This window comes from Patiria miniata, unplaced genomic scaffold (assembly GCF_015706575.1).
Source record: "Patiria miniata isolate m_02_andy unplaced genomic scaffold, ASM1570657v1 HiC_scaffold_1, whole genome shotgun sequence".
Classification (NCBI taxonomy): domain Eukaryota; kingdom Metazoa; phylum Echinodermata; class Asteroidea; order Valvatida; family Asterinidae; genus Patiria; species Patiria miniata.
This window is the reverse complement of record NW_024037047.1, coordinates 26875561-26984502: the sequence shown is the minus strand read 5'-3', so window position 1 is coordinate 26984502 and position 108942 is coordinate 26875561. Positions and strand designations below refer to the sequence as shown.

At 42.0% G+C, this 108942-nt stretch overlaps 7 protein-coding genes across 15 annotated transcripts; all 7 read right to left on the bottom strand.

The window, feature by feature from the left end:
• Positions 1–3732: 3732 nt before the first annotated feature.
• LOC119721889 (melatonin receptor type 1B-B-like) lies at positions 3733–4892 on the bottom strand. Its single transcript, XM_038191867.1, has one exon. It carries the CDS (start codon positions 4876–4878, stop codon positions 3733–3735), a length of 1146 nt encoding a protein of 381 aa, XP_038047795.1. The 5' UTR covers positions 4879–4892.
• Positions 4893–9640: 4748 nt separating this feature from the next.
• Positions 9641–10906, bottom strand: LOC119721788 (melatonin receptor type 1B-B-like). The gene has a single exon (XM_038191774.1). It carries the CDS (start codon positions 10886–10888, stop codon positions 9743–9745), a length of 1146 nt encoding a protein of 381 aa, XP_038047702.1. The 5' UTR covers positions 10889–10906; the 3' UTR covers positions 9641–9742.
• An 11141-nt stretch (positions 10907–22047) lies between these two features.
• On the bottom strand, positions 22048–23336 carry LOC119721693 (melatonin receptor type 1B-B-like). Its single transcript, XM_038191702.1, has one exon. The coding sequence runs from the start codon at positions 23314–23316 to the stop codon at positions 22153–22155; it is 1164 nt and encodes a 387-aa protein (XP_038047630.1). The 5' UTR covers positions 23317–23336; the 3' UTR covers positions 22048–22152.
• A 4071-nt stretch (positions 23337–27407) lies between these two features.
• Positions 27408–37788, bottom strand: LOC119727207 (WSC domain-containing protein 2-like). Of its 5 annotated transcripts, none has more exons than XM_038199072.1 (7): positions 37652–37788; positions 36880–37263; positions 31831–32003; positions 30937–31114; positions 29563–29739; positions 29133–29342; positions 27408–28439 (listed from the first exon to the last, which is right to left on the bottom strand). In XM_038199072.1, the coding sequence occupies exons 2-7, from the start codon at positions 37202–37204 to the stop codon at positions 28054–28056; spliced, it is 1449 nt and encodes a 482-aa protein (XP_038055000.1). In that variant the 5' UTR covers positions 37205–37263; positions 37652–37788; the 3' UTR covers positions 27408–28053. The 5 variants fall into 5 exon arrangements, with proteins under 5 accessions (XP_038055000.1, XP_038055008.1, XP_038055015.1 ...); XM_038199080.1 differs by lacking the exon at positions 37652–37788 and adding an exon at positions 37579–37597; XM_038199087.1 differs by lacking the exon at positions 37652–37788 and adding an exon at positions 37549–37567.
• Positions 37789–40663: 2875 nt separating this feature from the next.
• On the bottom strand, positions 40664–53756 carry LOC119727184 (pollen-specific leucine-rich repeat extensin-like protein 1). Of its 3 annotated transcripts, none has more exons than XM_038199049.1 (8): positions 53634–53756; positions 52193–52412; positions 51345–51498; positions 50972–51067; positions 47028–47660; positions 46245–46391; positions 42832–42869; positions 40664–42552 (listed from the first exon to the last, which is right to left on the bottom strand). In XM_038199049.1, the coding sequence occupies exons 2-8, from the start codon at positions 52391–52393 to the stop codon at positions 42430–42432; spliced, it is 1392 nt and encodes a 463-aa protein (XP_038054977.1). In that variant the 5' UTR covers positions 52394–52412; positions 53634–53756; the 3' UTR covers positions 40664–42429. The 3 variants fall into 3 exon arrangements, with proteins under 3 accessions (XP_038054977.1, XP_038054983.1, XP_038054989.1); XM_038199055.1 differs by having other exon boundaries at positions 53659–53745; XM_038199061.1 differs by lacking the exon at positions 46245–46391.
• A 1259-nt stretch (positions 53757–55015) lies between these two features.
• On the bottom strand, positions 55016–67663 carry LOC119727151 (arylsulfatase I-like). Of its 3 annotated transcripts, none has more exons than XM_038199025.1 (8): positions 67379–67663; positions 64014–64711; positions 62922–63108; positions 62452–62612; positions 61354–61561; positions 59695–59947; positions 57746–57909; positions 55016–56153 (listed from the first exon to the last, which is right to left on the bottom strand). In XM_038199025.1, the coding sequence occupies exons 2-8, from the start codon at positions 64467–64469 to the stop codon at positions 55882–55884; spliced, it is 1701 nt and encodes a 566-aa protein (XP_038054953.1). In that variant the 5' UTR covers positions 64470–64711; positions 67379–67663; the 3' UTR covers positions 55016–55881. The 3 variants fall into 3 exon arrangements, with proteins under 3 accessions (XP_038054953.1, XP_038054946.1, XP_038054960.1); XM_038199018.1 differs by lacking the exon at positions 67379–67663 and adding an exon at positions 66439–66605; XM_038199032.1 differs by lacking the exon at positions 67379–67663 and adding an exon at positions 66309–66425.
• Positions 67664–70894: 3231 nt separating this feature from the next.
• LOC119727175 (ras association domain-containing protein 9-like) lies at positions 70895–73361 on the bottom strand. Its single transcript, XM_038199040.1, has one exon. It carries the CDS (start codon positions 73305–73307, stop codon positions 71820–71822), a length of 1488 nt encoding a protein of 495 aa, XP_038054968.1. The 5' UTR covers positions 73308–73361; the 3' UTR covers positions 70895–71819.
• Between the last annotated feature and the right edge of the window lie 35581 nt (positions 73362–108942).

The window sequence follows — 108942 nt, the reverse complement described above, 5'->3', positions numbered from 1 at the left end:
CATAATCCTGGGAGACAATTTGTGACAAAGTGTCTTGCCTATAAATGACACGTCATTCTCCTCAAAGGTTCTCTGAAAATATTCCTCAATTATTACAAACCCAGAGGTCACGGCACCCTATACATATCGATCTATAACTATATAGCGGGACTTTTGTTTCAAGAGTGAATCAAACAGAAAGTCACCGATTTAGAACAAACATTTATAACTAAATATGTTGATTGCTCCATTTCATAAAAAAAGCATAGGGATGAAGTACATGTTATTGACTAGTAACTGTGAAACATTCACGTAACTTGCATACTTTATTCTTAAGTTATGTATATTTTAATACATAGGCCTAGAACACAAAATTCAGCTGTCCACCACTGATCATTTACCGTTCTATACGAATGGATGAATACCCATTAAATACAATGAAACATGGTCGTTTTCCCACCTCTATGAATGAACGAAAACCATAGGTGGGTCCTATAGCTCTATAAACAGACACAAATCGCCATCAATATTTCACAGAAAACAAACTTGACTTGTTCCTCATATTCAAATCGCAAAATCGGACAGTGTTTCAGTCTGGACTCAAATGATTAAAATCTCATTCGTATTTGAATGCCTGTGTAATCTGTAATTCTCAATAAGCTCAATAGCTTCCAATGGTATTACAGGGACAGCTATGAAAACAGGTTATTTTAGTCAAACATGCATAACTTCTGACGTATAGCATGGATCAATTTCAGTGGGTTTTTTTCTCTTCAGATAAGTGGATGAACATCCTCTTTTATGTCATTCTTCATTGGTTCATCAAATTCAATTGCTTTTTTAAGAAAAAAGGAAGAACTTAATCCAGGTCACTTTTCGTTTGACTCACCCTTGTATTTGTCGAATCCGTCAATAATTGAACTCTAGCACAAAACGACACAGTCATTCATTTTTTTTACAGAGTGCAATTTCATATTTTAATCAGAATTATACCAGATAATGCTTTAAAAAAACCCGTGCTGTAAATGTGTTTTTAGTGCAGCCAGATTAGCCCTTATCTCATAATATTCTTATCCACCCCTCCTCACACATTCACCCATTTGTGTCAGGTCGAATCCGTATAACACGACACAATTCTTCTTTTTACCAAGGTCAATTTTCATATTTTAATCAGACTTATAACTTAGATAATGTTTTTTTTAATTGTTATGTAAATCTGTGTGTTTATAACCCTCGTACATATAAGTTATAATTATTTTTATATAATCCTTTTCCTGCTCCCTTTCTACCCACTAGCCAGACCTGGCTTGCCATTGTTTCCTTTCCATTAATGTGCCATATGCTTTTTATCATTATACATATAGTTCCATCAATCCAGACATGTTGTTTATTTATTTACTTAACTAGGCTGAATGTGTTTGTTTAATTGTGGTTACGTTCACTCTTGCCAGTTTTTTTATGCTGTTATGTCTATTTGTACAATGTATGTAAATGTTTATATGGTTTTAAAGTGTTTTTTTTTTAATAAAGAACGAGGAGACAAGTTTCATGTTTTACATGATGAGAATAAATTGAATTGAATTGAATTGAATATGCACTTTGCCTTTTTTTTCCCGACCCATCTGGAATTGTATAGGTTCGAAATCCAAGGATGAACACAGGAAATACCCTGCCGTCTCTATTTTCACAGTCAAACATTTTTTTAATTTTTTTTTTTTTATTTTTTTATTTACCCAACTCTTGGAGCAGAACAGTCGATGAGAATGATTATTAAAACACACTTCCTGATTTAATGCTGGAAGTCATATCACGATAATACGTAGTTTTGCTGTGTCTTCCATGCATTTGCAGATACAGGGTGAGTTCAAAAAAGCGGAAACCAAACCCCATAAAATATATTTCATGTTTGAAAAAAAAATATTTAGCACCCAAAAATAACAATGACTGGAAAGCTAATTTCATTAGCTACTTTTAGATAAAAACATTACTGAAATTGCTCAATCCGTGCAAAGAAAATCACATAAAGAATTACCCTAAAATCTGTCTCGTCAAAATAAAAGCAATTTATTGTGTGTTTTGACAAAGAAACTAAATGACACAGATTACTTGTTTCAACAACTGTAGAACACAATATCTTTATTAACAACCCTGGTAAGGCAAACAATATGATTTATAAAATCTATTTTTCTCAAAGGACGGGCCTTCAAAAGGATGGAATATTTTTAACGTTTAAACTGAGGTTTTATCGCTGGTGATGTTTGAAGACATTTGCGACGAGATTCTTGAAATCACGTTTTTTTTTGGACGAGACAGGTTTTAGGGTCATTGTGTTTAAATGGTGTTTTCTTCTGAACAGATTGACCAATTTCAATCAATTTTTCAACTAAAAGTACCTAATGAAATTGGCTTTCCAGTCATTATTATTTTTTGTGCTACATAATATTTTTAAATATGAAATAAAATTTTTGGTGTATGGGTTCCGCTTTTTTTTTACTCACCCTGTATTTGTCAAGTGCGCCAATCTTCATCATCGAAATTTTAACCGAGAAGACCGAACGCGATCAACAGCGAGAAAGGGCGGTAACTGAAGGTAGAACTCTGTTATTCGGAGACAATTGATTCATCATCTTCAAAAAGGAACTGGTTCGAAACTCTCAACGCCAGCAAGCTCCGTGTTATTGGACCAACAAAAATCGAATCGGGTGTCCGACTGAAGGTTGTAATTTTAAAATATCGCCTCCTTGGGTTAGTTAGGTTTGTCACGTGGCATATAAATTAGTCGTTGGGTGCGTCACGAAGTGACGCATAGGACAGCTTCTGCAGCAACCACTAAGTGTACGTCTATGGACTTTGTGCACCCGACCAGTGGCGCACCCAGGATTGGGGGGGGGGGGAGGTTTTTTTGGGGGGGCTCAAACTTTATTCAAAAAGTGTTGCCCAAAATTTTTGGCCGCAGAAAAAAAATGTGAGTCTTTTTTTCGTGGGCTGACTATTTTGACGTTGGTGGCGCCACTTACACCCCTATTATACTACTCGAAAATAAGCCACATACATGTCACCAAGGTAAAATCGTGGGACTAAAAAAAAAAATTACCAAAACCCCCCCCAAAAAAACCCCCAAAAAACAACCTCTTGGAAGGGGGGGGGGGGGCTCAAGACCCCCGAGGGCCTCCCCCCCCCCCCGGGTGCGCCACTGCACGACACTTATGTCACTTCGTGTGCGGCAACGGAGCCCCCCCCCCCCCCCCCCGTGCGCCACTGCACACGACACTTATGTCACTTCGTGGTGCGGCAACTATCCACGACATTATCCATGACATGTCACTTATAGTGGAGTGGCAACTATCCACGACATGTCACTTCGTTGTTCGGCAACTATCCACGATAACTATTTCATTTTGTGTGCGGCAACTATCCACGACACATATTTGCCCTCAAAGGTTTATACCACGTGATCAGAAAAAAAAAAGATATTCTTCCCAGATGGCGGTACACTTGTCAGAGTCATGTCACTGTCAATTTACTGGGTATATAACAAATTACTCCATTCTAGCCCACAGGCCTGATTTAAGAGCTGTTGAGAACAGCCTATCGAGTATTAATTAGGCCTATGGAGTATAGGCCTATGTTGTAAAGCATTGAGTACATCCTCATGTTGATATAGCTACATTAAATGTTGACTGGTATAGTTAGTTTGGATCAAAAGTACACAGATAGGCCTATGCCTTTCGATAGGATTGTATGCTACATCAGTTACGCTTTGTAACAACAGGTCATCAGGGCTTTCAACGTGTCAGAAGGCTCTTCAATCTGCGAGTACCTGCACTGCAGCATCTGGCGCAAAACCTTCTTGAACTGTGGATGCTTGGACGCGTAGATGATCGGGTTGACGCAGCTGTTGCAGGTGAAGACCACGCCCAGGAACAACAGGTAGCGGTCGGTATTGGGTATGAAGAGTGCCACGCAATACGGAGTGATGCAAACGAAAAAGGCACAGACGGCCATGAAGAGATTCTTGGTGATCTGGAGCTGCTGGCGGTAGGCTCGACCCTGTTGGGAGGTCTTCAAGACAGCCGCGTTGTCGGATACCTGGAAGCCGCTTGAGCTAGAGACCGGGCCTGTGTCGCTGATGCTGATGCCACCACGCAAGGACCTCTGGGCCTTGAAGTGGCGCCGGACGTGTAGGTAGATGAGGGTGTAAGAGGTGACGATGATGATCAGTGGGATGGGATAGCCGAGGAAGGTTTGGATCCTCTCGAAGGTCTTGGCCTTGGGATGGGTGTCCAGGTCGCTGCAGGTGTGATGCTGCTCGTCGTAGCCGAAGCCGCCGACGCCACAGAGAGGTGGCACGACCATTGTGGCGATGGCAACAAACCACAAAACTGCCACGTTGATGGCCAAGTTGCGCCTTGTGTAGAGACTATGATAGAGGGTCATCGGGCGCTTGATGAGGATCAGCCTGTTGAGAGCGATGGAGGCCAGGTTGTAGAGACTAGCGCAGGAGCTGATGTACAGAAGCATGCCGGCAAGGTAGCACGGTGTCTCGGTGGACCACGGCCAAGCGTCTCCTGGGCTGAGCAGGCCGACGGCGCTCATGGGTAGTGCCAGGCCGGTCAACAGGTCGGCTACGCTGAGACTGACCACGAAGACGTTGGTGGATGTGCGGAGCTTCCTGCTGAACACCACGGCGAGGATGACCATGGTGTTACCGATGATATCAATCAGGGCGATCATGAGCCACAGTACGGCGATTACTATCCTCTCTTGGTAGGTCTGTAGGGATTTACTCATCGGCCCTGCTTCGGTACTCGCTGCCGTGAAGGTTGAGTTGTCCATCCAGGGAACTGCCGACGAAGATTCGTCAACACCTGCAGTTGAAGTATCGTTGGAAAATACCATCGTTGCGTCACCCATTTTGCTCCTTGTTTTTGGATGTTATACGGAGCTGTGAGAATAGAGAGTTAGGTTTAGGGAAAGGAGTTTCAGGGTTGCACTACAGTGTTTACACAACATGTTGTGATAACGCGATGCAGACTTTCGGAAAAGTGTCCCAGTTTAGACATTTGCAGTCAGTGGCGTATCCAGCTTTTGATGTCGGGAAGATGGGGGGGGGGGGGGGGGGCAACCGCACTCGCACATACGCGCCAAAATGTAGCCACGTTCGTTTCTCCGGACACTTCCAAATGACCATTATGCATACTGGGAAATATATGCCGATTTTCACGGCGTATTGTAATTGTTTTGGAGCTTGTTTTTTTCTTCATGCCAGAACTCTCTTACCATGAGTAGAAATAGTTACTGAAAAAAAGGTATTCTCAAATATCCACCAAGGGGAGGGGGAACCCCCCCCCCCCCGCCCTCTGGATACACCACTGTTTGCCGTTTAATATTAAATATCACACGAAAGATGCTAATGTGTTTGTTTCACCAATGTCATGCCTAATAGCATTTTTTCACATTTGGCATGATCTATTTGGAAAAAAAAAACAAATTAGGTGAAAGCCTCGATACGATTTCTATTGCATTGAGATTGGATTGCATTTCATGTTTTGTATCTTTTACCACGACCAAACAAACAAACAAACACCCCAACACCCCAACCAACAAACACCCCCCCAACCAACCAACCAACCAACCAACAAACAAACAACCCAACACCCCCAACACCCCAACAAACAAACAACCCAACAAACAAACATCCGCCAACTCGCTTCGATTACTATAGTCAAGTTGACGTTTCTTTGGGTTTCAAACTTGAGTCGCAAAGGAATCGTTTCACACACACACCGATCAAGTTTCCATTGTTATACACAATAGGCAAAATTAATCCCACCAAAACTCGGGAGACGGGACCTCTTCGAATGTCACTGTACAGTTGCAAAACATTGTTTATGGCCAAAATTGCAGCACTCCCATTTTGAGGAACAATGTTTGTATCTATACTCTCGCACTGTTCCAAATAAGAAATGGTAACATGACCGTTAATAAAATTGGGTATAACATTACATGCAGTGATATATTTTCTGATTAGTTGGTTAATTCAGGTAAAATGTATGACAATTTTTGGGGAGAATTTGCCAATACATATATAGGCAGTTCATACCTGAATATACAGGCAGTTTATACGCTGACTGATATCGGGCAACATACCAACTCATTCGCCTAAAATGTTTTTGAGCGAGGAAAACAAAGTGTTCCTTGTCAATCATTTCTATGAAGGTATAGAAGGTATCATTTCTATAAGGTAGCCATTCAACAACGCCTCGTTAATAGTTACTTTAACAAATGCAGACCTAAAGTAAACTAAAACAAACATGGTTTGACTAAAATTTCATTTAAAAAGTTGCACACTTACCGAGTTTTAGAACCAGACAACAAAGATGTAGTCCCTGTTTCAGATAAAGCTTTTGAAATTACCGAGCAAAAGTCCCAACATGTGGAAAGAAGGTGTCAGCGCTTATTCTTCCACTAAGCCACTTGTGTCTTTAGTAGTGTGTTTAGATGTAATAATGCGTTGTGAAGAGAGGATTTCTTTTTAACGAATACCATAAGGCAAGCGCTGTGTACAGAGCGGATATGCCCGTGATCTTGCAGCAACCAGGAAGGCGGAACAGCGCCCCGTGCTCATTGGATCGTATCGGCTGACTTATTATTCTTGGCAATGGCATTGCTCAGTCACACTGCGCGGTTGGATTTGGCGGTATATTGGGCTCTCGAGATCGCCCAACCTTCCTCTGGTTTTGAAGGCAATTTCAATTCAATGCAATGTATTTTTCTTGATTGATCGTCTGCACAAAGAATGTTTTATTTTTGTTCAATTAAAATTGACTTGTGTTCGGATTGATTTTTTCTCCGCCGCGGTAAATACACTGTATTTTCTTTGAATCATATTCAAATTATTCTTGAACAATTGCCGTCAAGTTTCTAAACATGTCGTGTCATATATCACGACCAATCATTTGACGAAATTTCAATTCAATGCAATGTGTTTTTCTTGATTTATCTCTCCACAAATGCAATGTGTGTGGGTTTTTTTAGTTATTGTGTTTTATTTTTGTTCAAATGAATTGACTTGTGTTCGGATTGATTTTTTTTTGCGATTAATACACTGTATTTTCTTTAATTCACATTAAATTGATTCTTCAACGATTCCCGTCAGTTTCTAAACATGTCGTGTCATATATCACGGCCAACCATTGGACGAAATTTGCGATTTGTTTTTCTTGATTTATCGTGTCCACGAAGAACGTTAAAAAAAACCATTTTTTAAAAACTAAATCAATTGATAATTGTGGTAACTCTTCGTTTTTGGCAAAACCCTCAGATCTTATATTTCCTCAAAATTTTCCTGCGTAATCGGCTTTTATTCATTATGTTTCAATGATTATATTCAAAGTTCAAAAGATAGCGATTATTATTTTTACAATGTCATACGTAATCGCTCAATTCATATATACAATCGATCGTGATAATCAGGTGTAAAAGCCTTTCCAAATTAACATGCACGACAAAATGATAACTGCGTCTGACTTTACATTCTTGCATAATAAACTCTGGTATTAAACATCTACAAATGTACACACTTTGAGCAGTATATGATTATCTGGGGTATATTGTTCAATGGCTCAATATATAGCTGCAACGGCTCAAGAATATTACAAACCAACGTCAATATCTGCCCTCACAGGCATATCATACACTCCTGGGAGACAATTTTTGGCAAACTGTCTTGCCTATAAATGACACTGCCATTTTATCCCCAAAGGCTCGCCTCGAAGTAAACATCCCCACGATTCTCCGAGAATATTCCTCAATTATTAAAAACCCAGAGGTCAAGTCGCCTTATACATATCGATATATAACCATACACCGGGACTTTTATTTCCAGGGTGAGTCAAAAAGAAAGTGACCGATTTAGAAAAAAAAAATAAAAAGAATGTGTGGCTCGCTATATTTCATACAAATAACATAGGGATGAAATACATGTTATTGACTAGTAACTGTGAAACTTTCACGTAATTTCTCAAGTTATGTGTATGTTATTAAATAGAACGCAAAATTTAGCAGTTCACCACTGATCACATGCCATTCTAGGACTGGTGAATAGACGTTTTCCCACCTCCACGAATGAACGAAAACTTGCAAAGGTAAACCATACGTGTATATGTAAGTCCTATATAGCTTTATGGGTCAACAGACAAAAATCGCCATCAATATTTCAGAATAAAAAACTGACTTGTTCCTCATATTCAAGTCATAAAATCGGTCAGTAAACCGTAAAAATAACGTTTCAGCCTTGACTCAAATGAATAAAAACTCATTTGTATTTTAATGCCAGTGTGTAACCTGTTATTCTCAACTAAGCTCAATAGCTGCTTACAATGGCATTACGTGCAAGCTATGGAATTAGGTTCTTTTATTATATAAAACATACATAATTTCTGATATATAACATGGATCGATTTCAGTATTTTTGTCTTCACATGAGTGGAAGAACATGCTCTTTTCAGACATACTTAATTGGTCCATCAAATTCGATTGCTTTTTCAGAGAAAAACAAATTAATCCAGGTCACTTTCTGTTTGACTCTCCCTGTATTTGATATGCACTTTACCTGTTCTTACCCGACCCATGTGCAGTTGTAGGGGTTCGAAATCTAAGGATGAAAACAGGAACTTGTTAATTTTATTTTATTGTAATCTTTAACGAGGGTAGTCCATTTCAGTTTAAGAAAACTGCTTTCCCAAAAGACCAACGAAAACTGCTTTCCAAAGGAACTACCCTGCAGTCTCTATTTTCACAGTCCAACATTCATTTTGTATTTACCCAACGTATGGAGTAGAACATTCGATGGGAATAATTATTAAAACACATTTCCTGGTTTAATGTTGCAGGAAGTCGTGTCACGATATACTACCGGTTTGTCGTTTTGTTGTGTCTTCAATGCATTTGCGGGTATCTGTCATGTGCACCGACCTTCTTCGAAATTTTAACCGAGGAGACCAAAACGAAACTTCCAGTTTAGTCGCTTCACTGGACCGTTCGGAAGTTTGATCTATATACAAGGTACAGGGTATACAAGGTCAATAGCGACCGAGATCTGGCGGTAACTGAAACTAGAACACTGTTAATATATAATCAGAGACAATTGTCTATTGATTGTCTTCAAAACAGGAACTGGTTCGAAACTCTCAACGCCAGCAAGCTCCGTGTTATGGGACCGACAAAAATCGAATCGGTTGTCCGACCGATCGTTGTAATTTAAGAATATCGCATCCTTCGGTTAGTTATAGGTTTGTCACGTGGCATATAATTAAGTCATGGGGTGCATCACGAAGTGACGCATAGGATAGATTTTGCAGCACCACTAAGTGACCGACAAAGTGAAGCAAGTATCTGTAAACGCGTGGCATGAGACACATGACAGATATTTGCCCTCAAAGCTTTATAACACGTGATCAGAAAAAAAATATGATATACTTCCAAGATGGCGGTATACTTGAATGAGTAATGTCACTGTCAGTTTACTGGGTACATGTATAAAGTACCCCATTCTAGCCCACACGCCTGATTTATTAGCTGATTTAATCATCGTGAATAGGCCTATGTGTTAAAACATTGAGTACATCCTTATGTTGATATAGCTACATTAAGTGTTGACTGGTAAAGTTAGTTTGAATCCAAGGTACATTAAGGGGAATTCGTGCAAAGTGCATTCTAACATAACGACTTGTGCCTGTTTCAGATATGTTACATAATGCAGTTATGCTTTGTAACAGCAGGTCATCAGGGCTTTCAACGCGTCAGACGGCTCTTCAATCTGCGAGTATCTGCACTGCAGCATCCGGCGCAAAACCTTCTTGAACTGTGGATGCTTGGACGCGTAGATGATCGGGTTGACGCAGCTGTTGCAGGTGCCGACGACGCCTAGGAACAGCAGGTAGCGGTCGGTGTTGGGGAGGAAGAGTGCCACGCTGTACGGAGTGATGCAGACGACGAAAGCACAGACGGCCATGAAGAGATTCTTGGTGATCTGGAGCTGCTGGCGGTAGGCTCGACCCTGTTGGGAGGTCTTCAAGACAGCCGCGATGTGGGATACCTGGAACCTGCTTGAGCTAGAGACCGGGCCTGTGTCGCTGATGCTGATGCCACCACGCAAGGACCTCTGGGCCTTGAAGTGGCGCCGGACGTGTAAGTAGATGAGGGTGTAAGAGGTGACGATGATGATCAGTGGGATGGGGTAGGAGAGGAAGGTTTGGATCTTCTCGAATGTCTTGGCCTTGGGATGGGTGTCCAGGTCGCTGCAGGTGTGATGCTGCTCGTCGTAGCCGAAGCCGCCGACGCCACAGAGAGGTGGCACGACCATTGTGGCAATGGCAACGAACCACAAGACTGCCAAGTTGATGGCCAAGTTGCGCCTGGTGTAGAGTCTACGATAAAGGGTCATCGGGCGCTTGATGAGGATCAGCCTGTTGAGAGCGATGGAGGCCAGGTTGTAGAGACTAGCGCAGGAGCTGATGTACAAAAGCATGCCGGCCAGGTAGCACGGTGTCTCGGTGGACCACGGCCAACTGTCTCCTGGGCTGAGCAGGCCGACGGCGCTCATGGGTAGCGCTAGGCCGGTCAACAGGTCGGCCACGCTGAGACTGACCACGAAGACGTTGGTGGACGTGCGGAGCTTCCTGCTGAACACCACGGCGAGGATGACCATGGTGTTACCGATGATATCAATCAGGGCGATCAGGAGCCATAATACGGCCATTGCCACCCTTTCTTGGTAGGTCTGTAGGGATTTACTCATCGGCCCTGCTTCGGTACTCGCTGCCGTGAAGGTTGAGTTGTCCATCCAGGGAACTGCCAATGAAGAGTCGTCAACACCTGCAGTTGAAGTGTCGTTTGAAAACACCATCGTTGCGTCGCTCGTGCCCATTTTGCTCCTTCTTTTCGGATGTGCTACAGAGCTGTGAAAATAGAAAGTTAAGTTTTGGGAAAGGAGTTTCAGGGTTACACTGCAGTGTTTACACAAAATGTTGTGATAACGCGATGCAGACATTCGGGAAAGTGTCCCACTGCACTGAATTTGTAAAAAGAGTTGAGACAGTCGGGGTAGTGGCGTATCCAGCTTTTGATGTCGGGGAGAGGGGGGGGGGGGGGCAACCGCACTCGCACATCCGCGCCGAAATGTAGACACGTACTTTTCTCCAGACACTTGGCCTCCCTAAAATCAAAAAGCGGCGGGGGGGGGGGGGGGGGGACCCATCTTCCTAATAGGGGCGCTATTCAAAACTGTCCATTTTATGCACACGGGAATATATGCCGATTTTCACGGCGCATGGTAATGGTTCTTTTTCCTGTCAGAACTCTCTAACCATTAATGGAAATGTTTACTGACGCAATATCATTCCCCAAAATCCGCCAATCCCTCCCCTTGGATACGCCACTGTTTGTAGTTCAATATCAAATAACACGAGAAAGATGCTAATGTGTTTGTTTTACCTATGCCATGCCTAACGGTATCATTTCTCATTTGGCATGATCTTTTCAGCAAAAAAAAAGAAATTTGGTGAGAACCCTGATACGATTTCCATTGCAATGAGATTTCATTACATTTCATGTTTTGTGTCTTTTACCACGACCAATTAAACAAATAAAAATCCACTAATTCGCTTTGATTACTTTAGTAAAGTTGACGTTTCTTTGGGGTTTGAAAACAGTCGCAAGGAATCTGGAACATTTCATGGGGGGTGGGGGGCGTCATGTAGATCAATGATAATTTTTTTAGAAACTCAAAATCTCAGTGGGGGGCGACTAGGGGGCGACAACTGTCGCCCCCCACGCCCCCCCCCCCCCCGTGACTACGCCACTGGGTGCCCGACTAAACTTAGTGCAAATGGGAGTCCAGAGAGGCCACATAAAGCTTATTCTCGATCATAACCCCATCTAAAAACACGTTAAAATTGTGCAGCAGCAGGATTCCAGTCAAACCAGTGAGTTTGGCGGTTTTGAGACATTATCTTTCATTTAAAAAAAAATCATTTTGCCGACGCGCATGGCTACGGCGACGCGCGCGCATACCAGAAACCGGAGCCTTTTTTTTGGCCTAAGCCAGCTGTGCCCACAGATTGCCTGCTTTGTCTGTTCATCGTCTGTTGACTGAGTTTGACTAGTCACAGTGCTTGCTTGACATATGATCTGACTGCTGGTGACTAGCCTGTGTTAAAAAGTATAGCAGGGGAAGTGGATGGAAATGTTGACTGCCTGTGACTCGTTAAATAGCCGGAGGGCTAATCCCAGGCTTTGTTCCATTACTTTCTGGCTCTGTTCCAAGAAAGACTTGTAACGGGACAGTAAATAAAATGTTCTAATTTGTTGGTTAATTCAGGTAAAAATAAGCGCCATAGGATCTCGGAAGCGAATTCATTTTCATGCATGAGACACGTGATTGTGCCATGTAATATCTGAAAGGAGTAGTGTTTTGAGTTTTAAAAAAAATCAGGTTTTTCACCCCAGTGACCCCATGATGACCTTTGACCCGAGTTTGGTCCTGTGACCTGTTGGGGCTGGGCTAGATACTTTTGACAAAGTTTGGTTGAGATTGGTCAAAATGTGTAGGAGCTATATAATGTCAACGTTTGTTACTATTAACTAGCCACATGGTGAATCAAAATTCTGCAATAACACATTTTGTTTTCAAAACCAGGTTCTTAAACCTTGTAAGAATGACGTATTCGTTAGTAACCTTGTGTGAAAAAATGAAGTTAATTGCATTTACCGTCTGTCTTTTGTGAATCTTTTTACTGCGGTACCTGGTTAACCTTTTTTTTTTTAAGACAAAATAAAATGCATTTAACAAATGCAGACCTAAAGTGAACCAAAACAGCTATCGCGGTTTTGACTAAAGTTGGACTTAAAAAGCTGCACACTTACCGAGTTTAGAACCAGACAACAAGGATGTAGTCGCTGCTTGAGATAAAAGCTTTTGAAATTAACAAGCAAAAGTCCCAAAATGTGGAAAGGAGGTGTCAGCGCTGGAGTGATTCTTCCACTTATGTCTTCAACAGTAATAATGCGCTGTGGAGAGATGATTTTTACTACAGATACCAGAAGGCAAGCGCTGTGTACAGAGCGGATATGTCTGTGATCCTGCAGCAACAGGAATGCCGAACAACCCCGCGTTCATTGGATAGTATCGGCTGACCAAATTCTTGGCAATGACATTGCTCCTTCACACTGTGTGGTTGGATTGGGCGGTAAATTGGGCTCTCGTAATCGCCCAACCTTTCTCTCGTTTTCAAAAAAAAATTGATCGGCAGTCATGGAAGCAGTGAAACGGGACACTTATAGCACAGTCATTTTGATATGATATTTAACTATTTCATGCCATGAAATATCTGTCTCTCTTGAAAAAAAGAAAAAAAATCCAAAAGATATAATCTGTATCAAGTTTATTAAGAGCACATACACGTAATTAAAAGCTGAATTAAAAAGAATTCCGTTTGACACAGGTCAGCACTCTTGCTTGCATGGATTTTCTTCGAACATGAAGGTTCCGCCCACCGAAAAAAAAAAAAAACACTGTCGCGGCAAAGCGCATGCGTGGCGCGGCGTCCATTTTGAAAGCCGGGTGCAACCAAGTAAATAAATTCCCAAAGACACCAGTGATAAATCCCCACCTTCAAAATTCTTTTTAGAATACTCAAACCCTCACAGGTGTTCAGGCTGCTCAGACAAATGATGATCAACACTTCCTTTTTTTTTCATTTTCAGTTCATTTTTGGTGGGTTGATGACTTTTTGAGAAATTCTCACCCAAAGAAGACCACCCCTAAAACGAATGGTATTTCCCAAACTGGAAAAGTAGCCATTTTGAAAAAGGATCCCTCCACAACATGGCTATATATAGCGCCACTTTTGGACCCAATTGCATCCGAAATGCTCCGAGTTGGAAGCCCCAAACCCAGGTGCAGGGCCATATGTCTTCAACTCCCCAATTCCATGGCTCTCAGAACTCTCTAACATAGCATAATTTGAGTGTATTACTTTTTTTTTCATGAGCTCGGCGGATGGAGTTTTGGCCTATTTACTGGGTTGCACCCTTTATAATATACCCACAATTTTGCCATTTTTCCCCAGACCAATTTTACGGCAAGCTAAAGGATAAATAACTCATCATGCTTTCTTCAAAATAAAATTGGGAGAAAAAAATTCCTGAGGTCGATATCAGGCCTGAACATGGGCGGCTTGTATGCGCATTCCCCGGCTGAAGAGCGCCCTCATGGCGTTAATTGAGTTCCAGTTACTCCCCCTCCACCTATAAGTTCCGCCCACTACAAAAGGCACTGTTTCAGCAAAGCGCATGCGTAGCACGGCGTCCATTTTTTTAAGTCTACAGGGTGCGACCAAGTAAATATATTCCCAGAGACACCAGTGATAAAACCCCATACTTCAAAATTATTTGTAAAATACTCAAAACTCTCACAGGTGTTTGGGCTGAACAGCATTCAAACCAGCGACCCAACGCAGCACGCTATAAAGCGAAACCACGCTGATCGTCATGGAATAGTATACGCTATAAGAACTAATTCCGGATTCACAAGAGAGGGCAGTATTTTAAAATGTGATATGTACACAATATTTGGTCAACTGTGATTTGTACACAAATAAGGAGACTGGTTGGGTGGTGACCACTAATTGTGTAGCGCGCCCTCTCTTGGAAGAAATTGCTGTTGGCAAAATGTACGGTAGTGTATTTAAAGGGCATTACGTCTTGGAATGCGCCCAATCGGGCTACAAAAGGAGTTTTAAACGACATGATGTTAAATGGAAAGAACAGTTAAAAGTTGAATATAAACGTTCAAACATCCATCCTTTAAAAACTGGGTGCTTTGTGTTATTCTTGCGAGAACCATGCGAGAACGAATTTCGGGGGTCAAAATTTTGACTCTCAAAAATCATGTTGTTGAGCGCTAGTTTTGAATCCTGTCGCACAGTGCATCGCATTCTGCGGAGCGAGAAACAACATTGGTGCTGTGTGCATTATGTGTCACACACATACACAGACGCTTACATAGGCAAAGAAGTGAGGTACTTCCTTTGTTCTCGTGTACTAAAATTTTTAAACGTCGCACACTAATTTCAAAATGCTCTTATTTTAACCAGAATTAATTTCCTGGGCTGAAATTCGGACTTAATATCCCTTTTCTAAAACTCTTTCATTTGTGACAAATCAACCCACCTTGGAGATTCCTAGTTTTTGAGTACAATCCATATATCTATTTCATGAGAATCTTGTGGGGTATCAAAACGGTACCCCGCAAGTCGGTGTGTATTCCTTGTGCACATGGCGTCGGTCGGTCATCCCAACTGTACTTTCTTTGCCGGTGAGGGGGTACTTGTGAACGGAGCGGATATTACAGGATATATAGTGTACAAATACCCCCGTAACCCAGCAGGCTCTGTCCGTATTTTGTGCACAGGCGTTTATTGATACCAGTATAATTGTTTTGGGTGTCAGTGCGGCGGGGGGGGGGGGGGGGGGTAGCATTATTTGTTTATGAATTTTTATGAGAAAACAAATTGACAGAGCTGGGGGGGGGGGGGGGGTGGGGGGTGACCCCCGATCTGCTCCGGCACAGGTCGCGTGTGGGTGTTAATAATCCAAATAAGGCAAAAAAAGACCAGATTTCATAAGAGTCCAAATTTCATATGACACCGGAATATCTGACTGGTTTTAAAGACTGTCACGTGACGCTGAAGCAGTACCAAATACAGTAGTTCCCGTGATGTGATTAATTTTAATATATAAAAAGTATGGCACCATTTAGACGAGTATCGGGAACGAACATTATGTTAATACTGGGAGATTGAAAGTGAGCATTTTAAGCCCAAGTAGTCTGTAACAGAGACAACTATTTCAAAGCCTGTTTTCTCAGTTGTGTCGTTCGAACTCCACGGAAATATTTAATATGCAATTTTGGCTATGGAGCTCTATCACATACCAAATTAAAACTTACTTTGTGGGATTTCTAACCATACAAGTTACTCATTTCCTTTTTTTGCGACATATAAATACTTGTTGTTTTCTAGAGACGGTCACAAATACGCTTCCGTATGTTTGCTATTCACAGCGTCCTGTTTTAGGGCGCTGGGTACGAGTGAAGGCAACACCTCTCATTTCAACCTCGTTAGCGGTATAAACGTCGTTCCCATAGCGTCGTGCAGTACGCTACCATAGCTGCTCTCCACTGTTGTAAGCGAAGTTAAGTATCCTTGTGGATAGCATCGACGGGCGGTTTTTGTAGCCCAACCTTGCTACAAAAGTCTGCCATAACACAGGCCCCGTAGTAGAGTCCTTTTCCTGGAATCCGTGCCTATGTTGCGGATACCTTTTTTTTCTTGATGAATTTGACAAATGATACCAATTTGAAGAAAAAATTGCTCCTATACACCTCCCAAAAGTGACGGTTAACTTTTTTTTATAGCACGTTTTTCAAAATGGCCGCTGACGCCATTTTGTCGATTCCCACTTTTTCTGGCATGACACATCTGCTTAAATGGTATTCATTACGTTTCGGGACCATTGCAGTGACCTCAAAATTCAAAATGGTGGCTGGTAGACATCTTGAAAAACGGCAAACTATTGTTATATCTCTGGAACCAGAGGAGCAAGGTAGACATATCCGGTGTTATTTTTTTCCATTAATTCTGGCATTACAACCCATTGGAATGGTTCTTTTGACGTTCAGGGACTACCATGACCTGCTGTTTGAAGATGACTGCTGTTCACCATCTTTCAAAACGTCAATCTGCAATAATCTCTTGCTCCAGAGGCTCTTGGTATGTAAATGAGGTGCCATTCCCTTTAAATCCGCCACTACCTAACTTGTTTAATGAGTGGATATTTTGAGCTTTATCTTGATCCCTCTTTCATTCTGTTATCACTTATAACAAGCTGTTTTAAATTCATTTGTTTTACTGGCTTAAATATATTTGTTCTCCATTGCATGGTTTGTTATAAACAGGTTTGTTGCATTACAATCTTTTTTTTTTTTGGCATTTGATATATATTTTGGTTGTTTATTTCGCATGCGAATGTAATAAAATCTGTTGTTTATCATTTACCTGGTGAACAATTCGTTCATGTTCACTTTCTTTTGTTTGATATTGTTTTAATATTTAATCAGCCGATTCATCTGTTTATGTTTTGTTTTGATTACGCTTTAACTTAAATATTTATGCTTAGCTTTGAGTTATGACTAGTTGCATGGTTATTTATGGCATTTTCTATTTCCTCCAACCCTCACGTTTACATTCATCCCATGTGCACTGTACGTTTGTTTTTTTCCGACTGTTAGTTTGTTTACTGTTGAGTTGACATTTCGGTTTTGTTTTGTCAATGCATCTCCGTATAAGCCCCCGACTGCGGAAGATGCCTGTATAATTGACTATTGTGTATTACATAGCTACATGTTTGATCTTATTAATACTATTCTTTATGTAATGGCATTGTTTCAGTGTATTTTAATAAAACATGGAAATAAATGTTGATTGAATTGAAATTACATAACATTTTGAAGCCTTTGTAATGTATGCCTATGTAATTCATGAACATAAACATTATAATTGTCAAACCTGTACAAGAATTATGAAACAATGGACACAGATTCTGCCAAATAAAAAATGTGGTGGCCAAAAAAGTGGGGCCAAAAATTAAAGGCGTGGGGTTCGGGGCCCGCTTAAGGGCCCAGATATTTCTTGCGATTCTATATGCTCTGTAGTGCGATCTAAAGGCAATTTCCTTTGCGCGACATCATTTTAAAAAAAAAGCATTTTTTTGGCCCCCCCCCTCCGCCGTTGGGTTGGTTCCTTGGATGTGGTGTAACTCCCCGCTGTCTGTTCTTCTCTCAATTGTCAACAAGTTCTCAGATGTTCATACAATTCACCTGAACCAGTACACAGTAAAATTGAATAATTGTAAAACATTATCCTTTCGTCGTTTCAAGACTCAAAATGCAAGTTGTTTTCACAAAATCTGTGTCCATTGTTTCATAATTCTTATAAAGGTTTGACATTTTATGTTCATGATTACATAGACCTACATTACAAAGACTACAGAATGTTATGTAATTTCAATTCAATCAACATTTATTTCCATAATGCCACACGTTATATTATGATACAATGAAACAATGCCATTTAATAAAGAATAGTTTTAATAAGATCAAACATGTGGCTATGTAATACACAATAGGCAATAATGTATTATACAGGCATCTTCCGAAGCCGGGGGCTTATACAGAGATACCTTGACAAAACCGTACCGAGATGTCAACTCAACAGTAAACAGACTAACAATCGCACAAACAAAAGTACAGTGCACATGGGATGAATGTAAACGTGAGGGCTGGGGGAAATAGAAACTGCCATAAATAACCATGCAACTAGTCATAACTCAAGGCTATAAGCATAAATATTGAATTAAAAGCGTGATCGAAACAAAAACATAAACTGCTGTTTCGATAGTTTTGTTATTGAATGTTTATATGCCATGTAAGACTGATAAGACGTCCGGTAGAGTGATCAGGACCAATACAGTTCTGTAGATATTGGCCTTCAAAATTTTCATCTATAGTACATCCAAAGTTTCAACCCCATTGGCCTTCCAAATTTGCACTTTTAATGTGACGTCACAAGTCACGTGATGACGTCATCGTGACGTCACTTGAATTTTCATCTATAAAACAACCCGATTTAGGTACATACCAAGTTTCAACCCAATCAGACCGGTAGTTCTGTAGATATTGGCCTTCAAAATATGCACTTTTAATATGACGTCACATGCCACGTTGATGACGTCATCATGACGTCACTGGAATTTTCATCTATAACACATGCGGTTGAAAGATTTAGTCCATCATTTTAATCTGTCCATTGTGTTCGTTTGAAGCAACAAATGTGTTCAAAATCTAATGAAGGATACTGAACAACTAACCTGATGAAGATTCAGCTAAGCTTCAGCTGTATATTCCGAGAAAAACAGCATTCTTAGGATCTCAATTTCAAATCAAAAGTTACTGAATCATGTTTTAAATTGTTTTTAATCAGGGAATAAATGTGTGCTCGAGAGGTTTTTATCACTCCGTTTAAGACCGCTTAGAGTCTGGGTGCTGATAATTACCCGAGCAGGAGGCGAGGGTAATTATCAGCACCCAGACTCTAAGCGGTCTTAAACGGAGTGATAAATACCGACCGAGCACATATTTATTCCTATTCATAAATACCTTTTCGGTTAAAAAATATCAAATAATTCGTTCAAAAAATCCCGATTTTGTTCAACAAGTTCACTTCATGCTTTTTGAAACATCCCTCTGGCAAAATAATGGAGTGTTCAGTTGGCGAGTAAGATGTAAACAACCCTTTTATGGCGATTGACGCGCGCGTGGCATGTTCTGCGCGATGTCGCGCAGAACGCACCTGGGGCGTTGCGTTTGGAATTTTGAACTCTAAAATGTTGACTCACTGGTAGTGTTGCGCATCCGTGAGGATTGTGAACGTTCAACCAATGAAACGGTAAGAGGCACTGGATTTTTAGGAGTCCACATTTTATTGTGACACTGGAAAAGTGTTTAAGACCAGCTAGCCATGTCTTTATCATCCGTTTAAGACCGGCCACGTGCCGGGCTCTCGACCAATAGGAATAGCTAAACTGTCTGAGGTATTTATGAATTGCAGATATACGCGACGTCGCGCACTGATCCGACGAATTATAGCAACCGCGCGCGCGTGTGCGTCGTACCAACGCTTGAACGCACTTCGCCGAATAACAAAACGAACTACTAATTTAAATTTTCCTACGATGCGCCTTAAGACGCACCGTTGGAAAGGCCTTCTTTCGTAGCATTCAAAAATTTCAAAGGATTGTCTAAGGGGCGTGGCTAACTTGCGATCGGCGACAGGTCAATTAATTACTTCACATTGATAACTGTGGTATCTCAACGTTTCGGTCAATATGCTCTTACCGTCTTCGGGAAAATTATGAACTAGGAATGATTCTCTAGTCTTGGTTGAAACGTCTTGTTGTGATCAGTAAAACTCACTTCACATGCGGTATAACCAAGAACATTTATCCTGTACATGTACTCCCATCATGTAAGCCTACAACTGAATGAATTTTTAGGGGTACAGTTTAGAGATAATTACTTTATTACTCAAATAATAAGTCCTTATAGTGGGGCAGATATGGGAAATATTTGGGGGAATTGACCATTTGATGATACGGAACGTCTCTATAGTCCGACGTCCCATTTGTCTATACGTCCCATTGGTCTATACGTTCCATTGGTCTGACGCCTCATTCGGGGTTAGGGGTTAGGGTTTGGGGTTAGGGTCAGTCAACCTTAACCAGTGGAACTAAATACATAATTAGATTTGGCAAAAACGTCAAATCTTATATTTCCTCCAAATTTTCCTGCGTTATCGGCTTTTATTCATGATGAATCAATAATTACATTCAAAGTAGCAAAACGATAGCGGTTTTTTTTAACAGTGTTATGTCCGTTCCGATTAATATACACATCATTCGCAGTTATGACCTAATTTTATTCATTATATTTTAACAAGAAACTATTAAATGAAAATATAACAACACAAAATTCAAAGCAGTTTCACAGTCATGACAGTCCTAAATAGGAACAGAAGGAATAAAATAATGTGCGATAAGACAGTTATAGACTGTAATGACCCCCGCATTATTTAGGGAAGCCAAGGGAAGTGCAAATGTTACCAACCTGTACGGAGAGACCACCAAAGACCATATTTACCGTTTCCCTTGAGCGATCTCTCTGTACAGGTTTGACTGTACATATCGAGTGTAATGGTCTTACCAAATTAGCATGCACGACAAAATGAAAACTGCATCTGACTTTACATTCTTGCATAATAAACTCTGGTATTAAAGGGGAACTAGGTCCTGAAATCCCCGAAAATTTTATGTTTTGGATTGTTTACTAAGCCTATTTCAAACATCTGGTTGAAAGGAAACCAACCTAATGTCTTACCGTTCCCGAGAAAAGACGAAAAAAAACTCGCTTGTTTACATCGGACATGACGGAGTACGAATACGTTTTTCGTGTCGTTCTCAGTGTACGCTATACACGTTGTGTGTCTCGGGAACAGCACGCGGTGACCAATCACCAATGCAAAACAGTGTGGTTCCTTCAACGTCCGCAAAAGGCGAACACTTTATGCATACGAATGAAATCACAACTAGCAAAAGTGGACCCCGAAAGTCGTTCTCGCATGCATAATATAGGAATAACACAAAAACGCCCAGTTTTTAAGGGATAGTTGTGTGGATGTTTATATCCTACTTTTAAATGTTATTCCCGATTATCATCATCTCGTTCAAAGCGCGTTTTGTAGCCCAATTGGGCTGTTCCAGGACCTAGTGTCCCTTTAAGCATTTACAAATGTACACATTTTAGTATATACATGTATTATCTGGGGTATATTGTTCAATGGCTCATAGGTGCAACGGCTCAATAATATTACAAACCAACGTTAATATCTGCCCTCACAGGCATATCATAATACTCCTGGTAAACATTTTGCGACAAAATATCTTGCCTATAAATGACCTGCCATTTTCTTCCCAAAGGCTCGCCTCGAAGTAAAAATCCTCACGATTGTCCAACAATGTTCCTCAATTACTATTAGTAATAACATTAGATCAAGACACCCTACATATCGACCTATAACTGTGCATGTATAGCGGGACTTTTGATTCCAGGGTGAGTCAAAAAGAAAGTGACAAGTTATGTCTATCTTAATAAAAAGAACACAAAAGTCAGCTGTCCACCACTGATCATTTACCGTTCTACGAACTGATGAATACCCATTAAATACAATGGAACATGGACGAATTCCCACCTCCACGAATGAACGAAAACGTGCACATGTAAACCATAGGTGAGTACTAGCTCTATGGGTCAACAGACAAAAATTACCATCAATATTTTATACGGAAAAAAAGGACTTGTTCCTCATATTGAAATCACAAAATCGGACAGTCTTGACTCAATGATTAAAATCTCATTTGTATTCAAATGTTTGTAATCCGTAATTCTCTTCAGATTGGCCTATGCCCTTCGATAAAATTGTGTGTTACATAATGCAGTTACGCTTTGTAACAGCAGGTCATCAGGGCTTTCAACGCGTCAGACGGCTCTTCAATCTGCGAGTATCTGCACTGCAGCATCCGGCGCAAAACCTTCTTGAACTGTGGATGCTTGGACGCATAGATGAACGGGTTGATGCAGCTGTTGCAGGTGAAGACCACGCCCAGGAACAGCAGGTAGCGATCGTTGTTGGGGATGAACAGCGCCACGCTGTACGGAGTGACGCAAACGACGAAAGCACAGACGGTCATGAAGAGATTCTTGGTGATTTGGAGCTGTTGGTGGTAGGCTCGACCCTGTTGAGAGGTCTTCAAGACAGCCGCGTTGTCGGATACCTGGAAGCTGCTTGAGCTAGAGACCGGGCCTGTTCCGCTGGTGCTGATGCCACCACGCAAGGACCTCTGGGCCTTGAAGTGGCGCCGGACGTGTAGGTAGATGATGGTGTAAGAGGTGACGATGATGATCAGTGGGATGGGATAGAAGAGGAAGGTTTGGATCCTCTCGAATGACTTGGCCTTGGGATGGGTGTCCAGGTCGCTGCAGGTGTGATGCTGCTCGTCGTAGCCGAAGCCGCCGACGCCACAGAGAGGTGGCACGACCATTATGGCGATGGCAACGAACCACAAGACTGCCACGTTGATGGCCAAGTTGCGCCGGGTGTAGAGACTACGATATGTCATTGGGCGCTTGATGAGGATCAGCCTGTTGAGAGCGATGGAGGCCAGGTTGTAGAGACTAGCGCAGGAGCTGATGAACAGAAGCATGCCGGCCAGGTAGCACGGTGTCTCGGTGGACCACGGCCAAGTGTCTCCTGGGCTGAGCAGGCCGACGGCGCTCATGGGTAGCGCCAGGCCGGTCAGCAGGTCGGCCACGCTGAGACTGACCACGAAGACGTTGGTGAACGTGCGGAGCTTCTTGCTGAACACCACGGCGAGGATGACCATGGTGTTACCGATGATATCAATCAGAGCGATCAGGAGCCACAGTACGGCGATTGCTACCCTCTCTGGGTATGTCTGTAGGGATTTACTCATCGGCGCTGCTTCGGTACTCGCTGCCGTGAAGGTTGAGTTGTCCATCCAGGGAATTGACGACGAAGAGTCGTCAACACCTGCAGGTGAAGTATCGTTGGTAAACACCATCGTTGCGTCGCTCGTGCCCATTTTGCTCTTTGTTTTTGGATGTGCTACAGCCTGTGAGGAAAGAGAGTGACGTTTTGGGAAAAGGAGTTTCAGGGTTACACTGCAGTGTTTACACAACATGTTTTGATAACGCAATACAGACTTTCGGAAAAGTGTCCCACTGCACTGAATTTTAAAAAGAATTTAGAAAGTCAGTGGCGTATTCAGCTTATGATGTCGGGGGGGGGGGGGGGGGGGAGGGAGGAAACCGCAGTCGCACATCTGCTCCGAAATGTAGACATGATTTTTCTCCAGACACTTGGCCTCCGTAAAATCAAAAAGCGGGAGGGGGAGGGGGAGGGGGAGGGCTGGTTTCCATCTTCCAAAATGGGAGGGCTCTTCAAAACTTACCATTATTAGGCATTCTGGAAAATAAATGCCGATGTTCACCGCGCATTGTAATGGTTTTGGAGCTTGGTTGTATTTCTTTTCTTTTTTTTTCATGTCAGAACTCTCAAACCATTAATGGAAATAGTTACTTAACAAATATCATTCCCAAAAATCCTCGGGGGGGGGGGCAAACCCCTGCCCCCCTCTGGAAAGTTGATGTGTTTGTTTCACATATAGGCTACGTCATGCCTAACGGCATCATTTCACATTTGGCATGATCTATTCGACAAAAACAAATTAGGTGAGAACCCCGATACGATTTCCATTGCAGTGAGATTTGATTACATTTCATGTTTGGTATCTTTTACCACGACCAATCAAACAAAGAATGATTTGCTAACTACACTCCTGGCCAAATCTCGCTGGGCCCCCAACCCCCCGGCCCCCTGTCAATGTTGTCTCTCATTGCGCGGTGTGTGCTCCATCAGCTGGAGAGAACAACATTGACCGTGGGAGCGGGGGAGTGGGTGACCGTGGCAGGCTAAGGTTATTTCCAAGTGTCCCAGCCATTTTGGCCGGAATTGTAGCTTCAACTACTACAGTCAAGTTGACTTTTTTGTGGAGTTTAAAAACAGTCGCAAAGGAATAGTTCTACTCACTCCGATTAAGGTTGCATTGTTATTCAGCATAAACGAAATTAATCCCAGCAAAAAGCTATTCAGGAGACGGGACCTCTTCGAATGTCACTGTTGCAATGCATTGTTTATGGCCAAAATTGCAGCACTCCCATCTTGGGGAACAATGTTTGTATATAGCCTTTTCTCTCGCGCTGTTCCAAGACAGAAATGGTAAAAGGACTGTGAATAAACTTGGGTATAGCATTACGTGCAGTAATACATTTTCTCATTAGTTGGTTAATTCTGTTAAAATAAATATGACAATTTTTGAGAAGATATTGACCAAAAGTGTATGTAAAGGCACTTCATACGCTGACTGATATCGGGCAAAATACCAACCCATTCGCCTAAAATGTGTTTCAGTGAGGAAAGCAAAGTGTTCCTTGTCAGTCAGTTCCATGAAGGCATCGCATAATCAGCCTAATGAAACAACGCCTCGTTTATACTTGTCAAGTGGTTCATATAACAATACAGATTAACCAAAACAACTTGGTTTGACTGAAATTTGACTTAAACATTTTGCACACTTACCGAGTTGTAGAGCGAGACAACAAAGATGTAGTCACTGCTTGAAATAAAGTTTTGAAATTATCAAGCAAAATTCCCAGAATGAGGACTGAGGTGCAGCGCTGGAGTAATTATTCCACTTGTGTCTTCAACAGTAATAATGCGTTGTGGAGAGATGATTTTTCTTTACGGATACCAGAAGGCAAGAGCTGTGTACAGAGCGGATATACCCGTGATCCTGTGCAGCAACAGGAGTGCGGAACAACCCGTGTTCATTGAAATTATATCGGCTGACTATTATTCTTGGCAATGGCATTGCTCAATCACACTGAGTGCGTTCGATTACTTCCCCCAGCTTACTCGCCCCTGGCCGGCTCCTCGCGTGATGACAGACATGCCCAGTGGAGCTAACTAAACGAACGGTTTCGGGTAAACTTTCGCGCAAGAGCTAGAAACATGGCGTCGCCAGGATTTGTTCTAGAGGGGGTAAAACATATTTTCCCAAGTTTCGTGCAAGAAGTTGAACTGGAAAGTTGAACTTTGACATGACACACCTGCATCCGAATTAATTGTCTAGAGCTAGGTCTAGGTCCACACCCATTGAAAATACTGACGCGGGGACGCGCTGACAATAGACCCGTAGCCGTAGTTCTGGAAGCCCGCCGGACACGGCCCGATGAGGCGCTCGCCGGACGTCACGTTGGCAGCCATGTTTATTGCATGGCCTTATGGGATACTTACCCAAGTAACCGGCTCGGCGAGCCGGTTACTTGGGCCAGGCTCGAGTGAGCACGAGAAGTCACGTGAGAGTTAAATCGAACGCTGTCGCGCTTGCACGAGTAAGTGCGGGGGAAGTAATCGAACGCACCCATTGAGTGCGTTCGATTACTTCCCCCAGATTACTCGCGCCTGGCTCCTCGCGTGATGACAGACATGCGTAGTGGAGCTAATTAAACGAACGGTTTCAGGTAAAGTTTCGTGCAAGAGCTGGAAACATGGGCGTCGCCAGGATTTGTTCTAGAGGGGGTAAAACATATTTTCCCAAAAATTCCTGTGTTTCTCAACATATTCTCGATTAATCAGTTTTAGAGGGGGGCAGGGACATCCCCCCCTTTTTTTGTGGCTTTTCCGGGGGGGGGGGGGTTGCGCCCCCTTACCCCTCGCGACGCCCATGCCTGGAAAGTTGAAACACAGGGTTTGTAGCTCTATGCTCCGTGGAAGCCCGTTTCGGACACGGCCTGAGCCGAGGCGCCCGCCGGACGTTGCATGGCCTTATGGGATACTTACCCAAGTAACCGGCTCAGCGAGTCGGTTACTTTGGCCAGGGCCTGCTCGAGTAAGCGCGAGAAGTCACGTGAGAGGTAAATCGAACGCTGTCGCGCTTGCACGAGTAAGCGCGGGGGAAGTAATCGAACGCACTCATTGTGTGGTTGGATTGAGCGGTATATTGGGCTCTCGAGATCGCCCAACCTTCCTCTCGCTTAAAAAAAATTACCCAAAAACTTGATTGACAGTCAACGAAACAGTGACACGGGATACTTATAGCACGTTATATAGCACAGTCATCTTGATATGATAACTATGTCATGCCATCAAATATTTGACTCTCTTGAGAAAAGAAATACTATAAGATGTAATCTGTATCAAGTTTATTAAGCGCATAACGGCCACCATTGGACGTAATTTCATTCACTGTTACAGTAATGTATTTTTCTCCATTTACCGTCTCCACATAAATGTGATATATTTGTTTATAAATGGACTTGTGCTCGGTTTCGTTTTTTTTGCGATGAATACACTGTATTTTCTTCAATCATATTATTTTTTCCCAACGGTTCTCGTACATTTTTAAACCCGTCGTGTCATAATCACGACCAATCATTTGACGAAATTTCAATTCAATGCAATGTGTTTTTCTTGATTTATCGTCTCCACAACGAATGTTTTATTTATGTGCAATTAAAATTGACTTGTGTTCGGATTGATTTCTTTCGCGATTAATACACTGTATTTTCTTTAAATCATATTAAATTGATTCTTCAACGATTCCCGTCAATTTCTAAACATGTTGTGTCATATATCACGACCAATCATTGGACGATTGCAATAGACCATTCTTGGGATATCGTTTCCACAAAGAGTGTTTTATTTTTATTCAATCAAAGCTGACTTCGGTTGCTGGGCAGATCGTGATCAGCGTTGACAGAGGTCTTTACGGTGAAGACCAGTATTTGTATAGCGCGCCCTCTTTGGACGAAATTGTTGTTGGCAAATTATACGGGAGAGCCCTTACACACTGTAGTTTTTGTTTTCGTTGTACATGTATTAGTTTGTTTCGTCAACGTTTTCTGTCGAATTTCAATTTTGCGTGTGTCATATATCCCGACCAATTATTGAACGAAATTTTAATCGAATGTAAAAATAAGTATGCGATTGCGTATGCCTCAATGACCGCCGCGTCCGACTTAAACGACCCAGCTGGTTTTTCGTCTTTTCTCGGAACGGTAAGACATCATCAGGTAAGTTCCTTTTCAAGCAGTAAAGAATCCGAAACATGAATTTGTCGAGGATTTCAGGCCGTAATGCCCCTTTAATCAGCTAAACAAAAACAAAATTAGCGACCAAACCCTCCCCATCTGTGCAAGTTACCGAGAAAAGACACAGTTACGCACGAGTAACTTTTTGATCCATCTCTTTTATAATAAAATATGCAACAAGAGCTCTATAGCTGGTTTGATTTTGCATATGTCGTCAGGAACGTCTAATGATCGCCAAAATGGCAGCGGGGTTTGATAATCAGAATAGCAACACTTGAATATTGGCAGGTCTATCTCTTCGAGAAGGGGGGGGGGAGGGTGTTGGGTAATATTGAAGCTTCGAGGAAGATTACATACGAATGACTTTAACTAAATGTTTTGACATTAGGATTTGACATAAGACTGACTGAACATGAATCTGACAAAACTATGCACTAAAATAAATATTACAACCATTTTTAACTGATAAAAGACTTGAGAAACACTTTGCTTTCAATCAATAAAAAAAATACAAAAATACAAACAAACAAAAACACCCACGTAGTGGTCGAGGACACCAATGCATAGTTTGTATGGTTTCCCCATCTTTCGCACAGGGAAAACACAGTAGTATTGGATCAGCACCAGTCTCAAATTCACGAGCAACAGATGCCGCAACAGCATGGATTCTAGAATACTTCGACGGAGTAGTCCCTGGGTAGTGGGGTGAGTTTATGCTCTATAAGCGTCGCATTGACTTGTTTAATGTTTTCATCCACTAATGCCCGCACGTCGGTCGGGAACGGGTTCTTGGTTAGGTACACGCGAGTTTTCCTCCCGTGGTTGCCCAGGGCAACGCCGGTGGCCTTGGACGACGGGTACTCCTGGATGGCGCAGAGAATGCGCTGCTTCTGCACGGAGACGTCCAGGAACCGCACGATCCTGGCCAGCTCCTCGTACGTGTTCTCCTGCAGGTTCTCGTAGTGCGCCACGTGAATTCGGCGAGAGTTGGTGATCCACCGGACGGCCATGTTGCGCCAGCTCTGGGCCTGGTTCTCGGCGAATCGTCTCCATTCTGTGCAAAGAACCAAAACCGATCATATACGGGAAGAAAAATATTGGCGGATAACCCGACTCGTCCGGTTCCCTGACCAGACGATTCCCTCACGCATAGTTTTCTTCTGCAGGCAAGTAAAGTCATTTAAATAATAAATCATATATGATTTGATATAACGTTGGAATTTCCAGAGAAAATCGTAGTATGCCTACTACCAGGTTGTGCCAGTGGTCTTTATGCTGGATGCATTGTGTTCGATTCCCAGAAATTTTACATCTTTTTCCCCCCAGAAGTCATGGTTCTGGAGAATTTGTTTTAGGGAAGTCAAGTCAGAAAACCATTCCGTTACCAAATGAGAAACGCGCATAATGTCACTGAACTTGGTTGAACACAAAAGTGACTGCTTCTGTCAAGTCGCATAAAAGTTTGTTTTTTAATGCAGGCTTATTTGGCTCCTACTATGGTTCTGAAGGTCTTCACTGTTCCCTACTAACAGGCTTTAAAACATACGAACAACATGTTCTGTCCTCTGTTCCGTTCCGTTACCAATGCACTGCTGGTGTTTCTGGCCTCAGATAATTGGTTTTGTACAAGTATTATTTTATGCAAACATTCCTAATGGGTTTACATGTACATCTATTTCGGTCTCGCTGCGTTTTATTTATTTATTCTTTTTTGCATAGGGGTAAGCCACCACAACGATGATCTTACCTTGTGAATCGAAGTACTTGACTGTTTCATCGGCCGACTTTTCCTGGTCCAGCATCTGCCTGCGGAATATCTCGGCCACGAGGGCGCTGTATGGGTTGCGGATGAGGAGAACAGCGCCCTCGAACGTCTTGATGTGGGCAGGGTCGCTCAGGTGGGACTTGACGCATATCGTCTGTTTGCTTTGGTAATCGACGTTGCCACCTGGAAAAACTGAGGGAGGGAGAGAAGTCCGAAAAAGGATGTCACAACCGAAATGTGGAAGGCACCTTGTGCTCAATGAGCTAGGATAACATCTCTCGAATGTTCAAAGACTCAGAAAAATTTTAACCTGCCAAGCAGTCTTCTTTATTCTGATTCCTGACTTCCACTTGATTGCCACGCCCCTTTTAAAAGAAATTACTGGCACGCCCATTATATAGTTGATGCCTACTTTTGCTGGAGATGGCCATGTCTTTCTCGTGTTTCCAATGGACGCTGCCGGTCAGGAGCCCTGTCCCCCGCTCGATGAGTTGTCGTGTCCAGGTGTTGCCAGAGCGGGGGTAGCTGGCTAGTGCGATTAGCGGCAGGCTGCCTGCGGGTTTCAGTTCGATTCGTGAACATCGGGGATCTGTCCATGAAAAGAGCAATGAATCCGTTTAGGTTACAGTTTTAAACTAGAAAGCACTCAGAGAGCGCAAACCTCCGCCTAGGCTAAACACTTCCCCGCCATATTGTCAGTACAATACTCGCATAAATGGTGAAGAATCCTTAAAACACTCCTGGATCCAGACCGACATCCGAATCACTTCCAAAATCTAGTCGATTTGTACTTGTACCAAAGACCACCCTTACTTTTTTTTTTCATGCAAATCCGTCCATAACTTTTTGAGTTATTTTGTCAACAGACATGCCAACCAACCAACAAACTAACCAAATTCGATGAAAACATAATCTCCTTGGCGGGGGTAATAAATATGTGTTGTAACACGGTCTGTGCATCTGACTAGTCCCCATGTGTTAAAATAACCAAAAGCTATAAAGGTGAAAATGCTACATTTCATTACTGGTCCTGAAAGAAGAATGAAACAGAATCCCATGCCGAAGCCGAAACTCTTTGTCATTTCAGATTTCCGAGAAAGGCTTGAAACCCACCGGTTCTTTTCAGAACAACACAATCATCTTTCCAAACGAGATTTCTACGTTGGTGTTACCGCAAACTCTCACTACTTCATACCACCACCCATGCAAAGTTTCAAATCTAACGCACCCATTTCTCTGACGCTATTTTATCGTGTTATGCAATGACAAATTTTGGTTGGTGATTTTCACATGCGTTTTATTATTATGGTTGGAATTCTAACGACGGATTTCGCAGTCTAACGTAATCGGTGATTGAAAGTTGGAAAGTTTCTTTTTATTGTTTTTATAAATTAAACGCGAAGTGTAAAGTTTCCCATCTTTTTAATTACTTTTGTTCAGGTCACTCCAGTAAGTAAGCAGTTTTTTTTCTGTCTCAATGTTCCAAAGAATAACAAAAACTTTTTAACAGTTTCACAATACAACAGCTTCAGAACAGACATTGACCTTTCTAATTGTTGCCGTAAGCCCCGCCCAGCTTTGTTTTGTATACATTTCTCACTGTCATTGACCAATGACGGGGGAGTTTCACCGAGCTACTGTGGTCACGTGACAAACAGTCGTGATCTAATTGGTCAATGCGCTGTTTGATTGACAGACAGGAAGGGTTCATTGTTCATCCCTGGGAGTTTATTCGGCAAAATGGTGCCCCCTGTTGTTGTTTTTTTTGTTTTTTTTGTTTAAATACCTGGCACAGAAGTCCGGTACAGTGACATGTACTCCCTGCCGCCACAGTGGTACCTGGGCTCGCCCGGGCACGGCAAGTCGCAGAGGGCGCTCTCCATGTATTTCAGCAAAGGAGACTCGCCCTTGACGTCGCTGCAGTAGCACTCTGTGCCGTGGCTGAGGGCGGCATAGGTAAAACCCTGGGAGGAAAAAGTAGGTTGGAATGTCTGAAGCCAATCAAAGGCGAGTATAAAACAAGAGGAGAGACAAGCAAAATGAGACTATCGCATTGGTTTGAGTAACAACTGTGAATCCTGAACGAAAAAGTTATCCACATACCGCAGTGGGAGAATTTTGAATGAAGATAACTGTACAATATCAGAAATGCTTGAAACTTGCCTTCGTGCAGACACTGTGGCGATTTTGCCTGTTGGTTATGGGAAGAGTCGGTTCATTGATTTCAATAATCAATAAATTGTGCCAGTCATTTGTGTTCACCTGTCATCCACGAGCAAGGCTGTAAACATCATTTTCAAAGGTAAAAAGAATCATACGGCGCACGCGCTCATGCGATCCAATCAATGGCTTTGAAATGGGAACTAGCGACCAGTCCCTATATTATGGGAGCGGGAACCAGTCTAAGGTGGTTTAAGGTAAAACAAAAAACAAACTAATTTTCTTTCTCTGCTTCCTTGTCATAGCCTCCGTCAAACTTTGATGTGTGTCTATTTCTCACAGCACCCATAAACGAGTTTCACTCAGCCACTGTGTGGTCACAGTGACCAAAAAGCGTGACCTAACTGGTCAATGCATGGGCAGAAAGGTCACCTGACCAAAAAGCAGTGATCCTATTGGTCAATGCTAACTGATCGACAGGTGCAGGAATGTTCCACTCTGGAGGAGGGTGTCGACTTACTAGAGAGATGCAGCTACTCAGGCAGTGTGTGATGGTCATCGTGGATGACTTTTCCACCAGCCCGCCCGTCACCACCTCCGACATGGACACGCTGTCCTTTGGCCTGGGCACGCATGCGCGGTAGACACCCGGACTGTCAATGTCTGTCCACGTCATCCATGTTTTATTCAAGGCTGCAAAGAGAAGATGAAAAATGGAGATTAACAACGCACACTCGCTCAGCACATTCGGCCGAGTCCCAACAGACAAACATTCTTGGATGTGAAAACATAAACAAGACATGTAATCAGACTACGTACTCTTCAAGCCGTACACAAACCAATGGGCTCGATATATACATACCAGATACATATCTGAACCGCCGTCCATCCGTGGCAGACTGCATAGCCAGCATAGACTTTTTACCAGCACCAATCATGTGTTCAACTTCACGCCTTCCAGGATCTATTGCTTTCAAGTCTGCTGTGAACGCGTCATAATCCCGAAAGAAGTGCAGCCATTTGCCCATCAGGTAACCGACCAGGCACAGCCCGGCTAGGAAGCCGATTTTCCCCGCCCACCGACAGACCATTTTCCGCGGTGCGAAGAATCTCGACGTACCCATAATTGCATGTAGCTACGTATTACACCACTTATTGCACGAAGCCATTAAACCAGAGTGTTGGACAATACAGTCTAATTAACCGAGACGTGTGTTCTGTGAGTTTCCATGTAATAACACCAGCAGAGCAATTTAGTACACCTGCGATCTATTTCTACGCACCCACGTCTAAGTTTTGTGCGGCCTACTATATCGAGGTGAAAGTCCAACGTTATCAATGGAGTGGATTCATGTTATAGATTTTTCCATAGCCGATCGGGTTTACAAAGAGAAATAGCCCCGTGCGCGATTTGCGCTAGGTAGTTGCGATTCAAGACTGAAATACGTGTCTGTTGAGGAAGGCCTACATAATTATTTACGAAATTCGTACTTGAATTGGAGTCTGTGATGACAATCAAAATCAATTAGCCAGCCAATCCGAGGCTGCTCATGCGAGGTCAACGCATGACACCTTGTCCTTCTAATTCTCTTTAAAATCTTATCAAAAGTAGAGCAGTTCATCCAAATTATACATAAGCAACCGGACTTGAAAAACGTCTAGCTAGTTATATGCACGAGCGATGGTGAGTGAAGCCAAAGGATGCACTGAGGCATGGCCCCAACAACATGTACGACAAGAAGAATGACATGTATTATTCATATCCAGGTGCTTGGAATGGTGGTGACCGTGTAAGTACGTACGTGCGGGTGAGGTCTATTATAGTCATAGTGGCACATTATAATAATGATACAAATGTCAACTTAATGTCATTATATTTGCTGGTCTTGGGGAGGGGCCAGCCTACACTCCACTTTAAGCTTTGTACCTGGCTCACTAATTGAGTCACGTGTGAGTGAGTTATTAGATTTACTTAAGTCTCACCTGAGCCCAAAAATTGACTGAAGTGACGACCTACTGAGTACCTCAACCCCTAAACAGGGATGTGAAAAAAAGAAGGCAACCCACTTTTGACAGGAATTTTAACCTACTTAAGTTAAACTTAACTTATTCGAACGTGGTTTTTTTTTATAAGGTAGTGAAGTATAGCTCTTCAACCATACATGGTGAAAAAATCGCAAGAATAGTATTATTATGCTAGTTTGAAAACAATGTGCCATTTTTGTTTATTATTTTACTTCTGTCGTTGCACTTGTAATTGTAATTGTTCTTTATTAATTTCATACAGTGGGGTCTCCACTCGACAAGCTCATGCTTTTTGGACACCTCCATCCATCCATACACAATAATTCAAATGTTAAATAATTATATATGTACATGTACATGTATGTGTTGGGAAACGATTAAAGATTTGATTGATTCATTGATGATCGAAGTCACCAAAATCACAGTTGTCCACGTGTAAGTCGATCTAGTGTAGTGTTTTTTTTGTCTTCAAATCAAGCTCCGGGGCTTAGTCAAGCGGACGGAATAATTACGCCGTCCGTGGATGGACAGACAGGCTTGGCACATGACATTTTTTTTAAACTACCATATATCTCAGAGAAAAAAATATGCATTTGCAATTTTGTTCGTCACTTATGTTTAAAGGTCAATATTTTAGTACCATTAAATTGAATTTTTTTTTAAATATGCTCAACAAGTAGGTGAAAATTGCTGTCAAAAATGGCTGTCCTTTTTGCATCTCCCTATATATAGACCACATTCAATGTGGAACTATCTTTGCTAGGCTTGCCCTGTCCTTGATAATGCTGAGAAAATGACAATGAAACAAACAGTGACGAAACTGGAGGGTCACGATGCCGGATGCTTAATTTCTGAAGGGGAACACAAAGGTTTTTTTTTATAATACAAACCTTTCAAGAGTCGTTCTCCAAATCCAGAATGGGAGGGGAACAGGAGTTGGGCATGGGGGAGTGGCATAGGCCGTGTGGCAAGGCCCTTCCCTCTTTAGAAATAGACTATAAGAAACTATAAAGCACACAGAGAGCGCAAACCTCCGCCAAGGCCAATCAGTTCCCCGCCATGTTGTCAGTTAACCCCAAAGAAACACTCACATAAATGGTGAAGAATCCTTAAAAAAAATCCTGGAACCAGACCCAGATCCGGATCACTTCCAAAATCTAATCGATTTGTACTTGTACCAAGGACCCCTAAAAAAATACTGCAAATCCGTCCATAGCTGTTTGAGTTATCTTGTCAACAGACAAACCAACAACATCCAACGAAAACAACCTCCTTGGCGGAGGTAATAATGACATCTAAAATGACAGATTGCTGTTGATATCACAAAAGGCATAAACTCTACATTATACCTCGGTGAAGGGTCTGGCCCAATATGAAAACTACATGTGAGCATCTCCCTGACGCAGAACATCACCATACAAGAAACATTATACCTGATACGAAATGACTGGCGGCAGGTCGTGAAGTTAAGGGCTTGGGTCTCCCCCGACTCCTAACTTGGTCCATGACCAGGGATGCGTCCAGGGGTTTGTCAGCATGTCCGACAGGTAAGGCAGGCGAGTCGCCTAGACTCTTCTCCAGCTTGGGTCCCGGACCATTATGGCTGGCGGTGTCTTTATCGTGCATGTATCGACCGAGGTAGAAACTCGTTGCACACAGAGCGAAGACTACGAGCACGACGCCTTTGTAGCGGTACATTCTGGCTGCGAAATGTCGAGAGTTGAACATTTCTTTGTCGTTTAACAACTTGCAAAGGCAAACACAACTTTCGTACAGAATATCCTAGGTTTCGTGGACTACTGTGAAGTTGAAAGTTGAGAACAGTCTTGACTCAGAAAGATGAACGATTCAACAAGGAATGAACTGAATCAATGTTGTTCAAATTTGCGAGTTTATATTGCGACAGTCTAATGGAATAGACTGATTAGGAATTGCTACCCCAATACATGTTGTTTTCTGGATTTATACTACCAGCAGTCTGACGTTGGTATCCACCCTTATCTTTGTTGGCTCAGTTGATGATCTGATTGATCACACTGAGGATGCAAAGCAGTAGAATGTCACAATTTCAGTCCTTTAGAAACTTTGACAGGATATAAGCAACAACGAGAGCAGAGACGAAAATAGTATCCAACCGAGTACAGCTTCTGGAACGATGAAAGCAGTTACTCAGCTACACGACCGTCTATAAGAATATATCTCAAGAGTAACGCTGCATGGCTGCAATTCACAAACTAAAATGGTGATGTCCACAATCCTCAAAGAATTATGATGGAGGACACTCTTTCTATCTTGAAGGCTTAATTAGCGATTCACCAAGATTTTCGAAGCTGTTCGTTGCCAGTATGTTCTTTTCCGTCGACATGTGCAGTCAAGGATACACAAGTAGTGGTAGAGTTCGCTCCGTCCGACTAAAGATGCGGTCCAAACATCAGTCTTCACTCGGAACTAGGTTTCCATGCTCTAGTTTGTACACATTTCGATGTCTGAGACACAACGGCTATCTTATGTCGACAGTTCCTGTTACCACTGCGGACTGCTTTGGTAAAAAAAAACCGAGCACCGTGCGTTGCAGGAATGACGACAAGACATCAAGACATGACATTACCTCTGCCGTCTACGTGGCATGGTAATGTTCAAGACCAATCTTTCTGGTTGGACCATATCGTGGATTTGTGCAATAGACCTACCCAAACAGCACGTGCAAACAACATTCCAGGCATGCAAACAATCTGTTGAATTTTCGACTCGGCTGTCTCCTAGCAAGGAATCCCCAAGGCAAACATGGCATTATGGACTTTGCCATGAGAGTGTAATTTATCCACAGTTTCATTTTCGGCACGGTTACAGTCATTTTTACCGTTGGGTTTCATTGGTTGATTGAGTTTTTTTCCGATTTGAGGAATATTCATGTTGTGCTAGTGATTATTATTTTGTGTGTGTGGTGCTACAAAGGTGCATGACCATCGGGTCCATGTATGGTCGTTATGCTGTAATAATCTGCATTGGCGTTGTCATTTGTCATCGCCACAGTCATTGTCACATTCACGTGGTCGGTGACGGGTGATTGTCAATCATCCTCAACCACCTGTTCGACCAACAGAACTGTTCATCCATCGCTGTCACCATGGTGGCAATAAGGCTCATTGTCACCAATATCACGTGCGGTGTCACCGAATTGTCAAAGTCGTATCCGAACCAGAACAGGCAGAGGACACTGCCCCCATCGCAGTTCCCACATTCTAGGCACCATTTTCCTCAATATCAAACAAAATTGCTACTGTTAGCCTACTTACCCTAACAACCGATTAAAAAGTTAAAAAAGGGTCATAACTACCGTTGGCCACACTCTTTCCGAAAAAAAAATAATTCTGAGGGGTTGGAAATTGTCTTGATAAGGTTCGACCTTAAAATGACGTTAACTATCACCCGATATGACGTCATGTAACGTCACTATCGTCACGTCATAATAGTCGTTATCGTCACGAGTAAACATCGCAATAATCATCAAGGAAAAAACCCTTATAAACGCGAAAGCACTCACCTGATATGTATTGTCTTAATTTTAGCGGCTTCACATTAGGCTGGCCTACAGCAGCAACAACAAGGTTTTGCGATTCTCGGACTCCAACCCTCTCTACTCCGAGACCCACTTCATCTAGCGTGTCGACAGGGCCAACCGCTGCCGTGTCTCCCCCGTCCTTCAACCGTCCATCGTGCTCGCTGAGAGCACCCCCTCCCAGCCCCGTCTCCCCGTAAAAGTACTGTGCATAGAAGTACATCGCGCTGCAGGCGAGGACCAGGAGGAGAAGAGTCGTCCGCGGGCGAGAAGCTCTCCAAGACCGGCAGCGTCGCTGGAGGGTTGACATGGTGGATCGGATTCAACTCTCCTGCCTCAGGTTTCACGTTGGCCAACCTGTAGTAGCACCTGTAGAACATAAGATTGACCGTTCACTCTATTAATTAATTATAAACTTGTCTCGACCATGGCTCGACTAGTTCGGCTAAAATGGGAGTAATCAGCCCGACGGTAACTAAGCCTAAGGAGCAGATCTTTCCACAATCAACAAGAAATGTGGACCTGTCTTAATAAAACTGGGATAGAAATCCACACATGGACATCACTATTCAGCCATCAGAAAGCGATAGCACGTTCCCCCTAAAAAGTCAAATTTAGCACGGAAAATATTGAAGGATCTACTGAGAAAATTACACTTGGAATTGTTCAGACCAGTCTCACCACAGGGTTTGTGCACAGGGTGTCAAGTGATGTCCAGGTATGCAACTCTTTCGCTGAATATTTTCTGTGGGCCTACCTAATTCACTCATCCCTTATGTTGTTTCTTCAACCATTTCTCTCTCTTCTGAAAATCCACGGCACGTACATTCCGTGGTTGTGTGTTCCTAGTTCGATGAGTGGAGCCGCCATTAACGCTGTGTTATTGATGCCTGCACAAGCAGACGTGAATACAATAGGTTACGTAATAGGCAAGAAAGCAGAAATTCGTTCCTGGTAGTCTTGGTTCAAGACGTTCTATATTTTATTTTGCTCGAACGCACATTGATCTATGGGGGAGGGGGGGGGGTGCAGACCATAATATACCCGAAATTGCTTACGCCGATTTGGATGCCCTCAAATTCTGAGATATTAGAGCATTTTGAGGGCCGTGAACGTGAGGATTTGTTAAAAATAAAAAAAAAATAAAAAAAGAGTGGAAGCCGTGCAGAGGACTGCGAGCTCGTATATTTCTGTGAAACTTTGATGAAATTAGGCCCTAAAATTGCTCTATTTCGCAATGGAGCGTGGGCGTCCATTTTCAAAAGGCGATGGGCTTCAGGACTGCTTTCAGGGGTGATCATCTTTGGATGGAATTTTCTCCCAAAAGTCATTGATTAACTCAAAAAAAGAGTAGCGAAAAAATGAAAGATGGTGAAATACTCTTTAATCATTGATGATCTTTAACACCTTAGAGAGTTGCGAGTATGTTTTTTTTAAAAATGTTTTCGGGAAGTGTGCGTAATTATCACTGAGGTATATGGCCGTCTGTTTACTGGTTTGCAACCATAGGCTCCGACACTCACGCCGGTAGAGGGTACTAGCAACATGATCCACTTTCATCGAGTGCAAACAAGAAAGAAACAAAGGCACACAACTGCAATGTAACACAAGGACGCGTAAATTATGAATTTTCCTTTTGCGTGTCCATGGACGCATGGTTTATTCGGGATCTTACTTTTACGCAGACAAATTTGTATAGAGACGATTTCTACAAAGATTGGATTATCGTCTCTTTGATACAACTAAAACTGTGTTGGTCTAAAGCAGCTCAAAGACAAGAAATTACACACTCTAAGCTTGGGAAACATATTCCTAAAACCGGTGTAGTGTGAAATTTGGACTCTATGAAATACAGACTCATTGGTTGTACTGCGCATGCCAAGTGACAGTTGCATCTCACGTAAGGTAAAACAGACCAGATTTCATGGGAGTCCACATTTCATATGACACCGTCCTTGTTTTGATGAATAAAGTCTTAAGCATAATTATAACAGTTGTATGGACTTCCAACAAATATAACTAAGACTCTTCCGATTGGAAATTAAAGTTTGCTCTGTACGTATTCCACAGCGTAATTTACAGCTTTTTTTTCGAAACCAGACTACCAACACATTTATTAATTCTTCAATTAGTAAGAAAAACGGTTGTACACTTAGTAGTTTCGGCAAACATACGGAGAGCAAATGTACAGATGTTAAAAAGGGATCAAAAAGTATTGTATATTAAAGAAGTCTATGCTGCCGGTTATTTGAAGTCACAGTGGCAGGTCCAATCACAAGATGCGTTACGAGTGATTTGATTTGTCTCAAAATGCCAAACCTCTCCCCATTGGCCAATCGGTGATGACGTCAGGGAAGCAGTAAAAAACGACTGGTGGGGAATATTCTAAGTATCGCTCAAAGCAAAAAAGCGCACATCCCGAACCAAACTTTTTTGTTTTTAATCAGGTGTGATTTTATACATCGATTTTGTGAATTTTTTATGTCGAACATAATTAAGTCATACATGCACTTGCAATCTTGTCAATTTTTTTTATTGACCATAAACTAATACAAAGCAATCACAACCGATGCATACACCGATCCATTTCTTAATGGCATTTCTCTATAGCAGAAATTACGACAACAGAAAAGCTATCACTTTGCACTTGATTATAAGAAAACTTAGACTCTTTTGGATTAAAATCAAGTTGATTAGATTGTCAATTTCAAAGAACACAGAACAAGCCCTATATTACGATGCGTACTTTGTACGAGACGATAAACAACACTTATTCTAGAGACAAGTCGCAGAATAAAAAAAAAATCATCAAGGAAAACACTGTATCCTGTAACTATCACTTTAATCGAATGAAAATGCTTCGGAAAAGTGTTTAACAAGAAAAACTACCCGCTGCCTACCTGACTTCAACTACACAAAAGAGCTGTTACAAAAACAAACCATACGCGGACCTTTTAATCAAGTTAAAAAGGGGAAAAATAACAAGTTTCTTTCGCATTATAAAATAGATGGGTTGTTTATTTAGAGCAAACGAGTTGATAAAAAATATAGTCTATAATTTGATATCTTATACGCTTCATTTGGCCAATGATATAAAATGTATTCGTACGAGTTTTGAGTTTGCTTAAAATGGAAATTCTTTGAGTTGAAGTGAGTTGCTTCCAATCCGGTTCGTTAGTTAAAAGTCGTACACGCGCGCGCACCACTGATTACTAGCACCCATTGGATAAACACGTAAGTTGCGTTAACTTCCGGTTCGAATGGTTCCAATGCTACTTAATGGCCAGTAGGCTTGGTTTGAACTGAAGTGACGTCACACTAACGAACCGGATAGTTAACAGTCTGCACTGTGTTTGTTTTAACCCGAAAAAGCGGTTGTGTGTGTTTGTTTGTTTGTTTGTTTAAACGTTCTTTTGGCTGGCTGTGAAAGATTTTAATGAATACGTCCAATAGTATAATTACAATGCAATCGGATAAGGGGTGTTGGAATTACCACCGTTTGTAATGGACCGATCCGCTAAGCTCCTCCCCATCAGGTTCTGACCAATCACAGTGGTGATTTACGTCCGACATGCGTGCGCGTGGGTCAGCCAAGCGCGCGGTTGGAACGCGCATGTGGCGTTGGATAGGCCCACGTGGTGTTGCCCACGTGCTCAGTGGGTGGTGCCTACTGGATCGATCGATTGGGTTCTGGAGCGAGCAACTCGAGAAAATAAGGGTGACATTTTATACCACTCAAGTATTCGAAAAATGTGATATTTAGCAGGACCAATTTTTAAATTCGTGTCAAAAATTCGTAAAACATCCGACCAAAAAAAAATCATAAAAATAAAATTCGGATCTGAGCTCTTTAAAACACTTTTTTCGATCCCTAAAAAAAGTCAGCTAGAAATAAAAATCATGACTGTTTTAGGAAAAAGTAGATTTAATAATTGTCCTAACTTAAAGAAAGTTATCATTTGATCTTCCATTCTCAACTAATAAGCTGCCAGCAGGAGCAAGGAGGCCCTCTACATGCAAGAACATCCCTATTAAAGTAAAAACACATCTGAAACTAAACTTAAACATTTTTGTTTGGGCAATTTGCGCTTTTTTGATTTTTAACCCCTATAATTATCTGCTACCTAAGTCCTAATTGTTATTTTTCGACTTTGTGACAGCACAGTAAATGTTGAGTCTGGTCAACCTATAGTTTGCACATCACAACCAAGGTATCTAACAGGTTACCAGACCTGCCGGTGATCATCACTTGGCAGACTGGTGAATTTCTATATTCCTGTTGCACAACACATCAGCTAAACAGGGTACGAGACCCATCGTCTTGTAGCCTCCTAGTTTATCCTTATACGATGACAAACACAATGTAATGACACTAACAAAAGGACCCAGTAGCTAAATCTCAAAGCATGACCAAACGCTCCCAAAAATGCGTATTATCTACAGCCAGAGCGCTAGCTAAACACATGTATATGCCTGGTTTTGTTTTTTCAATCATACTGTTGCTCTGGTTTACCACACTGTTGCTATAAAAAAGGGAACATCTTGAAGCTGCCCTTTATATACAAGTATGTAAAATCCCTACCCATTCAAGGCATCATAAAAATTACTATCTTGAACAAACAAAAAACGTGTTACATGTATGTACGTTTCGAGTTATCAATACAACAAAGTCAAGGGACTAAAGTCGTTGAAGTTGTTGTTTAGTTGTTGTTGAAAGAAATGTAACATTTAGTTTTGTGTGACCTAAATCGTGAGGCTTCAAGTTTTGCCAGAATCTGGTTGTCCAGAAATATTGCCAAATGTATTTCCCCCCAAAAGGTGACAAGAACAAACTTCATAATGTAATTTGATGATCTGAATATTCTCAATTCAGGGCATTCCTATTTCTCTTCTAATGCTACTTTTTCCTATATGTATTACATACGGTACTCCACTTTGAAAAGAAACACAAATAAGACAAACAAATGACAACTATGGAGTACATTGTACATGTAGCAGACACGACAGATTATTTGCAAACCCAATTGGAAATTAAAAACAAAACACAAACACTAAACGCTAAACTCCTACTTTACATAATTGAATAAAAATATTTTCAGAGGTCTTCAAAAGCCACGTCAGAACACCATGCCACTAAGAATTCTCAAGAATCAATTTGAATTTGGCACAGACATGCAACACAATACATTTCTTTTGAGGTATAATGGAAACCAATTTTAAACCATAATCAAGATTGTGTCTTTTTGATTGTCGTCCAGAAGTTTTATTTTTTAGATATCGGACAATCACAATCCGAATGGCATGGTGCTCACCTTCCGACCCTAAACCTCAATTTTATCTTTCCTTTTTTTAAAAACCACTAAATTCACATTTCCATTAAAATTCATTCCTTCTTAAAACACTGAATTACCGTGGTGGTTTAAATGATCTCTTTCTTCGCATCTTAATAGTAATTTACACAAAAATCACTGAATATTCATAAACTCACTACATATTCATAGTCAATTATAGACCAACCCGGGTGGGGGCGGGGCTTTATACGGCCACGGCGGCGGCAGCAGGGGCCACGCTCTCTCCGTTGTTCATTCCGTCGTGCTGCACGGCGTCTTTCTTCAGGTTGTCAATGTTTTCTGATGGGGTAGCGTTATTTGGTACATCCTGGGTGATGAAAACAAATGTGTCAAAAAATAGCAAAAGAGGTAGCAATGGGCAGTATGCATTGCGGGTGTCTCAAAGGGTGTTCTGTGCTAGAGCTGTGCTGAATATCCTGAACAAGGAATTTTCGATCATCAAAGGAATAACCGAATAGCATTTTATTTAATTCAAATATTCAACAAAATCTGAGCAGTCTCGTGGTTATATTGTTAGTGAAATGACACATTTTTGTAAAAGTCTTCTTTAAAAATCGGTCGAATATCACTTGTGTCCATGGCTCACCTGTTCTTTGGAAGGTTCCTCAACAGGTTTATCTGCAACTGAAATAAAAATGATATCAGAGATTATGGCTTTAACGACGACAATTTTTTTGGGGGGGAGAGATTCCAAGATCTAGGATTTGCAGATTTGGGTAGGAGGTGCTGCAGATTTAGCTCCGAAAATAGAAAAAAAGGTGCCCCACTTAACTTGACTTTAACCCAAGTCCAACCACACTCAGATGTAAGGAATGAAAATTAGAGGAGCCCACAGTGAAAATGATTTGTGAATGCTGCTTAAATTGTAAGACTTGTATAAGTTACAATTTTTTTGTCCAATCTGTGGGCAGAGGAACACTATTTCACAGTTGTCATTTACTCAAGTCCATAACTGACATAACTGACAACTTTAGTCCGTATTGAGTAGTAATTTTGCAGAGACTATACTCTATTCAAATCATGACTAAAACCCAGAGTCACTGCGACAAAATAACTCAACTCTACTCTCTTAGCAAAATCAGCCCTAAAGACCTTCCAAAATACTCACTACAGTTTCTCTGTTATTTCACCCAATACGGACAGACTAGCCTCTATTCAAACGACTCAGCTCGACTCTCTCAGCCCTTCCAAACGACTAACAACTCTGTTACTTCAGCCAATACGGACAGTGCATTAGCATTGTAGTCGAGTCCATCACAAATTCGGTCATGTAAGTCCAGCCACAAGTCCAGCCACAAGTGCCGGTAAGTTTGGATGACCAATCGCAAAGGAATGCTTCAGTCACAACTAATATGAAAAAACGTGTGAAATAAGACTGGGTGGATTTGTGAGGACTTGTGAGGATATGGGAGGACTTGTGTTGGACCAGTGAGGGCTTGTGAGCACTTGTGAAGACCTGTGAGGACTTGTGAGGATTTGTGAAGACATGTGAGGGCTTGTGAGGGCTTGTGAGCACCTGTGAGGACCTGTGAGCACCTGTGAGGACCTGTGAGGACTTGTGAGGACTTGTGAGAACTTGTGGGGGTATGTAAGGGCTTGCGAGGAGTTGTGAGGACTTGTGAAGACCTGTCAGGACTTGTGAGGACTTGTGAGAACTTGTAGGGATATGCGAGGGCTTGCGAGGAGTTGTGAGGATTTGTGAGGACTTGTGATGGTCTCAGCTACAGCAATGCAGGGAACAGGCAAGGCCATGACAACATTGGCAGATTGATAGAAATAACAGAATTGCTGAAACTCAGCCTAGTCTCCGTTTGTGAAACTCAATAATATCAGTGACTCGAATGGACTCAAGCAAAACAATTGACTCCACACAACTCAACTGGGGGCACACTTTGTGACTTAACGCAACTCGACCTTGTTGACCGAATGACTCACCTTGAGTCGAGTCACTCTCTTAGAATGACTTGACTCGACCCGAGTCACATAATAAGCCAGTTTGGTATTTCAATGACCCCAGGTCATTCGGGATTACATCGCTGACGTAATGTTACGCGATGTTACATGTATGCCCATTCTGCTCGTTATTGCCACACAAGCATTGGCGCCCGCGCGTTCATCGCCTTCGATCAATTATCCCGAATGACCCGTGACCCATATCGTTGTGAACATGCGCAGTTGAAATACCGAACTGGCTTATTCAGTGAGTCATTTCAACTCTGTCTCTTTCTAGGGCCATCTTCAGGATCAGCACACATCACCCACTCCCATAAAAAAAGTCCTTCAGGGGCCTTCTAGATGGCAGGTTCCACCACCTTTTCCTCAAAAGGGGCCGTATCATAAGTCTGACGCCTCATAGGTCCGACGCCTCATAAGTCCGAAATTTCGGAGTTATGAGGCATCGGACTTATGAGGCATAACATTTTATTTATTCCGATTCATAGGTCCAACGCCTCATAAGTCCGACATCGGAATAACAAGGCGTTTAAATTTGTCGGACCTACGAGGCGTCGGAGCTATGAGGCATCGGACCTATGAGGTGTCGGACTTATGAGGCGTCGGACCTATGGGGCATCGGACTTATGGGCATGTACATGTATTTGGTTAGGGGATGCGATTTTGTGGGACTTATGAGGCGTCGGACCTATGAGGCGTCTGACTTATGAGCGGGCCCCCCCTCAAAAGACTGATCCATGTAGTCTGATTCAGACTGATCCACCCACTGCGTACGTGGGCAACCAACACGTGCACCTCTCTAATGCCAAACAGCATGTTCCAGCCCAGTGCACATCATACGTGCACACACACATGTCAGGCTTTTTTGTACGCAGTCGGTCACTAACCATGACTGTGATTGGTTAAATCACCATAGGGGGTGGCTTAACCCTAACCCTGCCAGGCGCAACACAGTGCATCCGGTGGAAAAGTCCGGTGCACTTTGATGCATTCAGCTACCAACACCAGTGCATAAACGGCCAGTTCTGAAACAATAAGAGCTAATCCCATTGAACAGTGCCACAGTTGTATCCTGCTGCATTCGGTGATCATGGTCTCTAAGGCAGTTTGGCCTTAAGACTTTAACCTGATGGATCTTGCTACACTGGGCAGGCTTGTCACTTAGACGAGTGTTGCATGGTGCTGCGTGTGGCAGGGTTTATAGCCAAAATAACCTGGGAGTTGCATCGGTCTGTTCTCTGCTGTACGAAGATCAATCTTATTCAAAGTGCCAGTGATATCAGAAAAAAAATCTCCAGGTGCTTTTACGTTTAAAGGGTGAGAGCAGGAGAGATGTGCAATCATTTTGACAAATTTAATATGCGGAAGGAACGTGCAAGTGCAGACACAACATGGCATGCAGGGAAACGGCGCAGAGCAAAAAGAACACGGTGCTGGCTTTCAAACAAAGCAAAGTTAAGGCCGGTGCTTACTTGGCACTAAAGTGAATGTGAGCCCGAAGTTGTGACGGCATGTCAAGTTTCGTGCTGCGAATTTGCAAAAGTTGAACACATTTCAATTCCAGCAAATTTCCAAGCGAATGTGACTGCGTCATGATGTCAGATTCGCTTCGCAATCGCATGTGTGAAGTATGAACTGGCCTGTAGTACCGGGTACAAGCTCAAAGCACGGGACCACAGCCTATCGCTTTACTTGCTAGAAAAGCAGAACAAGCCATTGTGGACTAGGAAAATGAAGCCAATAAGATGAAGTCTGGCGCATCGAAAGTGCAGCATGCGCGTGAGCGGGACACCACCGCAGTAAAAGCTTCTAATTCTGGTCGCCGTATTCCACTATAAGGTTGCATGTGTACACAAGCTGTGTCCCTCACACAGGACTTTTCGCGCGAGCATAACGCAGCGCCATCTACAGTTTCATCAGGGAGTCCTACAGCACCTACGGGTTTTTCCAAGCGAAAGCAAAAAAAAAGGTAAGCAAGCATAGAAGCCACAGCATGATAGATAACAAGACGTCATACACAACTCAAATACCCTCTCCTGTCCTCACCCTTCTGATCTGACTCATCTGACTCCGCCCCTCCGGGGGTACCGGGAGTCGGGCTCGGCTCGGCGTCCGAGGCCGGCGTGATCATAATTTCGGGCTTTGTGAGGAATTGCAGCGGTGGTGGGTACTTGCGGTGGCCGGGCGACGCGCCTGTTAATAATGACGTGAAAATGTTCAAAGGTTCGGTTAGGGTGCGTCAGAGATGACATGCAAATGTGCGTCGAGAAGTGGTTTACTGGTGACCCTTCTGCTAATGCTTAGAAGGTGCTGACACTGAGTTGTAATTAATGCAGAGAATGGACGGTAGTGGGATGGAAAAGAAACCAAAGTAAAGAAATCACAAATGGAAAGTATGCGGAGCAAAACGTGCGACAGGCAGTATTGATGATTTGTCAAATAATGATATGAACTTGCAAAAGCAATGAATTAACATTGGCAATATGGTATCAATTTACATGGATTTACAGGCACAGGGAAAATTGTTGTCCTGTAATTCTCCGTAATACACCATGATATTCACAAATTAAACAAACTAATACGTTTTACCACTATTTGACAAATTAGCAACTTGAAGCTGTTGACAACAGAACTGCTATGCAATGCAGGGCAACATCTTAAAACACAAAGCAGAAAAAAAGATGCGTGCCTTGTGCCCTCTGCCACCAAGCATAAAAAAAAAAAAAGAATCTGCGTCTTGAAGAAAAGCAGCATTTCAAACAAACAAACTGCAACAAGCAACTGCCATGCATAGCCTTGTGACCAATTGCTCAAGGTTTTAAGGCTCACCAGACACTGCACCCTGTCCGCCGTCAGTTTGTGGGGCCGCCGTTTCTTGCTGCGGCTTGGAGGAATCCTGTGAAAGATTGACCGCTACGTCCTCAACTTTTCGCGTGGTCTCTGGGGCGGCGGCTTTTTCGGCGACAGCTGCGGTTACGTTCTGTACATTGGCCGAGACAACCACAACATCCGGCTGCTGCTGTTGGGATTTCGTGTCGGCAACCGGAATCACTATGGGAGTCGAGACCGTCACAGGGGCCTGAGCTGTGGGCTGGACCTCTGTTCGGGATGGGGCGGGTGGTCCAGCGGCCTGTGAGGTCTCAGGAATGGCCTGTGAGGTCTCGAGAGCGGCCGTTGGCTTGGGGGCCGATTCAACTGTCTGCTTAGCGGGGGACTGGGTTACCGTGGGCTTGGCTGCAGTGGGGGCTGGTGGTGATGCCTTGATGACCTGGGGCAGGGCCGTTGGCGGGGCCGTGGGCGGGGCCGCGGGTGTGGCCGCTGGCTTTTTCACCTCCTGAGCCACGGTGCTGTGTTGCGGGACTTGTGAGGCGGTGATCTTAACCACCGGGTTCTGCATCATTGGGATTGTGGGCTTCACTTTGGGCGGAGCCTCTGACTTTGCCTCTGGGGCAGGCGCCTTGGCTGTTTCATGTTTTTTTGAGTTTTGTAAAATAAGTGGTTGGTGTTAGTTTGTGTCAGTTTGTCAGTGTGGATGTGTCAATGAAGAGAGAGGGATTACAGATAAAGGGGGAAAAACAGAAAGATGTATTCACGTTAAAATGAAAAATGCTCGGTTAACGTTCAGATGCATAGGACTACAACATGTATAAGGGAGCCTCTCAAAAGTAGGAACGTCCCCGTTCAAATCGGGAACGTACTGTGTTTCCAGCGTGTTCCCAACTGGAATAGGCTGTCCCCAAGTATGCATGCACACACATAGACCAACGTTCCACCGAGGGATCACCCGGCATTTCCGGGCTGTTCCAAGTGAGAACTAGGCATGTTTCCAAGTGGAACATGCATTCCCACTTTCGAGACGTTCCCTAATGGACCGATCCAGTAAGCTCCGCCCAGTGCGCACGTGGGCAAATTAACACGTGCTCCTCTCCAATGCCACGCTGCATTTTCTTTCCGCGCGCATCATATGCGCGTGCACGCATGTCGGACTTTAGTGCACGCACGTCGGACCTAAATCACGGCTGTGATTGGTCTGAACACCATGGGGCGGTGCTTACTGGATCGGTCCATTGTGAACCCCTCTATGCTGCCCTTTTTGGTATAACATTGTTACATCCTTCGCTCGTAAACCCCGCCCTGCAAACAGGGTGCTGGGAAGGACTGATGAGCTTCACAGAATCTTGTGAAGGAAGTGGGTATGGCATTCTGGGCAACTTATCATGACCTATATAAAAACATCCAGCTGCAGCTGCTTAAGACCGCAGTTAGCTAATGCGCGCAAATGCTATCTGAAAAATGTCTCCTAGAAATGCATACATGTACACTCCATACCTGATGTGATTTCTTTTTCATTGCAGACCATGTGGACAAATTTGAGCATCGCATACTGAATGCAATTTGACCCTTCGTGAATTCGAAACGGAGCCTGAGCAAGTGCCGGGAATTGAGAATTTACAAAACAGATACATTTTACAGATTTTCCTACATTACTACGCTTTTCAACAAAAATAAGCATTTATGAATGGGAATAAAAGAGCAGTGATTCGGTCTTAACGGCCGTTTAAAACAATGCAGGGTCGTTGGCCGTGATGACTTGCAGGCCACAGGCCATGCAAAATCTATCCAATCAGAGCTTAAATTCATCAGCCCTTCCCAGCGTCCTGTTTGCAGTGAAGGGGGGTACGAGCAAAGTTTTATCCGTGCTCTTCAACACGACAGAAAAAAAATCTACTTTATTCTGTTGTGGACATTTTTGACCTCTTGACCACTTGAAGAAATGCTTTGATTGTGGTTTGCTTTAGTAATTTAAAAACAAAAGATCTATTTTTCGGGGTGAAAATTGAAAACTGCACGTGGAGAGCAAAATTATAAAGACCCGCAGTTTGACATTAACTCTTTAGTCTCTGTAACCACCCTGACGACTGTTGCATCCTAAACCGCCCAAGCACTTTATGGTTTGATTGATTCTTCAATGAATAAACACAATGTGATACAATGTAGTACAAGTGCTAATGGTTAAGGTTTCCAACGACAGCATGTTGCATGCATACACTCAACACAACTGCTAGCATGCGAGCTTTCTGCTTGCTGCTCAAGGAAGTGGCAACAATGGCAACAATGCAAATTTGCAGTATGCATATTCATGATAATTTACATTTTTTTTGCATATCTACGATAATTTACATGTATGCATATTCATGACAACTGTGCTCTGGCTTTGAATGTATTGCACTCGCTATGACAATATGGCACGAGTCGAAAATATTGTCATAGCCAGTGCAATACATTCTTGTATCCCCCGAAAAAAAAGCCATCCAATATTATTATTTTTATTTATATCAGGCTGACTTGATTCGCAAGAAATTCAAGACAATGTCTTCATTTCTCCTATTTCGTCAAAATATTTGAAGACGCCATTGTGATTATTGACATTAGTACGCGTATACCAGGCCTGCTGCGCGCTGCGTCCGTGTTCGCTGGTGACTTGTTGACAACTGTGAGTTCCTACGCTCTTGATCGTGCAGGAACCAGCAAAAATGCCTGGATGAGGGCGCGCTGGACAATATCAAAAGTAATATTGTAATGAATTTGGGTACTTTTACTGACAATATTGCTGTCATCCAGGTACGTTTTACAAAAGCATAAAATATGCTGATTTATTTTTACCGATGGAAGCCTGATATAAATAATAAACAGCGCAACGCGAGCGCTGTTTGTTGCAGTTGATTAACCGTGACTTGTTTTTTAAACCGTCATAAAAACCGTCATGACATGCTTAAGTTGTTTGCGCGTTGCATTTAGAGTACACTTTCAAAGTTCAATCCATCTAATTTCATTATGTTCTACAAACATGCACATGAATTCAAAATGTCTGCGCCCAGGATGGCTTCAAAGCGTCTCTGTGCGCAAGAATGAGGAGTTAGCGCTCTAGTAATTTAATATAGCTCTATGCTTGTCATTGACTTGTGTTGGACTTGATTGCAACTCTGATTGAAGCCCTGATGTGCCTAGCATAGGATACAACAACAGGCAACAAATATTAGGCGAATACAAGCGCATGCTTATTAAGCTCTGGCAGGAGCTTCAACATGTCACGTAATAGTCGGTCGGTCGGTCGGTCTGTCTGTCCCCGAAAATTGACCAAAAGTATGTGTTGTTCCGTATGTGCCATCTGCGTCGCATTTTCAGCATCGAATTTTTCAGCGTTGCATTTTTAAGTTCTGACAGGGATCGTTTGGATCGATTTCATGAAGAAGGTCATGCAAGACTTCTTGCAACACGGCCAGAGCTTATTGTGCGCTCACACTTACGGAGTATCAATTGCCATTACGGTTCCTGATAACTATTTTCTATCTTCCTAAGGGGTTTCATGATGTCCATTTTTCATGCTCCTGGGGGTTCTTTTCAACAGGAGATGTCAGTGGTTCTTGCAACACGACCAGAGCTTATTGTGCACTCGCACTTGTTTCATTTGCTCATACCCATCGTTCTATCTAAAGGCACTGGAAACTGCTTATTTCCTTCCTAAAATCTTGTAAAGGAAACGGAGATGTCCAAAAGCACTGTGGGATGCGCACTTGCCGTGATCAATGCCCGCATATTCCGTACGCATTTGTGTGCACGTGGACGATCTCCCCCAGTCACCAGTAAAGAAACTCTGTCCAATGGGAGTTCCAAGTGATTAGAGATAACCTGTGGCTTTGCATACACAGTGTGTACAAAGAAAAGCTTTGATTGTCATTGATTGAGAGAGGGCGCTGGTGCTATACACAAACCTTGATTTGTCTCCATCTTCTCGTCTTGAGACTCGGCGACCTCAGGTTTCCTGTTCTCCTCATCTGTGCCTTCTTGAGCATCTGTTGCATCCCCGCCTGAAGATTCAACAAAACAGAAGGCATGACAAGGACTTTCTGGTTTTCGAAACAATTGTTTTTCTCTACCTAATGAACGGCAAAATGTGAAAGAGTAGGCCTACCTACATGCAAAGGGTACACAGAAGCATAGGAACTACAATGTATGTTTGTTTTTGGAAGAGCTGCAAAATGGTAACAAAATGAGTTGGAATGACTCAACCAGACTTAGCCTAACCTGACCTGAACTGACCTCATGACCTGACCTGACCTCACGACTTGACCTCCTCCAACCTACCTTCTTTTTCCCCATCTCCAGCACCATCGGCCTTGACATCTTCCTGTTCTGTCTCAGCGGGTTCCTCCTCAGTCTCATCCTTGGATGTCTTGGCCTCGGGCTCCTCGTCTTCAGCTGGCTCCGGCTGTGCCTTGCGCTTACGACCCCTAGTTGACTAATCCGCATAAATGAAAGCAAAATCTTAATGCAGAAGCAATAGTCATTACGTAACCCTTACCATGTCCAGTCCGTGGCAAGTACTGCCAAGCTTCCACTGCAGTAGAGGAGCAATCGACAAGATGAATGAAATCCAGTCTTGGGAATGTAGGCACTCGAACCCATTACGTTGTAAGCATACAGTACCTAATGCGCGCTCCATGATGTGTACAAGTGAGGCACGGTAAGAAACCCTTGGGTCTGAGTGCCTACATACCCAAGACCCGATGGACTTCAATATATTGGGTTTTTTTTTCTCTTCACCAAAATATTTGTAAATATTACTCTGTGTTGTCTCAGGGCTTGGAGCAAATTTTACAAGCTTGCTCTGATGGGACCTGAACCCATGCATTCCTGCTTACTAGTGCAGACGTCTTACCAGTCACCACTCGACCGCCAAGCTTGCCGGGGTCAGCCAGCTGGTTTGAATTTGATTGAGCAGCAGGTATCGCAACCAAGCTATTTACTTGATGGAACTTGTAAATTCAACAATGGGTTGAATGAGATGTTAATTCAATTAGGTTTTTTCTTCTTCATTGATGTATTTTTTAACGAACACTGTATACTCTCAGTTGTCTGAAGAGCTTGCACAAAAAAAATCGCAAACTTACACGGCTGGAAAAATTAGTGTTATTGTGCATGTTAATTTTTACCTTTTTCGGAGATGGAGTCTTTTTCGCAGAGCCTGCAGGGCGCCCTCTACGCTCAGGTTTCTCGGCCGAGGTTGGGGTCTTCTTGGGTGCTGGCTTGGGTTTGGGTTCCGGGGAGGTCTGAGGCAGGGCAGCGATCCGAGTGCTACGCCTCCGCGGCTCCGTGGACGGGGACTGCGGTAACGAGCGAGTTGTGCGTGGCATGCTTGCTGATCTCTCCTCTCTGTGATTCAAACAATAAAAACCAAAAAATATTTTTATTTTTTTTCCATCCGTTTTTCAACTTTTGTGAATATACAGTGGAACGTCGCTATACTGCACACCGCTATACCGAACATTCGGCTATAACGAACATCGTCCTTGGCTCTTGATTTTTGGGTACAAAATGTACAGAATATTGCTGTTGAAAAATGTCAACAGAAGAGCGACAAGTGGCTATTATTTCCCCAAGGAATAGAAATGTTCATGAAGAAACAATAACAAAATCATTCCTTTGGAAAAATTCCACACTGGGCCACCGCTCAGAGCTCCTGCACAAAGTCTAGGGCCATGACAGAACATTTTAAAGTATTATCAAAGAATTTTTGCACTCCTTTAACAGTGTTTCTTCATCAGATTTACAATTTTTGGTACTTTTCAGGTCATATTAAGGAATATGAGTTTTGGCCCAGTATGTAATTTTTTCCGAACAGTTCAACACATGTTAGGCAGATAGGCCTTATTGTTTCTTTCTTTCTTTCTTTCTTTTTTGTGGGCGGAGGGGGGGGGGGGAGGCCCAACATTAAAATGAATATTTTTCAGGCACTTTTGTCTTGAGAGTTGAGCTAGCACGTAACCCACAAGGAAAAAATGTTGCAACCTGGCGCCACTTTTTTCTTCATAATCATAGGCCTATATCATCTCAATGAACTTAAGGTCAGTCATTGCAAAACTCAACTGAGTGATAAGACATGAATCTGGGACTGAGAAACATTTCCAATTTTGTTTGGAAACACTTGAAAATGTCTTGACTCTCAAGTCATAGACTTGTCTTTGTACACAACCGCGTGAAAAGTGGCATCAGGTTGCAACTTTTTTTTTCCAAAATTAAATAAAATCAAACTTTTCCCCGAATTGTTTTAATTTAGGTAATATTGTTTAGAAAGCTCCATAATAACCAAACATATTTTTACACCCCCCCCCAAAAAAAACCCAGCGCACTATCGTTTGATGACCTTTGAACTTTGCATTTAATTACTCAAAAGCCAGCACGTACGTACGTACGCGTGCGTGCGTGCATGCATATCATAATGCATGGAGCCAGTGACCAGTGCACTAGCGTAGGCCTAATTTTAACAATGCCCGGCTGAGGTGGCCCACTTTGGTGCCTTAAAAATACACCTTTTCGCTAAATTCTTGTGATAAAAATCGCCTTCATGCTTCCCATATTATCTAAGATACGTACCAACTTCTAAAAGGAGGGAAATTACCCCGAGAACGGTGGAAATCTGGGCTAAAATGGCCCGAGTGTTTGTTGCCAAACAAACAAGTGCCTCACGGAATGGCCTCGCTTTCAGCTGAACTTTGACCTCAATCCATATTATTGAGGAGCGCCACCGTTCGTTCGCAAACGGAAAGGGTAAACAATTATTTTGTTCCTCGCCTGCGTTTGTAACAGCTATTTGGCAAAAAGCTTCAATTGTCGACCACTTATGTCATTTTTTGTTTAAATTTGGTTTCATTTAGTTTCAGTCACGCATCACTACACATTTATCAATTGATCACAACAATATGTTTGGACACTGTAACCAACTTCAGTACTGTGTTAAAGGGAATATACAACATTTGCAAACATTGGAAAACAAAACTACCAAATTTTTACGAAATAGCTTACTAGGATGTTGGTAAATGAAAGTCTAAAGCATCCTGTAAAATTATGGCACCTGGTGTGAAGTCATTTCAAGAAAAGTGGTATTTTGTATAAATTTCCAACGGTGGTCGGCCGACCACCGTTGGAAAAACCTAACTATTTTTCAACTACTGCTCCAAATTTACCATTTTTTTTTCAGTCCAAATTTTGTTTGCTATTGGTTACATGTTCATGAACGGGTGCAGGCCAGCTAGACTGGTTTCCTTACCTTACAATTTTCCGGCATCTATAAATTGACTCATTTCATCTTTTGTGGAGTTAGGGAACCAGACTACTTGAACATTTTTGTTTTTCTTGGTTTTTCCAGCATTTTCGAACACAAAACTTCAAACTTGGCAGTGTAACAATATTTGATCTATTATACTAACCTCTCAAATAGTTCATTTCTGAAAATTACAGCAAAATCAAATGATGTTCATTCCCTTTAAGTAAGCTGCGTAAAATCCTTCATATTGTGAAAAGGGTTGCAGTAGGGATTGGAATAATTTGCCTATCAGTCATCATGGCAAGACCTCAGTTCAATGCTCAAGGGCAAATTTATGATTCCAATCTCAAACCGCAACACATTACACAGCTTATATATATCACAGCACTAAAATTGTTCAAGGCATGGAACTTGTTCACAAAGTGTCCAAAAATGTTGTTGTGCTCAGTTTGCAGTACGTGTTGAGTGACTAAAATTAAATGAAACTCAAGGGGTTGCTTGGCTAAGGCTTAGTATATGCACAGATTTCAAAATTGACCTCATATGGTTTTGTAGTTATTTTAAAAACAGTCAGACGGACACTTTTTTTTTGGGGGGGGGGCATGCTGCACCGTTTTTTTTTCAGAACAGGGAATGATCACTGCACCAAAAAAGTACGGTGGGTACAGATTTTCGGAGGGTAGTCGGAAGAGGCAAATGACGAGGAAAAGCATTGATTGTTAACACCAATATTTTAATTCCCTCTCTCACTGACCTCTTAGCAATTCACAATACAATTTCAACATAAAGATGGAGTTAAAAGCATAATAACTGTTTGGAGTAACTTATAGACTTGTTAGATTTCGCATCGGATGCACATTGCGCCCTTTTAATTTACCAATGGCCATAATATAAGCAGCTTTTAAAGCTTATTGATAATTTGTTTTACTTGAAAGCTGTATATAATCATAAAATAATCATTTATAGAATGCATGGTACGCTGCAATGCCTTTGTTTTTTTCCCCCGCTTTCACCATGATTTTCACATCATGTTCCTCTTTTCTATGCAATTAAAATACCACCACGAAATTGAAATTAATTTAAAGGAAAGAATAGAAAATATCACACAACACTTAATTTCAGTTTTAAAAGTCTCATAAATAAGACGGTATTTCCAAAAACATGAACACTGATTTTATAACAAAACTAGCTCCTGTTAAATGGTGTCAGGGCAACTGAATTTCCTATAGGTCTATAAGCTGAAAGTTTAACCATAACAAATTGTCCGCTGTTTAGCGGACAAACACATATTGGCATGGCAAATTTTCCAAAGCATACCCTTTTCCCCCAAATAAAACCCAGTTTCATACAAATCTCTAATAACTGAATGGCTACGTATAAACAAATAAGAAACCGTCAAAGAACAAAGTACATCCATGCAATTAGCACCGGACTATATTCCCAATTGACATACATGTGCAAAATCATTCAACATGATCCTATACCGGGGTAAGAGTGCATTAGGCGGTGGTGTGAGCGTACTGCTTGACACCATGGGAGCGAGGTTGTTGGCACCCTCTCTCCCCATCCATTGTGATTTTATTCCCAGTTAGTCCATGTATTATTATGCAGTTTGGGCTCGGCCCTGAGGTCGTCGGGCGGATAGATGATCGGGACCGAGCTTGCATAATGCTCCTGCAGACGAGCCATCAGCACCTTCACGATGTCCGGTCGCTGGGCGGACTTGTCGTGGCGTTCGTAGGGGTCGTCTCGGATGTTGAACAGCCAGACCATTTGGCCCTTCCGATCGCGGGGCTTTTCCGGTCGAAGGCCTGGCAAGCCCGCCGGTGGGACCCAAGTACGAGGCTCACCTGAAAACAATGAAAGTCAGTAATTAGAGAGTTGTCTGTCTGTCCTTGTGAACTTTCCCAGTGACGTTGCGCCTATATTCGGATCAGAATTGCTGTACATGTCGCATCGGACTTGTATGACTCGTGACTCGGAGTCGGACTTGGACTCGATCGAGCCACGATGACAAATGACTCGGACTCAGACTCGACCCTGAGGACTCGGACTTGGACTCGACCTGTGTGACTCGGGAATCTACCAAAAGTACCACAAATGACTGATTTTTTTTCAACAATATAATTCCAAGTTATTTTGAAGACGATCCTCTCCTGAGCAAGCGATACAGTCTGTATGGTGCAGAGATACACATGTAAGTACTGCACATACACACGTCCGGCTGGCTTGTTTCCGATATATTGATTTGGGAAATCAATGTATCGAAACAGTCATGTACACCAGCGTCCACCCTCTATTTGCGTATAGTGTTAGGTACCAGATTATCCTTTCAGGACACTGGTGTCTTGCTTTATTTGACTTGTTATACATGTATTTTATACATGTGTTGTTTTATCCAGCGGATAATGTTTGTAGGTTACCTTTTTGAAAACAATACTGTCATTTTTGTTTTCATCATTGCTGTTTTTGACCCATTTTTTATACCTCATAGGAGGACGGTTGTCGGGGAAGTATATTTTGTAGTCACTAAGCAATTATCTGCTTCTGTTTTAACGAATTGCGATTTTGTTTCTTCATTATTTTAAAAATGCAGTTGCTGATGTCTTATAATCAGTTAACAATGTACAACCAGTTTCTGTTTGTACAGTAAAGATTTGGTCTGACCACAGAGTCAAAATGGCGGGCCATTTGAGGCTAATACCGGCCGGCGTGCACAGTGTTTTTATCTGCAGCACACATCGTCAATGGATCATGATGATTCAGCTAGTTCGATGTTTACTCATAAGAAAATAACATGACTTCACATAATTGCTATCAATGCGGACGGCGTGTAGATTGCCAGAATGACCTATGACGTAAGGGTCAACCTAATTTAAATATTTACTCAAACACAAATAGGGTGCTACGTAAACGTTTAATATTAGGTTTTTGCCCTTCACCGACGTGTAACCACTGTATGACCTCCCGAGTGAAAGTTTGAAAACAAATCACTCGATTGGGACTCGAATCCACGACCTTCTGCTTTCTGGTGCAAACGTCATACCACTGCACCATCGAGCTTGCGGGATCGGTTGGCTTGTTCCAATCTGATGTAACTTAGTACTTATATAGCGCTTTATACCAAAGGTCTCCAAGCGCTCCACAATTATTATTACCTCTGTTCATCAGGCCATGAGACCAATTCTTGAAGCAGCTCAAGATCAGCGCAATCTGGTCTCTACCTTCACATGTACCCATTTATACTCCTGGGTGGAGAAAGGCAATTGTAGTAAAGTGTCTGAGAGTAATTTTCTTCGACTTTTACTCGGGAGGTAACACACTGGATATACAGTGTTTACACGTCGGTGAAGGGTAAAACCTAATATTGAAGTTACATCACCCCGCCGACGCAAGTTCCATGCATCTTATGAATAGAGAAGTAAAAGATTAGCTTTTTTACCAACGGGGCCCGTCAGCAGTTTCCAGTCGCCCACACGAATCGCTGATCTCATCTTTGGATCGAAAGTAAAGTTGTTGTAGAGCGCATCCGAGAACGGGTGATCGTAACCCTCGAATGGGTCGATGTTGTGAAGGATCTCGTCGCGAGGAGATTGGGTACCAAACCTGTGAACGATTTCCCAAAATTAGATTTAAATCAATATCATTTAATCAGTTTTAAACCTGGGATTTGAGAGAAATGCACGAAGTCCTCGAAGTCAAGGTACAGTATAGTCTTCATTGAGTACCAAGGGCGGATCCAGGGGGGGGGGGGCAAAGGGGGCCATGGCCCCCCCCCCCCCCCCAAAACGAAACCAATTTTTAAATGTTTTTATGTGACATTGCAATAAAGGCAGGCAATGAGTACACCACCATCTTTTCCTCAAAAAAAATTGGTTAAAGTGGTCAGAAATTGCCTCAGATCGCACCACAGAGCATCTAGAATCCAAAAATTGTTCGGGGCCCTTAAGCGGGCCCCGAACCCCACGCCGTAATTTTTGGACCCACTTTTGGGGGAAAAAAAAATTTTTTTGCCCCCCCCCAAAATTGTGTTCTGGATCCGCCCTTGTTGAGTACTCGTAAATGTTATGGACAACATATTTTTAAACAGTGGAATACTAAATACCCATTAGGCCTGAAAATACCAGATGTAAGAGCTGTTTCCTTTAACTATAGAACTTCCTACAGCGAGGTCTTCGGGTATTTCTCTGGAATCTCAGATTTTTAACTTTGATGCATATACAATTTAATAAGGTTAAAAGGAAACCAAATGTTCAGCAGGAAGGTATTAATTCCACCCCATCCCCGAAAAACGCTCCTCTATAAGTTTTTCAAGTTCAAAAACTACAGGGTGTTTCAAAGAAAGGTAGTGCATTAAGCAAATGCCCTAACATTTCTCAAAAACTACTTAACATGAGTATTTCATCTTGATGGAGCATATTATATACTCTAATGTATAATCAGTGAAAATGCCGGTTACAGCCTGATAGTCCGAAGGTTCGATAGTCCGAAGGTTCTTTAGTCCGAAGGGTCATGATTAGTCCGAAGGTTCGTTAGTCCGAAGGCTCAATACATGTAGTCCGAAGGTTCGATAGTCCGAAGGGCCCATTGGTCCGAAAATAGAATAAGGTTAATTAATCCGAAGGTTCGATAGTCCGAATAGACGATATGGTTCGAAAGTCCGAATCGACAATAAGGTTCGATAGTCCGAATATACGGTAGGGTTCGACAGTCCGAAATGGCAATAAGGTTCGATAGTCCGAATTGAGAATAAGGTTCGATAGTCCGAATGGACAATACGGTTCGTCAGTCTGGCACTTCGGACCATCGGACCTTTCTGTTGATTCGGACTATCGCACCTTATTGTCGATTCGGACTATCGGACCTTATTGTCAATTCGGAATAATGAACCTTCGGACTATTGAATCTTATTTTCGTTTCGGACTATTGAACCTTCGGACTAATTAACCTTATTCTAAATTTGGACTAACGAATCTTCGGACAAATGAACCTTCGGACTAATGAACCTTCAGATTAATGAACCTTCGGACTATTGCATCAAAATAATGTTCGGATTAACGAACCTTATTTCATTTTCGGACTAACGAACCCCCTCTCATGGAAATTTTGTGCATTCGGACTATCGAACCTTCGGACTATCGGACCTTCGGACTATCGGGCGGCCCACGAAAAACACATAGCCTTTTATAATCTGTTAGATCTCTGGTTTGCATGAACCGATTTCCATGGCATGAGTGTACTGGATATAGGCCTACACAAGAGTATAATAAATAGTTATGACTCATCAAGATGAAAATACTCATGTTAAGCACTTTTTGAGAAATTACAGGATATCTGCTCGCAAAACTCCTTCTGTGACACTCTGTATACGAGGAAAAACAAGTATCGTACCTGATAGTGTCCCACACATTAAAGCCATCCAACGGTTTATGGCCTTCCAGTTTGCCCCCGGAGAGGCCCGCAACGATCGTGGGAAACCAATCGCTGACGTGGATGAGCTCCCTGTTTGTGGTGCCCCGGACTCGAGGGTGCAGGAGGGGGCTGTGCACAAACCCTATGCCGCGTATGCCTCCTTCCCAGAGGGTTCGTTTTGCGCCCCTGAGGGGCCAGTTGCTTGCTCCTAACTTTGGATCACCACCGTTGTCTAAATTAATTATAAAATACAAAAATATGCAGAGTTAAAGGCGTATACTCCTTCTAGAAGGCCAAGAACGTATACGACATAAAGTATGTTTTGCCTTTATTTATACAATGTAGTTTTATTTAACAGGGGCGGGGTGGATCTAGCTTTCAGGAATGAGGGGGGGGGGAGGGCTTTGTGAAGAGGGTGATTGCTATTCTATTGATTGCTACTCGGGAGCATGAAAATGAAACATGCGATGTTTTCTTCGCATTCCCGGGCAATTTCAGCATAAATTTAGGACCTTAAGCAGTCCATTTACTATTTTGGCCCCACTTTACGAGTATCATAACATTAGCCAGCGGCTGAACAGGGAGGGGGGGGGGGAGGGATGGCAACCCGCCTTCCTCTCTATAGATCCGCCACTAGTGATGGCTCGGGTGTCCTTTTTCCTTCTTTTATGGATAACTTTGTCTTAGCTTTTTTAGTTCAGCACAAAGAGTTGTGTGGAGAATGCACATAACCTTGTTCAAAAGAGGGTGTAGCCTCCCCTCCCCAGCCGCATGTTTTCGTCTTTGAATTATTTCACCGTTCGTGCCCCTTTTAGTCACTGTAGCACCCGAAACCGCCCGAACACTCTGGCTCTATTGATTTTTTTTTAGTGAATAAACACAATTTGATGTAATACATTGTAGCACGGGTGCTAACGACGATTACTCTATCGCACAGGTGCGCGTGCGCGGACGTCTATGAGTACGTGTTTATCTTTTCAAACCGTGGACGAAAAATACCAGAGAACAAAAGAGAACAATATCGTCCACGATTCTCAGCATACGTCCGCGATTGGAGTCGTGTACAAAACAGTGGCGTAGCCAGGAATTTTTCGGGGGGGGGGGGGGCTGGAACATTTCATGGGGGGGGGGGGGGCGTCATGTAGATCAATCATAATTTTTTTTAGAAACTCAAAATCTCAGTGGGGGCGACTGGGGGGGGGGGGCGACAAGGTTTCATGGGGGGGGGCGGTCGCCCCCCCCCACGCCCCCCCCCCCAAGGTGGCTACTCCACTGGTACAAAACATATGGGAGTCTTCCTAAAAAGTTAGAGTACAAACAAAAGAGGGACAATAGGACGTCCACGATCGACGGTGAACACACGTCTGCGTGAGTGTGTGCAGATGAAGGACAGCTGATTCTTCACCTTTACATTGTGACCAATCAGTGGGGTTCTACTGTCAGTGACTTCGGCAGCTCAATGCTATCGACCAATCAACAAGCTTTTGTGTTTCAATTATACATGCACACATACATGACACACATTCTACTTTTGAAACCGATGATACCCAGGCCTATAGCTGACTGCAATACAGAGCCGGCGATCAAAGTTACCTTCTTTGTTTAATGCCAACTACCAAAATGCAATGGATTTCTCACCTGTGGAAAATATAATCACTGTGTTTTTGTACAGGTCATGTTCTTTGAGTGCCCGGGTGATGTTCCCTATCGCTTCGTCCATGCATGTTGTCATGCCGGCATACAGCTTGCGGCTCTGGTCCTTTATGTGATTGTACTGCTCTAGGTACCGGCTGGGGACTTGAAGAGGTGCATGAACCGCTTGGTTTGAGAAAAGCATGAAAAATGGCTGCGGGAAAAAAACAGCATAAAAACAATATAAAAACAACACTCTTAAAAATATAGTTGTGATATGTTCATTGCTGGGATAATTGAATCGGTTTATTTGTAAACCCGTGGGGGAGCGTGGCCTAGTGGCTAGGGTTCGTGACTCATGATCAGAGGGTCAGGGGTTCAAATCCAGCCGCTGGCCATTATGTTGTGTCCTTGGGCAAGCCACTTCATCCCCACTTGCCTCTCTCCACCCAGGAGTATAAATGGGCACCGGCATTAGCTGGGGAGTAACCTGCGATGGACTAGCATCCCATCCAGGAGGAATATCTCAGTCGTTTCATGCTACTGAAACCGGAGATAAACGCCGGCCTGATGGGCCACATTGGCTCCTAACAAAAGGACCAATATCTTACGAAATATACAGCGCCTTAATAAAATCCTCACCAATTGGTGGGTTGTTGATCACATCTTACTGAATTATTCGTCCCAACCCATGACCCAACCGCATTGCAAAAATAGAAGTTCTATTTCACGCTAAAGTTTCATTGCACGTTCATACTATTAGTGGCTCTGATCGATCAGATGACGAAAATTTTATTCAGGTGTTTTATAAAATAGATTATGAATGTTTCATATTCGCACAATGGAAAGAATAATTTCGTTCGGTGACCGATAGAATGTTCTACTCCACTCGGTTTCGCCTCGTAGAATTGAACATTCTTTTACCTTATGAAATTATTCTTACCACTGCACTCTTAAACATTCATTATATTTGTACTATAACCTTTTTGAATGGAGGTAAATCAAGCATCCTGTGAAATCATTGCGCTCGGTATGCCGTCATTTCCAAAAAAGAGAGGAATAAACAACATTTCCCAAACCGAACCAAGAATATTTCCCCCTCACTTCGTTTTTCTTCTGTTTTGCGATGATGTCTTGGGCGCGTTTTGCGAAGGCATGGGTGGCGTATTGGCCCTGGTAACCCCACGCCAGCTCCTCCTGATCGCGGAAGTCAAAGTCGTCGAATCTCTGGTGCTTGTAGTAATCTCCACTCCCAAGCAACAGCCCTGCAAGAAATGTGAAGCAGTCGTTATACGAATGCAACCAGTGGCGCACCCAGGATTTGGCATTGGGGGGGGGGGTCTCACTTTTTTTTTGAGGGGGGGGGGGCGGACTCTTTTGAAGTTGGTGGCGCCACTTACACCCCTATTTAACTACTCGAAAATTGGCCACATTCATTTCAGCAGGGTCAAATCGTGGGACAAAAAAATAAAATAATAATAATAAAAAAAAAAAATGACAACCTCTTGGGGGGCTCAAGCCAGCACTAAAAATGTGCTAAAAACAGAGGCTAGCAAAAGAAAAAGAGACTGTACCGAAGAATGTATCGAAGCCCCGCCGTGTCGGCCAGCAAGCCTTCTTGTACAGACCCAAGTGCCACTTGCCGATCAGGTGGGTTGAGTACCCAACCTCCTTCAGCTTCTGGGCCACAGTGATCTCATCTAGAGGCAGGCAGCTGGGCATGTAGGGCCAGATCAGAGAATGCTGGAATCCCGTGTGAATCTACCGAGGTACATGTATAAATTAAAGCGGAAACTCTTAAAAGATCCCGATCAGATTCGACCTAATCCGAGTCATATATGAAATGACATTTTCAAAGGTGAAAATAACCTTTCCCTGTGTTTCTTTTCTGGGCCATTTGACCCGGAAAAGTGTCGTTTTGACGACAGTAACACAAATTGTAATTTGGCCGGGAAACTTGTGTCATTTTGACCAAGAAAAAAAAATGTAATTTTGACCCAGAAGAGTGACTGATCAAATCTGTCACGAATTCCGGGTCGAAGCCCACCCGCGACTTTTAAGGGATTTCCACATGAGCACGTACGATTTCCTCGACCCATACTTTTACATAAAATTTGAAAATTTTAGAGGCAGGTTTAATTGATTTTATATTTCAATCATTAACAAAACTAGAAATCAAGACTACAACTTGTAGCCGTATCCAAAATGGCCTTTCAGAGCTACGGCTGCGTCTATTGTCAGCAGGCTGCCACGTGGTTAGAATGCATAGACAGCGGACCATAATATTCACGAGGAAGCCATCTTGAGCGTGTTCCCTGAATGTATTGTATAGATTTAAAACTGTTGAATGGGATGGTGCCAGACTATTTTATGATTAGAGTGCATGCCAAGCCCGACTTTGATGATTACTGTTATTATTTTTAATGTGGCTTAAAACATCAGGATAAGTATGTGTAATCACAAATTTAAAATTAGTCATCAGAGCAGACTGGTATTAATTTATAATGAACTGTTATGTCATTGCTTTTATTTCAACTCGCAAGTTCCAAAAAATGAAGAGCTTAACACAATTTAAATATGGCCAACACCCGAATAAGGTGTGTGTACTTGGACGTAGCCTTCATTAATTTTCTCTCAAAAATATGCATATACGTAAGTTGCAATACCTGGTATCGTCCGGTCATCAGCTGTGTCCTGGTCGGGGTGCAGATCGGCTGGACATAGTAGTTGTCCAGTTTCACGCCCTCGGCGGCTAGTCTATCCATAACGGGCGTCTTGATCTCGGAGCCATGGTAACCAATGTCATAGTAACCGTAGTCATCGGCCAGAATGAAGATAACGTTCGGCTGTTTGGCTTCATCCTTCCGGACGAGTTCGGGGAATCTGCGCATGTCATTTCGGTGCTTGTTCTTAATTGTCCCCTGAGTGAGTTGCCGGAGGTCGTCGACCTTTCTGGCGTTTGCCTTTTCGGAAACGGCGTTCGCCTTTAGCTTTGTGGAAGCGGCGGTAACGCTTTTGGAAACGCTCCTACGCTCGTCGAAGAACAATTTATTGGCAAGTACAAGAATTATCGCAACCACTACTGAAAGAACAAGTATCAGTTGAACTAGCTTGATTTTCATGGCTGAAGCTCTGTCTCTTGTATAAGAGATGTTTTCACTTGCATGTTATTTTGTCTGTGTCGTTCGGAAACGCACGGTGGAAGTTGATAACTCCAACTTCACTTTGAATAGTTCCTCCAAAAACGGGTACAGTTTTGACTTGACGCTGAATTGGCTTCGTTGTGTCCCTCTACAGTGTGACACGAGGTCCAAGATGCTACCTTGCCGTTTCCAGCAACGGGAGATGCCAGTGAATAGGTGTTCTGCCGTTAAACAAATGGAGAAGTGTAAGTGTTGTGTGTCGCAATAAAATTAGAGATATACAGGGTTAGTCAATAAAAACGAAACCCAAATGTCGGGACTATTGTTTCATTGAAGTCCTGCATGTAACACTTTCAAAATCTAGGACGTGAAAGCCCAATTCATAAGCTTTTGTTTAGTACAAGAATCATTCAAATCACTTGTGTACTTTTCAAGTTACGAAGTTTTAAACACAACCACCGTTTTAAAGTTCTCTCCACGGATCACAAAATAGGTGTGCGTTCTTTCATCAAAACGAAAACAATTCACACACATCCCTATGTGATTTGTGTTCGTTTTGCTAAAAGAACACTAAACTTTTTTGTGATCCGTGGACAGAACCTTAAAACGGTGGTTGTGTTTAAAATTATATAACTTGAAAAGTACATGAGTGATTTGAATTATTCTTGTACTAAAAGAAAGCTTATGAATTGGGCTTTCATATCCGAGATTTTGAAAGTGCTACATGCAGAACTTCACTAAAACAATGGTCCCAACGTTTGGGTTTCGTGTTTTTTTTACACACCCTGTAGAGAGGCTGCTGACGAATGGATAGGCGTAAGTGTCGTTACAGCATCAAGATTTGACCACTGAGGGTAAAAGACGGCCGTGATCAAAATTTTAAAGTTAGTCAGTATAATTGTAAAGAGTGCATGTTGTCTCTTAACGTTACGCCTTTTTGCATTGGTGGTTGTGTGAAACAACATTTGAAATGTGTTTCTCTCCCCGGCAAAATGTGTTATTTATTTTTGCGTTGACTGAACATTAGTTATATAGGTATGGTAAAAAAAGGGTCTACCCGATATTTTCCAATACCTATGATCCCCAATACCGATGTTCCCCGAAATCCTTAGGATTGGGGTTTAAGGGTTAGGGTGAGGGTTAGGGTAAGGATTTGGGGGAACATCGGTATTGGAGAACATAGGTATTGGGGAACATAGGTATGCACCCGTGAAAAAGTGCATGGCGTCTGGATACTGCATATACCCAAGAAAAACACGCAGGAAACTAAAAAGGTAAAAGTCTTTCAATCTACATTTGTGGGTCGAACAAAGTCAACTGACGTGGATGGGATTCGAACCTGCGACATCCAATACCCAATATACCGGTAGTCGCAGTTATAACCCAGTTCTGGTATTTTCTAGATCGGTTTAATTCTAAAGTCAGATACTCACTATATTCACCGCATTATTATTTTACCTCAATGACGGTCAGTCATTGGAAAGAATAAAACTAGGAAAACATAAAATATTGCTACTGGGAATCATTTGCAATTTTGTCGGAAAATACTTGCAAAATGTTTCAAACTAAATTTGTCCCCGTAACGCTCAACGGTCCAGGTTTTACATGCTCGTTATTTAGGGGAAGAATAGCTGTTCGCAGACTTAACATAATTTACGCACAATGCACTGTTAATTAATGGCAGTCGAATCAACATTGTGATAACACATGACATGTAAACAAGTGGTCCAATGATTGTGTTTATTGACTCTTCAATTAATTAAGACAGGGGAAACTGTTTTTAACGATGCAAATGATGATGATTATTTACCAACCAACCTGTGTACGAAAATCCTCATAGTTTTATTAAAAATGGTGGCGAATAAGGTGTAGAACATGTAGCAGTAGAACGATTCACAAGAAGGAATATACGTCCTTCCAGTTGAACTTAAAACGAAATAAAGCTTACCTCGACCTGTTACTCTATAGAAGATGCCAAATCTACAGGTGCAACCATGGAGGACGGACGCGCAGAGTACATATATACTACAACCACACTGTTGATCGCACCGCCAACACTGTATCATAATCACTTGTTAGCCGTGAAGACCCATTCACAACAGCTATACCGACTTACCATACGGGACATTACAATGAATGGAATCAAAATCTTTGTGTCCATCTTCGCTTGAAAGCGCGGCGATCAATACACTTTCCCCCGGGCTGTCCCGTCACCCGGCTCTTGTCATTGTGCGACATTCAATAGCTGCCAATAGCATTCCATGGACATTTATAATAACAGGTTCTTTTAGTACAGATGGACACACATTTAGTGGGGTGCTGTGGTCCAATGGTTACGGTTTTCGATTTGTGTGCCGTGATACATGAGTTCCAATCCTGACCGTGGGAACATGGTGCTTGTGCTCTTAAGCAATGCACTTTACCACTATTGCTTCGTCCTTCGGATGGGACGTAAAGCCGTAGGTCCCGTGTGTTGTGTAATGCACGTTAAATAACCCAGTAACACTTATCGCTAAGAGAAGGGGTTTGCCCCGGTGTTTCTGGCAGTGGCTGCAATATGCACCGCAGCACCTTGTCAACCCTTATAAGGTGCTGCATAATGGGTCTCATATTTCTCATATACTTTATTTACCTTTCTTTGATACTAGACATAATAACTAGTGCCTTGAGCACCTAATTGTTGGTAGATACGTGTGCTATATAAGACTCCGTTATTATTATTATTCAAACATACACAACTTCTGATAGCATAGATCAATTTCGGTAGTTTCTTGTTTCAGATGAGTGGAAGAACATGCTCTTTTATAGACAGAATTCATTGGTGCATCACATATATTGATGTTTTGGGAAATTAAATTATTAATCAATGCCACTCCTGTTTGACTCACCCTGTATCGTTGCGCCAGTGGAGTTACGCCACAACGAAAGCCGGACCCAAAAGCATGGAACCTCGATGTTTGTGAGTGCTACTCGTTGTGTGCACTTTTCCTATTGGTTTTTTTTTTCTCTCAATAAGGGCAATTGTTACTGCCTGTCCCCTAAAGGTTATTATCTCTTTCATTTTCAAATCTTCATTGATGTACGGCAGTTGCTGAAACCAACCGTAACCGTGACAAATAGCAAGGTTCACCCCAGTGGTTTCACAAATCGCCAACGTAACCTTGACTGAGAATGGGACTGGTGTGGCATGAATTTGGGTTTTATGAAATACGGACTCATAATTGGTGGTATTGCGCATGCTCATGCATAGAAAAATAGGAGAGGAACCGGTCACGTGAGAGGGTTTAACCAATAAAAGGGGAAAAGAGTCCGGTTTTCATACGAGTCCGATTTTCATACGACACCGGCTTTCACTGGTGCATAACCGGGGTTTTGTTTGCCCGGTGCAGTGGCGAAAAAAGGCACTCTGCATGCTAAAAGGAAGGCAGGGCTGCCAATTGCTTTCCGTAGGCGGGATGCTCCAAAGTCATGAATAATAGTACTCGTATAGTTTCGTAGTACTCCTACGAAACGCGAACAGCGACCTCACACGGCTAGGGTACAATATGCAAATCTGTTGATGCTGGTCGAACCATCTGATTTGCATATACCTAGCCGCGTGAAGTCCCTGTATAAAACGAATGTACGTGTGAGTGCAAAAAAAAAATGGGTCCCTCAAAAAGTGGGTCAAACAAATGACGGCGTTTGGTTCGGGGCCCGCTTCAGGGCCCAACTTTTCTTTTTATTCTAGAAGCTCTGTTGTGCGATCTGAGGCAATTTCTGACCATTTTACCCAAATTTCTTTTGAGGAAAAGATGGTGGGGTACGTAGTGCCTGACTTTATTGCGACGTCACTTAAAAAACGTGTGTTTAAAAAAAAACTGGTTAGGCAAACAATATAATTTACAAAATCCACTTTTTTTTTAAACGGGACTTCAAAAGGACTTTGTTGAATATTGTTAACTTTCAAACTGAGGTTTATCGCTGGTGATGTTTGAAGACAATTGTGACGAGGATTCTTGAAATCGCATTTTTTGACGAAAGAGGTTTTCGAGTCATTGCGTTTAAAATAGTGGTGATATTCTTTGAACAGATTGAGCAGTTTCAGTCATTTTTTTCCATCTAAAAATAGCTTGTGAAATTGGCTTTTCGGTCATTATTTTTGGGTGCTATATATTTTTTTTTTCAAATAAGAAATATAATTGTTGGGGCTTGGGTTCCGCTTTTTTCCGACTCACTGGCCTGTACTAAAGTATCCGCTCCGTTCACAAGTACCCCCTCACCGGCAAAGAGAGTACAGTTGGAGGTGACCGACCGACGCCATCTTACCTGACTGCAGTTCATTTGCTGCGAAGGAACGGTGTGCGTCAATTATTACCAGCGAAATGTCCCGCCCATGAATCCTTTTTTTTCCCAAACGACATTCGCTTTCCATCTTCTGATTGGTCCATTACATACATATCTCATACCCTATTCCCGTCTTGTGAGAAATGTTCCTTCATCACACTACATATTTAAAAGGTAAAATGAGAAGAAATGAAAAACCGCTCACTGAGATTCGAACTCGGATCACCTGATTAGAGAAGTCAGGACTTCTTCCAACCAGTCCACGAATGAGCTGCCAATCGTCGGTGATTTAAACATTAATATTCCTTGTTATATAACTTATTCTCCGATTTTCCTGGACATCATGAATATGCATAACGCAGAGAGAGCGCCCTCTCTTGATATTGTCCAATCTCGTTTGGGAGAAAAAAAAAATCGCATCCCGCTCATTTGACGTCCTTCAGGGTAAAAGGGCGCCCTCTTGTCGGCGCACGGAGCCCATATACAGTAGAAAGTGCTTCACGAAACACGGAAATACCCGCCGGTTGTTCAGGCAATAAAGGTGGGTGACAGCATGACATGCGTTAATCACAACGTAATTTCGCTGGCAATTATCTACTCCTATATGATCATACGGACTGAAGAACAAACCAAGAGTAGCGGGGATGACAATCTATTATTGTTTATCATGAGATGGTAAAATAGCCGTCAATCCTACATCTTCCAAAATGAAAAAAAAAAAAAGATACTTGGTAACAGCATTTGTAATGTGATCAAGCTACATGAGTTGTTTGTCGACCCTGGTCATTTTTATTGCAGCTTTTCAAATAGCACAATCACAGCATTACTGCTCTTAAATACTCACGCAATGGCAGGGCGAACACAGTTTCACACGTACGCACTTCCAAAGAACTCTCGACTTCAGTGGCGTAGCACGGTCATTTTTATGGGGGGGGGGAATTTTGAAAAGGGCACTTGCACATCCGTGGTGAAATAATGTAGACAAGTTTTTTTTTTCTCTCCAGACACTTGGACGCCGTAAAATCAAAAGCGGGGTGGGGGGGGGGGGGGGGGGGGGGAAGGGGGGGGGGGGGGGGCTGGTACCATCTGTCGATGGGGGCGCTGTTCAAAACCGACGATTATGCACATAAACGGCCAATATATGGTGCTTTTTAGGGCGATACACGCTCTAAATTCAGTAAAAGGCACCCAAAACGGCAGATGCCACAAACAGGGCACCACTATTTTATACAAAAGGGCACTTGTTCAAAAAATGGCACTTCTTAAAAAAGGGCACTCTTTTGATTGGTCTTTAACAAATTGTTTGGGTAAGTATTTACGTTAAGTTCAACCAAAAGTTGTAGTCATACAATACCAAATTAAATTTGGTCTTGAACGACTCAAGTTTGGGTAGTTCCAGTTTTCACCCTTTCTTGGGTAAAATTAACCCAGGCAATTTTTCAGTGTTCGAATTACTCATGTACCTTTTGAGTTATGGAATTTTGAACACAAACACAGTTGAAAAACTTGTCCACGGATCACATTTATGATAGTTGATATTTCAGTAAAATGAAAGCATATCGAATCACGAAAACGATATCAGAATAACTCCATAAGACTCCGGGTAGCCAAGTAGAAGGCAGGGCAAGACTGTAAACACTTGACCTTATAAAGGATATTGTTTGAACATGGAAGCAGAAGGTGTTTAAAATGAATGTTATAAGTGACAGATATGAAGGTTTATGAGAGTGTTCTGATTTTTTTTTAAATGTGAATTGTTTTCGTTTTGCTGAAATATCACTTACCTTTATTGATCCGTGGACAAAATTATAAAACTGTGTTTTGTGTTTAAAAGCCCAGATAACTTGAAAAGTACATGAGCGATATGAACGATTGATTCTTTTACTAAAAATAGAGCCTATTAATTGGGATTTTACATCCTAGATCTTATACGAGATACATGCAGAACTTCTTAAAACAAAATAGGGCGTCATTTGGTTTACCTTTCTTTTTACTCACCCTGTATATGCCTTGGCATTAACACTTTCTATCCGAAATCGTAGGGCTCCCCAAAAAAATTCAAATTCTAAATCAAGAAATAAGATTTACACTCTGTAAAAGATTTTAATATCACTACAAAGCATACGTTCGTTTTATGGATGCGCCGAAAAACAAACAAACAAACAACCCCACACCCCAACAAACAAACAAACAATGTATCTATTATGGCATTACTTTCCAACAATTTCAAGAGCGTTTCGCTGATTACTTCCACAACTGCAGCCATTTTGGCCACAATGTCTGATTTCTACGCCGTCTTTTGTATAGACCACGTGCCATGAGACGTCATGGGTCATGCCGACAGGCAACTGAACTGCCAGGCAACCCGAAATATATGCATCTTTCGCATGTTGTTTGGCACACAGTATATGTCAACAACACTTTTAAACTATTCATATTTCAAGAGATATACATGCAGTGCAGACAAAAATAACCGTTTGGCTGAAGGTTGGCATCGAGTGACTACAATATCCATAAACAAATAGCACTTGGTCTATATACGGCCACTCTAATGAGACACTCTCATACATTAGAACACTTATTGATTTTCCCCTTCTATGTCACAGCTGTCCTTGTAGCAAATAAGAAAAACAACACCTGAATGTTCCCCGTATCTACCTATGGTCACATACGTACACAGTTTTGTCGTGGGTGTCGATTTGCGTTAACTTTGCAATAAAAAGTAGCAACCTTTTTCTTTCCAGCTCACTGATTGGTCAACAGAGGGCGCAATGGTGCGAGACAAATGATACATACATTTAAAACAAAATATAGATAATGATTAAGTACATTTTGTAATGATGTAACGCGAGTTGATCTGAGTAATTATTATGCAAACAAATATTTACTAGCTGGGGGAAATCCTTCATGATTAGAAGGGCACACATATTGTGCTTGCAAAAGTTCAAGTTATTAGGAGCCACTGAAAGCATTGTTTAAATTCAACAGTGATTTGTGTTTTGGTCACACCAACGTTTCGGCTACAACTGGTAAGTGTTCTGTATCTTCCTGACTATGCAGCGAGCTCAATCCGGTATCAGAACTGGAATCATTATCGATTCCCGTTCTCGTTTCAGGTTTCGGAGTTTCGTCCGGACTCAAGCATATGCCGCTGTCGTGACCATCGTCCAGTGTCGATTTTTCTTGATCGACAGTCTCGCGCTCTACGGTTGCAGTCTCGTGAGTTGGACTATTCGGTTCGGCCTCGATTTCGGTATCGACGTCACATGGTGTGTCCAGTAGCGAGTTGCGTTCTAAACGGTCCAGCTCCGTCACAAGGATGTCCAGCCAATGATGTTTGTCGTTATACAGAGTCTCGGCTGAGGCGAGTCTGTTGTGCATGGTCGTGATCTCCGACTTCTGCGCGATGCAAACATCGGTGTACCACTCCAGCTGCGCCCGCACCAGACCGATTTCTCGCTGGTAGTCTGCCAGATATTTCTCGTCGTCGGTTTTTAATGGAACCGTGTCGTGGTTTGCCCATTCATCGTTCGTCATCACCCGAATCCCACACTCGACATCTCCAAGTTCGGCACTTTCAACAGGCGCCAGACCGTCCATGCGTAGCAAGCGAGTGCGTTCTATTGTCTCAGTCAACGTGGCAATTGTACCTCGCTTTGCAGTGAGCTGCGATTCAACATCCAACAAGTGTTCGTATAATGAGATGTACGCTTCCAAATCGGAGCAGCCATTGGTCACCAGCTCGCATAAATTATCGTCCGTGTCCTCTGATTGGCTATTGTCGCCCCCTAACCTGGATAAATAAGCGTCCTGCACATAGTTCTTGCCCTTCTCCTCGACCCGGAGTAAATGAGCCTTGGTCTCGTAGAACTCGATTTCCACGTCAATTTCTTGAACCATTTCAAGTAGTTCCTGTAGCCGCTTACTTTGTTTCACGACAGTCTGAACCAGAGACTCCAGATCCTGCACGGGCACGCTACGATTCCGATTACCCGATTCCGAGTATCGATCCTTGCGTCGAGTACCGCCAGTCTCGACACTCTTTCGATAAGACTTGTCCTTGTCTTTAACTCGTAGTGGCCTCACGGTGCTCTTCCGGACCTTCTTGTCGGTGCCCTCAACCCGAATGGGAATGCTGCCCGATTGAGAACTAGCACCTGCTTTCTTAGTGCCTTGTCCGATCAGTTCGTCCCCGATCTCTTCAGGGCGTGGCTCCGCCGATGTGGATCTCTTCAGTGTGAACCGGACATTCTTCTGCTCGTTATCCCACGCCTTCCAGAGTTTGTACAGCCTGGTTTTGGGGCTCAGGACCCGTTCGCAACCCCGCCACCGTTCGAACAGAGAGAAGCAACGGCTGTAGCCGGGCAGGATCTCGTCCGTCTTGAGGTGGTCTCGGAGCAACAGAGTGACTACGTCCCTGCAGGTTGTCGAGCGCGCCACCCCCGTCACACGCTTCTCCCGCCCGTTGACCCAAACTGTGATTTCAGCCATGGTGGGAGTGCAGGGCGCCACCGCGGTTCCTGCTCATGCTCTTTGGCAAGTCAGTTAAATCTGAAAAGCAAAGAGAAAAGAGAACGAATGATGAGTTAACGATGTACAGGTGCACCACAAGCCCTTTGGTGACATGGTGGACACAGAAGGGCGCTTTTCGGTTGTTGACAAAATTGTGTCACATTCAACAGGATACCGCTGATTCTTTCATTGAAAATATAGGCTATTAAGTGGGAATGTTTTGCCTGTCGGGTGACGTCACAAGTGACACGGTCTAGTGTTTAACGACCCATTGGGGAGCAGCCTCACGAGATTTGCTCATTTTGCAGTTGGGATGGTGAAATTTTATCAAGTGTCGACTCTTTCGAGCGACGTGGCAAGTTAACGGGGATTTCATAGCTGTGCAAAAAGCGTGAAGCACCGCTGAGAAAGTCTTCGTGACCCAAGCAGGAAGTGACGTGCACAGCAACGATGAATTAAGACCGGTGTCGTATGAAATTTGACTCGTGAAATTTGGTGTTTTTTTTTTTATATATATATATTTTGTACTTTACATAGACTTAAATAAACCTCTTACGTGCATGAACACGTGACCTGTAATTGTCCTGATTTTGTTCTCTTACGCATGCGCAATACAACCAAAGAGTCCGTGGTTCATGTACAGTCCAAATTCCACACTACACCGGCCCATACTTCACTTGTATTATGCAAGTGAAAGTGACCTTTGCGAGCTCCGAATTCACAAAATACCCCGTCGTGAAGAAGTGAGAATTGCACAAGACCGCGTGCCTCAAGATGCGAAGCAATCACACCCACTGACCGATCAAAAAGAACAAAAGCTACTTGTGCGTAAGTTTTACTGTTACGTTTACAGTTTACCCTTGTGAAATTGCTTCACTTTCAATTCGAAGTATAAATACAACATTTGCAAACATCAAAACACGAAATGATCAAATTATCACGAAATACCTTACTGAATTGTTAGGGAATGACAGTCTTTAATAAGCATCCTGTAAAATCGTGGCTCCTGGTGTGCTAGCATTTTCAAGAAACATTGTATTTTTCCAACGCCGGTCGGCCGACCAGCGTATTTTTCATATTAAGTTATTCCGCATTTTCTTTGCAATTGATTACACACCTGTGAAGGGGTACGAGCCTGCTAGACTGGATTCTCTGACCTCACAATTCCTCAAAGTCTATAAATTGCTCCGTTTCATCTTCAGTGTAGTCAGGGAACCAAACTCCAAGAACATGATTGGTTTTCTTGGTTTTTCCAGCATCTACCAGCCCAAAAGGCGAAACAAGTCAGTTTAACAATATTTTCTATAACATACTAATCCTCTAAATCCGATTATTTCTGAAAATTGCAGCAAAAGCAAATGTTGTACATTCCCTTTAACAATTTAACATTAAAATATGACCGTTAACAGTGAGCTATTTCACCCGATAATCTCGATTTCGTTTACTGCCCGCGGAAAGAGGTCTGATGATGGCCGAATACAAATGGCTGCATTGTGTACGAACCAATCGAATGCGCGGGTTAAATTTCAGTTTTAAGTATACAAATTGTTGCCATAGTTATACGAGGTTCACCGAAAGGGCAAACATCGACCACACACCAGAAAAAGGTCACGATCACATCAAGTCATGGCATCAACCTGTAATATACATAAATTCCACAATGATTATCGCGATCGCTTGATGGCATTAAGGTGCCTCATTGAGGTTTGTACGAGGTTCAAGTTGATGACGAACTGGAACTTATCGTTTTTGAAAATAACAGAGCCTGTTCAATCGTTAAAGGTATTAAAAAAACCGCACCTCTTGAAAGTTTGGGTAAATAAGCAAACATAACTGAAGAAATTTATGGTTGGTGGGTTGCGATAGTGTCGGCAAATGGGTGATATTTATGTAAGCACTCTGGTTTATTTACAGATTAAATTGACACAGTGGGTTGTAACATTTGTCATTTTCATCCTGCCGCCGGCCACAGAGAGTCGATCGGGCATAATAAAGTTGCATAAAGCTTATGCGTTGCAACAATCTCAAAAGGTGTTCTTTTTTTATAGTTACAATGACTGCTCAAAAGATTTCACTCCTGACCTCCCAGCTTTGCAGACCAGTAAATAAACTGCCATAGACCCCATGAGAAAAACACCCACTTCCAAAAATCAGGAAAAAATACTCACAACTGTCCTAGGTGTTTGAGACACATATCAATTTAAAGTTTATTCATCATCTTTCATTTTCTGTTAATTTCGTTGGGGCGTAATCCGATGACTTTTGGGAGAAATTTTCATCCAAAGACGATGACCCCAGCCCATCGCCATTTTGAAAAATTATGCTTACGCTCCGTTGCATGCAAAATACAGCAATTTTAGGGCCCAATTTTGTCCAAATTTCACAAAAATACAAGCTCACAAATCCTGTTTTACAAACCCTCAACTTGAAGTTCATGGCCCACAAAATGCTCACAAAAGCACAAAATTTGAGGGCATGCAAATCGTGATTTGGCCGGCGAAGGCAATTTCGGGGCTATTTACCGGTCTGCACCCTTACCACTTTGTATACATACACAGGTCAGCAGTAGACTTTGGATTTTCGACCCGGGTGTAGCCTGGCAATCCCTGGTCCGACCAGGATTGGATTTTACCCGGGTAGAACGCCTTGTCCATATGTAAAAGCCGTGTGAAAGGGGTTCCGGAAATCGTGTTGGACCCGGGTAAAAAAAAAAATGGTGGATTTTTATGTTTTGTGTATCAGATTAAAGCCGAGAGCTTTTTTTTTCCAATACTGAAAAAAAAATCATAAAAATAGCACTTTGGGTTGCTGAGAAAATGCCAATTATTCGCATGAACACATTTTTAGGGGTGGTCCTTGGTGCAAGTACAAATTGATTATATTTGAAAGTGATCCGGATCTGGGTCTGGATCCAGGATATTTTTTTTAAGGATTCTTCGCCTTTTGTGCGAGTGTTTCTTTGGGTGACATGTACTGACAATATGGCGGGAAATAACTTGTTCAGCCTTGGCTTTCTAGTTTTCAGGACCAATGTTGTGGTTTCTCTGTTTTAATAATTTTGCGTAAATTACATCCACACTTTGTTTTTAGATGAACTGATATTCTTTTTGTTTACACTTCCGATTGTTTAGGGGGGAGGGCTTCAAACCACTGATCTACTTTTTCTCATAAAGCAGTTCATGGTTGAACAGGTTCACAGATCAACATTTCATACCCGACACCCTGTTACTTGCTCGTAAAAATTATCATCACGTTTGGAAAGCAATACACAATCTGAACAGCTATAAAGTCTGTATTTACATATCCAGTCTGTATTTACATAATTATATCGTCAGGCAAGGACCGCGAGGTCAGTTCTACAGTAGATTTATGAACTGGCAACACCGCGTCCCGAGTCAGATTCGACCTGACATTTTTCTCGGGTCAAAATGTCACTTTTCTGAGACGCTTTTTTCCCGGGGCCATTTAACACGGAAAAATGCCATTTTACCACGACAATTGTCATGTTGACGCAGAGAGTTGAGTAAAGTAAAAAAAAAAAATCAATGTGGTGTTTATATAGCGCCTTATTTCTTCTAAGGTCTGAAAGCGCTTTACGATTATTTTCCCTGTTCATCAGGAAAGAGACCATTTTGTCTGCAGCAGCTCGAGATCAGTGCAATTTGGTATGTACCTTCACAGGTACCCATTTATGCTCCTGGGTGGAGAGAGGCAATCGTATTTAAGTGTCTTGCCCAAGAACACAAGCACCATGTTTCCCGCTTGGGTTCGAACCCACGTAACACGGCACATAAATTGAACACTGTAACCAATTGTACAAGGAATCAACTTGGGTCGAAAGAAAACTGTCATTATGACCCAGATATATGACTTCGGCAGGTCAAATCTGAGTCAGATTCGGGGTCGAGGAAAACGGCTTGACGAGTACATTTCCAAGTACGTAAAGATCCATACGTAATGGTGGTGCTGATGCAGGGAGAGAAATTTGCTTTACACATCATTTTATTTGAGCGCAAAGTCTGTCACGTGCCAATGTGGCCCATCAGGCCGGCGTTATCTCCGGTTTCAGTAGCATGAAACGAATCTGGATGGGATGCTAGTCCATCGCAGGTTATTTAATCCCCAGCTTTTGCCGGTACCCATTTATTCTCCTTGGTGGAGAGAGGCAAGTGGGGACACAGCGTATGGCCAGCAGCAGGATTCGAACCCATGACCCTCTGATCATGAGTCACAAACCCTAACCACTAGGCCACACTCCCCAATTTGAGCGCATACCTGACAATAATTCTATTTGTGTAATAATAGATTCTTACTGTGGTCAGAACCGTTGGATTTTTACACAGGTGTTAGGCATCTACGCACTCTCACTGACACCCCCTGCTGGTGAAGTTAACGAGATTCAATGTGTTGTGCCACTAGGGAAATATATGGAACACGATGTTTAGAAATGACTGCCTCGTAAAGGCCTATGTTTGAACATGGAGCTGTTAAACACAGCTCCATGGTTTCAATTACCACAGAACATGTTGAGGACACAGCAAGATAATTCTTCAGTCAATATTTGTTGGTCATAGAAGGGTTTCTCTTTCAAGGGCGGGTTTCTAAGCAAAAGATGGCAGGGTAAAAAAAGACATTCGTCAACGGCCGCCTATGAAACGTAATCCAATTATCCAGCATCCACAATTTTTCAAGAATTGCGCAACAGTTGGAGACAGTTTCTTTTTATTGCCCGATTTTTACGGGATACGTAGACTCTAGAGGTAGAGCGTTTGATCTGTTTGCTCTTTGATCAGGTTAATAGCTTCCAGTATTATAAAGTGGAAACACAGCCCAGATTTGAAATCGGGGAACACAATTAACGGATAGGCCTATGAAGTTAGCATACATGTGTCTCACAATAAGGAGGAAGTCCAGTAGTCTTCTACTTTAATAAGACACATTTATGGGGCTATATCACGTCCATTGGTTGGTTAATATTATTATGAAAAAAAAAACCGACTTCAAGAAGCATGGGAAGGCGTTGTTCTTCATTTCACTAAACCAAAATTTCCGTCAGCACTACATGTCTTGTCACTCAAGCACCCGATATACCATACACAGATCTATACATAGAACAACAATTGCAGGAATTCCCTAAACCCTGATCGATATTTCCTCCGCTTTGTGGGCTTGTGTTCACCGTATTGATTTCTTGAACAAACTGCATCTAATATTAAAGATTCAATTAAGAGTTCGTATCACTACGGCGATGCGCAAGACGTCATTTCCAGCGACATAGACCAATGGGGACATTTATAATTCCATGTACAAACAAAAAATGGAATGTTCACACAACGCTTTACAAATTTGAACAAAGTAACTATTAAGTATTCAGAAATTTAACAATAATCCACTTCATAGCTCACGTCATATCTTAATAAAAGCGAACAGATTGAGTTGCTGTGCACATGACATTTGAAGCTTAATCTGCCGAATGTGGTTATTACGCCCCAACTATATAAAAACAAATAAAGCATTGTCCCCTTGCATCCCAACTGGAGGTTGTAGGTGGTTCCAAGCATTGTGAGGCTGTCACAACTATAGGTCCTAAATTTATCTGCTACCATTTCTAAAGTTGAGCCGCAACATATAAAAAACCCCACAATTTGCCAGCTACAAACAGGTGATAATTCTGATATCAAGTGTATTATCTTATTGGCTAGTGAGGTAGCAATTAGGTCTATGTGGCGTACGAGTCACGGCTAAATATAATTTGTCTGAGATGCCTATAAAAAGTGAGAAGCTGTAGCATTGCATCACCACAATAATCAACATTTCCTCACCATCATCATTTGCACCACTACCACCACTGTAAAGCAACATTACTACGAGCAATCTGTAACCTCAAAACATGACCTACCTCACCTTCATAACTGTTATCTATTCTCACCGCATTGTCACATACATGTAATACGTAAAACATGAGATCATTATGTCACTGCACCACATCCAATCTATAAATCCTGTATTAAATTTGCGCAAAAAATCAAGCCATATTAAACTCAATTCAAACTCAAAAACTCACCATTTTCCTCCACAAACAAAAATTCAAACACTTCGTTATTTACACGTGCCTCACTCACGGTTGAACATTCCAGTGCGGGGTTGTAGGGGGCCTATAAACAAATCCTTTTGAAATGTGCTTGACACAACCTTCGCAGACGGCTCTGTCAATTTCCCCGTACAGTTCTCGTTGTCGCTGATCCGCCCATACGATCGATCCAACACGATCGGCACACAGACCGCGAATAATAGAACCACTCAACAGTCAATCAATCCCGCCAGTCAATAGTGGTCGCTCCCATTGCACGTGACTCTGGTTCACGAGACGTGAATGGCCGGAGGGCTCACGTGGCACAGATTGACGCGTCATGATTGGATAATAACATTTCAGTGGTTTGGCTGTGTACCGTGTACATGTACAGTATGTATGCGTGGATTTGTATATGGGAAAACCTCGCCACGCATAATCGGATCACGGTGGTGCATTAAAGTTAAAGTGCTGTAAATAATCGAGTAAAAACTTCAATATAGATTCGTGTTTGGCGATTCCTCATTGTGTCGGTGAAAGTATATCCCGTGCTTGAGAGATATTTGCAGGGGATCGAGAGTTTGAAGGATAGAAAAAAGTTATTTAACGCGAATTAGGATGATCTGCAGGTGCGTTTAGTTAAACTGTAAACAAGAGGTTTAAAAGGTGTTAGCCACGTGGTTGTGAGAGTGCTGCTTTATCGATACAAAGAGAACTGATAACCAGCAGAACTGCTTCGGATTTGAAACGAGTTCACAGTTTTTATACCGACATTGATCAAATGTGAAGGAAAAAAAATTGTCCCGCACAAAACATTTTAACACAATATTTCCAATGTCATGCTCGATGTGATCTGTTGATGCCGGAGAGCTAGCCTTGACTGCAGTTTCTTACCTATCTCACCGATTGACTCACAGACACACTGACTGACTGTCACAACTCACATCTGAATTAGACCTGCATACGGCTCACCTTGGCCAAAAAAGTGCCTTTGCTGGTCCCAGAGGGCCAGCCTACTATCCTCTTTGTACCTAAACTTAATGATGACTCACCGACTCATTGACTGACTCACTTGTGAATCGGACTTGCTTGAGCCTATTATCTTTAGCCCCCAAACTGGACTCAGATCACTACCTATAGACCCAGTAGATAAAATTTGTCTGGGACTAACTTTACTTACTTAACCTACCTAGCCTTAACTTAGTCCTGTTGGAAAAGCTGGTGTGATCATTCGACCCAGTTTGTAATCGATGTTTGAGTGTCAGTACAGTCTGACCTTCTTCTGACCCCGTGGGATGACTTTCGATTTGACGAAGTACATGTATTACACCATCGCAGTTGCTGAGTCTCACTAATGAGACTTGTCACGCGGTCCGCGGCCCCACACGGCGAGGGGTTCTGTAGGCGGGGTGATCCATCAGAACCACGGCGGGGGTACAGCGACAAAAGCCGCCACAACTGTGACTCGGACAATTTGGGAAAAGTTCTTCGACTTTTGTTTTTCATGGAAGTCATACACTAACTTCAAACATTCATTTCTATAATACCCGCAGTACTACTGGGAAAAATCTTTATGTGTTGTCCAACGTGGAACTCTGTATTGGAATAGTCCGGGGTGACTCATCACCCACTCTCTCTTTTTTTTGCTAGAAAACTAAAAAACCAATCACTTTTTAATTGCATAATAAAGCAATGTAATAAGGATAATAACGGTCTTGATTACTGTCTCACAGCTGTGTATGTGCTCTGTCTTTTCATGTATGTCTGTCACTTGTCTGTCTGTCCATAGGCTGGGGAACAAAAGCTGATGCCTCACCCCGGACCTAGATGTTGCCATTTAGTTAATGTTCACTATTATATCAATTGTAAATATATCTATGTACATGTACTGTCAATTTGATTATGTAACATTATATATCATTCTTTGTGATAGCATTAAAATAAATGTATTTTTTTCTATAACAAGAATTGAGGCTAAAACGGACGCCTAAAAGAATAGGTTAGATGCTAAATGAAACAGAAAATCAGAGAAATAAATGGTCAGGGAAGACACAATTTGTGGCAACGCCATTTCTGGACGAGGTGAGCAATCAGCGAACCTCTCAGAACATAAACTTTACTGTACAACCTTGGGGAACTGGACAAAAAAATCTTAGAAAGAATTCAACAAAGCCCGTTTTCGGTGTTTACCACTATTGCCACTTTTGTACATGTACTGAACCACATGAACGGCGCAGGTATATATGCCGGGATTTTTTGTCCAAAAGTTGGGGTTTTTTTGGGGGGGGGGTTACTACACATTGTTCGGAACGAAAAACAAGACTTTTTGAAAAAAAATATCGGAAACATTTACAACTGGAACTTGAACGAGTCGAGGCGTAAAATGAAGTCGTATTCCCTGAATTTGTATGTGGTTCAAATTCTTGATACTGTATTACAAACCGTGTATCATATACGCCTTCTTTGTTCAGGCATGCAATTAACTTGGAAGTATCCCCCCCCCCAAAAAAAAAAAAAAAAAGAGGAAACTCCAAACTTTACAGCACTTTGTAGGCCTACAGAGTTTTTCAATTTTGAATGGCATAAGTGTGAAGTGAAAAACGAGGAAATCAGCTGATCCGAGGAAAAGTTTCTTAAAGAACAAGTTTATGATGTACATGTACATGTATTGGGGGACTGCAACGTTGCTCTACAGGTTTCAAACCGAAAACATTTTATTCCCTCGTGTTTTCGTTTCCTTGGTCCTAGAAACTGGATTGTAATGATATCACAACACTGAACGGCCTCTACACCTTCGTCTGTTTACTTACGATAATCCGCAGTTCAATGATCGGCGTTGATCGGTATATGATGTCCTTGTCGGGATACCTTACTGTGTAAATCATAGATGAATGACAGACTATGGAGGTAGGAATACCTCTATGGACAGACTCACACAAAACCCACAGGCCACATTTTTTTTTTTTTGCTCATATGCACGGAACCTATGCATTAGTTAATAAAACAAGAACAGGCAACCCTATACACTGGTCCCAGGCACACATAAAACTGGGTCTAAAGACACAAGTGATAGTCAGTCAGTAAGATGTACTACACAGAGGACGCTAGCTGGCCCGCTTGGACAAGCAAAGAGGCGTTATGTGTACACCTATCGCGACTGTATAAGGGTTTCTTGGGACCTTACCTAATAATAAACTTTACAACAATGGGAACAAAAGCAGGCGTCAATTACAACAATCGCCCCTACTGTGGTTGAATGACAACCAAAAGGCTGTCAACAATCAACATAACCTCGTACGGGCCAAACACAACGCGACGGTCACCGCTTGAACAAACTGTTGCGGTTACGGTTTTGCTTTCCTAAGATATTATCTGTGACCGTTAGGATTGGGCATTAACCGTGAATTGATATACCGTTATAATGGACTGTTATGTTAGCTGAGGGGGCTTGGGTTTGCTTTATTGCTTATAGAATTAAAAGATAAATATTTTTTTGAAGAAGGCTTTTTGGTGACGTTATACGGTTAAAAGTGTATGTAATGTGAACAAGATTTGTGGAAGTATTTATGTACACATGTTTGCAAAAAGAACAAACTTGGTTACAACTTACCACTTACAAGATTCAATTAACCACATTCAATTAAATAAAATGGGTGCCCACTTTTTCTTCTTCACATTATTTTTTACGAAGAACACAAAGCATAGAGCCTGTGCATGACAACCATCTTGGAGGTACAGTGTTTTTGTTCCACTGGGATATGGGGAGTCAGGTTGGCGTAGCGGTACTTTCTTCGGCTAGACTGTAAGCCTGGGTTCGAATCCCGCCTGGGCCAATATGTGGATTGGGTTTCAGTCCCTGCCTGATTCCGTGAGTCTCCCTTAACATTTCTGGGGTTTTCCTTCCACCTCTAAAACTTTAATTTCTGTCCATTGTCTTCTCTCTACCGGTTGCTGTCCGGTTGCTGTCTGTGGCTTGCGACACAGTGCATATGTGGTGTTTTTTGAAGAATCCTTGGTTTCATCACCAGAAATGACTAAAAATAGTAATAAAGATCTTCAGTTCTTCATTTAGTGCTGCAGGTTTCTTCACGATTAATAAATAACAAACCTCCAATATTGCTGCTCAGTGCAAAACGGTATGAGTATATCCCAGCTTTTAACTTCAACTTAACATTTTACTATAGTTCCTACACCTGGGCCAATAATGGTTACCGTGAATTTGTTCCCTGGTTAATCCTCGATTTTATAACAATTATAATGTGAGGAAAAGCGAGGGGATGGAATGGGCAACAATAAGGAGATTTTCTTCTTTTTTCATAACATGGTAAACCTTAAGTCCAGAACAAAATGGCGACCTTGGAGAGGTGTGACAAACACTTACAGAGTTAATGGGATTACTGTCCTCAATTCACCAGGGGAAAAGACTTGTTGGGGTCATTGAAAGAAAACACATTGAAAGCTCAGTCGAAAGATGGTCGCATCTTGGAACATGGACATTACCAGTGTAGAGTGAAATGAGTGAAATATCGAATTATTGGTTTTATTGAGCATGCAATAAATCCAATTACGGTTATAAGGTATGGCCTTTTTAAGCACTGTTACAGGAACGTACTACATTTTGTGGTACACGTTATAATTCGGGTGAAAATTCCCTCAACTATTTACTTACTGACTTACTGTATAAGCAAACGTTGGTTGTAAAGTGGTCAGAAGACTGCAAACAGCCGTTACATGAGCTTACTGACTAGTTTTTTTGACAGGATGCTTGATTTTGCATGACTCCATCCCTTACGTGGGTATGGTGTTCTCCGTGCATTGTTCCGGGATCGTACTACAGTTTGTAGTACAATATGTAATATGGGCTAAAATTCACTCAACTATTTGTCAAAACCAACATTCACTCAAATAAATTCACTCAACTAAAGATTCTCCGTCGCGTTTCTAATTTTCAGTTCGCGACAAAAAAGGAACAAATCTAGAGGACTATAGGTTTTGCCATGGACATTTTAAAGAAGGGTGGCAGCAGATATGTTTCATCGTCAAAGCATATTATAACACCAACAACACACAAACTATATAGGTCTACACACAGGAGTCGCGACAAAATCGAACTGAACACTGCTGGAATTCTGTCCTTGAGCCTACAAAAGAAGAGAGTAATAACTTCAGTATGATCATTATTATAATGGGCATAAATGACGCCTTCTGTGACAATCCCTTCAACCATGCCTCAATAAGTCATCCGACCGATGAGTTCATTTCTCGGTAATTCGCACCGTGGAAGGATAACTATTATAAGCCTAGCCACTTTACAAACGCATGCCACTCTTCATCTCCGGCAACCAGAAAACCCCCTTCTGCGATCCGAACTTAATAATACCATGCCAACGGCCAATTATAAACAGGCGCACAATCGGCGTACAAAAGCAACAGTTGCAAAACTTGGTGGGGAACGTTTCCCGATACTATGGCTAAGGTCAGTCGACGGAAAACAGTTTGCACAAAAGTGAATAAAACACGGTGGAATGACCCGATAGTTATGAAAGCAATGTAGCTGTACACGACACGACTTCCAGAATTTTCAGAGCTGTTGCGCTCAGTTCTACAGTGTTTGTTTTTGGCACAACTTGGTCGCTTTTGCAAATGTGAACACATTATAAAAGTAAGAGGAATTTCAATAGTTGGTTATGCCCTCAGTCTCAGGCAGCACTGTACGACAGTCAGTGACGATCAGTTGGATTGTCTGTGAGAAATGATATTCATTAGCTCATCCCATTCGGTATATACCTTCTCCCAAATCAACGGTTCCCAAACAAAATATTCAATAATTCTCCCATACTCACAAAAATGACACAATGAGAGTGAACACATGCAGTGCTTACCTTCAACTGGCTTGGCAGGTTGCACCTCGTGTAATGTGTCTGCCTTGTGAAGAATGGTGTTGCTCCTAAAGAAAGTGCTCGGGTCGCTACTCGCTAGCACAGTCGACGGATCCAATTCCTGTTTCTGAGGCAAAGTAAGAAGTGACATCCTATCATTCTTCGATGTCATTGATAAATTGATACAGTTTCAGTTGTCAGGGATCTTTCCTTTGCTCTCGTTTCTTAGAAAGAGCTAAGTTGGATTGACGGCCATTCTGGGGCTGGGGGGTTCTCTACTTTTGAGAAAGTGAAGTCAGCGGGAATGGTATGCCGGGTGGCGAGGCCTTGGACCAAATGGGCCGTGAAGTGATGACCAGTTTACCGTACTGGGGATCCTTTTGAACGCTGCGCCCCATACCATCATATATAGCTCAGAGCTAAATTCTGACTGTTTTTTCTTCTTCAAACTTTGTCCCTGGGTCCAGAATAATTTTGAAACCTCTCAAAATAAAATCACAGAACTGGAGATCTTCCAAAGTGTATATTCACAAATAATATTATTAAGTTTAACTTGGTCATGAAATGTGTATGCCGATCCAGAGAGTCTTTGTAAAAGATTAAACTCAGCTCAATTTTTGTATAATTATAATACTGTGATTTCTCCACTTGGTGTTCTTATTCGCACTTGTGCTAACAATTCTCTTTTCGATACGTGTTTTCTAATACCCTCAACTCCTTTGCGCATGCGCGTTTTGTTAGAAGGTGAATTTGGAACGCGGTAGGCCTGGAACGGTGCAAAGCTGCACCAAAGACGATCTCACGGGAGCACACGGGTGTTTAATGTCAATTATTTTGCAAAAGTCTGGGTGTATGACAGGTATAAAAAAAAGTGATATACGACTCAGCCGGTGGCCTAAGGCCCTCTATGGCCATGGGGATTATGAATTGGCGGAGTAATTTATTTTATACATTAGGTGGATACTTTATTGATTGCATTCTGGGTCGGGCATTTCAAAATGTTGGACGCATACTTGAGGAGTTTTGACAACTACTCGGGCACTTTGACAACATCTTAGAACTCACACAGAGATAGCCGGAACAGAAAACTGAAGATTACTGAAACTACGCAGAAAAGGCTTCTTTTCAAAGTTTGCCAAAACAGTGAAAAAAAAGGACTAAATCCCGGTAAACCTGTAGTCCATTTGAAGGTTTAACAAAAGAAAGGACTTATTTTTATTAGCAAAAGAGGACAGATTGCTAAAAACTTCGTAGTGCACCACTTCAATGTCTGCTACTTAGTGCTAGGACATCATTCATCACAAAGGCCGAAATTGTAAACAAGATCATAATTTTGGCACGTTCCTCAATAAAATTATTTCTTGAAAACTGACCACTAATCATCTTACACCGGACACTTGAATCTTGGGGGTCGTGGGGCAGGATGCGTGCGGTTAGAGCGTGTCCTCAGAGGGGGTCAAGGAGGTTCACTTCAGACAGGAATTTGTGGGTTAAACAGGTGCCTAGTATTTAGAACAGGTTTGGGGATGGGTTCGAGGGGTTGCGAAGTTTTTTCCAGCAGCCAAGTATTGTACATGTATAGTCACTCCCTGTGCTATAACACACACGCGGGGAAAAAAATACCACTTGATTTACTATAATGTGGTTACAAATGACTTCGTAAATGTTGAGATTTCGAGCGAAGATCGAATCGATACAGTAGCCAAGTGGTTACATCGGGGGTCAATTTCACGGCGCTGTTAAGCATACAACTTTGCTTAGCACAAAAAAAGTCTGGCTTATAAAAGCAGGTTACCATCCAAAACTCCATGTGATGTATATTGCTCGTGATTAGTATTTAGCTGTTGTTTGCTTAGCATGAACATCACATGGCGTTTTGGCTGAAAACCTGCTTTTATAAGCCATACTTTTTTTTGCTAAGCAAATTTGTCTGCTTAGCAGCGCCATGACATTGGGCCCTGGTGATATGGGATATACAAATATCGGGGGTTCGATCCCCTGCCTTTTCACTCCCTCAAAAAAAGAGAAAAATGTAACTAATAGTCCTATAGAACCACACTGCGTACAATATGCGCAAATGCGTATTATAGTCAGTGACAATACTGGGTTGCAGAAAAAAAGTAATTGCGAGCGAGTTCACTGACTGTTGTGCCGACCTGCGACGGGGTCACTAGAAAGGAAAACTTATTTGTTCAAGGTTCAGTGTCAAGTAGGACACGACTGCAATTTGTCTTCGGTTCAACTAACACATACGGTGTTTGTGTTTTAGCAAGCTTGGCGCATTCTTGCAAGGTGACGAAACGGCCACGAAAAAGGTCCAGCAATGCCATGGGCGAATTCTCAAGTTCGGTTCAAGGTCACGCCTGTGTCTTGCTTTCCTTGATGGGTGCACAGGTGGATTGAAAGGTTGAAATTGCTCACATCGATGGTGAATTATGAATTTGTGGTCAACATGGTTACTCTTAAAACTGTCATTTTTATTAATCTTCATAACCATCAAAATAAATTCAATCTTAGACTACTTTAAGCATAGTAAACATGATATCAGGGGGCACATAATTCAGAACGGCTATTCACGGAAAGCCATTTTATGCATGTTGCCTGCACATTCATTGGGTGTTATGATGGGGTAAATCCTATTTCAAAATGTGGGTCAATGTTAATTAATTCCCAACTGACACACTCACTAGACTTTACTATCAGCGAGATAGGTACAGAGTAACCTGCAGTCTGGCACTCTGGGACCAGAGAAAAAGTCCACTTTTACGAAAAGGGTCTACTAATACTATAATTTAGTTTAAAAGACCCACCCCTCACACCAGGCTGTACTGTTGCCTGTTAATCAACGGTCGACGGTTTGCAACGCACCTGCCATAACACCGGATTCTGCCGAGCTTTACTTCATCACAAACTATGAACAGGTTCCTCTGTTCCATTTTTCTGTTCATTTCATCACCAACAGACGCCCAAGTCTTGCCCCCAAGCTCTGGCCTGCCACTCCTTAAATTTATGGAGAGCAAGTGACATAATAAAAACACTTTTCTTAGTCTGGTTCCCCAACCAGACGATCCTGACGTCTCATAATTGATCGTAGGTCAGGTAATCGTCACATTCAATAAATGGAACATGACGCAGTAAAGCCTATAGCCGTCCTCCGAGTCCAAACTTTAAGCACAACGTCTAGATGAACATTACAGGTAGTGGGGCAACACGTATAGCATTGAAATTATTCCTAAATGCAAATCGTTAATTTTATGAACTTTCATTTTCAGGACTTATAACGAGCATGACAGGTATTTTGTTGGTTAATAAAAAAAAACATTTTACATCCGAAAATACATGAGCTAACGCGACGTATCCGGCTGTTATTGTCACCGAACACGTATTCGGAAATTAAACGTCGGACATTTTCAGAAACAAAATGTGCACTATAGACCATGTTACCTGTGACGTCACACCAACGGGCAACCGACAAGCAACGCAGAACATTTCAGCATCCGTTGCATGTTATTTTGCCCACATAAAATAGTTCATGACAACACTGTTACACCTATCACATTTCAAGGGATGCACATGCAGTTCAGAAGAGAACAGTTTCCTGAAAGCATCACGTGAACACAACATCCGCTTTGTAAACCAATATGAAACGGCCCGTAAACCAATAAGTTCTTCCATGAAATGATCTTAACTGTACACTACCAAATAGAAGAACTAAAAGCATCATCATCAAGAGATAAGTACTGTGTTAGAACGCACCATGCATCTATAGCTCGTTAACAGGTGGTTCAATGTTAGTTGTTTATATACAGTATTCCGGGAACGTACCTTGTTTGCCATTTTCACCTAATAAAACGTCATTAAATCCTTTCCCCGAAATGTGATGTCTGCACGGGAACCAATTAACCACTGCCCTTGGGAATCCCACCGGCAGTAATCGCCACACCAACCCATCCAGTCCTGGTCTCGTTAAGTGTGTTTACTTTTAAGGCTAGTTTCATTGGTACAGGTAGCTACATAAAGTAACAAAGACCTAGTGCATTATATTTTACTCAATTTCCTCACACAAAAGGAAATCAATCATTTCAATTTTAGTCACTCACATTAATTTCGGTTGACAAATGCGAATTTTCCTGCAGAAAAAAAGTTACAGATATTTCAAAATGCAGTAAAATATAAACGAGCTGCTTTTTTTCGATATTTCATTATGGTGATTCCATGATATCTTCCAAGTTGAACGTTTCAAACCATTTTGTTAAAATACAATGGTTACCATGATTTTTGTTGACATGGAGCTTTTCCACCAAGAACCATCGCTCCATGTGTTCCCCGCTTCGTTTTCATCAAATGGACCCTGTCAATTCTATTGAATCTTTTCTCCGTGCCCCCACACAGAGGTAGCTTATTCATCGTCTTTAGCTACCGTGAAATACTCTCTTTGTTCCCTATTTCCTGATAACCCTTTTCATCCGCCAAGATATCCCCCTTGGTGGCTGACGTGAGCCGGGTGTAATGGATGTCCTCTTTACAGGATGAAGACTGATGTTTGGTAATTGAAAAAAAAAAAAGTAAAGAGATCGACCCAAGAGGCACAAGTAGCTTTTCTCCACCATATATTGCACGTAACTTGCCGTCATCCGCAACGTCGAAGTGCACTTTAAAATTACATCTTCCCGTATTGCAATCAGAATGCAAAACGAGTGTCATGATATAATATTATTATCGAAGATATAAAGCCCGAAAACATGTTTCATCTGTAATCGATGTCGAATGTTTTCACCGTACGTTCGTAGTAACGGACACTAAATTCGGGGACATAACAATACCGATGAAGCCGCAGCGTAAGGTATACATCCTAACGAGTAAATGGTTTCTGAGATACAGCACACCGAACAATTCATTCATCATTTAGCTAAAGACCCCTTGCGTGGTGCGCCCTCGCCGAGGGCAGTTTTCAATAACAATGAACGCACTGAGTGTCTACCCTTATACAACACAGACACATGTCCTCAGATGTGACGTCAGCTGTAAGGGGTCTAAATGGATTAAACCTCAAGCAAGAAATCGTTTCAGTTTTGAGCATGCAGATTTCTCATACATCACAAGATTACATCTTACCTCAATACCTTTATGTCGGTTCAAATGACTGAAAACTACTGTAACTATTTACTTTTGCTGTATCTATACCAGTTTACACTGGTAAAATCATGGCAAGAAACTTACCTGGTCATTCAAAATAATGTAACGGTAGCGATAAAAGAGTGTACGCCTACTTTGTTCCAAAAGTGTTCCAAATTTAATGGAAACTCTTTAGCATTATAGTTTACTACTTTTCGCACCTTGCACTTTTTTCAATCAAAAGTGTTTCAGGCGGAGTCTCCATCACTAATCCTCGCTTTCAGACTGTAAAGAATGATTTAACCCTTATTCTGGCAATTTGGGCTTTCCCCCTTTGTCTTCCTTTTTTTTTTAAAGAAATTCTTTCCTTCGATCGCAAGGCGGCGACCACCAACAGTTGGGTGTGAAGTCTGAGGATTATAGGTCTTATCTAAAGGTGAGCTCACCTGGCTGTCTGAAGCCAAGGGCTCCGTACAAAGCTCCAAAGTACAGCCCGTGTCTTCTATCTAGAACTGCAACCCAGCTTTTGTGAAGAAAAAAGACGCTAAAAGGCTTTCCAGAAGTTTTGGTATGTAAAAGGTATTCCTTTAATAAGAAAACTTGCTCTGGTTTCCTTCCTCCATGCTCAAAGCTGAAGGAAAGTACTTTACTACAAGATTGTAAACGATACGGGCATGAGACCTGACAATGGAAGATCACGTATTTTTGTCCTTCAGTCAACTGATCAGAAACCTGATTCATTTAAAAAGATTCTGAACAAATCTCTGCAGAGATTGACAGATTCCGGTTTTTGTGTTGTTGGGGTTGCAGAGAACATGCAGAGACCAACAAAAAGATTGTTACCACCACCGTCACGGCATCTGAAAATCTGAATAGTGCAGCGAATGTGGGTTCTATAAAATACACCGCAGGGGTGCGGAAAAGAAGATTGACCAACAATGGGGACCCCATAACTCAGTCACAAGGTCGTAACACTTTGTAACATTAATGCTTGGCAAAATGACGGGCATTTATGCCGTCAGGATAGCTTGTATGGTGGCCCGGAAGGGACACACCATGCAATGTCGCAAATTTCACGGGAAAACAATAAACACCCGAACCATATACGTTTGGGGTAAATACCGTAAATGGGCATAGCAAGGCGAAACAAATTATCACACAACACCTGTGAAGACATGGAAATGACATTGCTAAACAAAGATAGGGATGAGGTGAACTATTTGCGATGTCGCGTGAATAAGTACTGTGTCGTTAAGTGACAATCATTTCTACGACTTCTTAACTTCGGTCGGTGCAGTTTGCTGTGTGTAAAGTCATTGTTTAATGCATGATAGACATGACAAGTCGTTAACCACTTCATGAACAACAAAACTCGAGGGTTTCTAGCCCGAAATATGGCGGACTGTTGCGATCACTGAGAGCAGCAACAGGTTTTCATACCACCATCCTTTATCATTGTGTCCGCATTATCCCAGAAAAGGTTATTAGGACCTGAGCCTCAAGCGTTTACTAGACATGTGTTTCAATCTCAGCAAGCAGCAAACAGCAATATGCAGACCTTCATATGTTGTTATATTGTGTGCTTGGATACTGACATTTCATTGGTCTAGAACGGCCACAAGTCTGGTTTGTAAAAATGCATGTCACACACTCAGGGTGATATCGCACTGCGTGCATTGTGCGCGTTGCATAGCATCCGAGGCGAAAACGTCATATCCCACGTACAGCAGTCAACAATTGTTAAATGTCAGATGATGTTCCATTGAGTCAATTGTCTGGGTATCCGTCAGGTCGCCAGTATCAGAGTAGTCAGACTATGCAACGTCAGCACAATGTACGGTAAAACTCAGGTTGAATTCTAACACTATTTCAATCAAGTTGATTGTAAATGATCCGTTATCAATTTCTCATCTGACATCTGACTTTTCCACAGAAACTAAGTTAGGCCTACTCGGGCCTCGGATAACCACTCCCTCCCCTCCTTGCGTTGCTGACAATCCGAACTGCAGGGGGCCTATTTGGCACGAGTTCAAACAAAAGACATTCACCTGTCCATTAGTCTCACAGCAGAGCAACTTTCAAAAGAACTTCATACAGCCCTTTCATTATAAGTCCTCGTTAACATCAAGTCACAATATTGTATAGATGTAAGTCTGTCGTAAGGACCACCTACCCACGGGAGATTATCCCCTCCCTCCCGTCGCGACCCTCCTTAAGCCAAGTCAAGAGGCAATTACCCTCTTTCTTCCGATTGACTGGTGACGGATCAAGGGGGATTAGGGAAAACAATTTTAGCGTAATGAGGTTGTACAGTGCCAGACAGATCCCAAAACAGGACCATTTCTGGTGAATCCTGGTAGGCCTACTTCCCTGCACCAAGTTTAGATGATACTGAATCTAGTTAAAAAATAAGGGCGATATAATTCTTTAGGATGTACATGTAGGCCAGTAAATAGGTGCCAAAATGCCTACGCCAAATCAAGATTTGTGTACTGCCAGTTCTCTCTGTATTATGGATTTTTGTGATAACCCCTGCACTTGTTTTCGTAGTAATTAAAGGTCCCAGCTCTGAACAGGCCCTAGTGGCCAATTTCACGGCGCTGCTCAGCACACACATTTGCTTAGCACAAACAAAGTTTTGCTTATAAAAGCAGGTTACCAGCCAAAACTCCACGTGATGTATAATTGCTCGTGATTAGTGTTCAAGCTGTTGTTTGCTTAGCATGAACATCACATTGAGTTTGGGCTGATTACCTGCTTAAATAAGCCAGACTTTTTTTGTGCTAAGCAAATTTTTATGAAATGGGGCCCTTAAGTCTTTCAACTTGTATCTCTGAGAAACTTGGGATGAAATTGGACCGGACTTCTAATAGTGATCATCTTTGGAGTGAAACCTCACAGAAAAAAAACCCACCCCAACCTAAATAAAATAAAATGAACAGAAAGTGAATAAGGTGAGCTTATTAATTTTACATATGTCTTAAATACCCTGCAAGGTGGTAAGTATTTTTCAGAATTTTTTAAGCGAGGGTATTATCACTGGCGCTTATTGCACTGGTCTGGTATTGCACCATAGATATCTAGTAAACGCGGTACACGCGGAATGGCAAGCCAGACAATCGTGGCAACAGACACATGTAGTTTTTTTCTGAGACAAAATTCATGAATTGTTTTCCATTTTTCTACTCGCCAAAAGACAAACGACACATGGAGATTAACTTAATGACTTTTAATCACGCGATACCCCAGCACGTGCGTTGAAACAAACCCCGTTGCCACGCCAACCGTGTAATATGTGGGCGGTGGATCAGCGCAGATCGCGATCTTAAGCCAAGGGTTGCGATGGCAATACTTCGCGTCGGTTTCAGATGATCCATTTTTCTGGTAACGACTAACTCCCAGAAGGATTCCTTGCGAAATACAAGCGGCGGGTTTGCATTCCAGAAGTAGAGGAAAACTCGACGATGTGTGTGACATGTTTGCTATAGGTTTGTATTTATCATGGGGACATCTATATAGAACCCAAGAGGCTTGCTACAGCACGTTATTATAGACCTCAAAATGTTACTGTGATCAAGCCTGCTTGAACCAATGAGGTTCGGATATAGAGTCTGATGCCTCTATCGACCTCATTAGTTCAAACGTGAACCCAGCTATTTATTATGGCTAGAACATTGTATTCATAGAGTGATTCACCGAACCGAAATGAAGGAACTTCTTTAAAGAGGATACCTTGACACTATATAGGACACTAAATAATTGTCCATAAAATTAGTATTATGGACGTCATATCGATTCTTCTAGATACACAGAAAACTGTAGAGTATATGTTCCACAGAATTTAACTTGTGGCCATGACAGATTATTATAGCAACATTAGGATCCAGTAATTAAGCAATGTACAGCAGAACCACCAACAGAACAAACACAATGGACTGTACAATTCTTGACTGCCCCAATCAGAATTCTAGGAGAGGTTACAAAGTTGGCATCCCTCACTTCAACATTAAGCAATCAGGTATAATAGATGATAACGCACATACCCCATGAACTGGAAATCGACGAAAAGAAAGGCTAAAGGAACGACGAAAAGCCTATCTCCTCCCCAAACAAGCTTATCATTTCTCAATAAAGCTCTGCATTCCAAGAGGAATTCCATTTTTCAAATAGATCCGTGTCCTCTCTCTGAAGAAGCCTTCCAACTTCTGCCATCATGGAGGCAGTTTAAGCTTCTATAAACCTCATTATGTACTTTCGGCGAAACCTCACAACCTATATGGCCAGACGCATTATGTAAGTCGATATACCCACATAAAGTCAACTTCGCCTCGTCTAAAGTTTCCCAATTTCCCAAACCTACTTCCAATTAACATATCTAAAACCTGAAGCTCCAGTGTATGAAGTATATAACAAAGAAAGAAATGCCGAGAGACGAAAAATAGAACAAAAACAATAGAGTCAGCCAAAACACTAACAAGTCTTCGATCTCCTGTCAGGGCCTAGCACTGCTTGCCGATAGACACGCAGAAAGTTAAAACCTCGGGCATCTTAGGGAATGTTGAAAATCGGAAGTTTATCAACTAATCGGTGGCGCTAAACAAACTGTTGACTTAAGTTTCGAGGCTTCTTGGTTTTTTTTTTCGGTATAGAGGATAGAGGCCCTTCGCATAATTGTTATGTTGTTTGAAATAGTGGTATTGAAAGTAAGCAAACAAGTTCGTTCAACAATACTGTGCGTGTGCTAGTGGCTCTCGTGACTACACGAAAACAAATGTGGGCAAAATCACTGTTAAAAAAATAATCGCAATTGACTCGCGTATTTTCACAATTCTTCATAGACTTGCAGCTATATTTCCAAGACCTACACTTGTTTACTTGATTGGCAATATGTTGTGTCCATGAGCAAACCACTTCACCCCAACTTGCCTCTCTCTACTCAGGAGTACAAAGTGGGTACCAACATAGCTGGGGAGTATTAAACCTGTGATGGACTGGTATCCTATCCAGGGGAAATAGTAATACATGTATATTCACATTCTACTGCTGGTCACATGTTGTGTCCTTGGGAAAGCTACTTCACTCCAACTTGCCTCTCTCCACCCAGGAGTACAAAATGGGTACCAACATTAGCCGGGGAGTAGACCTGTGATGGACTGGCATCCTATCCAGAAGGAATAGAAATATTCTCAGTCGTTTCGTGCCACTGAAACCGGAATGAAACGCCGGTCTGATGGGCCATATCGGTTCATGACTTACTTGACTTTTACTTTTATACATCTGTCCATGTTTACCCAAAAATATTGTAAACCAAACAATAAACAATTCATCAGTAATGCCAAATGCATGTATGCCAAGAAGTCTTGTTGAAGATTTGACATTGTTATAAATGCGTAAAGAAGGCGACAGGGATAGGGTAGGTTTGTTGGACACTGAGACACGTACACTCGCGCCAGTGTTGTTTGTGAAAACCGAAATTTAGCAAAGCCGTACAAATGCCCGCGGCCGAGTTGGGAAGTTGTTAAACACAACTATTGTTGGCAGGAGAATGACCGTTCATGGGTACACGTGCTGTCCGGACAAATAACTGTACGATTTCTTTATGCGTTTTTCGACTGAGGTAAAGTGCAAGCTATAGTGACAAGTGCACAGAGCTAGACGTCTGATTGGATATTGGAATTTGGTAGCGATAACAAAACACGACTTCAAGTTCAACAGGCAAACATTATTTGGTAAACATACAGAAACGTTTTTTTTGGTGGCAGATAGGCCTACGTCATGAACGTACACTAGCAATTCTTAGATCTATAGCGTCCTAAGGGCTACCAATTTGACTCACGATCAGAGGGTCGGGGGTTCGATTCCACTTGCTGAGCATATGTTGTGTCCTTGGGCAAGATTTATCCCTATAGTAGCCTCTCTCCACAATGCATTTACATGTATGAGAGCGTTTTGCGATGTACTAGTGCCCATCTATCTATGCAGGAGGATCAGAAATGGGCCGCATCCGATTCTCTGGTCTGGAACTTTTGTCTGCAAGTATAAGTCTTCTACAACTGCAACACGGGAACTTGCTGACATTAGGCGAAGCTTTATCTCTCTCTGAACATCCATTTTGGACATAATGTCATTTCGTATCAAACACCGGCTTGATGAGCAACGTTTGCTCAAGACAGACTAAGCCCCAGAGGGTTGTTACATTAAGCTACCGTACAAATACAGCTAATTTTGCCATGAGATACCTTAATGGAACACCAGTCGTGCTAGGGGTATGAAGTGCTGAACAAGTTTCGAAGAATGAATAGGAGGCAAAGGTTCGGGGTTAATGAAGTGATACCTGAGCTGCTTCGGAATTTTGAGCTGTCAGCGTCGATAGACAGGTTTGGTGAGTTGGAAACTGATATTGATGTGTAAGGCCAGGATGCTGACTGACACGACAAGAGGAGTTTGAGACAGGTATATCAATGGGAGTGGAAGGAACGACGGTTGATAGGGAAGGGGCAATAGGAATCATGCTCCTTTTGAAAGAAAATCAAAGTTAGAATTCAATTTCACCTTTCATTGTTAAAATGGACACTTAGGGGAGCATCCAGATTTGGTTCGGGGGTGAAATAAATGTTCAATTGATGAACAGTACGGGGGAGGGTGTGTTAGTTGTAAAGGGGTGGTTACTATAGCAGGCATGTGCTACTTTATTCTGCATGGTTATCCTTTTTTTGCGGCCCAAGGGGGGGGGGGGGTTAGACCATGGGAGTTGTCCATGTGCTTTTTTTCTGCGAGATCTTTTTTTGTATGTAGCCCAATTATGCATTGCTGCCTTTTTATCATGCCATATTATTTTTCTGCATCTGACATTTCACATATACCATATTAAACATGTACATAAGAGACTTGAACATTTTTAAATGAGATGCAATGGGCCATATGTTCTTTTTTCAAACTAGAATACCTACACGATAAACCGTATTGAATGCTGTACTGAGGAAACAGGATACTGTTCACGAAGTATCTTAGATCACGATGACGTCACAAGGCGCATAGCGCGTACGAAAACTATCAGTATCAAATAAAAACACAATTTTAGGGAAACTAATGAACAAAAATACCACCGGCTCCTATGTATATCGTACATTGCTACTTTTCTCGCATTCGACCTCTGCGAACCGGGTTCGATTCCAAACAAGGTCAATTGGGGTTTCTGGTCACTGTGCCTGATTCCGAAGGTTCCCTGATATTTCATTTCTGGGTCCATCACCCACAGACTAAAATGTTGTTCACCGTCTTTTTCTCTCTAGCTGTCCGTAGGCCTAGGCCTCCAAGCTACAAACAGTGCATGCAGTGCACTTTAGTTTCATCACCAACAGACTGAAGTATATTTCACAATTTAAGCTCAATCACCCAAAATTATTGAAATGGACAACAAGATGACTACAGTATTATGAACCTTAGCCGAAAGAATAAGTCTGCTCACGTTCATTGTAAAGATCATCAATATACAGTTTGGCATTGTTCCAAGGGGACAAGTCACATCAGTTTAACTTGCACACCTGTCAGCCTGGTTGGAACAAAGCGGCAGCAATGGATTGTGGGAATGCACCCCAGCTGTCGTCATGACAACACCCCACCAGGGTTCATTCGGGGTCGCCGCTTCCCAATAGGCAGGAAGTACAAGGAGTACAAAAGTGGTGATTAGGCGCACAAAGGGTACCAATTGTGAATTTCATTTTTGTATGATTTTTCTTTTTACAGGTAGGGGGTCTCCGATAGGATAACAGGTGCAACTACGGCTAATCCATGTAGCTTAAGAGCTCAGAAAATATAATAATGCAACCTAGATACATCAGCAACGTCGGCCATTGACCCACAATATATGAATCTCACTTGAGCTCTCCTAGAAAAAGAATCATAAAAGAAACTCTAGTCACTTTTGTCTGCTGGCCCAGTGGGCGTGGTGGGGGGCCTGCAGGCGCATTGTTTACTTGCTGAGATTTTTTTCTCAACTTTCTTTTGAAACTTGTCTTGTGTCTATAAGTACCAGAAGTGCAGCACGCAAAACAGTCCATATAAATATTTATTGTGTATATAAAGAACAGGCGAATAATACAATTGGCATAGTGGTTTAACCCACAGGTAATCTATACTGTTACAATTTGACAGGAGATAATAGATAAAGGGCGGGAAACTTTGCCTGAGTTGAGTTGAAGACAGTCCAACTTTACTCGACAATATTCCCCCAGCAGAGTGGCTACAACTTCATTCAACAACAATATTGATTTTGTTTTTCCTGTGGCCTTTCTGATAGGGGAGTCTGCAGGTTGGCGCACTGGTTTACTTTCATCGCGTCGCCTTCCACCTTCATGGCTATATAGGCTGGGTTCAATTCCTGCGCGAACCACGTGTGGATTCGGTTTTCAGTCACTACCTTGTACCTGATTCGGTGGGTTTCCCCACAACATTCTTCCGGGCTTTTGCTCCCACCTATAAAACTGTAATTTCTTCACATTGTCTCCTCTCTACAGGTTTCTTCAGGCTTGCGAGCTACAGTGCCTAGAGCACTTTTGAGGAATCCTTAGTTTCATTGCCAGAAATAAATGAAATATTGTTACAAGAGTGAAGCCTAAAAGTTTAATATACTTTGTCCCGCCGTCGCGTTCAGTGCGTTTACCCATTGTTTTTTTTTCTTTTTGACGTAGGAAGTCCATTTCATAATTTCAGTGAATTTGAACATTAAAATACGATCCATTAATATCAGAGAAAAGTTTGACGAGTGTCGTAAAAATGATGACATGCATTGTAGCTTTTTAGTTCTGTATATTAAGTAATGGGGAAAAAATGTTGCAAACTGACGCCACTTCAGCGGTTGTGTACAAAGTCTATAGAGGGTCAAGAAAATGTTCGAAGTATTTCCTAACAAAATTGGAAATGTTTCTTAGTCCCAGATTCATGTATTATCATCATTTTTGCAATGACTGACCTTCAGTGAGATGATATAAGAAGAAAAAAGTGGCGTCAGGTTGCAAGATTTGTATCCCAATTAATAGGAAATAAACCTTTAAAGTCAACATTTGTTTGAGTAAAATTCATTGATGTACATGTATATACCCCTTTACAGAAGTACACAAAACCTACGACGTTAACAACATTGAAAACCTTACCTGAATGTGGATGGCACTTGATTTTTTTTTCGAAGAGTCCTGATTTCAACTTCGAACATTTGGATGCTGCAACCAATTCGTGTGGTGCTGTCTGCAAAACTGTGCAAACTGCTCAACGTACTCCCACCCTACAAAATTGTTTGCTGAATTTTCCAAATTCCAGCAAGTCTCGCAGTACACGCGCTGCACGGTTTTATATGAAGTCCTGTGTTCAGGTTTTATTCACCTGGGAAAAAAAGAAGAAGAATGAATTCGATGGAATTATACACGTAATTGTTGACGAGCTGTAGCCGTGGCGAACTATCGCTGGCAGGTTGACAACAACACTAGCACGCGTAGTCGAGGTTGCCGTCACGGTGCTCGGACTCCGAATGGCATGACACGCTGCAGTGTTTGAAGTTTCTTCTATAATACACTGACAACAATCACGCGCCTGAAACGGTTGGAGGTGGTCTAGTAAGCCTTACCCCCGTGGGGACTGGTTGCTCGCGCACAATGCGTATAAATCCACATGTTTTTGTACGCGAATTTGAATGTGGAAGAGTGCCACTGGGGCCGATATACATGTACCAGGCCAATGCTCGAGTTAGGTGCATGCTGGTGGTCACGTGCGGGCAACAGTTTGGAGTTATATCATGTGCAAACAAACATGACTGCCATTTATGTCATACGATATAATTCTTCGAATGCTAGGGTGTCACGTATTTTCCATTTTTTTAAAATGAACTGTTTAACTTGTTTGTATTTTGTAAACAAGTCCCTACCAAGTAGCATTGTGTCTTTCTTATTTCAAATGAGTGCAATAGGGAGCACACCGATTTATAGGGAAATCACCCTGCTATTGGATTGAAATACTTTTCAATCTGATCTTGATTGAAATCACGCCGACAATTAAGTGGAAACGTGAAACTAGATTGACAACTTTTCAATGAAATGAATTTCACTTTAAATCGTCTTGTCCCTATTCATTCATTCATTAAATGGTTTATTGAATCAATCATGAATCGCAACTAAGGGCTGAATTGAACATGATTAACAGCATTTGGAAGAAAAAAGTAATTCCATTAAAAAAAATATTAACATTAAAAAAATTAAAACGTACCAGATAGTAATCCCATTAAAAAAAAAACATTATTAACATTAAAATATTAAGAAATACCAGATGAAACTGACAAAAAATACCCCGAATACACGACAAATTTACACTAGAAAACTGCTCAGAACATAATACGTATGATAGTGGCTCCCATGCACCCCCCCCCCCTCAAAAAAAAAAAGATCCAAGATGATTTTCAGAATCTCCAGGACATCAGGCTCACTGAAGAACCCCGATGCAAAAAAAAGTAATTAAAAAGCATGTAATAAAATAGATAAAACAGCTGTATGGCCTTAGTTTATAAAACAAATCTATAGTTTAAGTCACAAGCTGGGGTAATTTCCACTCGAATAGGGTGAATTTCCAGTCCGTCGGGACTGGAGGAATTTTTTATTGGATTTTGGAAGGCTCTGTATTATTAAATTCACACAAATAAATTGCTTTTTTTATCGGGGCAAACCTATGGCTTAGATCCTCAAGACCATGCATGCGAAACTGTATATCGTTCGTGTGCATGACAAGCTGAAAATATTCCGATTCTGCACTGATGCGCAACAGTTTTTTTTCACAAGTTTAGGAATTAAACCTGGATGAAAGTGCATTTATTTTGTTCTGTACCCCACCGATTGCCTACTGCAATAATAAGACCACTGAGTTATGAAGAACGATAAACTTTCTGTAGGCTATATAATGAAAAGGTGGCGTGACCCGAATTTTGTTTTTAGGAGGCACATTGGGGGAAACTTTCCCGGGGTTGGCATGCGCTCGTTCCCGCATAAAAGTGTTGCACAGTGGTTATAGTTTCCGAAGAAAGAAATAATAAATTATTTAAATTTACAGATAAGAATATATTAGGCACAAATTCGTCAACGATTTGTGTGTGATGTATGTCGTCATAGGTCCAAGCTCGGAGCCAGACTTTGAACTTGTATTGTGCTCGGACAGATTTTCTGTTTTGCAATGGAGCAATTCGCAAACGGGGCATTTGTCAAAATGGCAATGGGCTGCATTATGGGTGATCACATCTTTGGAGGAAAAAATCTTCCCAAAGCAATCTAGCTGTTAATCCCCAAGAAATGAACAGAACATGAAAGAGTGATAATCAAGCTTTTATTTAATGTCGTGAACACCTTGGAAGGTTGAGAGTACTTTTATGGATTTTCATATAAGTGAGGGTATTTATCACTGATTTTTAGGGTTGTCACCGCAAAAGAGGTTTGGCGCTGCACCGCGCGATGTTATCAACAAGCAGCTGACATCTCCCCGTGACCTGAACCGACCCCGTGACCTTGTTTCCCCCTTCGTCCTCTGTCATGAGCTGACGTTTTATTTGGGCCAGGCGGTGCCTCGATACGTCATAATACCCTACCCACTAATCTCCGTCAATATACAAGTTTGTTCGTAGGGTGAGGGTGAACAGAATGTATATTTACTTATTTGAGGTTTTTCTCCCTATGGGGAGACAGTGAGAATGAATGGTGCTGCGTCACTGTAGAGCGTGCGTGCCAAGTCAGCTTAAAGGGAAAATACAACATTTGCAAACATCAAAAAATAAAACTACCAAATCATTTTAAAATACCTTGCTGGACTGTTAGTGAATGACAGAGTAAAGCATCCTGTAAAATCATGGCACCTGGTATACTGTCATTTTCAAGAAAAGTGGTATTTTTGTATCAATTTCCAACGCTGTTCGGCCGACCAGCGTTGGAAAAAAACTGGCTTTTTTTTTCAAATACTGGCCCCAATTGACCATCGTACTTGTTTGCAATCGATTACACACCTATGAACGGGTACAAGCCAGCTAGACTGGTTCCCTGGAGTCAGGGATTCAGACTACAGGAAAATGATTGTTTTTCTTGGTTTTTATAGCATTTCCGAACCCAAAACCTCAAAAAAGTCAGTGTAACTATATTTGCTATATATTTCCAACCCCCAAATTCCATCCATTTCTGAAAATTACAGCAAAAGCAAATGATGTATATTCCCTTTAAGTCACTTAGAACGTTAGTGTTTCCGAAAATGTCCTCATCTTTGAACCGGAAAAAAATCAAGATGTGAAATGTATTGCTGTTAACAAAGGAGGATACAAACATAATGCAGGAAATAACCGTTGGCTGCGTTAAGACAGCCACGATTTTAAAGATAGCCGGAATGGAATTTTGAATTTCAGTTGACCGACAGCCTTATGGGCAGTGATAAAATCCGTGAGAGAACTAAGATTGAACACTTGAAGCATTTGCTAATCCAACCGTTGCTACTTGCCTGGACAAAAATTTACGGCTTTGTCAGCAGAGGTAAATACAAACCTTCCGGTATCCCAACTTTCCTCACCTCGGACGGTAAATAATCAGAAACAAAAAAGAGAGAAAGCTTTAAACAAACAATTCAAACAACCAATTAAAGCGGGCTACGAGTGACCTTGAAAAAATAAGAATAATAAATTGTGACAAAAATGGTGTATTTGTTTCCAAAATAGCAGCTGGATTATAAACATACACGAGGCGCCAAACGCGCAAATATTTTTAACGCGGTGATAAATCTGTCATTGCTGCGGTTTCGCGAAACGGGTATTTTCTGCCGGAAATGTGGCATGTTTTTCCCTTCGCGCGACAGTAAAACGCCTTCAGCCAATAAATTTCACCCTGTCCAAATTGCTGGCCCATTTGGAGCCGTTGGACTTGGTGCCCTGAAACATTAGACAAATAAAGCTGGGATTTTCACTTTTAAGTGTCACTTTTTGACAGGTAATCGCATATCAGGTGACATTAAGCATAACCAGTTCCATCATTAAACTAGAGTTATCGCAGTTTTCCCCCCTTAAAACAGGCATCAAAGTTTCTAATAAAAACACTCAACAAGCATAAATTCAAATCGACATGTATTTCTACTAAACCTGTCCTATATTTCCGTTACGGTGCACACAAACACCAGTGGGATGGAAATGTACAGGGTTGTCACGTCACGTTGGAACATAACAACTCCTGTAAAACATGCATGGTGGAGTCCAAATTGAAAGTGTTCGCTTCTTCTTTTCATCATGTCCACACAGGCTCAACACTGTTCAGCGAAAGCTGAACGCATTGCTTAGTACTTTCATAATTATTATTGCGAAGTCTTCAGCTGTGCACAGTTGCTCGAGTTGAGGGCAGCTTAGCAAAATGTTTCATAGTTTGAGGTCCAGTTCCACATTCACATGTTACATCTTCCCTGTCCTAATACATCCCCACTTCAAAACAAAAGGTTTCCTCGATGCTGGCTGGTATTCTATATGATTTTGCATATGGCGGAATGCAAGCCTAGTAAAGCTGGTCCCGGTGTGCACATAATTGCATTCAAATGATTCAGATTGGAAGGCTGTTCACTGTAACTTCTTTTTTATGCATCAGTCTACACAATGGGCCAGATTTAGCCAGTTCAGTGACGCTATATACAATGTACGGGGTAATCATATACGATAGCACTGCCCGGCTCACAAGTGACAGTCAGTCAGTAAGCAGGAGTTAGTCAGTCAAGGCTATATATGAGGATATATACAAGGGATAATTGAGGAGACTAACCATCATGGCTTGGAGGATATTTTTTTAGAAGGGATAATTGAGAAGACTAACCATCGTTGCTAAGAGAATATTATCCCTTCTAAAAAAAAATATTCTCTAAGCCATGAACGTTTTGAATAATTGGATTTTCCAGCAGGAGGGGGCCGATATACTATCAGAGTCTTGTTTTCTCGCCGTCGGAGATGAGATGACCTGGTTTGGTAGACATCATGTGTGGTTTGTCTTCTCATAATTCCCTCTTAAAAAATCCTCCTAACCAAGATGGTTTGTCTCCTCCGTAACTCCCTCTAGGCAAATCCTAGTCCAAACCAATATGGTTTGTCTTATCCATAATTCCCTCTAAAAAATATCCTCCTAGCCAAGATGGTTTGTCTTATCCATAATTCCCTCTAAAATTACCACCTAACCTGGATGGTTTGTTCTGACCGGCAAAAAAAAACACGCAAAAGGAAAAAGAACGTAATATTTGTACTGATTCTTTTTTTACAAGTAACAACGAGGCAAATCTAATTATAGTCTTACAATGACGTGTGTTACATTATTTGTACTGGGGCTATATTACAGCCTTGCTCGCGAGTTTGCTATTGGCGCTTGCTATTGGCGTTTGCTATTGGCGTTTCTTGCCAAACTTGTTCCCATGCATCAGCAACAATCTCGCATTGTAACAATGTTTGGAGTTGGAGTGCTGTGTTTGCAAATGACAAGGTTCATGGATGGCCCACGCTGTATGCAAACACGACACATCATAACCCCCATTTAGCCTTCGAGTGGAATGCAAATGTGGACTTTATTTCTGTGTCAACAGGCCATCGATTACAACAAGCCTATCTATCGATCCTGTGATTGGCCGGTTGGATCGATCGTTTAACCTATTAATCGATAACTCAGACTTATGGTGTTGCTGAATTTACTAGTTAGTAACATAACATAAAAAAAGGGGTTGAACCTACGACCTCCGGATTGCCGTTCCGGCGCTCCACTAATTTTGGGCTGTCCAGCCCGAACACATATTAAACAGAGCCATCCATGCAGCCTTTCATAATGTTGGCGGTTCCCTGACAACGTGAAGTGTAGCCCACTTCTCCCCAAATAGGGTACACTCACCCAATTCGACAGTGGTTGAAACTTTGGACGAGACGGCATCTCCAGAAATGCCTTTTTCCAAATTCGTCAGTCCAACACTTTAGATACTTTTCTCTCTAAATCGTCAGGTTTCTAAGTTCAGTTTGTGACATAGAGCGACATTTCAATTTGAGCTTCATATTGCTCGTTCGCGCGCCTGAAGATGACTACTGTTGCCTGTGTCATTTTTGAGTGGTTTTTTAAAATTAAATTCTTTCTCAGTGATCGAACTTAGCGTGTTCTTTGCGGTGCATACTTCTTGAAATAGATGGAGGCTCTGTTTGCAGAAACTTGTGTTCTTATAGCAGCGCAACGACGTTTTCAACAGCACAGTAAATCGTCTTCTTCCAAGAATCTCGAAAATTGTGAGAAAGTCTAGAAAAGCATCAAGTGCACAAAGCTTGGCCTTATCCCATAATTTTCTCCCTAATTGCTTCCAGTGTTGGTGTATTTGGTGACATAACGCTTGTCATTCCCGAGTGCGCATGCGCATTAAAAAAAATGCACATTGTTTTTTATGGGAACAAAATCATCCAATAAAACAGGTATGACCTAACACTTGAGGAAAGAATAATGTGATCCTATCCATGACTTGCATAATTTGAATGATACCTATAAATATCAGTTTGAAATGTAAATATGCCTTCCTCTCGTTCCAATATTTATGATATACTTGTTCCATTTCCCTTATCAAAGAACAACCCTGGAGTAGACACCTAAATTATCCCCATATCTCACCCTATAGTGATACTTGACCACACAATATCCTACTACACGTTGTACCAATCTCAACTTTTTGGCTGGTCTTTTGGTTGTTGATTGCCTGAACACGTTGTACAGATAAACGCCAAGTGTCGGCACTCCAGGGATCGATAACAAACACTCCGACCAGGGCGCCGGGATCAGGGACACAGAAGTACCAATACTTGCTCAAACAATGATATTATGGAATCATATTTGCCATTAGATTTTGGTTCAGCACAATAAGATAGCACTTCCCTTTTGCAAAAAAAATCCGTTAGTGCCAAAAAGTAAGGAATTGTGTAATCGTTAAGACAAGTGTGTATTGTATTAGGCATATGATTGTTTCAAGAAAATCCACAGGCATACCATGTAGGCCTACTTAGTTGCTTAATCTACAAAACTGGCATCCAAAATCTTACTTCAAAGATGGTGGTGGTATTTTACATTATGAAGATATTTTGTCCGGCGAGCATGGCGTCAAAACTGTCAATTCGATGAATTTAGAAATGTCACTGTCGAAATTCTAGATTTCCTGAAGTGCAGATTGTCGACTTAAACCCGAATGCAAAATGTGTTGCATTAACAATTCTCTTCTGGATACTTAAAAACAAGACGGACCTATCACTCCATCACTTGAACCCTTGCTGATGCAAAAGTATAGACATATTCTCGGGAAGCTGGCCGCCGTAAGTGTGGCCAAAAGAAAAATCCAAACACCAGCATTTTCCTTTCTGTCAAAGTGACCAAACATGTTCAATAACGTTGTTCTTGCTTTGTGGGGTTCATCATGCCTTGCCAACCCTCCCGCTGTCTCAATAGTCACAGACAGTCAAACAAATCAATCCTCTTCCCCTGCCATGCCTTTTACACAGGCTAGTCATCAACAGTCTAGTCAGATCACATCATCAAGCAAGCAGCTGTGACTAGTCAAATTCAATCACCAGACAAAAGCAGGCAAGTGGTAGGCACAGCTGGCTTAAGTCAAAGCATGGCTGTATCAAGTTACATACACAGTTACAGGCAGTCGATCCTAGGTGTGTTTTTTTTGTAAGCTGGGAGCCGTTAAAAACAGTCACTTGATTAATTTGATTTTGACTAAAATGACAACTTTGCGTAGAATGTATATAGGAGGAGTGTTAAATTTAACTACATGCGTTCATGCGAATCTTACCTGTTTTCAAAGCACTGTCGCGTCTGCTAAGGCATTGTGTCATCCAAAACTTGTAAACGACTGCAAAGCAAATTCATCTGTCTGGCGAGTGCTGTGAAACACCGGCGTATTTTAACGACCAATTGAATCAATCTGGCCCACCTGCGGCTCCGCAATGTTCCATTTCAACGAGTCACCTGCCGTGATTAATTGACGTTATAGCGATTATCGATAGCCGAATTTTTCCCTCGCACCGGTCCAAATTCCGAATTCCTTGTTTAATTTTGAGGCTCCCCGAACAAAATTAATCAAATCGACAGAAACCATGTTTTTGACAAACAACAAACAGGTACAGGCCTACATTTTTTTTTAGCGCTGCAGGTATAAAGAGAACAAAACTTTTATGTTGTAATCAATAAGCTTCTTGTCAGCTAATGAGGCTATCAGCACAATTTATTTCAGATTTAGACCAATTAAATAAAGCTTTACTTAGGTCTAACTGTGATACAATCACTTGAATGCTGACACCTCGACAAGGATTTGTGATGTAGATAAATTGAAACAGGTTCAACATGCGAATCATATTGATTTATACGAAACAGATGCAAATGGTGACATTATATTAACCTTTGCAACATTGTTTCAGTCAGTTATACATGTACTGCACTTTTGTTTTGGCAAGTGCTAGACCATCTATCATCGTATCATTGGCCTGTTTTATGCATGAACACCAAAAAAAGGTCAATGTTCCGGTATTCGAAGCGCCCTCTATATCGATTCAATCAGCAAATGTATGCATTTTCTTTTTTAAATTATTTTTTTTCTTTTTTTAACAGCTTCGACGTGTTGCTTGCTTCAAATACATGACACCAATAAGTAGGTTTGTCCTCAGACAACCTCGTTCCCAGATTGTCGACTGTCGAGCAGTAAGCATGCGCAAAATGTTTGAACATGCTTTTATGTAGTCTGATGCCGTCTTGTGCTTAACATCAGCGCTTTTTTTGTATGTGGTGTCTGGCGTTAAAACACAATCAATTCGTCGCGGAGTGAACATGGCGTGAATTTGATGCAAAAACACGATGTTTTTCAAAGTTGAAATGTCACAATCTGCAGTCAACATGCAGTATCACATTTCTAATACAATGAACAAATTAAAAAGTGAAGGATTCTTGTTGAGAAGGTGTGGACGTGAAAACACGTTATACACGAGTCCAGTTTTTTGCTAATTGCGGTATCTAATCCGGATACCGTCGGAAGAACATTTGATATCCAGGGCTTACTATTGGAAGCGAGGTTGTGGACGAGGCTGGTCCTCAGTCATAGGACTACGAATTAGTTCCTTTTTTTTGTTTTTATCAGAAACGTCCCAGCAAGACCAGCCGATAGAGAGGGCGAAAATTTTGCACCATAAGTCACTGAAAAAGATTATTCCATGTTAGTTTTTTTTTATGGTTATTTGAGTAACTCGATTGATTAAATAACTCAGTGTCAAATATTTCGGATTTTTGTTCCCTCCATAACCAAAACATTTCATACAAACACGGGAAAGACGTGACGTCATCGTATCGCTATATGCAGGCAGAGTGTAATTGTAAGCAAATTTCAATATTAGGCTTAATTACTTTCCTTTTCCCCAGAAAAATAAGTTGACTCCCCCTGAAATCGGCCCGCCAGGTCCCGAATTTGACGTCTGCATGTGCTGTCCGCCAAAACATTTTTGTCATTTAGT

Bases quoted from the DNA above. Each gene is read 5' to 3' on its own strand.
- LOC119721788 (XM_038191774.1), bottom strand. From the start codon at position 10,888: ATGGTGTTTTCAAACGACACTTCAACTGCAGGTGTTGACGACTCTTCA.
- LOC119721693 (XM_038191702.1), bottom strand. From the start codon at position 23,316: ATGGGCACGAGCGACGCAACGATGGTGTTTACCAACGATACTTCACCT.
- LOC119721889 (XM_038191867.1), bottom strand. From the start codon at position 4,878: ATGGTATTTTCCAACGATACTTCAACTGCAGGTGTTGACGAATCTTCG.
- LOC119727151 (XM_038199025.1), bottom strand. From the start codon at position 64,469: ATGAAAATCAAGCTAGTTCAACTGATACTTGTTCTTTCAGTAGTGGTT. The intron at 61,562-62,451 runs GTGAGGGGGAAA...TTTTTCCCGCAG, and splicing joins CAAAACAGAAGAAAAACGAA to CCATTTTTCATGCTTTTCTC. The intron at 59,948-61,353 runs GTGAGAAATCCA...TAATTAATTTAG, and splicing joins AGTGATTATATTTTCCACAG to ACAACGGTGGTGATCCAAAG.
- LOC119727184 (XM_038199049.1), bottom strand. From the start codon at position 52,393: ATGCCACGCACAACTCGCTCGTTACCGCAGTCCCCGTCCACGGAGCCG. The intron at 51,499-52,192 runs GTAAAAATTAAC...TATGCGGATTAG, and splicing joins AGACTCCATCTCCGAAAAAG to TCAACTAGGGGTCGTAAGCG. The intron at 42,870-46,244 runs GTGAGGACAGGA...TTTTTATTTCAG, and splicing joins AGATGAGTCAGATCAGAAGG to TTGCAGATAAACCTGTTGAG.
- LOC119727207 (XM_038199072.1), bottom strand. From the start codon at position 37,204: ATGTCAACCCTCCAGCGACGCTGCCGGTCTTGGAGAGCTTCTCGCCCG. The intron at 32,004-36,879 runs GTGAGTGCTTTC...TTCTCTTTGCAG, and splicing joins ATTAAGACAATACATATCAG to CCTTGAATAAAACATGGATG. The intron at 28,440-29,132 runs GTAAGATCATCG...TTCTTTGCACAG, and splicing joins CAAGTACTTCGATTCACAAG to AATGGAGACGATTCGCCGAG.
- LOC119727175 (XM_038199040.1), bottom strand. From the start codon at position 73,307: ATGGCTGAAATCACAGTTTGGGTCAACGGGCGGGAGAAGCGTGTGACG.